The 107,787-nt window shown below is 41.5% G+C and overlaps 4 protein-coding genes across 32 annotated transcripts; 2 read left to right on the top strand and 2 right to left on the bottom strand.

Annotated features, from left to right (window-relative positions):
* Window positions 1–14,225: 14,225 nt before the first annotated feature.
* AK6 (adenylate kinase 6) lies at window positions 14,226–32,266 on the bottom strand. 3 transcript variants are annotated; one of them, XM_001159870.7, is made up of 5 exons: window positions 32,147–32,266; window positions 29,003–29,095; window positions 18,395–18,453; window positions 18,149–18,294; window positions 14,226–14,753 (listed from the first exon to the last, which is right to left on the bottom strand). In XM_001159870.7, exons 1-5 carry the CDS (start codon window positions 32,163–32,165, stop codon window positions 14,561–14,563), a joined length of 510 nt encoding a protein of 169 aa, XP_001159870.1. In that variant the 5' UTR covers window positions 32,166–32,266; the 3' UTR covers window positions 14,226–14,560. The 3 variants fall into 3 exon arrangements, with proteins under 3 accessions (XP_001159870.1, XP_517726.4, XP_016808688.1); XM_517726.8 differs by lacking the exon at window positions 32,147–32,266 and adding an exon at window positions 31,953–32,091; XM_016953199.3 differs by lacking the exon at window positions 32,147–32,266 and adding an exon at window positions 31,469–31,553.
* Window positions 27,245–29,095, bottom strand: TAF9 (TATA-box binding protein associated factor 9). Its single transcript, XM_009449058.3, has 2 exons — window positions 29,003–29,095; window positions 27,245–28,253 (listed from the first exon to the last, which is right to left on the bottom strand). Exon 2 carries the CDS (start codon window positions 28,234–28,236, stop codon window positions 27,445–27,447), a length of 792 nt encoding a protein of 263 aa, XP_009447333.1. The 5' UTR covers window positions 28,237–28,253; window positions 29,003–29,095; the 3' UTR covers window positions 27,245–27,444.
* On the top strand, window positions 31,774–77,117 carry RAD17 (RAD17 checkpoint clamp loader component). Of its 24 annotated transcripts, none has more exons than XM_063810392.1 (20): window positions 31,834–31,954; window positions 32,732–32,774; window positions 33,530–33,666; window positions 33,949–34,052; window positions 34,529–34,712; window positions 36,346–36,603; window positions 37,140–37,223; window positions 44,266–44,422; window positions 47,164–47,300; window positions 48,415–48,467; window positions 48,552–48,677; window positions 48,768–48,837; window positions 51,390–51,501; window positions 54,188–54,370; window positions 55,511–55,596; window positions 55,710–55,856; window positions 58,753–58,902; window positions 62,402–62,522; window positions 72,821–72,878; window positions 76,351–77,117. In XM_063810392.1, exons 5-20 carry the CDS (start codon window positions 34,704–34,706, stop codon window positions 76,610–76,612), a joined length of 2,013 nt encoding a protein of 670 aa, XP_063666462.1. In that variant the 5' UTR covers window positions 31,834–31,954; window positions 32,732–32,774; window positions 33,530–33,666; window positions 33,949–34,052; window positions 34,529–34,703; the 3' UTR covers window positions 76,613–77,117. The 24 variants fall into 24 exon arrangements, with proteins under 24 accessions (XP_063666459.1, XP_063666463.1, XP_063666462.1 ...); XM_063810391.1 differs by lacking the exon at window positions 31,834–31,954 and adding an exon at window positions 32,277–32,423; XM_063810398.1 differs by lacking the exons at window positions 31,834–31,954; window positions 32,732–32,774 and adding an exon at window positions 32,307–32,423 and having other exon boundaries at window positions 34,529–34,549; window positions 34,652–34,712.
* Window positions 77,118–77,412: 295 nt separating this feature from the next.
* MARVELD2 (MARVEL domain containing 2) lies at window positions 77,413–106,698 on the top strand. Of its 4 annotated transcripts, none has more exons than XM_517724.9 (7): window positions 77,413–77,488; window positions 82,109–83,272; window positions 87,346–87,381; window positions 94,908–95,056; window positions 95,303–95,474; window positions 102,875–102,925; window positions 103,959–106,698. In XM_517724.9, the coding sequence occupies exons 2-7, from the start codon at window positions 82,124–82,126 to the stop codon at window positions 104,079–104,081; spliced, it is 1,680 nt and encodes a 559-aa protein (XP_517724.3). In that variant the 5' UTR covers window positions 77,413–77,488; window positions 82,109–82,123; the 3' UTR covers window positions 104,082–106,698. The 4 variants fall into 4 exon arrangements, with proteins under 4 accessions (XP_517724.3, XP_063666473.1, XP_009447331.2 ...); XM_009449056.5 differs by lacking the exon at window positions 77,413–77,488 and adding an exon at window positions 77,550–78,041; XM_063810403.1 differs by lacking the exon at window positions 87,346–87,381.
* The last annotated feature ends 1,089 nt before the right edge of the window (window positions 106,699–107,787 follow it).

The following is a 107,787-nucleotide window of genomic DNA, read 5'->3' as shown; positions in this document are numbered from 1 at the left end:
TATTATTAAGTGCTTTGCACTTTGGTTTTCACAGAGCTAATGGTTTTCACAGAGCTAACAATTTTTACTGTCTAGCTTTGTGTCTTTGAAAGATTTTTGAGGTCTAAGAATGCCCTTTTAAAACCTCTCAACACTCCTAGAAGAGGTCACACTTTGAGCTTCAATAACTGCCTTTTTTTTTTTTTTGAGACGGAGTTTCGCTCTTTTGCCCAAGCTGGAGTGAAATGGCGCGATCTCGGCCCACTGAATCCTCAGCCCCCTGGGTTCAAGAAATTCTCCTGCCTCAGCCTCCCGAGTAGCTGGGATTACAAGTGCCCGCCACCACGCCCGGCTAATTTTTGTATTTTTAGTAGAAACAGGGTTTCGCCATGTTGGCCAGATTGGTCTCAAACTCCTGACCTTAGGTGACCTGCCCGCCTCAGCCTCCCAAATTGGTAGGATTACAGGCGTGAGCCACCGTACCCGGCCAATAGCTGGCATTTTTGTCAATTAGTTAACAGTGTGCTTAGAGCAAGTCCCTGTAGAGAGTGTCCACGGGCATGAGCCACAGGGAATACAGTGCGAGGCCTGTGGAGGTAGGAGCTGAGGATGTCAACAGGGAAAGCACAGAGTACCAAAGACAAAAGTCACCCAGGACATTTCTTTGTTAGCTACCCGGTGGCAGCCTGGACACCTGAAGATAGAGTTGAAGACACCTCTAATGCAAGAGGTGGATGCCCCGGAGATGTGGCTGATTCCTCCAGCCCCGCCATCGTGCAGCTTCGTGACTTCCTGGAGAGCCTTATATGCAAGCAGAAAAGTCCCAGAATAAAGCAATGTGGATATTGCACACATTTTTTTTTTTTTTTTTTTTTTGAGATGGAGTCTCTCTGTGTCACCCAGGCTGGAGTGCAGTGGCTCAATCTCGGCTCACTGCAAGCTCCGCCTCCCAGGTTCACACCATTCTCCTGCCTCAGCCTCCCTAGTAGCTGGGACTACAGGTGCCCGCCACCACACCCAGCTAATTTTTTGTATTTTTAGTAGAGATGGGGTTTCACCATGTTAGCCAGGATAGTCTTGATCTCCTGACCTTGTAATCCACCCGTCTTGGTCTCCCAAAGTACTGGGATTACAGGTGTGAGCCACCATGCCTGGCCAATTGCACACATTTTTAAAAGAACTAGAGGGGTGAAGAGGACCAGCTGTCCCTACTGGGCCAGGACTGCCCTGGTTTTAACACTAAATGTCCCACATCCTGATAACCCTCAATCCCAGGCAAATCAGGCCAGATGGTCATCTACTTGGAGGTTATCAAAGGAGGTGGGTTTTAGCATCCCTTCCCTTTCCTGTTACATTGAGACCATGGGGTGCTGTTAACTTGATTTAGTTTCTTCAAAAATGCCAGAAATTTACCTAATAGGTTTTCCTTATATTTGTTAATTGAATTAGACTATATAGAGTCTGCATGTTTACCTTATTTTCTATTATATAATGGCACCAAATATTGCAATAATTTTTTTAAATTAATGTCTTTAGTAGTGGATTGCTAGGTGTTGAAATGCTTTAATATATTTATGAAAACATTTGTACAAATAATTTTATCTTCCACATGACATTTAGAAAAGTTTAGTCTGGCTGGGCGTGGTGGCTCATTCATGTAATCCCAGCACCTTGGGAGGCCGAGGTGGGTTGATCACCTGAGGTTAGGAGTTTGAGACCAGCCTGGCCAACATGGTGAAATCCCGTCTCTACTAAAAATACAAAAATTAGCTGGGCATTGTGGTGCGGACCTGTAGTCCCAGCTACTTGGGAGGCTGAGGCAGGAGAATCACTTGAATCACTCCGGGAGGTGGAGGTTGCAGTGAACCAAGATTGCACCACTGCACTCCAGCCTGAGCGACAGAGTGAGACCCCGTTTCAAAAAAAAAAAGGAAAAGAGAAGAGAAGAGAAAATAAGAAAATAAAAGGAAAGGTTTAGTCTGAAATTCCATTACTGAAAGTTCTTGGGGTTGGGGGAGGTGGAAGGCAGTATCTTTTTGCTGTTATATTTCTTATACTGCAGTGTCAGTGAAACTACATCATCCTTTGTAAAATCAATAAAATCCCTGATAATTAAAAAAAAAAAAAAAGAACAAAAGAAAAGCAGGCTTTCATTACTGAGAAACCAAGCAGGCATTGTAGGCCAAAGGAATTCCTGGAGCAAAGTCATGGAAGTGGAAACCAACAGGAATGGCCCTGTGGGCTTAGAAAGCTACTACTGGGGACTGTTACCTATTCCTGGTGGTTTTCTGAGATGGGTGCTACCTACCTATAACCCCATGAAAACATGCTGCATCATAACTTCATAACCTTGGTGAAATAATTTTGGTTTTATTTCCTAATATCCTACAACCTTGGAATAACCGAAGGGACATGGTAGTGGTCAAAAAACTGCTGGGTCTAAATATCATTCTGCATTAACAACAAAGACAAGTAATAAACACTTTCCTCGCAGTGACAAACCTCTTTATTCTTTCTCTTCTCCAGATCCAGCTCACATTTGCCTTAACCACTTATACCCCAAAAGTAAACATATCTAGGTATACTGGGAAATATACGAGACTTAAAATTGAGGCTCTAAAATTTCTCCTGATTATAAATAAGGTCAATGCTATGTGCACATTAGATGCTCAAGGATTTAAGATTATTTTAAAAGATTAATACATAGTCTGGGTGAAGTGGCTCACGCTTGTAATCCCAGCACTTTAGGAGGCCGAGGCAGGCAGATCACAAAGTCAGGAGTTCAAGACCAGCCTAGCCAACACAGTGAAACGCCGTCTTTACTAAAAATACAAAAATTAGCCAGGCGTGGTGGCAGGTACCTGTAATCCCAGCTACTCAGGAGGCTGAGGCAAAAGAATCGCTTGAACCCAGGAGGTGGAGGTTGCAGTGAGCCGAGATCACACCACTGCACTCCAGCCTGGGTAACAGAGCTAGACTCCGTCTCAAAAAAAAAAAAAAAAGATTAATACATTTATAATTTTAAAGTCAGTTTGCCTATTATCTATTATGGTAGAGTAGGCACATCAAATAGCTTTTGCAAACCAAAAATAATTTTTCTTCACTTAAAACTCTAACATGTATTTAAAACAGCAGTCTTCACCCTAAAAATATTTCAAGGTTTACTCCCACCTGTCCTCTTTAAAAAACTTTAAGATAACCTTTAAGATAACCTTAATTTCTTTGTCAGAACTTTTCCAAAATTTAGAACTGTGGAGGCATGGATATAAAATTTATTTTTGGACCGGGCACGGTGGCTCACACATGTAATCCCAGCACTTTGGGAGGCTGAGACGGACAGATCACCTGAGGTCAGGAGTTCAAGGCCAGCCTGACCAACATGGGGAAACCCTGTCTCTACTAAAAATACAAAATTAGCCAGGCATGGTGGTAGGTGCCTGTAATCCCAGCTACTTGAGACGTACTCAAATTGTACATACAGCTTTTAAAGACTTTCGGCATATATTTGTTAAGCAATAGTTTAGCAGCATTGTACATGTATTTTTTGTCTTTTTTTGTTACCTGAGCACATGTTTTTTAAAAATAAGTTTTATTTTAATTTTTTTTGAGACGGATTTTCAGTCTTGTTGCCCAGGCTGGAGTGCAATGGCACAATCTCGGCTCACCGCAACCTCTGCCTCTTGGGTTCAAGCAATTCTCCTGCCTCAGCCTCCCGAGTAGCTGGGATTACAGGCATGCGCCACCACATCTGGCTAATTTTGTATTTTTAGTAGAGATGGGGTTTCTCCATGTTGGTCAGGCTGGTCTCGAACTCCCGACCTCAGGTGATCTGCCCACCCCGGCCTCCCAAAGTGCTGGGATTACAGGTGTGAGCCACCACGCCCAGCCAGTACTGCATTCTTTTTATGGCCAAATAATATTTAGTTTTATGGACATACCACAATTATCTTATACCATTCAGGCCGGGTGCAGTGGCTCATGCCTGTAATCCCAGCACTTTGGGAGGCTGAGGTGGGTGGCTCACCTGAGGTCGGGAGTTTGAGACCAGCCTGGCCAACATGGTGAAACCCCATCTCTACTAAAAATACAAAAATTAGCTGGGTGTGGACGAGTGCCTGTAATCCCAGCTACTCAGGAGACTGAGGTGGAAGAATCGCTTGAACCCGGGAGGTGAAGGTTGCAGTGAGACAAGACCGTGCCACTGCACTCCAGCCTGGGTGACAGAGTGAGTCTCCAACTCAAAAAAAAAAAATTATACCATTCATCAGTTGATGAACATTTGGATTATTTCCAATTCTGGGCAATTATGAATAATGCTATATACAGTCATGGACAAGTTTTTGTATGGGCGTATGTTTTCATTTCTCATGGGTATAGAACTAGGAGTGAAATTGCTGGGCCATATAGTACTCTATATTTAACATTCTGAGGAACTGCCAAGTGGTTTTTCAAAGTGGCTACACCATTTTATATTAACACTAGTTATGTGTAAGGGTTCCAATTTATCCACATCCTCACCAACACCTGTTATTGTTTGTCTTTTTGCTTTTAGTCATTCTAGTGGGTGTGAAACAATCTCTCATGATGGTTTTAATCTGCATTTTTCCTAATGACTAAAGATGTTGAGCATCTTTTATGTGCTTATTGGTAATTTGCATATCTTCTTTGAAGAAATGTCCATTAAATTTCATTGTCCATTTTTCAATAGGGTTATTTATCTTTTTATGATTAAGTTATAAGAGTTCTTACTACTACTAGACTCTAATCAGATATAATTTACAAATATTTTCTACCATTGTGTAGGTTGTCTTTTCACAGTCTGAAGGGTGTCTATTGAACCACAAAAGTTTTTAAATTTTGGTGAAGTCTGATTTATCTATTTTTTTCTTTAGTTGCTTATGCTTTTGGTGTCATACCTAAGAAGGCTTTGCCTCACAAAGGCTGATGAAGGTTTACTCCTATATGTTCTTCTAAGAATGTATTGTTTTAGCTGTTACATTTAGATCTGTGATCCTTTAGAGCTTTAGAGTTACTTTTTGTGTATGTGTGAGGAAAGGATTTATCTTCATTCTTTTTTTTTTTTTTTTTTTTTTGAGATGGAGTTTTGCTCTGGTTGCCCAGGCTGGAGTGCAGTGGCATACTCATGGCTCGCTGCAACCTCCACCTCCTGCGTTCAAGCCATTCTCCTGCCTCAGCCTCCTGAGTAGCTGGAATTACAGGCATGTGTCACCACGCTCAGCTAATTTTGTATTTTTAGTAGAAACGGGGTTTCTCCATGTTGGTCAGGTTGGTCTTGAACTCCCGACCTCAGGTGATCCGCCCGCCTCAGCCTCCCAAAGTCCTGGGATTACAGGCGTGAGCCACTGCGCCCGGCGTCATCTTTATTCTTTTGTGTGTAGTTATCCAGTTGTTTCAGCACTATTTGTTTAAAAGATTGTTCTTTCAGGCATTAGGAGAAATACCTAATGTAGGTGATGGGTTGATGGGTGCAGCAAACCACCATGGCACATGTATACCTATGTAACAAACCTGCACGTTTTGCACATGTATCCCAAAACTTAAAGTATAATTAAAAAAAGAAAAAGACAAACACACAAAAAAACAAAAAACAAAAACAAAACACAACAAACAAAAAAGATTGTTCTTTCTACATTCAGTTGTCTTGGCAAGCTTATGAAAATTAATCGGTCATAAATATAAGGGCTTATTTTTGGTCTCTCAATCCTATTCCATTAATCTATATGTCTATTCTTATGCCAGTACTACCCTGTCTTAATGTGGCATTAGTAGTAAGTTTGAAAATCAAGAAATGTGAGTCCTGCAACTTTGTTTTGGCAGTTCTGAGTCCCTTGAATTTCCGTATGTATTTTAGGATTAGCTTGTCAGTTTCTACAAGGAAGCCAGCTGGGACTTATGATATGGATTGTGCTAATACCGTACATCAATTGGCAAGTATTGCCATTTTAGCAATGTTAAGTTTTCTGATGCATGAAGATGGGATAGCTTTCTTTTTTGTGTGTGAGATGGAGTCTTGCTCTGTTGCCTATGCTGGAGTGCAGTGGTGCGATCTTGGCTCAATGCAATCTCTGCCTCCTGGGTTCAAGCAATTCTCCTGCTTCAGCCTCCTGAGTAGGTGGGATTACAGGCATGCACCACCATGCTCAGCTAATTTCTTTTCTTTTTCTTTTTTTCTTTTCTTTTGAGACGGAGTCTCACTGTATTGCCCAGGCTGGAGTGTAGTGGCGCAATCTCGGCTCACTGCAACCTCCACCTCTCAGGTTCAAGCAATACTCCTGCCTCAGCCTCCTGAGTAGCTGGGATTACAGGCATGCACCACCAGGCCCAGCTAATTTTTATATTTTTAGTAGAGACAGGGTTTCACCATGTTGGTCAGGCTGGTCTCGAACTCCTAACCTCGTGATCCACCCACCTCAGCCTCCCAAAGTGCTGGGATTAAAGTCATGAGCCACTGCACCCGGCCGGGTCTTTTTTTTTTGAGACACAGTCTCATTCTGTCACCCGGTTGGAGTGCAGTGGGGCAATCTCAGCTCACTGCAACCTCCACCTCGTGGATTCAAGCGATTCTCCTGGATCAGCCTCCCAAGTAGCTGGGATTACAGGCTCCCACCACCACACCCAGATAATTTTTGTATTTTTAGTAGAGATGGGATTTTGCCACGTTGGCCAGGCTGGTCTCGAACTCCTGACCTCAGGTGACCTGCCTGTCTCAGCCTCCCAAAGTGCTGGGATTACAGGCATGAGCCACCGTGCCCAGCCTTATTTGTTTGTTTATTTTTCAACTTAACAGAATTCATCCTTTTTTTTTTTTTTTTGAGATGGAGTCTTGCTCTGTTGCCCAGGCTAGAATGCAGTGGCACAATCTCAGTTTACTGCAACCTCCACCTCTCGGGTTCAAGCAATTCTCCTGCCTCAGCCTCCAGAGTAGCTGAGATTACAGGCGCCTGCCACCATCCCTGGCTGATTTTTGTATTTTTAGTAGAGATGGGGTTTCACCATGTTGGCCAGGCTGGTCTCGAACTCCTGACCTCAGGTGATCTGCCTGCCTTGGCCTCCCGAAGTGCTGGGATTACAGGCATGAGGCATTGTGCTGGGCCAACAGCAATTCATCCTGAATGTAAACTTTTTAATATATGTTGGGAATTATTCCCTTATCTTCTATTTGTTGGGAGAAATTTTAAAATAATTGGTATTGGCTCTTTTTTAAACATTTAATAAAATTCACCAGTGGCTCTCTCTTCTTCCTGCTCTAGCCATGTAAGACGTGCCTGCTTCTCCTTGGCCTTCTACCATGATTATAATTTCCCTCAGGCCTCCCCAGCCATGCTTCCTATATAGCCTGTGGAACCATGAGCCAATTAAACCTCTTTTCTTTATAAACAATAAAAAAAATCACCAGGTGTGGTGGCTCACACCTGTAATCCCAGCACTTTGGGAGGCCAAGGTGGGCGGATCACCTGAGGCTGGGAGTTCAAGATAAGTCCGGCCAATAAGGTAAAACCCCATCTCTACTAAAAATACAAAAAATTAGCTGTGTGTGGTGGTGGGCGCCTGTAATCCCAGCTACTCAGGAGGCTGAAGAAGGAGAATTGCTTGAATCCGGGACGTGGAGGTTGCACTGAGCCAAGATGTCACCATTGCACTCCAGCCTGGGCAACAAGAGTGAAGCTCCATCTAAAAAATAATAATAATAAATAAATTAATTAATTAATTTAAAAAAATCACCAGTGAAGCCATCTGTGCCTGGACCTTTCTGTGTAGGAAGTTTTAAAATTACTAATTTATTATATTTTCTTGTTATAGGCCTATTCATAATTTATATTTCTTCTTGAATCAGTTTCAGAAGTTTGTGAATTTCTAGGAATTTGTCCATTTAATATAAATTATCTAATTTGTTGGCATACAGTTGTTTATAGTTTTCCTTTATAATCCATTTGATTTCCGTAGTCAGTAGTGATATCCCCTCCCTTCTCTTTTTTGTTAATCTAGATTAAGGTTTGCCAATTTTGTTGATTTTTTTAAATCAAGTTGTTTTATTATTTTGATAATTCTGTACATATTCTAGATACACACCTGATATCAGATATTCATTTTGCATTTTCTCCAATCTGTGGTTTGTGCTTTCATCTTCTTTCTCTTTTTAAAAATTTGTAGAGATGGAGTCTTGCTATGTTGCCCAGGCTGGCATGCAGTAGCTATTTGCAGGCACAGTCATACCTCACTACAACCTTCAACTCCAGGGCTCAAGTGATCCTCCTACCTCAGCCTCCCTAGTAGCTGGGAGTAGTTTGGACTAGGGTGAGCACTGCTGCCCTGGCTCTTTGTGCTTTCATTTTCTTAACATTGTCTTTTGAAGAGAGAAAGAGTTATGAATTTTGCTGAAGTCCCATGTATCAGTCCCTTTATGGTTTGTGCTTTTTGTCTCTTATCAGAAAAATCTTTTTTCTAATCCAAGACACTAAATTTTTTCACTTGTTGAAAGATTATTCTTTCCCCCATTGACTTGCCTTTGGACTTCCATCAAAAATTGCCACAGAGCTCGGTGGCTGTCGCCAGTAACCCTAACACTTTGGGAGACTGAGGCAGGAGGATTGATTGAGCCCAGGAGTTCCCGACCAGGCTGGGCAACGTGGTGAAATCTTGTTTCTACACAAAGTTAAAAAATTAGCCAGGTGTACTGGCGAGCACCTGTAGTTCCAGCTACTTGGAGGCTGAGGTGGGAGGATCACCTGAGCCTGGGGAGATAGAGGCTGCAGTGAGCAAAGAGCATGCCATGGCATTCCAACATGGGTGACAGAGCAAGACCCTGTCTCAAAATAAAAAAATGGCCCATCAACTACTGTCAGCTTCAGGTGGGGGGCGCGGGGGAAAAACTTTAAAAAGAAAACATTTTTAAAAATGTGCCCATATGTGCAGATTTCTTTGCTTTTTTTTTTTTTTTTTTTAGACAGGGTCTGTCTGTGTTGCCCAGGCTGGAGTGCAGTTGTGCAATCTCAGCTCACTGCAACCTCCACTTCCTGGGTTAAAGCAATTCTCATGCCTCAGCCTCCGGAATAGCTGGGATTACAGATGTGTGCCACCATGCCCGGCTAATTTTTGTATTTTTAGTAGAGAGGAGGTTTCACCATTTTGGCCAGGCTTTTTTTTTTTTAGACGGAGTCTTGCTCCGTCGCTCAGGCTGGAGTGCAGTGGCGTGATCTTGGCTCACTGCAACCTCCGTCTCCCAGGTTCAAGCAATTTTCCTACCTCAGCCTCCTGAGTAGCTGGGATTATAGGCACCCACCACCACGCCCAGTTAATTTTTGCATTTTAAGTACAGACAGGGTTTCACCATGTTGGCCAGGCTGGTCTCAAACTCCTGACCTCAGGCACCAGCCTCAGCCTCCCAAAGTGCTGGGATTACAGGCGGGAGCCACCGTGCCTGGCCTTTTTGAAAATTTTAAGATGGTGTCTCATTCTGTCACCCAGGCTGGAGTGTAGTGGTGCGATCTCAGCTCACTGCAACCTCGAGTTCCTGGGTTTAAGCGCTTCTCCCGCTTCAGTCTCCTGAGTAGCTGGGATTACAGGCACATGCCACCACACTCAGCTAATTTTGTTGGTTTTTCTTTTTTCTTTTCTTTTTTTTGTGATGGAGCCTCACTCTGTTGCCCACGTTGTAGTGCAGTGGCATGAACCACTGGCCTAATTTTTGTATCTTTTGTACAGGCAAGGTTTCACTAGCTACTTGGGAGGCTGAAGTCAGAGGATCACTTGAGCCCAGGAGGTCGAGGCTGCAGCGAGCTATGATGGTGCCACAGCATTCCAGCCTGGGTGACACGGCAAGAGCCTGTCTCAAAAAAAAAAAAAGAAAAAAAATTAGTCTACTAAATGTTAAGCTTGCGTACAATTTGTCTTTGGGAATTTACTCAACAGATAAACTTGCTCATATGCATAACGCATATGCATTAGGGAACACAACTTAGTGAGTGAAAGCCTGCCTAAGATAGAACACTGAAGCTAATACTTTTTAGCTATTATCTTGGATAAGCCACTTAACTCTTCTGTTCCTTGGTTCCTGTAATGGAAATAATAATAACATCTACCTCAGAGAGTGGTCATGTGGATAAAGAATTCACTTTTGAAATGTGTTTAGAAGTTTATGTCATAGTAATATATTTACTCTTTATTATTCTTGCATCATTGTAATAGTAAAAAGCTGGAAACAGCCTCAATGTCCATTAGTGAAAGGACTGATTAAATCAAACTTGGCATGTCTTTTTTTTTGAGACAAGTTCTCACTCTGTCCGCCCAGGATGGAGTGCAGTGGCTCAATCACGGCTCACTGCAGCCTCGACCTCCTCAGGCTCAGGTGATCCTCCTGCGTCAGCCTCCTGAGTAGCTGGGACTATAGGTGCATGCCACCACTCTGGGCTATTATTTTATTTTTATTTATTTATTCATTTTTTTGGAGACAGTGTCTCACTCTGTTGCCCAGGCTGGAATGCAGTGGCACAATCTGAGCTCACTCCAACCTCCGCTGCCTGAGTTAAAGCAATTCTCCTGCCTCGGCCTCCTGAGTAGCTGGGATTACAGGCATGCACCACCATGCCTGGCTAGTTTTTGTATTTTTGGTAGAGACGAGATTTCACCATGTTGGCCAGGCTGGTCTCGAACTCCTAATCTCAAGTGATCCACCTGCCTTGGCCTCCTAAAGTGCTGGGATTACAGGCATAAGCCACTATGCCCAGCCTCTTTTTTCTTTTTTTTAAATAGAGACGAGGTCTCACTATGTTGCCCAGGCTGGTCTGGAACTTCTGAGCTCAAGTGATCCTCCCACCTAAGCCTCCCAAAGTGCTGAGATTACAGGAGTGAGCCACCATGCCTGACCTATTTTTTTTTTTTTTTTTGCGACGGAGTGTGGCCCAGCCTGGAGTGCAGAGGCACTATCTCAGCTCACTGCAAGCTCTGCCTCCCGGGTTCATGCCATTCTCCTGCCTCAGCCTCCCAAGTAGCTGGGACTACAGGTGCCTGCCATCACGCCTGGCTAATTTTTTGTATTTTTAGTAGAGACGGGGTTTCACCGTGTTAGCCAGGATGGTCTCAATCTCCTGACTTCATGATCTGCCTGCCTCGACCTCCCAAAGTGCTGGGATTACAGGCGTGAGCCTCCGCGCCCGGCCTGGCCTATTTACTTAATTAATTAATTAATTTATTTATTTTTAGGAACAGTGTTTCACCATGTTGGCCAGGTTGGTCTCAAACTCCTGGGCTTAAGTCATCCGCCCGCCTTGGCCTCCCAAAGTGCTAGGATTACAAGTGTGAGCCACAGTGCCTGGGTACTTGGCATATCATTAATGGCTTTTTTTTTTTTTTTTTTTTTTTTTTGAGATGGGAGTTTCACTCTTATTGCCCAGGATGGAGTGCAATGGTGCAATCTCGGCTCATTGCAACCTCCACCTCCTCGGTTCAAGCGATTCTCCTGCCTCAGCCTCTCAAGTAGCTGAGATTACAGGCACCCACCACCACGCCCGGCTAATTTTTGTATTTTAGTAGAAACAAGGATTCACCATGTTGGTTAGGCTGGTCTCAAACTCCTGACCTCAGGTGATCCACCCACCTCGGCCTCCCAAAGTGTTGGGATTACAGGCATGAGCCACCGGGCCTAGCCTCATTAATGCCATTTTATGTAAACATTAAAAAGATGAGGGATCCAAAGAAGATAAACCAATAGGCACATGAAAAGATGCTCATCATAAATCATTAGAGAAATGTAAATCAAAACCAAAATGTGATATACTACTCACCCACTAGTATGGTTATAATAAAAAAGATGGGAGTTGCCAGGCAAGGTGGCTCACGCCTGCAATCCCAGCACTTTGGGAGGCTGAGGCGGGCTGATTACCTGAGGTTGGGAGTTCGAGGCTAATCTGACCAACCCGGAGAAACTCTGTCTTTACTAAAAATACAAAATCAGCCGGGTATGGTGGCGCATGCCTGTAATCCCAGCTACTTGGGAGATTGAGGCAAGAGAATCGCTTGAACCTGGGAGGTGGAGGTTGAACCCTTGAACCTGCAGTGAGCTGAGATCACGCCATTGCACTCCAGCCTGGGCAACAAGAGTGAGACTGTCTCAAAAAAAAAAAAAAAAAAAAGGCCAGGCGCGGTGGCTCACGCCTCTAATCCCAGCACTCTGGGAGGCCAAGGTGGGCAGATCACGAGGTCAGGAGATCGAGACCATCCTGCCTGGCATGGTGAAACCCTGTCTCTACTAAAAATACAAAAATTAGCCAGGCGTGGTGGCAGGCGCCTGTAGTCCCAGCTACTTGGGAGACTGAGGCAGGAGAATGGCGTGAACTCGGGAGGTGGAGCTTGCAGTGAGCCGAGATTGCGCCACTGCACTCCAGCCTGGGCGACAGAGCAAGACTCCGTCTCAAAAAAAAAAAAAAAGATGGGATCAAGTAGTCATGGTGTTCTCGATGCTGGAGGGCCTACTTGACCCATCACCAGAAGGTGTTGCTGCTTTGTAAGCAGGCGCTGCACCACCTCAAGCCATGGTGCATCCAGAGATAAATAATGGTATATTTTGCCTGTTTGATGAGAGCCCAGTTTGAAGAGCATAGGAAAAAAAAAAAGGATATGATGGAGGCTACCCCACTGCTGAGGGAGGCAGAGGAATTCTGGTATCGTCAGCATTCACAGCCATTCTCTTCCCTGACTCTCTGGGGGTACTTCCTATGAGAGATACGAGTGATATGCTACAAGTCTCTGGAGTGGTGCTTAGATGACTGGAATCCTTCTGAGAAGGCAATGTACACTGATTACTTAGCCAAGAGAGAGCAGTGGAAGAAACTGCTGAGGCAAAGCCAGGAGTGAGAGGTTAAGCAGCTGCAGGAGGAAATCCCAACTGGTGGTCTAGGACTGAAGCTTTGCCCCCTGTGGTGGTATATTGTGACCAGACCCCGGGAGTGGCCCATGTAGAGAGACAGACCTCACCCTGTCATGCCTGCAAGTGAAGTAAGTTACAGAACATACACACACTTAGCCTAATAAAAATCGCTGAAATGGTAAAAATCAACAAAGATAGATCGTAACAAGTGTTAGCAAGAATGTGAAGAAACTGAGTCCCTAATACATTGATGGTGGGAACATAAAATGCTGCAACCACTTTGGAAACCAGTTTGGCATTTCCTCAAAAAGTTAAACATGGTTGCCCTATGACCCAGCAATTCCCCTCCCAGGTATATGCCTAAGAAAACTGAAAACATACATCCACACGGAATCTTGTACATGAATGCTCATAGTATGCTACTATTATGTATTCAACTTCACAATACCCAAAGTGGATACAACCCAATTGTGCAAGTGATGGAAACATAAGCAAAATGTGGTAAATCCATATAATGGAATATTATTCAACCATAAAAAGGAATGAGATATTGGTACATGCTATAACTTAGATGAACCTTGAAAACATTACGCTAAGTGAAAGAAACTGGACACAAAAGGCCACATACTGTATAATCCCATTTATATGAAATATCCAGAATTTGCAAATCCATAGAGACAGAAAGTAGACTAGTGACTGCAAGGGGATGAGGAGGAAAGAATAGAGAGTGACTGCTAAAGGGTATAGGATTTCCCTTTATCATCACTGCTTCCTCCACAGTGGTGACAGTTACATAACCTTGTTAATAAGCTAAAAACCAACGGATTATAAATTTTATTTATGTTTATTTTTAGAGTCTAAGGTCGCACTATGTTGCCCAGGCTGGTCTTGAACTCCTGCCTCAAGCGATTCTCCACCTCAGCCTCCCCATTTGCTGGGATTACAGGCATAAGCCACCATACCCGGTTCTGATTATACACTTCAAAATGGTAAATTTTATTGTATGATATGTATATCTCAACTAAAAAAAAGAACAGGGAGGTCTGTACTGAGATGATATAATCTTCAAATATAGTAAGTGAAAAAAGAAAGGTACAGAATAGTGTGCATAATATACTGTTATATTCTTTAAAAAATGTACACATGTACATATACACTGTGCAGGCATAAAACCTCTAAAAAGACATATAGGAAACCAGTAACATTATTTCCTAAAGGGAAGGAACCTGGGGTGCCTGGGGATAGGGTGGTCTGGAAGGGAGACCTAACTTTTCAACATGCTCTTTTGTACCTTTTGAACTTTGTATCGAGTACAACACTTAACTTTTTTTCTAATTTAAAGAAAGAAAAAAGGAATACTCTGTTGCTTTATCTTTAGTTTTATTTTAAGAGATCATCTGCATTTTTTTCTGTAATAAACTTAAAAGACATCCACCCATTTTGTCAGATTCATTTATTCTTTAGCAATTTAAGTATTAAAATCACAGTTTTTGTCTCAATCCTTAATAATACTATATTCATTATATTTCATGTTTAGCTTTCTCATGGAGAAAAAGAAACACAGGCATAAACCTATATACTATCCACCTGCTGGTTCTGCAACATGATTTTAATAAAGTGTTACTGACACTTGAACAATTTCTGTGATGTCGGCAGAGATATCAACAAGAGTGATTATTAAGTAGCTAGCCTTATAAGTCAAGAGTTATGATCTTTGATCCACTGCTCAATCCATTTCAAGATCTGATCTACATTATTTTCTAGCTCTTCTGGTTTATTACTGGGCAGCTGATGCACGATTTCTTCCTTGTAGGATGCTGTGGCTTCTTCATAAAGAACTTGAAAAATCTCACACTGAATATTGTCTGTTAGTTTCTTCTCATTATAACCCCTAGAAGGCAGGGAGGTTAAGCAAACAAAAAGCAAAATAAATGGCATTAACTGGAGTTTTAGAAACATACCAGAAACTGGACACTTTTCAATACGTGAAAAATTACAGAAATGGTCTCTTCACCTAGAGAGGAGTGACTGGTACCTGTTTATATGACAGAGTTTCTTGACACTAGGGTGAAACTAAAGATCACCAAACCAGCATTTAGGTTTGTTTGAATTTTTCCCCCCACAATTTGTCAGCTACTCAATAAATTCCCAATGAATTAGTAAATTAGCAAAACTCTCATAACTTAATAATAAAAAGATTTGTAACCCAATTAAAACTTAAGCAAAGAATCTGAGTAAATATTTCTCCAAGGAAGATAAACAACTGTCTAATAAGGACATGAAAAGATGTTCAGCATCTCTAGCTGTGTAGGAAATGCAAATCAAAATTACAATGAGATATTACTTCACATCCAGCAGGATGACTACAACCAAAATATGAACAATAACAGCTGTTGGTGAGGATGTGGACAAATTAGAACCCTCATACACAGAGAGTGTGAATATGAGATGATGCAGCCACTATGGAAAACAATCTGGCAGTTATTGGAAGGGTCAAATACAAAGTTTCCATATTACCCAGCAATTCAATTCCTAGATATATAAACAAGAGAAATAAACACATGATGTCCACACAAAAACATGTGCAAGAATGTTTATGGATACAATATTCATAACAGCCAAAAAGTGAAACAACCCAAATGTCCACAACCTGATAAATGTATTTTAAAAATGATACATCCATACAATGGAATATTATTTGGCAATAAAAATAAATGAAGTACTGGTATATGATACAATATGAATGAACCTTGAAAACAAACTAATTTGAGAGGAGACAGGCATAAAAGTCCACATCCTGTATGATTTCATTCATATGAAATATCTAGTATAGACAAATCCATAAAGATAGAAAGTAGATTATTGGTTGCCTAGGGCTGGGGAACTGAGGGTAAATGGGGAGTGACTACTACTGGGTATGGGGTTCCTTTCTGGGGTGACAAAAATTTTCTTTTTTTGAGACGGAGTCTTGCTCTGTCGCCCAGGCTGGAGTGCAGTGGTGTGATCTCGGCTCACTGCAACCTCCACCTTCCGGGTTCAAGCAATTCTCCTGCCTCAGCCTCCTGAGTAGCTGGGATTACAGGTGCAAGCCACCACGCCCAGCTAATCTTTGTATTCCTAGCAGAGACGGGGTTTCACCATGTTGGTCAGGCTGGTCTCGAACTCCTGACCTCATGATTCAGCCACCTCAGCCTCCCAAAGTGCTGGAATTATAGGCGTGAGCCACCGTGCCCACCCCCAAAATTTTCTAAAATTGGTTGTGGTAATGATTGTACAACTTTTTGATATACAAAAAAAAAATGAGCAACTGATATATACACCTACTATGTACCCATAAAACTAGAAAAAAATCTGAATTATGTACTTTAAATGGGTGAATGTAAACTAAATCTCAATAAAGTGGCTATTTTTGTTTTTTGGTTGCTTTTGAGACAGGGTCTTGCTTTGTCAACCAGGCTGGAGTGCAGTGGTGCAATCACAGCTCACTGCAGCCTCAACCTCCCAGGCTCAAGCATTCCTCCCACCTCAGCCTCCAAAGTAGCTGGGACCACAGGTGCATGCCACCACACTTGGCTAAATTTTTTATTTTTTTGTAGAGACCAAGGTCTTGCTATGTTGCCCAGGCTGGTCTCAAACTCCTAGGCTCAAGCAATCACCTTGCCTCAGCCTCCCAAATTTCTGGGATTACAGGTGTGAGGTGTGAGCCGTCCTGCCTCCCCCTCACCACCCAACCATGCCCAGCCTAAAACTGTTACTTTTTTACAACCTTTTCGATAGTTAAAAATACTAACTAGCTCTCTCATAGTTTTTTCATACCTTAGTCATACCCCTTGGCTATATATGTAAAACAGTAATTTTTTAATCAAAATTTTAAATTGTCTTGATTGAAAAAAAGCATATGTACCATATAGTCTCTATTACTTCTCTGCCCCAAAACTTTTAATGGCATTTCACTGCCTAAAAAAGATAAAAGTTTTAGGTTTAGCCCCAATTTAACTTTTTCTATATGTATATTTGCTGCCATACTATTCTGTGCAAGGATTTACAAGTATCGCAAATAATAGTGGTTAGTCAGAGTTGACTATAATCAGTGAAAACCACACATTCTGACCCCGACCTTAAGCAAAATTCTGGAGCTTTCCTTTCTGAGATTGCTCTCTAATTTCTCTAGAATCTCCATATTCCCACAGCTTTGATCAAAAGACAGTGGGGATAAAAGACTTCCCTAAAAGTTTCTCTTTACTGGTTCTTCCGCATTAAATCTGATGCTCTATTTGTGGGTTTAACTCTGTATCTATTGAAGACTGTGAAATGCTGGTTTATTTTGTTAGTTTTTCATAAGCTTTCCCATTCCTGATGCAGGGATAATTTGAGTGAGTAGTGTTCAGTCAATAAGCAAAGAATATGTTAGGGGCTTGGCTGTTTTCCTAGCAAGGGTTTACATCAAAGAAAAAGCATGGCTAAATAGGGTTTCTTTTTTTTGTTTGAGACGGAGTCTCACTCTGTTGCCCAGGCTGGAGTGCAGTGGTGTGATCTCAGCTCACTGCAAGCTCCACCTCCCAGGTTCACGTCGTTCTCCTGCCTCAGCCTCCAGAGTAGCTGGGACTGTACAGGTGCCTGCCACCATGCCCGGCTAATTTTTTTTTGCATTTTTAGTAGCGACAGGATTTCACCATGTTAGCCAGCATGGTCTCGATGTCCTGACCTTGTGATCCTCCCACTTTGGCCTCTCAAAGTGCTGGGATTACAGGCATGAGCCACTGTGCCCAGCTGACTAAATTGGGTTTCTATACAGTATATTTTACTCAGATTGTCAGTTGAGATATTAATTTACTCAAAAAGTACTGCCCATATTTTAAAGTAGTCATATTTTCAAATAAAACCCTTTATTAGCTGGGTGCTATGACTCACACCTGTAGCCCCAGCACTTTGGGAGGCCAAGGTGGGCAGATTGCTTCAGCCCAAGAGTTTGAGACCAGCCTGGGCAACATGGGAGACCCCCATCTCTACAAAAAATAAAAAAATTAGCCAGACAAGGTGGCATGTGCCTGTGGTCTCAGTTAGTCAGGAGGCTGAGGCACAAGAATTGCTTGAACCAGGGAGGTGGAGGTTGCAGTGGACCGAGATCACACCACTGCCCTCCAGCCTGGGTGACAGCGAGACTCTGTCTCAAAAAAACAAAACAAAACAAAACAAACAACAGCAATCTTTTATCATGGTCAATTTCAGGAACCTGAATAAAAGTTAACATTATGCTTTAAGAATCTAATGTTTTTCCTTTCTTACCTTGTTTCAAGTCTTTCGTACAATACATTGGTATCTGTTCTCAGCACAAAAACTATATGAAACCAGCGTTCAGGGAAGAAATCACAACCATGGTAATCAACAATAACTCCACCTTCTCTCATTTGGTTATCTAACTCATCAACTACCTGTAAGAAAAGTTTAAAAAAAAATGCTTCTTAAGAAAACTGAAGTCAACTTTCCTATGAAATTCAACAAATGCATACTTTATGAAAAAGTCATACTTACTCTGTCTTCATCTAAAATGGGACAGTCATACTCTTCATCATAGCCATCATACAATTGCTCTAAAAGAGATTTAGAATTGCTTGTTGAAATATTTTCTAAGTAACTTTAAGTAATTTTCAATTAACTCTAGACTTCAGGAAAGGAAATGTATCATCAATTATTCTTTTAGATACAAGGGTGGATACTAACAAAATAAATGTCACATAAACACCAAATATAAAGGAGCCATACTAACTGATAAATTGGAATTTTGTCTAGAGGGAAACTTGGATAGCAATATATCTGAAACTGCTTTAAATATCAAAACTGAAACCAACTAAAAAGAGTGAATAACCAACTTCAGAATTTGTGGGGCTACTAGAAGAGGACTACACTATTTTTGTTGAACTACAGATTGGCGGGAAGAGGAAACACCTGAACAGATACAAACACACTCACATACATTTAAAAGCAGATTAATTTATCAAAAGCAGTAACAGGCCAGGCATGGTGGCTTTGTGCTTGTAATCCCAGCCCAGTACGAGGTAGGAGGATCTCTTGAGCCCAGGAGTTCAAGACAGCCTGGGCAATATGTTGAGAACCTGTTTCTACAGAAAAAAAAAAAAAAAAATTAGGCAGGCATGGTGGTGCACACTTGTAGTCCCAGTTACTTGGGAGGCTGAGGCAGAAGGATTGCTTGAGCCTGGGAGGTGGAGGTTACAATAAGCTGAGATCACACCACCGTACTCCAGGCTGGGCGACAGAGCAGGACCCTGTCTCCAAAAAGAAAGAAAGAAAGAAAAAAGCAATAACAGATTTTTATTCCAGAAATGAACCCTCTGTCACTGAGCTCACATCCTCATGGGGATAGAGAAGGGTCAGGATCCAAATGCTCCTGAACAGTATCTTTACTCTAGATTTCCAGCATCCCAAACTGCCGTTCCTCATAAGAGTTAAATAGTCTCATTTCAGAAGGCAAAACAAAAATAATGTTCAAAGTTACAAAGGAGGCAAATTTAAATTTAACATAAGAACTTTCCAACAAATCACAGCTGGTTTTCAAAAGAAGTATTCTTTCAGGAGGTAAGACATACCATCTTACCCTTAGCCCCAGCCCTTAGGAGGTATTAATCTAAGGCAAGCTCAGATCATCCATTAACCATCTCTGAGAGCATGTTATATAGCAGTCTTCCCACCTCTTTCCCCTTAATATTTTGGTACGGGTTGAAATGAGGTTAAAATGAACATAAATTCTGAAGGGACACAGGAGTAGTCTGATGGTCACTGGGGGGGGGCAGTCTGATGGACACTGGAGGGCACAAAAGCAGTTGTAACTCCTTGTCTTGCCTGGAGGGTCTGTGGACTGATTCTAGGCACATAAACCACCTTTCTAGCACTCTAGTGTGGCCTCTGCCTCCTTGGGCTATTGCTCACCTACCAGGAACTCTACCAACCTAAAAAATTAAACTGTCTTGGTATGAAGAAAACTGGTTAACAATTTAGAAAACAATCTAAATCCTTACTTTATACCACAAACCCCAGATGGAGCTATAAAGGAATGATTCATTTGAGTTTGTTGAGTAGCAGAAGAAATAAAAAGACTGATCCAGTTATTTAAAATGTTGACTCTCTGTTCCTTGAGAAATAATCAAATTCTAAGAAAAGTAACAGAATGGGAGAAATAACAAAGGACTGAAATGTAGATAATATAAAGACCTTAAAACCAAAATAACAATTGCTCAATAAACAAGAAAAGAATTCACACAAGATGGAAGAGTGGAAAAAATCAGTAAACATACATGAAAAAATATTGAATTTTCCTAGCTATTAAAGAGATGCAAATTAAAATGAGTCTATATTTATGCCTGTTATATGTTCAATCCATTCAGATATTTACACTACCATTTAATTTCTAATTGGACAAAATTAGAAAATAAAAAATGTTGAACAATAAAAGTTAAATCTTGATTTACCAACTTTATAAAATATTATGTAATTAATTTTGTAAAAATTATGTAATTAAAATTAATAAGTATTAGAGTTATAGTATTATAGTTAACACAGTTTAAAAATACTATGTAGTATAGACTAGGCAGCAACATGATAAATGCTCACATATACAAGTGTAAAACACAAAAAGCAGAATTCAAAGCTGTCCTTACTAGGGACAAAGATTAGAAGAAAAACAAAAGCTTTGGAGTATTTTTCCATATACTATTTTTACAGTATTGCATTTTTTTTAACAGTACCACAAAATCTAAGAATACCTACAGCTGATTCTGTACTGTGTGGTAATCTTGAATAGATAAACACGGAGGTTCCTTCATACTTTAAATCTTTGACTTTTAAAAGATGACTCTGGCCGGTGCGGTGGCTCATGCCTGTAATTCCAGCACACTGGAAGGCCGAGGTGGTTGATCACCTGAGGTCAGGAGTTGAGACCAGCCTGGCCAACATGGTGAAACCCCATCTCTACCAAAAATACAAAAGTTAGCCAGGCGTGGTGGCGGGTGCCTGTAATCCCAGCTGCTTGGGAGGTTGAGGCAGGAGAATCGCTTGAACCCGGGAGGAGGAGGTTGCAGTGAGCCGAGATCGCGCCACTGCACTCCAGCCTGGGTGACAGAGCAAGACTCTGTCTCAAAAAAAAAAAAAAAAAAAAGAAAGATGACTTGAACCAATATATGCTGTCTAAAATAGATGTGTTAACTTTTAGGATTGAAGTCTTTATTTATTTTTTTTGAGACGGAGTCCCAGAGGCTATCAAGTCTACTGCAGATTTTTAGGTAAGTGATGATTGTAGCCTGTACCAGAAAAATGAACGGATCCCAAACTTCATTTCAAATTTCAAAAAAAGAATAAATTTTATGCTACTTTAGAAAGTTTCAATTGGAAGCCAAATTTATACTTGCCTATACATAGGATCTTAAGCAAAGATCAAAAAGGTTGATTTGTTTAAGGACTGAGAGATTAGAAAATTAAATCAACTTTCTAAACAAAGTTTTGCAGTTTATTTTTTTAAATTCCAAGTACAGATATATTGCTTGCAGAAAAAAAATCAATTGTGGGGCCAGAGTTAAAAGGGTGAGCATGGTGGTTCACGCTTATAATCCTAGCACTTTCAGAGGCCGAGGTGGGAGGATTGCTTGAGCCTAGGAGTTCGGGATCACCCTGGATAACATAGCAACACCCCAACTCTACCAAAAGAAAAAACAAAAAAATTAGCCCAGCATGGTGGTGCCAGCCTATAGTCCCAGCTACTCTGGAGGTTGAGGTGGGAGGACTGCTTGAGGCTGGAGTGAGCCAGGATTGCACCACTATATTCCAGTTAGGGTGACAGTGACACCCTGTCTCAAAAAAAAAAAAATTTTTTTTTTTTAAATTTTGAGACAGAGTTTCACTCTCGTCACCCACGCCGGAGTGCAATGGCATGATCCTGGCTCACTGCAACCTCCGTCTCCTGGGTTCAAGCAATTCTCCCGCCTCAGCCTCCCAAGTAGCTGGGATTACGGGTGCCCGCCACCACACCTGGCTAATTTTTGTATTTTTAGTAGAGATGGGGTTTCACCATGTTGGCCAGGCTGGTCTTGAACTTTTGACCTCAGGTGATCCACCCGCCCTGGCCTCCCAAAGTGCTGGGTTTACAGGTGTGAGCCACTGCGCCAGGCCCCACAAAATTTTTTAAAGCTCATTCTTACCTTAAAAAACCTTCCCAGCTGCTGCTGTTTGTCAAACTGTAAAATCATGACATTATGTTTAACTGCCATCCTAGAACTTATATACACTCAAGTGAAAGCTGTTCTTTAATCATATTGGGATGCTGGTTGTTTTGACACTGCTGCCAATACTTAAAATTTTTATTTTCATATTTCTTCTTTTGAAAACATATTCACCATATTTACCTCAACTCAACAAGAAGCTGATAACTCTAAAGCAATTAGAACAAGAAATTAACTGGTTTAGAGTGACTGGGTGCCTTTAAAATAGCTGGCTTTTTATGCGAAAAGAAAAGGGCAATTAATTCTGCATAGTGAAGTTAGACAGCCAAAGATATGACATTGGAGTTGGGCCTCCAAGGAGTTGTAAGGAAGATAAGGAAACCTATAAAGAGAACAGCATGCATAAATACTCGAGGTGGAAAATTCCTAGTGTGAGAACAGGGTATGATGGCTGCACTGAAGGGGACATAGGGGAGAAAACGGCTGCAGGTAAACTGTGGCCATTTTATAAAGAATCTCCTATATTTCCTGAAGGAGAATGGACTATGTGAGTAAAAAGTTCAAATCATGTCATTCTCCTTCCCCACTTTTAAGAAAATGATAGTGTAGAAGAGGGAAGAGATACTGAAGAAGTCAAACAGGAGATTCTAGGTAGGATTCTAGGCACAGCACCAGGGGTCTTGATGAAATAGGGGTACTGTAGGGATGTGTCGGAGAAACCGTCAAGATTTAAAGGCCAAGTGGATCTGTGTGGAGAGAGTGAATGTGTATTTATATGCTTGGGAGGCAGAAATCAGAGGAGTGGGCAAGTATAGTCAAGGATGCTTTCAGAGCACGTGCTTTAAACATACTAATTTAGAGCTGTAAACATCTGGGAACTATCCAGATGGTTGTCTAATAGGTGTCTAGAAATAGGGCTGTTTTAATTATAAATTTAAGTCATCAGCACAAGGGAGTGAATAGTCCTGAATGAGTGAGATTACTAGTGGGAGGGGCAGAATTACAATATGGCTGCAATGAAATCATGGGGCAAACAGGTGGAAGGCGAAAGACCAGAGGCAAAGATGGGGAGAGAGCAGTGTCAGAGAGGTCAATAGAGGAGTTAGTTTCCAAGGCTTCCAGTGGGAGTTGATAAGGGGAGAGAAAAATGGGATTCAGAAAAGGATAGAACAGGGATCAGCATTTTTTTTTTCTGTAAAGGGCCAGGTAATACCTTACGCTTTGCAAGCTAGTCTTTAGCTCAGAAGTCATACAAAAACAACAGTAGCTTGCCAACCCCTAGGTTAGAGATATATCAAGATTCTAAGTGTTCAAAGCCAAGCTATGCTTTACAATTTCTACTGGAAATGGATCCAATGTCAATATATTACTTCGTCTAGACCTATGGGCATCCTGCAGTTAGGAACAGAGGCCGAAGACTGAAAAACTGCTGCCAGGAAAATTAAGGATGCTAGTAAGAGTATAAGAATGATTGTATATAGGAAAGGGTATCAAGTGAGGAGGAGTCTTGAGACTGGAAGAATAGCAATAAGAGAAGCACTCTTATAGTCATACCACAGTAAGACTCTTTTTTTTTGAGATGGAGTCTCGCTCTGTCGCCCAGGCTAGAGTGCAGTGGCGCCATCTTGGCTCACTGCAAGCTCTGCCTCCCAAGTAGCTGGGACCACAGGCATCTGCCACCACGCCCAGCTAATATTTTTCTATTTTTAGTAGAGATGGAGTTTCACCGTGTTAGCCAGGATGGTCTCAATCTCCTGACCTCATGATCTGCCCACCTCGGCTCCCCACAGTGCTGGGATTACAGGCGTGAGCCACCGCACCCGGTACACAGTAAGACTCATAATAGTTTTTTTTTTTTGAGACGGAATCTCTCTCTGTCACCCAGGCTGGAGTACAGTGGCATGATCTCGGTTCACTGCAACCTACACCTCCCAGGTTCAAGTGATTCTCCTGCCTCAGCCTCCTGAGTAGCTGGGATTACAGGCACCCTCAGCAACGCCGGACTGATTTTTTTTTTTTTTTTTTGAGACTGAGTCTTGCTCTGTCTTGCCCAGGCTGGAGTGCAGTGGTGTGATCTCGGGTCACTGCAGCCTCCGCCTAACGGGTTCAAGTGATTCTCCTGTCTCAGCCTCCCGAGTAGCTGGGATTACCGGGGCCAACCACCATACCTGGCTACTTTTTTGCATTTTTAGTAGAGATGGGGTTTCACCATGTTGGACAGGCTGGTCTTGAACTCCTGACCTTAGGTGATCCACCCGCCTCGGCCTCCCAAAAGTGCTAGGATTACAGGCATGAGCCACCGTGCTGGGCCAAAGTGCTGGAATTTACAGGCATGAGCCACCACCCCCCGCCAGTTTTCTTAAACTTGATTCCCATCTATTTTTTTTTTTTTTTTTTTTTTTGCCTTGGTTTTGGGAGTGAAGATGACCTCTCTCAACTACTACTGCAATTCCACATGATCACCAGGATGATACTAAACTTTTAGAAATATGTTTAAAATAGGGTTTTCTTAAAAGCCTTGTTTCTTTTTTTCCGACTTTAGTGAGCATCAGAATAAGCCTTATTTCTTTACAGCAAGATTTCTCAACCTTATTACTAATGACATTTTGAGTCTGGTAATTGTTACTAAGGCAGACAGGGGACTGTCCTGTGAACTACAGGATCTTTAGTAGAATCCCTGGCCATCACCTCCCCCTCCATGTGACAACCCAAAACGTCTTCACACATTGCTATACCCCCAAAGGGCAAAAATCACCTAGTTGAGAATCACTTCATTATAGATGATTGCCTGGTTTCCCTTAAAAATATATCCCCACTTGAAATAAAAATGAGGTTGGTTGCCCCAGAATATTTCCAGATATATTCAAACAGGATCTGGGTTAAAAAATCTGGTATGTCAAACCTTACAAAGTACCTCATCAGGCTGGGCGCAATGGCTAACACCGGTAATCCCAGCACTTTTGGGAGGCCAAGGTGGGAGGATAACTTGAGCCTGGGGAATTGGAGACCACCCTGGGCAACACAGTGAGGCCTTGTGTCTGTAGTCCCAGCTACTGGGGAGGTTGAAGCAGGAGATCACTTGAGCCCAGGAGGCTGGGGTTGCAGTGAGGGGAAACTGTGCCACTGCACTCCAGCCTGGGGCACAGAGCAAGACCCTGTCTCAAACAAACAAAAAAAACCCACAAAGTACCTCCATCAAACTCCATGTCAAGTCAGACCAGAAATCTTTTATCTGGCATTACAGGAGGGGGAAAAAAATACTTTTCCTTTAAGACTTAGATCCCATTTCATGAAATAATCTCACTAATAACAAACAGGATGGTTGGGACTATACACAACTGACTAAAATGGTGTTGAGTACTTGAGGTACAGTGGCTCTCGTCTGCAATCCCAGCACTTTGGGAGGCTAAGGCAGAAGGATCATTTGAGCCCAGGAGTAAACCAGCCTGGGGAACAAAGCCAGACCCTGTCTCTGCAAAAATAATTTTAAGTTAGCCCGGCAGGATGGTGTGTGCCTGTAGTCCCAGCTACAAGGGAGGCTGAGGCAGGATGATCACTTTAGCCCAGGAGTTCAAGGATGCAATGAGCTATGATCAGGCCACCACACTCCAGCCTGGGCAACAGAGCAAGACTCTGTCTCAACCAAATGAAATGGTTTAAGTACTGGTAGGAGAGGACCCAAAGAAGAGGAAGACAAGTGCCTTATACTGGATTGTCCTTGGAGTGGTGTCACCATTGCTCTCAATGCTATTAATGCTCTAATTAGTTTAGAAATGTTAAATTGAGTGAAAGTAACATTGGAATGCATGAATGAAATTGACTATTATGTGACTCAGAAATCACTTGTCAAAAATGGTGGTGTTCAACAGTGAGGAACAAAACCACATTTCATATAGATATAAAACAGAAAGGCCGGGCTGGGTGCGGTGGCCCACGCCTGTAATCCCAGCACTCGGGGAGGCCAAGGCGGGTGGATCACGAGGTCAGGAGATCGAGACCAACCTGGCTAACACGGTGAAACCCCGTCTCTACTAAAAATACAGAAAATTAGCTGGGCGTGGTGGCAAGTGCCTGTAGTCCCAGCTACTTGGGAGGCTGAGGCAGGACAATGGCGTGAACCTGGGAGGCAGAGCTTGCAGTGAGCCGAGATTGCACCACTGCACTCCAGCCTGGGCGACAGAGGGAGACTCCGTCTCAAAAAAAAAAAAAAAGGAAAGGCCAGGTGCGGTAGCTCACACCTGTAATCCCAGCACTCTGGGAGGCCGAGGTGGGCAGATCACTTGAGGCCAGGAGTTCAAGACCAGCCTGGACAACATGGCAAAAGCCCATCTCTACTAAAAATATAAAAATTAGCCAGGTGTGGTGGTGCACACCTGTAATTCCAGCTACTTGGGAGGCTGAGGTGCAAAGATAGCTGGAACCTGGGACATGGAGGTTGCAGTGAGCTGAGATTGTGCCACTGCACTGCAGCCTGGGCAACAAAATGAAATTCTATCTCAGGAAATAAAATAAAATGAAATGGAAAATGAGTAGTTGTATGATAGCAAATAAAAATCTAGGTTTTAGAAACTATAACCTTGATAAATTGACGTTCTTTTGGACAAAAAAAATTTTAAATTAAAAAAAAAAATATATATATATATAAACACTATAACCTAATTATCAGCCCTGGATCAAAAATGAACATGATACTGGCTTATAGTATCAGGAATATGAAAAACAAAGATGCTCAAAATTAACCTGCAAAGAGAGACACTTATAAATTTTTTTTTAAAAAGTGGAGACATACTGGGAGACACGAAGGGTCCTTAATATAACCAAAAGGACAAAAAAATGGGACCTAGGAAGTTGGGCAATTGAGGAAGATAATCAAAGCAGGTTAAGAATTCACTATGAATAAAAATCCTGAGCAACTGGTCTCTCCAAAGGGGGGTCATGGTTATACTTCAGCAATCTGAGACAACAGATCACAAGAGTGACGTACACACCAGAGATCATACTATGATCTATGTATCTGAAGACGCTTAAGGTGACACCCTAGTGGTCAAAAATAGACTGCAGTACTGCAAATTGCTGCAACTGCCAACTGTTACTCCTCTTGGTGACAACAAGGAGAAAATTGCTTTTAAAAACATAACTGCCAAAGCACCAACAATCGAATGAATGACAACTTTATTTTTCTTACACTTTTAAGGCTGATGAAAAACCTTCATTTCAAATGAAAAGTATGGTAACTGTGTTTACTCATTATTATCAGTTTTCTAAAACACAACTTGAAAACATCCAGCATGCATGTTTAATATCAGTACAATGAATTCAAGACCAAGTATACATGTTACATTCAGCAAGGCTAGATTACAAATTATCATAGTCATCATCATCATCGTCATCATCATCATCTTCACGTTTTCTTTTCAGTGCATTTGATGATTCATTGGCAGTATTTTGTGATGACACCATATTAGTGGTAATAAGAATGTTTTTGGACCCGATTAATGATGGATTAATCAGAACATTCTGAACTGCTGAGGTTGCAGGAATTGAAGCTTTTACAGCTGGAGACTGAGAAGTAGGCATCTGTACTGTAAACCTTTGACCTGTGAGGGACATGGGAGTCCCTACTTTAGTTGAAACAGACATGGTCTGTGGGGTTGGTGTGCCTAGTGTGGGAGTACTTGGTCTGCTAGTAACTGAACCAACACTTAACCGCGGGACTGTTATTCTTCCCGCAGAAGTTGATGCCTTTTTCTGTAAAGATTTCAGCCTATAGTTTGGAGCTGTTAAGCAGTATCTATCAGGTGGCAACCTAGGACCTGAATATGGCTTGATCAATGGCAAAGGGGTTTGATTTCTTTGCCTTGCAATATCTAATAAAAAATCTCTTGGGGGAGGAGAGGTAAAAGACTGATCAGCGCGGCACTGGATTGCCAATCGCACATCATCTGCATCAACAGTAGCTTTCTTAGCATGGCTTGAATAAATTTTTGCATCATCTAGAATTGTGGTCACATATCGGAAGGCAAACTCCAACATCTGATTTATAACTCTTGGCTCATATTCTGTAATCCCCATATCCTTCAGGATTTGTGCCATCATCTGTGCATCTTTCGGCATGCTCTTGGGAGAAGCCATCTTGCCAGACTCCATGATATCCGATGATCAGACTTTAGATCATTTGAAAAAAATATGTACATTAGATCAATCTGAAATAGTTACTTTAGTAGCAACTGTCAGGAACTTAAAAAAATTTTAAATCTATGTTAAACTGTAAAAAAAATTTTAAAATTTAAACCATATGTTTTCTTAATTTTAATGAGGCATACTTAAGGTCGCTTTAATTTATTGAGTTCCTATCATGTACAAATCATTGTCGACTATAAAAAGATGAAGACACAAATAAGGGAGCGATAAAAGATTAGGGGAAAACAGGGTAAAATAAATAAAAACAATGATCATCTTAGAATATATGCAGTTGCATGCAAATCTCACACTAATCTAAGATACCACAGCATAGTCAGGTCCCACACCTGAGCTCAAAACAGTCTCTTTCCAGTGAGACCAATATACTCACTGTGCTCATATATATGTTTAGCAGTACCAAACCTTTGTTTGCTCAACTTAAAAACATTCTCCTTATTCACATTCTACCTATCCGAAAGCCAGTCTCTTTATAGGAGCCTTCCCAACTATTCACAAGAATTGCCAGCCATTTTGAAGGCGGAAGGGAAAATGGTCAAAATAACCAGGACATAGCATTAGACACTTAATATTTCTGTGGTTTCCCTAACAGAGTATATATCCTTTAATGGCAATCTCTGTTTTTTTGTACCCTATGACAATACCCAGCACTAACACTCCACTTACCAGACCTTAAAACAAAACAAAACAAATCTAACACCAAAGTGTCCCTTACCTTCTCGAGCTAAATCACCCACATTAATGTATTTCAGTCCTGATTTTGACGCAAGTTCTTTGCCTAGTGTGGTTTTTCCAACCCCTGGTGTACCTGTAAGACAAGCCACAGAAAAATACTGTTTGTGAAATACTACTTATCACACTCCAGTCCACCTTCTGTCCTTCCTTTTATTTTTGAGACAGAGTCTCACCTGGCCTCTGCCCTTAAAAGTTCTTGACGACTGAAATGAAAAATTTCCTAATTAGCAATCATATGTAAAATTTTTTTTTTTTGAGACAGTTTCACTCTTGTCGCCCAGGCTAGAGTGCAGTGGCACAATCTTGGCTCACTGCAACCTCCACCTCCCAGGTTCAAGCGATTCTCCTGCCTCAGTCTCCTCAGTAGCTGGAATTACAGGTGCCCACCACCATACCCAGCTAATTTTTGTATTTTTAGTAGAGACAGGGTTTCGCCATATTGGCCAGGCTGGTCTTAAACTCCTAACCTCAGGTGATCTGCCCGCCTCGGCCTCCTAAAGTGCTGGGATTACAGGCGTGAGCCACCATGCCTGGCCATATGTAAATTAGCATGTACTACGATCTAATAAAAATTTTCCAAAGCTAACTGAATGTCAGAATATTACCCAGTGTATTGATTCTCCAGGGGTGGGGCTCAGCAGATTCTGACGCCAATTCAAACTGCCTGCTGCTACCGGGGAACTGCTGAGAATAAAATTAGCCACCTCGTGCTGGGCGCAGTGGCTCATGCCTGTAATCACCGCACTTTGGGAGGCCGAGGAGGGCAGATCACAAGGTCAGGAGATCGAGACAATCCTGGCCAACATAGTGAAACTACATCTCTATTAAAATACAAAAATTAGCCGGGCGTGTTGGCGCGTGCCTGTAATCCCAGCTACTCAGGAGGCTGAGGAAGGAGAATCCCTTGAACCAGGTAGCTGGAGGATGCAGTGAGTCGAGATCGCGCCACAGCACTCCAGCCTGGCAACAGAGACTCCGTCTCAAAAAAAAAAAAAAAAAAAAAATTAGCCACCTCGAATCAATTACAATAATTTATTTACCTTTTTCTTTTTTTAAAGACAAGATATCTCTTTGTTACCTAGGCTGGAGTGCAGTGGAACTTGGCTCACTAGAGCCTCTACCTCCTGGGCTCAAGCAATCCTCCCATCTCAGCCTGTCCGGTAGCTAGGACCACAGGTATGCACCACCATGCCCTGGTTAATTTTTGTAGAGACGGGGTTTGGCTATGTTGCTTAGGCTAAGCTCAAACTCCTGAGCTCAAGCGATCTCCCCATCTCCACCTCCCAAAGTGCTGGGATTTACAGGCATGAGCCACCCACCTGGCCTATTTGCTTTAATTTATAAAGATTTTAAAACTGTTCATGGCCACGTGTGGTGGCTCACGCGTGTAATCCCAGCAATTTGGGAGGACAAGGCGGGAGGATAGCTTAAGCTCAGGAGTTCGAGACCAGCCTGGCCAACATAATGAGACTGTCTCAAACAAAAACAAAAACTGTTCATGTTAAAATTAAGCAGTCTGAAAGACACCGTATTACCTCTACTGACCCCTTGCGCCCTTCCCTAGAGATAACCACTGTAAACCAGTTTCCTTTCCCAAAGAAACCCTATTTATGTTTGCATATAAATGTACATATATGTACATACTCTTTGTTATATAAATACAACACATATTCCCTTTTACATAAATGACAATACTATATACATTGTTCTTTACCTTCCCCTTCTGATACCTATTAAAATTACATTTCAAGATCATCAAATTCATAATTTTCAGCTATTCAGATTTAACATCCCTGATATTAAACTTGAGCATAAAGATAACAGGGATAATCCAGTTCCCATACCCAGGAGAATAACGGTCACCTCAAGTCCACTATAATACACCAAGTCTGAACCCTGGACTCCACGTTTTCAATAAAATGTTCACTTTAAAGTTTTGACAATGACTTAATAACCAGGGCACTATGTTTCATCCATGCAAAAAGATGTAAAATCTTCCGCTTAAGGAATCTAAAATTCTAAACGTTATTTGTGGGGTGGCTAATCTGCACCTCTCAAAAACAGACATGTCTTGTGCGCTGCCAACAATTTTACGTTTGGGTGAATGCTGTAACTTTACTGTTCCCACAAAGAGTCTTAATTTTTCTGTACCTTGCAATAAAATCTACATGCATTAGATTTTTCCACGAATGGCCTACAATTTGATAAACACTTTCAGGACTAAACGGCTAGCAAAAATATTCGTTAAAGTCGTTATGCAGCATTTTAATACCCTTCACTGATAACACGCACCCTGAGTATGGCTTCAAAGACCCACTCCTACGCGAGAAACGACCCGAAATGCTCACTATATGCCTTCCTTTTAAGGGGCGGGGGGATCCTTTGATGTAACTCAACAAAAGCATACAGCAATTTCGTCACGTCACAAACATCTGAACTCGTTTACCGAAATCTAATCTGAGGCGTTTATCAGAAGCAAAGAAAAAATAAAATACGGCCCACGGAGGCCTAAGGAGTGAGGCATCCACCATTAATGACTCTACCGGGAAGCAGATATGGCCTTACGTTATTTCGCTAAAAATCCCAAGGCCAACCCTGCCAAAGAATCAACAACCCATTTTACAAACGAAATACCAGATTCAGAAAGACTAAGCAGGTTGCCAAGCTGGAGAGCTGGATCTGCCGACCTCTCTCCATTCCCCCCCGCCCCCCCGGAGCCTCAGGCCAACGGAATTAACGTTCCGCGTCCCCTCCCCCGCCTCCCGCAACGCCCGCGAGGGTCGGCTCCCGGGGCGCTGACAACCGCCTCGTGGCCCTCGGCCGGCCTCCGAAGAGGGCAGTGAGGGGCCCCCACCTGGGCGCCCGATGCCCAGAGCACTCTGCGCCCCCAGCCTGCCCCAGCCCAGTCCCTCCCGGCCGCGCGCCCTGACCGGTGAGCAGGATGTTCGGAAGCAACATGGTCCCCGCCGCGACGGCTTCGGGCGCCTCGCTCACGTGCCCTTTGCACTACTGGGAGGAGCCGGAAGGGGCGGGCGGCAGCAAAAGCCCACGGCCCCAAAGGCCCCGAGGCCCACCGCGGCGCCCCTAGCCTGCCCCGGCGGCCCAGCCGCGGCCCGCTGGTTACCTGGCTTTCGATGACACATTTCCGTCGCAAAGTTGGAGGGTGGGCGTAACTCGGGTCGGTACTTCGGGTCAGGCAGTGCGCTGGATGCCTAAGTCACACACTCCTTCGGCGGTCCCCGCCCTTCGCTTGCGCCGACCAGTCTGGAAGGTCCCAGGGAGGCCGTACCTCCGAGAGGCTCGGCGTTGAGCCCGGGTAGGGCCAGGTGGCTGCCCTTTCACCTAGGGTAGACCCTGGTCGCCTCCGCTCTTCGCCCAAAAGGGGATGCAGCTCCGGGAAAGTAAGGCCGCCGCGGTTGCGGCTATATTATGTATATGTCTTAGAGACGCGAGTCTATCTCTACCTTCAAGCTTTCCTGGGCTCTCGTCGCTCCTCCTCCCGACCCGCCCATCCCATCTGGGGATGAGAAGATTGAGGGTGCAGATCCCTGTCCTGCAGCGGGGATTTGCGAGCTCAACCCGGCACCCCACTGATTACAGGATTACGTTGGACGAATATTTGAGCTTAGTATTCCCTGTTCACTGTGTGGGGTGGTGGGGGGTCGGCTAGGAATAGTCTTGAAGGTCTACCTCTGACATCTCATTTCAGTAACCTGGCATCTTCAGGGACAGTTATCTGCTTTTCAAAGGAGGTAATTGTCAATCTTGTTTTCAAGAGTGAATACAGCCCTGACCGTGACAACAGTCTGCACCTTTTTTTTTGTTTGTTTGCTTTTGTTTTGTTTTGTTTTGAGACGGAGTCTCACTCTTGTCGCCCAGGCTGGAGTGCAACCTCCGCCTCCTGGGTTCAAGTGATTCTCCTGCCTTAGCCTCCAGAGTAGCTGGGATTACAGGCGCCCACCACCACGCCCGGCTAATTTTTGCATTTTTAATAGAGACGGGTTTTCACCATGTTTTGGCCAGGCTGGTCTCAAACTCCTGACCTCAGATGATCCGCCCGCCTCGTCCTCCCACGGTGCTGGGATTACAGGCATGAGCCACCGCGTCCAGCCCCTGGTCTGCATCTTTTATTTCGAGCTACAAACTATATTTACTGAAATAGGTGTTTTTTTTCCACCTGTATACCTTCTGAAACGTCACAGTCTCTAATCGTGAACGATTTGGGGCGGAGGGCTGAACAATGTGTTTTCTAGTGTGTCGGGGTGTTTATAGGCTATGTGTGCCTCCAAACTGTAAAGTAGTCCAGTATACTTTCCAGTGTATAAGTTTGTAGACCTTAAAATTTTCTTCTGGCTAACTTAAAATCGTTGAATTCACTAGTTTGCATAAACATTTAAGAATTTGAAAACACGGTTGAAAAACACAGTGTTACCAAGAAATTTTCTAATAACATGTTCAAATGAAAACAAAAATTTTACAGTTTAAGACTTAAATTCTTCGTCCACAGCAAGTGAATTCATGGTATTTTACTCTTTTGGGAAATATTGGAAATGAAGAACTGCAACTGTAATTTGAAATAAGGAAAACTTTAATTTTCAGTATAAAAATTGCTCAAATAGAATTGCCTAATTTTAATGACAAAAGGTAAGTACATAGTATGTGTGGGTTTTTTTGGGTTTTTTTTCCTAATACATCATTGAGTTCATGTGAAAAACTCTGTAACACCACAAGTAGATTATTTGATACAGTTATAGTCATTAAAATTATTTTAGAATTTTGATTTCTTGTATCACTTAAATTTACTGTTCTTTTTCACTAGTTCTTGAGCCTTTATTGTGTTGTTGATTATATCAGTATACATTTATTACTATAATTGGGCATTTACAGTTTTTCTTCATTTGAGGGCTTCTTTTTTTCCCCCCCCAGGTGAATTATAGTTTAATGTACTACAAGTCCTAAACTACGGATGGGAACTATTGCAGTTTATAATGTCAAAAACTTTTCTTAGACCAAAGGTATCTTCCACAAAGGTATGATACCCTAGAATGGCCATGTAATAATTGCCTTAAAATAATTAAAAATTTTTATATATATTCTTAATAACTTATTACTGCTATCAAAGTAATAGAGCCCAGTGTCTATTGTAATTAATGATTTAAGCAAGTCTGATATTAAGTTGTGAAACAAGTGTTCTCTAAAAGCACAACCTAAATTTTGAAAAAGTGTTTTACAGTCCCAGTCACAAAGGCTGAAAACATTTGAATGAAAGAACATAGAAGAGAGAAATATGAGTGGTAGTTGGTGTTATAGCTTAACCAAAAGCACTACTTCTTAGAAGTATTGTAATTCAGTGTGTGAGTTCTCAGCAAGATAGGGGTTAAGGTGGGATGGGGGTCAGACAGTTTCATGCATGCAAGGTAGCTATTTCCCTAAGTGGTAGCTCTAAATTTTCTTTGATGTTAAGTAAGTTACTTAACTTTGCTGTTTATCTTTCTCTTTTTTTCAGTATATGGGAGTCCACATTTATGTAAGAAATGAAACTATAAAATGTATAAATAATTTGCAAATCAGAATTGCTGTCGAAAGTTTTACTATAATGAAAGATATTTTCATACTCTCAAAAATATAGAGGAAAGGGGCCAAGATTATAGTACCAGTCACAATCTTTTGATGAGGACGAAATGAATCAGGTAGCTATGACTAAAATTTTTTCCAGTGGTCTTCCTTTTTTAATCCACTGCCGATAATATTCCTAACTCTCTGTCTTAAAAGAAGAGTGAAGTGTGACTTAGCATTCGTAAAGTATTTATAAGCCCCAAATTGTCTCCCCTAAGCCTACTTTCAGCTCCAACTTCTGGTTCATTTTCTTCAAGAGAGGAACATTGTCTAATAAATAGCTCACAACTGTGGCTGAGTATTCTTGAAGGAAATATATAACTTGGTTTCTTTTTGTTAGCCAGGCAGTAGATTCTACAACCAGATCTGAAGCTATATTTTTCTAGATTTATGCTATTAGAGTGTTAAAAAATCTAGTAAAAATTTCTAATTTCTAATTATTTGTAATTATTAGCTAATAATTTGTAATTATTAGCTAATAATTTCTAATTATTAGCAAAAAAATTTTTTTTTGAGACAGGGTCTCACTCTGTTGCCCGGGCTGGAGTGCAGTGGGGTGATCATGGTTCACTGCAACCTTGACCTCTCGCGCTCAAGTGATTCTCCCACCTTAGCCCCCCAAGTAGCTGGGAATACAGGCGTGTGCCACCATGCCTGGCTAATTTTTTATTTTTTGTAGAGTTGGGGTCTCCCTATGTTATGCTAGCTGTTCTCAAACTCCTGGGCTCAGCAATCCTACTGCCTCTGCCTCTGAATGTGCTGGAATTATAGGTGTGAGCCACCACACCCAACCATTCCTAGGCATTTCTGAGTGACAGTTCCCCCTCTGGAAAGCCTGCCTCAATTATAAAAATATTAGTTGCTTCATACACTGAAGAAAAATATAATCCAGTCATAATTACAGATTACAACGTTATGATCTTTGGCCTATATCTTCACTAAGTCTTCAAGCTGATACGGATTATTTGGATGTATGAAATGGTTCTTAGTTTGTGAATGTATTAACCTGGCCAAGGCAGATATGTTACTCTTATTGCTGTTTCTGTTAAAATATTATCATTTGTTTATTTTGTTTTGCTTTTTTTAATAGGTAATTTTAATATTTATGTTTCAATCCTACAGAGAGTTTAAAAAAATCATTCTAGTGTTTATGCTGGGAAGGTTACAATTAATAAAAATAAGTTTGTGTTCTTTACTCCTTTAAGGTCAAGTAGACAAGTATGCACTTGCACTTACTGTAAAGTAGAAAAACAACTATTACAGACAGAGTTTTATTTAAAAAGAGTTAATTTGTAAGATTTTTAGGCCGGGTATGGTGGCTCATACCTTTAATCCCAGCTCTTTGGGAGGCTGATGTGAGAGGATCACTTGAGCCCAAGAATTGTTTGAGACCAGCCTGGGCAACGTGGCAAAAACCCATCTCTACAAAAAATACAAAAAAATTAGTTGGGCATGGTGGTGCATGCCTATAGTCCCAGTTACTCAAGGGGCTGAGGCTGGAGGATTGCTTGAGCTGAGATTATACCACTGCACTCCAGCCTGGGTGACAAAGTGAGACCCGGTCTCAAAAAAATTTTTTTTTTTTTTTTTTTTTTTAGTTTTAAAGGTTATAAATTTATGAATATGTTGTTTCCAGAGTAGTTCAGTTATTTGGGGGAATAGATGGGAGAAAATGTGATTATATTTACATGATTTCTTTTTTTTCAGGTAACAGACTGGGTTGACCCATCATTTGATGATTTTCTAGAGTGTGGAGGCGTCTCTACTATTACTGCCACATCATTAGGTGTGAATAACTCAAGTCATAGAAGAAAAAATGGGCCTTCTACATTAGAAAGCAGCAGATTTCCAGCGAGAAAAAGAGGAAATCTATCTTCCTTAGAACAGATTTATGGTTTAGAAAATTCAAAAGAATATCTTTCTGAAAATGAACCATGGGTGGATAAATATAAACCAGAAACTCAGGTACTGAAAAGCATGCAGACATATCTACATAATTTAATTTCAGGGTGCATAAGGGTAGATGGGAGGCAGAGGGATGTACATTTTCAGATTTTTTACTCATAAGAATCTTTCTAAGTGTTAGAAAAAATTCTGGATTTTTTTATTTTCCAAGGCTTAGATTTTTCTCAATAGTTATTCTAAAGTTGTATGATTAGTTGTCTTAGATTTAATTTAATCCCAACATAGAATTGATCTTTTTAAAAATTTTTGTACTAAATGTAATACTCCTCTCTACTGTCTTCTCAAAGTGTATTTCTGAATTTTAAAAAATGTTATAACTGCAAACTTGCCAAAATTATCATACAGAGGTATCAACTTAAGAATATAATTTTTCCATAATAGTATAAAAATCAAGTATAATCAAAAGGATCATTTTATTATATAGATTGTTACTGATTTGCTACTTCTTTTCGTTAATAATGCTTAGGTTCATATGTGCTGATGTACCAAAAAATCTTCAGTTAAGTTTTGTTTTAAATTCGAAATTTTTGTTGTAGCATGAACTTGCTGTGCATAAAAAGAAAATTGAAGAAGTCGAAACCTGGTTAAAAGCTCAAGTTTTAGAAAGGCAACCAAAACAGGTAACTAAGAAATGTGTTTTTAAATATTTAACATCAAATATTTTTCTGACTTACAGTGTGTTGTTAGAAGTTAAAGTTTTATGATGATTTTGTTCAAAATAAGTCTAGATCTCCTGCAGTAGAAAGCTCCCTAGTGGGGCATGGTGACTCATGCCCGTAATCCCAGCACTTTGGGAGGCCAAGGCAGGAGGATCACTTGAGCCCAGGAGTTTGAGAGCAGCCTGGGCAACATAGGGAGACTGTCTCTACAGCTAATTAGCTGGGCATTGTGGTGCATGCCTCTGGTCTCAGCTACTTGGGAGGCTGAGGTGGGAGGATCGCCTGAGCCCAGGAGGTGGAAGCTGCAGTGAGCTGTGGTCACACTAGTACACTCTAGCCTGGGCAACAGAGCAATACCAAAAACCGTAAAAAGCAAAACAAAACAAAAAGCGAAAAAGAAAGCTTCCTGACTTTACTACTTCCAACTTGACTGAAAGACTCAGAGACTTTGAGTTTTCCCCTTTATTTGTAACTCTTTTTCTTTATGTCTTATTGTTAGCATAAAGAATAAGTAAACCAATTAGGGTGCTAGTGTATTTAGCACATCAGATTATCTCAGGCTGAGGAAAGCAGGCAAATTACATGTTAGTTTCTCTACTAAATATAGCCAAAAACAGTCATTATTTATTTTAGACTGATATTTTTTGTTTCACTTCCTTACTGCACAATTACCTTGAACCCCCAAGGTAGAATATTCTCTCCTTCCATCAGTCTCCCTTTTTAAATGTTTTTTATTTTGAGATTTTTTCAAGCATAAAAGAAAATAGAATAATAAAAAAATATATAGAATATGCTCATTGTTTCCCCCTTAAGTATTTTAAAGTAAATTATAAACATTGTGACATTTCAGTTAGACTTTTAGATACTTCAGTATGTCTCTGTGTTTTTTTAAAAAAATGATTTTCCTAATTAATTATGCATACCATTATTCTAACAAAGTTAACCAGGATGCCGTAATGCTGTCTAATGATCAATTCATATTCACGTTTCTGCATTTGTCCCCAAAATGTCTTTTGTAGCTGGTTTGTTTCAAACAGGATAGGATCACACGTTGCATTTGGCTGTTATATATCTTAGGCCTTTTTTTTTTTCCCTGAATCTAATAATAGTTTACTAACCCTTTCCTTTCTCCAAGGCACTGACTTATGAAGGAGACCAGGCCGGTTGACTTGTAGAAGTCTCACACTGGATTTGTTAGGTTGTTTCCTCCTAATGATGATTAACTTGTTCGTCTATCCTGCATTTCCTATAACCTGAAATTTTGAATCAAGGGCTTGATTAGACTCAAGCTGAACATTTTTGCAAGAATAAAGGTCATGTTGTATGTTGTATAGGGCGTCAAATTGGAAAGTATTTGTGGTTCTCCTACTGTCTTAAGTTTGGTCACTAGATCAAAGAGATGAAAGTCAAAAATCTTCATTGTAGAGTAACTTTCCCTCACAACTGACACATAATCCATGGGGAGATACCGTGGCAGCATGTGAGTGCCCAGTTCTCCATCAGTCGTCCACCTAAGTGCTGTAGCTTCAGTTTTTCAATCCTTGCCTGAATCACTTATTTTATTAGAGTTGTACAGTAGTGACTTTCTTATAGTTCTGTTATTTCTACAGTTATTACTGGCATTTTTCTACAAAGAAAAGTTTGCCATCACTAGCTAGGGTTGTTTAGTTACCTTGAAATCCATTTCCAACTAGAAAGGCAGGATAAGTTTTGTATCTTTTCCTTTTTTAAAAAATAGACTTATTTTTGGAGCAGTTTTAGGTTCACAGCCAAATTGGGTAGAAGGTACAGAGATGTACCTCATATGCCCTGCCCCCACACATGCATAGCCTTCTCCCGTTACTAACCTTCCCTCACCAGAGTAGTACATTTGTTAAAATTGATGAACCTACATTGACACATCACTAACACCCAGAGTCCATTGTTTACATTAGGTCTTTCCTTTAGTTTTCAACCTTGAGATGAAGGAGTTGGTGTTTTAGTTGCTTTGATGGTAACAGATCCTTCTCTCTTTTTTTTTTTCTCGAGAGAGTCTTGCTTTGTCACACAGGCTAGAGTGCAGTGGCATGATCTTGGCTCACTGCAACCTCTGCCTCCTGGGTTCAAGCGATTCTCCTACCGCAGCCTCCCGAGTAGCTGGAATTACAGGCATGTGCCACCACACCCAGCTAATTTTTGTATTTTTAATAGAGACAGCGTTTCACCATGTTGGCCAGGCTGGTCTTGAACTCCTGACCTCAGGTGATTTACCCGCCTCGGCTTCCCGAAGTGCTGGGATTGCAGCTGTGAGTCATAACACCCAGCCAATCCTTCTCTCTTGAACCAAGCTGCTTTCTCTCTGGCCTGTGGATCTAAACCTTTTGGTTTAGGGCTAAGATCATGAATTCAAGATGGATTTTCAGTGTCAGCATTGGTATTCCTCTGATGTTTCATAGAAATCTCATCTCTCATCTCCGAATACAGATTTTTGGGCAGTCTATCTGAGACACCTCTTACATCCAGGCTTTTTCTCATTGATTTGTTTTTGGTCAGCTTAGCTAATAGTTTTTATTTTTCAGTGTCCATTGTGTTTTCTCACTTAACAATACTCTGTCAGTATAAACATTGTCACATCATAAACCTACATTGGTGTTACTATTATTATTCTACCAGCTGGATAAACTTAGGTATATATGTACATATATATATATGTATTTATGTACATATATATGTATATATGTGTATATATATGTATATATGTGTATATATGTATATATATGTATATATGTGTGTGTGTGTATATATATATGTATGTATGTATGTATGTATTGGGAAAAGTATTTTCTTTATGGTTTCAAAAGTTTTCCCCCTAAGGAGTTGGACTTTAATCATATACTCTGTTTATTTGTTTATTAATTTTTTAGAGACAGGGTCTTGCTAGAGACGGTTGCCTACACTGGATTGCAGAGGTGCTGTCATAGCTCACTGCAGCCTTGAACTCCTGGGCTCAAGCAGTCCTCCCACCTTAGCTTCCTGAGTAGCTGGGGACTGCAAGCGTGTGCCACCGCATCTGGCTAATTAAAAAAAAATTTTTTTGTAGAGATGGGGTCTTATGGTGTTGCCCATGCTGGTCTTGAATTCCTGGCCTCAAGTAGACCTCCCACATTGGCATCCCACAGTGTCAGAATTAATAGGCATGAGCCACACCATGCCTGGCCCAAATCACTTACCATTTATTTTACAGAAGTTTCAGTGATGTCAGTAATTAGAAAATGTTTTTATTCAAAAAAATTGGTAAGATCTAGATTTATCAATGGGCAAATGAAATTTACTTTTCAAAATTTATTTTAAATACGATATACCAAATATTTGCAGAGTTTAATTTTTCAGGACAGCTTCTTTCCTTCAAAATTCAGTAAAATTCTGTTACAGTGTAGACAAATGGGATTAACAAGATTCTTCACATTATAATGTCCTGATAAGAAACTACCTCCTAGTTCTCTTACTGGAAGGGAAACTTGCTATGTGGCTCTACCCACTCTGTCAGAAAACAGTCACTTAAGTATATTATTACATGAGAAAAATGTATAATACCTGTGCATAGGCTTCTTTTTCTTTGTAAAGAAGTGATCTGTCTGGTATTGTAGTTCTCATTATTCAAGGTAGTTATGTTCTGTAAAGTTGCTGAATTAGCAAATACTGAACTATTATTTCTAAGAAAAACACTAAATTAGGTTTTTGCAAACCTCTGGTAATAACATTTTTGTCAACCCATCAATATATAGCCTTGTTTTATATGTGTTTTTATTTAAAGTTATTTAATGTTCAGTCATGCTTCAATTAATAATGGGGACACATTCTGGGAAATGTGTCATTAGGTGACTTCATTGTTGTGAGAATATCATAGAGTGTAGTTACACAAACCTCCACCTAGGCTATATGGTATGGCCTCTTGCTCCTATGCTACAAACTTGTATAGCTTGTTACTGTATTGAATACTGTAGGCAATTATAACACAGTGGGAACTATATGTGTAAATAAACATACCTAAAGCATACCATTAAAAAGTACAGTAAAAAGGCCGGGCTTGGTGGCTCAGGCCTATAATCCCAGCACTTTGGGAGGTCGAGGTGGGTGGATTACCTGACGTCAGGAATTCGAGACCAGCCTGGCCAACATGGTGAAACCCCATCTCTACTAAAAATGCAAAAATTAGCCAGGCATGGTGGTGTGTGCCTGTAGTCCCAGCTATATGGGAGGCACAAGAATCACTTGAAACCGGGTGGCGGAAGTTGCAGTGAGCTGAGATAGTGCCACTGCGCCCCAGCCTGGGCAACAGAACAGAGACTTTGTCTCAAAAAAAAAAAAATTTTTTTTGGTGAAAACATGGTTATAAAAGATAAAAAAAAATGCTATTATACATTTATATAGGGAACTTACCATGAATGGAGCTTGGACTGGAAAATGGTTAAGTCAGTGACTGTGAGTGGTTAGTGACAGTCCAAGGACATTACTGTGCACTATTGTAGACTTTTATAAACATTGTACACTTAGGCTACACTAAACTTAAACAGTTTTTTATTTAATAAATTAACCTTCACTTACTGGAACTTTTTGTAAAGGCCATGTGAAGGACTTTATGTAGCTTTTTTACTTTATAAACTTTTAGATTCTTTGATAATAACACTTAGCCTAAAACACAAATAAATGGTACGGCTGTACAAAAATATTTTGTCTTTATATCTTTATTCTATAAACTTTTTTTGTATTTAAAAAAATTTTGTTAAGCTTCTTTTAAAATTAGAAATGAAGACACAAACACACTTATTAGCCTAGGTCTACACAGGATTAGGATCATTAATAGCACTGTCTTCCACCTCTACATCTTGTCCACTGGAAGGTCTTCAGAGGCAACAACACGTAAGGAGCTGTCATCTCTTATGACAACAGTGCCTTCTTCTGCAGTACCTCCTGAAGGACTTGCCTGAGGCTGTTTTATAGTTAACTTCTTTTTTTTTTTTTTTGACAGAGTTTCACTCTTGTTGCCCAGGCTGGAGTGCAGTGGCGCAATTTTGGCTCACTGCAACTTCTGCCTCCCGGGTTCAAGCGATTTTCTTGCCTCAGCCTCCTGAGTAGCTGGGATTACAGGAGTTCACCACCACACCCGGGTAGTTCTTGTATTTTTAGTAGAGATGGGGTTTCTCCATGTTGGCCAGGCTGGTCTTGAACTCCTGACCTCAGATGATCCGCCTGCTTCGGCCTCCCAAAGTGATGGGATTATAGGCGTGAGCCACTGTGCCCGGCCAACTTTTTTTTTTAAAAACAAGTAGATTCTAATAATAAAGATGGGCACTGTAAATACATAAACCAGTAAGATAGTTGTTTATTATAATTATCAAGCATTATGTGTTACACATAATGAGATATACGTGTTACACTTTTATACAGCACAGTAGGTGTGTGTACACCAGCATTACCACAGACATGAGTGATGTTTTGCATTATTGTTACTGGGAATTTTTCAGCTCCATTATAATTTTATGAGACTACTGTTTATATGTGGTTCATCATTGACTGAAAGTTGATTATCTGGCACATGACTGTATATTGTTGATCCATATAGTTTGAACTCATGGTGAACAGCGCTATAACTCATGCACTGCCCCTTTCAAAAGTGGAGCAGGTTCTCTTTGTCCAAGTACATAGGTTCTTATTAAAGGAAAACAAACAAGAATTACAGCCTACCATTGTATGTAGGAAATCTTTTGATATTTCGGTAGCTTTAACTTTTTTTTTTTTATCAAATTTACGGTATGAGGGAATGTTACTGGGATCCACAACCTCTAGTCTCTCGTTAGAGTCCTATCTCTGGTAAATATGTTTCTTTTTTTTCCTTTTTTTTTTTTTGAGACAGGATCTTACTCTAATGTGCGGGATGGAGTGCAGCGGCACAGTCTTGGCTCATTGCAGCCTCCACCTCCCAGGCTCAAGTGATTCTTCCACCTCAGCCTCCTGACCAGCTGGGACTATAGGCGCACACCACCATGCCCAGCTAATTTTTTGTATTTTTTTTGTAGAGACAGGGTTTTGCCGTGTTGACCAGGCTGGTCTCAGACTCCTGGGCTCAAGGAATCCGTCTGCCTCAGCCTCCCAAAATGCTGGGATTACAGGTGTGAGCCGCCATGCTCTTCCCAAATATGTGTCTTAATATGCATTTCTTAAAGAATCTAATAACCAAACTGAGGTCTTTCCATAAGAATATTGTATTTGTATAACAGTAACTTATATCATCCAATGAGATGTCTATATTAAGAATAAATTTTGCTGGGAGTGGTGGCTCACATCTGTAATCCCAGCACTTTGGGAGGCCATGGCGGGCAAATCACGAGGTCAGGAGATCGAGACCATCCTGGCTAACACGGTGAAACCCTGTCTCTACTAAAAATACAAAAAAATTAGCCAGGCGTGGTGGCTGGCGCCTGTAGTCCTAGCTACTCGGGTGGCTGAGGCAGGAGAATGGCGTGAACCCGGGAGGCGGAGCTTGCAGTGAGCCGAGATTATGCCACTGCACTCCAGCCTGGGTGAAAGAGCAAGACTCGTCTCAAAAAAAAAAAAAGAATAAATTTTATGAGTTCAGGTAACCTCTAAAAATCTTTGTTTCAGACATCACCTCCCTAATTTAGCCAAAGTTTAGTGTTTGGCTACTAAATAGTCCTTGGGAGGGACATAATGCAAAAATTGAGAAATTATCAGAAGCGGAATTGAGAGTTGAAGAATTAAGATTCTCTTATTTCCATATTTGCAGATGTTTTTGTATGGAAAAGGGGGGAAAAGGGCAATTTTAAAAAAAGAAAAAAATAAAGCTGGTTTATTCCAGCAAGCATTATTATGAAATTTAATGTGCTTATATGAGACATTCAGCAAATATTTATAGAAGTAAATATGTTTAGAATGAAAAGTCAGAAATAATATTCTAGCATTCCAGTGATTTTGTTTTTTAATTAATATTTGTATTTGATTTTAGGGTGGATCTATTTTATTAATAACAGGTCCTCCTGGATGTGGAAAGACAACGACCTTAAAAATACTATCAAAGGAGCATGGTATTCAAGTACAAGAGTGGATTAATCCAGTTTTACCAGACTTCCAAAAAGATGATTTCAAGGGGATGTTTAATACTGGTAAGATTTGCTGTGAAGGTAGTGGGAGTAGTGGGGCAAACCTGTGCTTAAGGGAGCTTTCAGATAAAGTTCTATGAGTGCATTTTTTCCCATACTTCTCGCTTTCAGAGGGATGGAATTTCACAGGCCAGGTGCGATGGCTGTCACATGGGAGGCTGAGGCAGGAGGATTGCTTCAGGCCAGGAGTTAAAGACCAGGCTGGGCAACATACAAAGACCCTGTCTACAAAAATAAAAAAATTAGCTAGGTATAGTGTTGTGTACCTGTAGTTCTAACTACTCAAGGGCTGAGGTGTGAGGGTCACTTGAGCCCATGAGTTCAAGGTTGCAGTGAGCTATAGTGGTACCATCGTGCTCCAGCCTGGGCAACAGAATGAGACATTGTCTCAAAAAATAAATAAATAAAAGTTATTTCAGGAGAAGGAAAGAAAGCATGTCTCCAATGGAAGACAATGGAATTTTTTGAAGATTAAGTCTTAACTGTTTTGTTAACATATTCTTCTGTTTGCATTATTTATCTGCTTTTTTCTAAGATCTGGCTAGGAGGTTAGACAGTATTAACTAAGATATTTTATTTGTTAAATCAAGCCTTAAGATGTGTTAAAAAGAACTTGCCCCCCAACAAGATAGCTTAGATCAGTAAGTACCTGTTAGAACAATATCAAATGAAAGCAAAAGACAAAGATGTCTTTGGAATTTGGAAGGAGACCTTAAGATAACGATTTAAAAATTGATAATAGTAACAATTTTATTTATTTTTATTTTTTTTGAGACAGAGTCTCACTCTGTCGCCCAGGCTGGAGTACAACCTCTGCCTCCCAGACTCAAGCTATTCTCATGCCTCAGCCTCCTGAGTAGCTGGGATTAGAGGCATGTGCCACCACACCCAGCTAGTTTTTGTATTTTTAGTAGAGATGGGGTTTTGCCATGTTAGCCAGGCTGGTCTCGAACTCCTGGCCTCAAGTGATCCACCTGCCTCTGCCTCCCAAAGTGCTGGGATTATAGGCGTGAGCTACCATGCGTGGCAATAGTACCAATTTAAAGATGTAATACGTTATAAGTTCATGCATATGCTTATGTACCTTAGCACTATGATTTTTATCTTTCATAGTTTTTCATATTGCAACTCTAGGTGGTGAAACTAGGGATAGCCAAATCTCCTAGGCCATTTTGAAGGGAAAAGGGTTCTGTAGAAGGATAATTTTAATGTGGAGTGTTCCTCAAAATCCCTTCTCTGGACTCTTCTTTAATGTACTCCCTTGTGCTACTAGTATCCCAGCCTGCTGGGGCTTTTACTGTTTTCTTTTCTTTATTATTATTATTACTATTATTATTATTTTTGAGATGGAGTCTTGCTCTGTCACCCAGGCTGGAGTGCAGTGGTTTGTCTCACTGCAAGCTCCGCCTCCTGGGTTCAAGCAATTCTCCTGACTCAGCCTCCCAAGTAGCTGGGATTACAGGCGCCCACCACCATGCCCGGCTTATTTTTGTATTTTTTAGTAGAGATGGGGTTTCACCACGTTGGTCAGGTTGTTTTCGAACCCCTGACCTCAGGTAATCCAACCATCTCGGCCTCCAAAAGTGCTGGGATTACAGGCGTGAGCCACCACGCCCGGCCCATTATTATTATTATTTTTTTAAGAGACAAAGTCTCACTATATTGTCTAGAATGAACTTCTTAAGTGTTTAAGGGATTCTCATGACCCAACCTCTGGGGTAGCTGGGACTACAGACGTGTGTTCCTGCATCTGGCTTTTACTGCTTTCTAAATAGTAGCATTACTTTTGACAGTCTGATAAGCTTTAACTTAAACAGTCTTCAATATGAAACATGCCTTCAGAGAGCTTCCCTCATTCTCAAGTTCACTAATCAGTTATTCTGTTTTTGTTGTTAAACCTTTATCACTCCAGCCTGACCAACATGGAGAAACCCTGTCTCTACTAAAAATTCAATAATTAGCCAGGCGTGGTGGTGTGTTCCTGTAATCCCAGCTACTCAGGAGGCTGAGGCAGGAGAATCGCTTGAACCTGGGAGGTGGAGGTTGCAGCGAGCCAAGATTGCGCCACTGCACTCCAGCCTGGGCGACAGAGCGAGATTCCGTCTCAAAACAAACAAACCAAACCCTTATCACTGAAGGTAATTCATTTATAGGCTTGAACTCATTTAGAGATTCTTCATTGGGTAGGCCACAGTCATAAATATTTTTACCAATTATATGAATGTTATACCAACAGCTGTGTTCTTAGGTCAGTTAACTCCATATTACACAGGGTCTCACTCTGTCACCCAGGCTGGAGTGCAGTGACACAATCTTGGCTCACTGCAACCTCCACCTCCTGGGCTCAAGCTATTACCTCCACCCCCTGCCTCAGCCCTGCAAGTAGCCAGAACTACAGGCACAAGCCTCCACACCTGGCACCTGGCTAATTTTTGTATTTTTTTGTAGAGACCGGGTTTCACCATGTTGCCCAGGTTGCTCTTGAATTCCTGACGTCAAGCGATCCACCTGCCTTGGCCTCCCAAAGTGCTGGGATTACAGGCGTGAGCCACTGCACCTGGCTACATGTTGACTCTTGTCTTTTGAAAGGAATATCCTATTTTAAATTTAAATGATTTTTCCTAATTAGGAAACAGTCTACAGTATTGTGAGATGCATCAAGTATGTGTGTGTGTACATACAGATGTATAATATTAATGTATATCATTTGTTGAAAATAAAAGTGGTTATGTGTTTCCTTTCAGAATCAAGCTTCCATATGTTTCCCTATCAGTCTCAGATAGCAGTTTTCGAAGAGTTTCTACTAAGAGCGACAAAGTATAACAAGTTACAAATGCTTGGAGATGATCTGAGAACTGATAAGAAGATAATTCTGGTTGAAGTAAGGACAACTTTTAAAATCTTTTTTTTTTTTTTTTTTTTTTGAGATGGAGTCTTGCTGTGTCACTGTCACCCAGGCTGGAGTGCAGTGGCGCGATCTCAGCTCACTGCAAGCTCTGCCTCCCAGGTTCACGCCATTCTCCTGCCTCAGCCTCCCAAGTAGCTGGGACTACAGGCGCCCACCACCACGCCCGGCTAATTTTTTGTATTTTTTAGTAGAGACAGGGTTTCACTGTGTTAGCCAGGATGGTCTCGATCTCCTGACCTCATGATACGCCCACCGTGGCCTCCCAAAGTGCTGGGATTACAGGCGTGAGCCACCATGCCTGGCCTAAAATCTTTTTTTTTTTTTTTTTTTTGAGACAGAGTCTCGCTTTAACCCCTAGGCTGGAGTGCAGTGGTGCAGTCTTGGCTCACTGCCACCTCCGCCTCCTGGGTTGAAACAATTCTCATGCCTCAGCCTCCCCCGAGTAGTGGGGATTACAGGAACCTGCCACCATGCCGGCCTAATTTTTGTATATTTAGTAGAGATGGAGTTTTGCCACGTTGGCCAGGCTGGTCTCAAACTCCTGACCTCAAGGTAATCCTCCCGCCTTGGCCTCCCGAGTGCTGGGATTACACATGTGAGCCACCACACCCAGCCAACTTTTAAAATTTTGCTGTAGCTATTGACTAAGCAATTGTGAGATATATCTTACATGATAACGTTAACTTGTCTCTATAGTAGTGATATTGGTAAAATACAACACAAAGGCTTTGTAATAGTAGAAACCTAAAGTCTCTTCTAGTAAACTTGAATGGAATAGCTGTAGGATAAGGAATGTTATAAATTTTAATGGTTTAAGTATAGAAAAACAAAAGAAAAGTTTGGAAAATTACTTCCTAGTGAAAATACTATAACTGGAAAGCAACCCAAAGAAATTTGATCTAAAAATTGGGATCCCCATTGATGTATATTACTGTTTTGGATATCATCTATTTCATGTTTCCTATGAAAGTTCTGTTTAAAATACATTGAATAAATATATTTTTGCCTATCTCAATAAATATAAATTTGAAAAATAAATTTGCAATGGAATAAAACTATACTATTATTTATTTTTTATTTTCAATAGGATTTACCTAACCAGTTTTATCGGGATTCTCATACTTTACATGAAGTTCTAAGGTAGGTTTCAGTGAAGTATTCTAAAACTCCAAATTAAATGAGAAGTGGCTTAAATTTCAACATTGCTGTATTTTGTTATTTTAGGAAGTATGTGAGGATTGGTCGATGTCCTCTTATATTTATAATCTCGGACAGTCTCAGTGGAGATAATAATCAAAGGTTATTGTTTCCCAAAGAAATTCAGGAAGAGTGTTCTATCTCAAATATTAGGTAAGAAAGAAATTTCTGCTTATAAAGGTCACATACATATTATATTTTTAAATTAATCATTTAACTGCTATCTTTCTTTATAAAACTTAGTTTCAACCCTGTGGCACCAACAATTATGATGAAATTTCTTAATCGAATAGTGACTATAGAAGCTAACAAGGTAAGTCTCTGATTAATTAAACCTTACTTGATAACTATAGAAAGCCTAGCTTAAATAGTATTATGTAAACTGAAGGAGTGTTATTTTAATTTTTTAGAATTAAAACATTTTATTATACTCATAAGGCATGTCATTTTAGCAAATGTAGGAAATACTGATTTTAAAAATCTTTAACATTTTTCTACTATTAAACTTTCACTTTCACATTGAGGTAAATTTTTCCTTTGCTTGGTTTACTGTTTTAAATTGTGTCTGTCATCAAGAAAATGTTTTCTGGCATGTAGGTATGGTAGTTATCAACAATTCAACTCTTCCTATTGTCCTGTTGTCACTTTTTTATTTTCACATTTTTTTTAATTGTGGTGAAAAACATGTATCATAAAATTTATCATCTTAACCATTTTCAAAGATACACTTCAGTATTGTAAAGTCTATTTACATTCATATACAGCTGTTGTCACTTTTTTTTTTTTGGAGACAGGGTCTCACTCTGTTGCTCAGGCTGGACTGCAGTGGCATAATCATGGCTCACTGCAGCCTCGACCTCTTGGGCTCAAGTGTTCCTCCCACCTCAGCCTCCCAAGCAGCTGGGACTACAGGCTGGTACCACCATGCCTGGCTAATTTTTAAATTTTTTTTAGAGACAGGGTCTCTCTGTGTTGCCCAGGCTGGTCTCGAATTCCTGGCTCAAGTGATCCTCCCTCCTCAGCCTCTGAAAGTGCTGAGATTTCAGGCATGAGCCTCTGTGCCCGGCTTCTTTTCACTTTTAGTACGTCATTTTTTCTGTATTTCAAATCAAGATGATGTTTAAAAAAATTGATGGACCTTCTGCTCCCAGCGTCATGGTTTTAGGGAATCCTATTGGTATAAATCAACCAAATCTTGTATGAAACATAATTTTTGTTGCACTGCTAGGACCACAGGAACTGACGGAAATATCCAAGGGAGAGGTTGTTTTGAGGATTAAACACGTTAGTGTAGAGCACCTAACTGAATAAATACCAGATATTAATAGTGAAAAATGAGAAACAAACTGAGTCCAATAATACAGGTAGCAATTACTGTGATGAATTATTATGCCATTAGTGTTTTGAAAATATTTAATGGGTCAGGTGCGGTGGCTCACGCCTGTAATCTTAAGACTTTGGGAGGCCGAGGTGGGTGTATCACCTGAGGTCAGGAGTTCGTGACCAGCCTGGCCAACAGGCGAAACCCCATCTCTAATAAAAATACAAAAATCAGCCGGGTGTGGTGGCGGGTACGTATAATCCCAGCTACTCAGGAAGCTGAGGCAGGAGAATAGCTTGAACCCGGGGGGTGGAGGTTGCAGTGAGCCGAGATTGCGCTACTTCACTCCAGCCTGGGCAGCAAGAGCAAAACTCTGTATCCCAAAAAAAAAAAAAAAATTTACCTGGGCATGGTGGTGTGCTCCTGTAGTCCCAGTTACTCAGAAGCCTGAGACAGGATGATCGCTGGAGCCTAGGAGTTTGAGGCTGCAGTGATCTAGATGACATGACTGTAGTCTGTCATGGACAGAGCTAGACCCTGTCTCTAAAAAAACATCTACCTTCTCTACTATAAGCATGAGAACTGCAAATTGAGCCATGGTGCATGCCTGTAGTCCCAGCTACAAAGGCTGACAGCGGTGGGAGGATTTGTTGAGCCTGGGAGCTCAAGACCAGCCCAGGTGTGATATAGTAAGACCTTGTGTCAAAACAAAAATTTTTTTTTTTAGTGAATTGGTTAGTTCAAGTGGCTCTGGTTTAAAAAAGAAGAAGAAGAAATAATTGGTGTAATTATGGCTTTTTCATCCTCACCAGACTGTATAATGTATAACCCCAGTAAAGGAATTTTCATGTAAATTTCATAAATTAGTTAGATTATTTTGTGTATATTTAATTTTATCACAGTCTGTTGCATTTTGAGGGTTTTTTTGTGTGTACACGTATATGTTGTTATATATCTGTGTGTACGTAGTGAGAAAGAGTAAAAACTTCAAAATACAACCTGGTCAAAGAGAAAAAGTAAAATAATACAGTATTTAATATTTCCTGAAAGTATACCTTAAACTGTAATAAGTCATTGAAGCTTGTACCATTCATAGACCAGTGTTTAGCATGAAGGCTTTTTAGTTTTTTATTATTATTTTAAGATAATTTTTTTTTTCTGGCTCTATTGCCCAGGCTGGAGTGCAGTGGCAAGATCATAGCTCACTGCAGCCTTCATCTCCAGGTCTCAAGTGATCCTCCCATTTCAGCCTCCCAAGTAGCAGGGACTACAGGCGCATGCCACCATGCCCAGCTAATCGTTTTGATAAGGTCTTACTACCTTGCCTAGGCTGGTCTCAGACTCCTGAGCTCAAGTGATCCTCCTGCCTCAGTCTCCCAAATTGCTGTGATTATAGGAATGTGCCACCGTGCCCAGCCCTTTTTAGTATTTAAGTTTAAAAGAACCTAATTTACGTTAATTAAGTTTAGAAAATAGGTTGGGGTTTTTTGTTGTTGTTATTTTTAAGAAAATACTTTTTTTTAAATTTAATTTTCTTATTTTAGAATGGAGGAAAAATTACTGTCCCTGACAAAACTTCTCTAGAGTTGCTCTGTCAAGGATGTTCTGGTGATATCAGAAGTGCAATAAACAGCCTCCAGTTTTCTTCTTCAAAAGGTAACTATGGAAGATACAGTCATGTGGCATTATATAGGTGACTGACTTTCTCTTAATTCATTCAATGAAATCAAACATTTTAACTTACATTTGGTCTATACCTATTTATCCTTCTTTATTACTGAGACAGTGGCTTAAAATTAAATATATACACATGCATACATACCCTTCTATGAATATGTCATAGTATATATCCTTGTTTCTGTTTGAGATAGTTTACCTTTCAAAGTTAACTTAGAATCAGATTTCCTGGATAAAAATTCTGCCTCTGCCACTTACCAGTTATATAGGCCTATGCAGGTGACTCTTATCTTTCTGTGCCTCTGTTTTCTCACCTTTTATGTGAGCACTTACCTCTTAGGGTTCTATGAAGAATATGTGAGGTGACACTATTATAGAGTGCTTCTTACAGTACTTGATTCATATTAAGTGTTCAATAAATGGCCAGCCATTAATCAGTTTAATAATACTGTGCCGAGGTAGGTTTACTTTTGGAATTATTATTATTTATTTTGAGACGGAGTCTCGCTGTGCCGCCCAGGCTGGAGTGCAGTGGCATGATCTTTGCTCACTGCAAGCTCCGCCTCCCAGGTTCACACCATTCTCCTGCCTCAGCCTCCTGAGTAGCTGGGACTACAGGCAGCTGCCACCACGCCCAGCTAATTGTATTTTTAATAGAGACAGGGTTTCACCGTGTTAGCCAGGATGGTCTCGATCTCCTGACCTCGTGATCCGCCCGCCTCGGCCTCCCAAAGTGCTGGGATTACAGGCGTGAGCCACCGCATCTGGCCTGAAATTATTTTTATAATAATTTATGAGATATATTTAATAAATTTATTTCCTGTTAATGTTAAACATATAAATTTATGAGATATGTTTAATAAATTTCCTGTTAATATGTAGAAAGATGTAGTAAAAAGATAGTTTCACTAATGGCAGTGAGTTACAATTTTACTGTAATGGTCATCGTTTACTGCATAGTCTTCCTTCAGAAGGCATTTAGCAGACTACTTAATGCTTAACGTTGACAGTTGACATCAAAGAGTGGGCCAGGAACTATGTTAGCAATTATGTTTTTTTCATTTAATTCTCATATCAACCTGATGATATAGACAGTATTTTGATTCAAATCCAGATCTGTGCTCTTTCTGCTGTTCAAGGTAGCTTTTAAGCCATGCACTCTTGAGTTCTAAATATTAGACTTAAAAATGAAACTTGGGGCAGGCATGGTGACTCATGCCTGAAGCCAAGGTGGGTGGATCACTTGAGCCTAGGAGTTTGAAACCAGCCTGGGCAACATAGCAAGACCTTGTCTCTACAAAAAAATTAAGGAAAAAAAATAAAAACCCAAGAAATTTGATCACATGCATATTCATAAATTGGATACTCTCAACATCAGTAGAGAGGTTGTTAAACATAGGTTGCAGAACCAGGCTGCCTGGATTCCAGTCATTCACTCACTGATGACCTTGAGCCAATGACTTCACCTCTTTGTATCTCATTTCATTAACTGTCTAATAATAATTGGTCAGGTGCAGTGGCTCTCGCCTGTTATCCCAACACTATAGGAGACTGAGGTGGAAGAAAGCTTCAACCTCAAGAGTCTGATACCAGCCTGGGCAACATAGCGAGGCCTTGTCTCTAATTAAAAATATATATATATATAGCCAGCATGGTGGTGCATGTAGTCCCAGCTACTTGAGAGGCTGAGGTGGGAGGATTGCTTGAGCCTGGAGGTTGAGGCTTCAGTGAGCTATGATTGTGCCACTGTACTCCAGCCTGGGTGATAGAGCCAGACCCTGTGTCAAAAAAAAAAAAAAAAGGCCGGGCATGGTGGCTCATGCCTATAATCCCAGCACTTGGGGAGGCCAGTTTGTGTGGTTGGGAGGTTGTGACCAGCCTGGCCAACATGGTGAAACCCCATCTCTGCTAAAAATACAAAAATTTAGCCGGGCATACACCTGTAATTCTAGCTGCTCGGGAGGCTGAGACAGGAGAATCGCTTGAACCCAGGAGGCAGAGGTTGTGGTGAGCCGAGATCACACCACTGCACTCCAGCCTGGGCAACAGAGCGAGACTCCATCTCAAAAAAAAAAAAAAAAATTCTCCCTTCACAGGGTTGTTATGAAGATTAAATTCGTATGTATCACATGCCAAGAACAGTATCTTGCACATAACACAATGAGAAACCAAGGCGATGTGACTGTACAGGTTGAATATCCTTTATTTGCAATTTTTGGGAATAGAAGGATTGCAGATCTTTTTAAGATTTTGGAATATTTGCATTATACGAATTGAAAATCCCTTGTCTGAAAATCTGAAATACAGAGTGCTCCAATGAGCATTTCCTTTGAGCATCATGTTGGCACTGCAAGTTTCGTATTTTGGAGCATTTTGGAGTTTGAATTTTTTGGATCAGGAATGTCAGCCTATATTAGAGATTGTGCTATTGTGCATGTGAAAGTTTGAAATCTGCATTATGAAATAACTTTCAGATAATACTTTATTCCATTTTAATGTTAGTAACCCAAAGAGGATTCCAACTCAGTTAATGTCATTTATAATTTTTGTTTATTAGGAAAACATATTGTAATTAGAATATTTAGTGTAACTGTATCTGAAGTGTTCTTAGTTTTAATTTTCATATTTTAATTTAAATATTGTCACTTGGATGTATATTATTCAGGAGAAAACAACTTACGGCCAACGAAAAAAGGAATGTCTTTAAAATCAGATGCTGTGCTGTCAAAATCAAAACGAAGAAAAAAACCTGATAGGGTTTTTGAAAATCAAGAGGTCCAAGCTATTGGTGGCAAAGATGTTTCTCTGTTTCTCTTCAGAGCTTTGGGGAAAATTCTATATTGTAAAAGTAAGAAATTTTTACATTTTTAAAATCTGTTGGATATCACATAGTCTTAAAATGGAAATAAAATGTCACTTTTAAAAAAATGTCATGTATTTTGGTTCTGCTCTAAGAGTTAGAGCTAGGTCAGATACTGTTTGTCTAGGCCTAAGACATAGTAGGAAATCAGAATATTTTCTGACCGTAAGCAGGATTAAAAGTAAAAACATGCTATTGCAGGCCATATCCATGTGTGTAAATCTTTAAAATTATAGTTTGCTGAAGGTAAGAGAGCAGATCATCTAGACTTGTAGTGGCAAGTGTTGGTAGCCTAAAGCCCTCTTAACACTGGGCTCCAGCCAACAGAGCCTTAGACAAATTACCAGGTAGTTTAAGGTTTCTTTCAATCCTCTTGTATTTATCTAATTTACAAGCTTTCTGTCTCCCCAACCAGATGTTTATCGCCTTTTCTGTCTTTTTTGATGACTGCTCCCCCTCAGTTCTTTCACTCCCTATTGCCCATTTTAGTGTCCCAAATAATCCCTCCTTTTGATAGCAAATGCCTGTTTTCAGTCTGATGACCCTAAAGGAAAGAAATTGGGATTTCTAAATGGAAACCTTCATACCCTCTGAGGAAAATGGGCATCACTTAGGTGGCAGTGAGGACACTCCTCTGTCACTGGATCCTCTTACTTTGAACCTGAGTGACTATTCCCACCTGATTCTTTGCTTTCTCTCCTTTCTTTTCCTCCCCAACATACGTTTATCGTCTCTTGCATTAGTGAATGGAATTCGTATTCTTTCATGTAGAGAGCAACATCTTCCTACATAGTAAATAAAAGAGTAAAGACCACTGTACTGAGATGAGAAATCAAGGGAAGAAAGCAACCCAAAGCTGAAAAAGGTGAAATGGGAGTGCATTAGGAAATGGAATATTTTAAGTCTAGAGAAGCCATAATCTAAGCATCAGAATTGTTAATTTAGTTCTTGCTAATATGGAAAAAATAGGTGCTTGCTTCCAGTTGTTTTTTATTTATTTATTATTTTTTAACAGTTTGCTTACTATGTTGGTATTGTATGTCTAAAATTTTCAAACTCTTCAAATGAGAGGTGCTATATAATTATAAAGAAGGTATTATCTTTAATAATTCCAGAAATTTTTTATAGGAGCATCTTTAACAGAATTAGACTCACCTCAGTTGCCCTCTCATTTATCAGAATATGAACGGGATACGTTACTTGTTGAACCTGAGGTAAGTTCTTTGATGACACTTAGTATAGGTTACAAAGGATATATTATTCGTGTGCATATATATTTGACCATTGCATTTTTACCAAATTTATGTATATATGCTTCTTTTTATAGGAGGTAGTAGAAATGTCACACATGCCTGGAGACTTATTTAATTTGTATCTTCACCAAAACTACATAGATTTCTTCATGGAAATTGATGATATTGTGAGAGCCAGTGAATTTCTAAGTTTTGCAGATATCCTCAGTGGTGACTGGAATGTAAGACCATTTGACTTAAAATGTTTATGTTTATAGTATTTCCTTAGAATTAAGAAAAGAAAGTTTACTTTTATCCCTAATTGCCTGACATTATTTTATGTGACTCTTCTTCATAACTATGCTAAAGTTAATGTAACCAACTCAGTGTTTATAATGAAGCTTCAGTAGCAAATCTGATTTTTCTGCTGATAATATAGCACCAATTGTTTCTAAAGTTATTTTCTTTTTTTCTTTTTTTTCTGTGTGTGTGTAGAGACAGGGTCTTACTATGTTGCTCAGGCTGGTCTCAAACTCCTGGGCTCAGACAGTCCTCTCACCTGAGCCTCCGAAAGTGCTGGGATTACAAGCGTGAGCCACCACGCTCCTGTCTAAATTTTCTGATTTTGTGTTATGGTGGTGTTTTTTTGTTTTTTTTTTTTTTTTGAGAAGAAGCTCTATCTACAGCTATGTTACCCAGTCTGGTCTTGAACTACTGGGTTTAGGGAATCCTGTCCTCTCTGCCTTCCAAGTAGCTAGAAATACAGGCACACACCACCATGCCCAGTTTATTTTCTTTTTTTTTTTTTTTTGAGACAGTGTCTTACTTTTTTGCCCACGCTGGAGTCCAGTGGTACAAACACGGTTCACTGCAACCTTGACCTTCTGGGCTCAAGCGATCCTCCAACCTCAGGCACTCCCCATCGAGTAGCTGGGACTACAGGCAAGCACCACTATCCTTAGCTAATTTTTTTTCTTTGTTTTAGAGACAGGGTTTCACCATGTTACCCATGCTGGTCTCCAACTCCTGAGCTCAAGCGATCTGCCTGCCCTGGCCTCTCAAAGTGCTGGGATTACAGGAGTGAGCCACCATGCCCGGCCCCAGCTTATTTTCTGATTTTAAAATTAATACATACTCAAAATATGACAACCATTAAGAAGTAGATACAAGAGAAAGAACTGTACATGTTGCTACACTTTCTGCTAGTTTTTAAAATTTATTTCTTTTACATATTTGAAACTATTTACCATAAAATTTGTATTTTGTTCTTAACATCTTAACACTGCCCTTACCAGTACAACAGCCACCAACCACATGTAGCTATTTACATTTAAACTTAATTAAAAATTCAGTTCCTCAGTCATACTGGCCACATCTCCAGTACTTGATAACTGCATGTGGCTGATGGCTACTTTATTGAACAGCCCAGATACAAAACATTTCCATCATTGCAGGGCGTTCTGTTGGACGACACTGTTTTGATACGTTAATATTTCTGTGTATTATAAATATTAAAATAAGGCCGGGCTCAGTGGGTCACACCTGTAAACCCAGCACTTAAGGAGGCCGAGGCAGGTGGATCACTTGAGCTCATGAGTACGAGACCAGCTGGGGCAATGTGATGAAACCCCATCTCTACAAAAAATACCAAGAAAATTGCTTGGGTGTAGTGGTCCCAGCTACTCAGGAGGCTGAGGTGGGAGGATGGCTTGAGCCCGGGAGGCAGAGGTTGCAGTGAGCTGAGATCACACCACTGCACTCCAGCCTGGGCAATAGAGCTGGACCTTGTCTCAAAAAATTAAAAAATTGAAATAGCAGTAATAAGTAAAATTAGGAAAGACACAGAAAAACCATTTATGATATAGAGCTTCATTACTTAGCAGTTGAATTTGCTTAACTTTTAAAATAATTGTTTCTTTCTTATTTTGAAATTTTCCATCCTATAAATAAATTAAAAGGATAGTACAATGAGCCAGGAGTGGTGGTTCCTGCCAGTAATTCTGCACTTTGGGAGTCCAAGGCAGGAAGATCACTTGAGGCCAGAAGTTTGAGAACAGCCTGGGAAACACAGCAAGACCCCATCTCTAGAAGAGATTTTAAAAATTAGCTGGATATGGTGGCATGCACCTGTAGTCCTAACTACTTGGGAGGCTGCGGTGGGAGAATCACTTGAGCCCAGGAGTTTGAGGTGATAGTGAGCTGTGATCGTGCCACCACATTCCAGGCTGGGCAACAGACTGAGACCCTATTTTAAATAATAATACAAAATAACGAAAAGAGTATAATTGACTTGTTTGTGACACCAAGGATAAATGCTTGAGGTAATGGATACCCCATTTAACTTAAGGTAATTATTACACATTGTATGCTGGTATCAAAATGACCCCTGTACCTCATAAATATATACAGCTACTAGGTACCCACACAAATTAAAAATTTTTTAAAAAATGATAGTACAATGAATAGCTGCATATCCTTAACTTTTGTTTAGCAGTTTGCATATTTTGCCACTTTTTCTTAATCTCTCTATATATTTACGTATTTGTTTCTGGCTGAATAATTGGAAAGTATTAGTAATTGCGAACATTGTGACACTTAAGCAGCATAAGGACATTGTTCTATTACAACTACCATAGCATTATCATACCCCATTGAAACTAAAATATAACTAGTTGATATAACTGGCCTCTCAAAGTGCTGGGATTACAGGCGTGAGCCACTGCGCCCAGCTGCATAGTCATATTTTAGTTTCAATTATATTTTAGTTATATTAACTAATTAGTTACATTAACTAATTAGTTATATAATTAAGTTAACTTTCCAGAGAAACTTGACACTAATCTAGCAATATATTGTCCCTATTCAGATTTCCTCATTTGCCTCAAAAATTTATTCAAAGTTGTTTCCTCCACCCCTGTCCAAGATCCAGTCAGGGTTTACACATTTAATTTGATGGATATGTCCCAGTGGAATTTGCTTTAGATAAGTTTATAGTGCTGTTATTTATAGGGCTGTAGTGATGTTGAAGAAAGTGAACACATAGAAACTAAATACGGTTAGTATTTTTGTATATATCAGGAATACCAGTAATGCTCTTTTATAAATCTATTTTCTTTCACATCTTGTCTCATTTGTTAGACACGCTCTTTACTCAGGGAATATAGCACATCTATAGCTACGAGAGGTGTGATGCATTCCAACAAAGCCCGAGGATATGCTCATTGCCAAGGAGGAGGATCAAGTTTTCGACCCTTGCACAAACCTCAGTGGTTTCTAATAAATAAAAAGGTAAAAAAAAAAAAAAAGAATTCTGTACTTTCAATATGTGAACTTTATGGTACGTGAATTATAACTCAAAGCAGTTATTTTCTTTATAACAAAGGAAAAAATATTTCATTTTTAATAAAATAGTTGCTAAGGTCCACAATTAGAGTCTGAGTTTTTATAAAACATAAAAAGGTGACTCTTAAATGTTTGTACAATTTTTTAAGGGAAAAAAGACCATCAAAATTTGAAAACATTAGTTCAGTTTTATTGGAATCAAAGCGTAGTTACATTTTATTTTATTTTTTATTTTTTTATTTTTTGAGACGGAGTTTCACTCTTTTTGCCCAGGCTGGAATGCAATGGCGTGATCTCGGCTCACTGCAGCCTCCGCCTCCCGGGTTCAAGCAGTTCTCCTGCCTCAGCCTCCCAGGTAGCTGGGATTACAGGCGCCAGCCACCACGCCTGGCTAATTTTTTGTATTTTTAGTAGAGACAGGGTTTCACCATGTTGGCCAGGATGGTCTCGATCTCTTGACCTCATGATCCTCTTGCCTTGGCCTCTCAAAGTGCTGGGATTACAAATGTGAGACACCATGCTCGGCCATATTTTATTTTTTATTTTTTATTTTTATTCAGACAGAGTCGTTCTGTTGTCTAGGCTGGAGTGCAGTGGTGCCATCTCTGCTCACTGCAACCTCTACCTCCTAGGTTCAAGCAATTCTCCCACCTCAGCCTCCTGAGTAGCTGGGATTACAGGCATCTACCTCCATGCCCAGCTAATTTTTGTATTTTTAGTAGGGATGGGGTTTTGCCATGTTGGCCAGGCTGTTCTTGAACTCCTGACCTTAAGTGATCTGCCCGCCTTGGCCTCTCAAAGTGCTGGGATTACAGGCATGAGCCACTGTGCCCAGCTGCATAGTTATATTTCAGTTTCAATTAAAAACAAACTTTAGGGCCAGGCATGGTGGCTCACACCTGGAATCCTAGCACTGTGGAAGGCCAAAACAAGAGGATCACTTGAGCCCAGGAGTTTGAGACCAGCCTGGGCAACATAGTGAGATCCCATATCTACAAGAAAAAGAAAAAAATTGTAAATAAATAAACCCTAGTTCAACCTGAGAATACTGATTGGAAAATAGAAATCCCTAGTGTATAAAATTTCAGTTAGGCAGGAGGAATAAGTTTTTTTTGTTTTTTGTTTTTGAAACAGAGCCTTGCTGGCCAGGAGGAATAAGTTTTAAGTTCAAGAGATATGTTGTATAACATGGTGACTATTAAGAACAATGTGTCGTGTATTTGAAAATCATGGCCGGGCATGGTGGCTCACGCCTGTAATCCCAGCACTTTGGGAGGCTGAGGCGGGCAGTTCATGAGGTCAGGAGATGGAGACCATCCTGGCTAACACGATGCAACCCTGTCTCTACTAAAAATAAAAAAACTTAGCCAGGTGTGGCGGCGTGCGCCTGTAGTCCCAACTACTCTGGAGGCTGAGGCAGGAGAATGGCGTGAACCCAGGAGGCGGAGCTTGCAGTGAGCTGACATGGCGCCACTGCACTCCAGCCTGAGAGACAGAGCAAGACTCCATCTAAAAAAAAAAGAAAATCACTAAAGCGGTAGATTTTAAATGTTCTCACCACACACAAAAAATATATGTATGTAAGGTAATGCATATGTTAATTGGCTCAATTTAGCCATTCTACCATATATACATATTTCAGAACATCATGTTGTATACCTATAAATACATACAGAGCTTATTTGTCAATTTAAATTAATCAAAGAAAGGAGAAGAAATCTTGGCCTTGCCTCTATGTGGACAAGGTAATTCACCTAATGTGTTCTTACTCTCCACAGCTAAAAATGTAGATGATTGAATTATTTAGAGGTAAAAAATGGGAGGCACACAAGTTGAAAACAAAATACACAACAGTTTTCAAAATGAATTGCCAATCTTTAAAAATCAGACTAATGATTAAAAGTCAGATATGAATTTCGGCCCGGCCGGGCGCTGTGGCTCACACCTGTAATCCCAGCACTTTTGGGAGGCTGAGGCGGGCAGAACACAAGGTCAGGAGTTCGAGACCAGCCTGACTAACATGGTGAAACCCCATCGCTACTAAAAATACAAAAGTTTGCCGGGTGTGGTGGTGTGCTCCTGTAATCCCAGCTACTCAGGAGGCCGAAGCAGGAGACTCGCGTGAACCCGGGAGGCAGAAGTTGCAGTGAGCCGAGATCATGCCACTGCACTCTAGCCTAGGCGACAGAAAAAGACTCTGTCTCAGAAAAAAAAAAAAAAAGTTAGATATGAATTTCTAGCTTCAGAATTTCTGGAATCTCCTGGTTAAAAAAAAAAAAGAGGCCAGGTGCAGTGGCTCACACCTGTAATCCGAGCACTTTGGAAAGCTGAGGTGGAAGGATCACTAGAGCCCAGGAGTTTGAGACCTGCCTGGGCAATATGGTGAAACCCCATCTGTATAAAAAAATAAAAAATAAAAAAATTAGCTGGGAGTGGTGGCAAACACCAGGAATTTGAGACCAGCAATATAGTGAGATCCCATATCTACAGGAAAAAGAAAAAATTTTTTTTTGTTTATCCTACCTAGTCCCAGCTACTTGGGAGGCTGAATTGGGAGGATTGCTTAAGCCTGGGAGGCAGAGTTTGCAGTGAACAATGATTGTGCCACTGCACTCCAGCCTGGGCAACAGAGTGAGACCCCCATCTCTCAAAAAAATAAAAGGAAAGTGAAGTATAACACTGGCTCATATTTCTGCGTAGCAACAATCACCTCGCCATGTAGCATCTGCCCCTTTGAGATGAGAGTAGTAGGCACCACTGTCCCCAGCTGGTTCATTCACTTATATTGCCTGCTTGACTTCTGTAATATCTGAATTCATGACCCCTGGACTGGGTCATCTCTGAGATGTCTTCCAGTTCTAAAATCATACAGCTGAAAATTACCCTATAATTTATTACCTAGGACATTTTTTCCAACAGATTTCTTGGAGAATTTAATGACTTTTAAGCAATTTATATCTCATTGACTTGCTTTGTCTTTTATAGCATATATATTAATTTTGCATTGTAGCTGCATATAAATTATCTAAGACTGTTAGCTTCTTGAAGGCAGGGATTATGCTTTTCTCTTGCTCAGCATAACGTTGTGTTGACTAAAGAAAACAAATTATTTCATTGAAAACTGTTTTCGTGTAATTTGTGATGTGTGTGTGCTCATAAACAATTCCTTTGAGTTTTAAATTTGGTTTTCTTATATATTCAATGTCTTTTAAAAATTGTTTATCAAATGTGGAATAGTTGTGTAGGTAAAATACTTTATTAAACGATGCTAAAAAAACTATAAAGGACTACTTAAATAAGCTATTAAAAGTATATTTGTGGTATATAAACCCACAAGTTAATATAAACTTATCGTGTAAGTTTATATAATAAACTTAGTTTGTCTAGGAATACATATTTTTAATTTCATTTTTCCTTTCATCTTTTTTTTTTCTTTTCTATACAGTATCGGGAAAATTGCCTGGCAGCAAAAGCACTTTTTCCTGACTTCTGCCTACCAGCTTTATGCCTCCAAACTCAGCTATTGCCATACCTTGCTCTACTAACCATTCCAATGAGAAATCAAGGTAATAACATAGGTTTTTCTTTTCTTTTAAGAAGTAGGGTTTATTTATTTATTTATTTATTTATTTTATTTTTTTAGGTGGAGTCTCTACTGTCCAGGCTGGATTGCGGTGGCACGATCTCGGCTCACTGCAACCTCTGCCTCCTGGGTTCAAGCAATTCTGTTCCCTCAGCCTTCTGAGTAGCTGGGACCACAGGCACGCGCCCCCACACCTGGCTAATTTTTGTATTTTTAGTAGAGATGGGGTTTCACCATATTAGCCAGGATGGTCTCGATCTCCTGACCTTGTGATCTGCCTGCCTCGGCCCCCCAGAGTGCTGGAATTACAGGTGTGAGCCACCGCACGCGGCCAGAAGTAGGGTTTTATAGCAATATCTTTTTGTGGGCCAATTTATTGCTATATGCAGTGAGATACTTTTTTTCCTTTTATTTTTTGATCTGGATAATTCTGGATCCTTTATGTTTTTTTTTTTTAAAAAAGCATCAAACAGGCCAGGTGCAGTGGCTCATGCCTGTAATCTCAGCACTTTGGAAGGTCAAGACAGGGAGATCACTGGAGGTTAGGAGTTTGAGACCAGCCTGGCCAACATGGTGAAACCCTGTCTCTACTAAAAATACAAAAATTAGCCAGGCGTGGTGGCATGCGCTTGTAATCCCAGCTACTCGGGAGGCTGAGGCAGGAGAATCACTTGAACCCAGGAGGTGGAGGCTGCAGTGAGCCAAGATCGCACACCTGCACTCCAGGCTGGGTGACAAAGTGAGGTCTGTCTCAAAAAAACAATAAGCATCAGATGATATAGAAATATATAAAGAGCCGAACGTGGTGGCTTATGCCTGTAATCCCAGCACTTTGGGATGCCAAGGCTGGGAAACCCCATTTCTACTAAAAATACAAAAAATTAGCCAGGCGTGGTGGCACGCGTCTGTAATCCCAGCCACTCGGGAGGCTGAGGCAGGAGAACCTTCAACCCGGGAGGCGGAGGTTGCAGTGAGCCAAGATCAGGCCATTGCACTCCAGCCTGGGCGACAGAGCGAGACTGTCTCAGGAAAAAAAAAAAGTTTCTAAAGTAAAAATTGAAAGTACTTCCCCTACAACCACAGGTTGCTTTGACAGATTAATGTAAATTCTTCCAGATACTCTTCTGTGGATGTAGAAACATGCAGAATGAGGCAAGCTTTAATTTGCTTATGTCACTTACTGTGGATAGCCTTTCATATCTTATAAGTTAATGTCAGAGCAGCAATCTAATTCATTTTTTTCCAATTTATAAACATTTTATTTAACCTTATGATGGATATTTTGGTGGATTTCAGTATCACAAAAATGCCTATTAATAGTATATTTTCATTATATTTCTGTTACGAAATTATAATGCTACAAACATTACTATGCCTGTGGCAGTATACATCTGCACAAGTTTTGAAAATGTTATGCATTCATAGGCAAAAATGGGATAACTTTTGGGCAGTGGTCATGATTAATCTGTTGATCAGAATCCAGAGATTGCCCTTCTCCTTGCCAATTGCTTTAAGAGTACACTAGTTTTTGGCCGGGTGCAGTGGCTCATGCCTGTAATCCCAGCACTATGGGAGGCCAAGACGGGCGGATCACAAGGTCAGGAGATCGAGACCATCCTGGCTAACATGGTGAAACCCCATCTCTACTAAAAATACCAAAAAAACAAAAAAAACCAGGCCTGGTGGCGGGTGCCTGTAGTCCCAGCTACTCGGGAGGCTGAGGCGGGAGAATGGCATGAACCTGGGAGGCGGAGCTTGCAGTGAGCCGAGATTGCGCCACTGCCCTCCAGCCTGGGCGACAGAGCAAGACTCTGTCTCAAAAAAAAAAAAAAAAAAAATTACACTAGTTTTTAAACTTTTTGTTTTTTTTTTTTTGAGATGGAGTTTCACTCTTGTTGCTGAGGCTGGAGTGCAATGGCATGATCTCGACTTACTGCAACCTCTGCCTCCCAGGTTCAAGCAATTCTCCTGCCTCAGCCTCCAAAGTAGCTGGGATTACAGGCATGTGCCACAACACCCGGCTAATTTTTTTTGTATTTTTAGTAGAGGTGGGGTGTCACCATGTTGGCCAGGCTGGTCTCGAACTCCTGGCCTTAAGTGATCTGCCCACCTCGGACTCCGAAAGTGCAGAATTACAGGCGTGAGCCACCGCGCCCGGCCACTAGTTTTTAAACTTTATTTTGAAATTATTTCAGGCTGGGCGCAGTGGCTCACGCCTGTAATCCCAACACTTTGGGAGGCCGAGGCGGGCGGATCACGAGGTCAGGAGATCAAGACCATCCTGGCTAACCCCGTCTCTACTAAAAATATAAAAAATCAGCCGGGCATGGTGACAGGTGCCTGTAGTCCCAGCTACTCAGTAGGCTGAGGCAGGAGAATGGTATGAACCCGGGAGGTGGAGCTCGCAGTGAGCCGAGATCACGCCACTGCACTCCAGCCTGGGAGACAGAGTGAGACTCCGTCTCAAAAAAAAAAAAAATTATTTTAAATGTAAGGATGCAAGAATAGTACAAAAAAATTCTTGTATATCCTTCACTGTTTCCTCATTATCACATTTTTTACCATATTTGCCTGATTATATTCTCTCTCTTTATAAGCATGCACATATATGTATTATTTTGCTAAACTAGTCTTGAGTAAATTTGCAGGCATGATATCCCATTATTCTTAAAAACTTAAGTCTGCACTTGCCAAAAACAAGGACATTTTCCTGCATAACCACAGTGTGCAATCAAATCAGGAAATTAATATTAATACCGTTTATTTTATAGTCCCCATTCAAATTTTTCCAATTGTCCTAATAATATCCTTTTTTTATTATTTTTAATTAATAGAGACAGGATCTCGCTTTGTTGGCCGGCTTGGTCTTGAACTACTGGCCTCAAGCAATCCTCTTGCCTCAGCCTCCCAAAGTGCTAGGATTATAGGCACAGGCCACCGCACCCAGCCCTAATAATCTCCTTTGTAAAATGATAACTCCCCATTTCTTGTCCAGAATCCAGTGAAAGATAACCTGATGCAGTTAGTGATTTAGTTTCCGTGTGTTTTTAGTCTCCCTTGATCTGGAACAGTTTTGTAGTCTTTCTTTGTCCATGACATTTTAGAGGGATATAGGACAGTTACTGTATATACGATCCCTCAATTTGGGTTTGTCTGGTGATTCCTCATTATTGGATTCAGGATATGTATTTTTTTGGCAGAAATACCACAGAAGTGATCTTAAAAAAAATTGGCAAGGAGAGGAAAGATATCTGGATTCTGACCAACAGATTCATCATGTCCACTGCATAAACGTTATTTTTGCCTATGAATACACAACATTTTAAACACTTTTAAGTATCAGTACTTACAAAAGCTGTAAGATAAAACACTTCATTGTATCAAAGTAGATATTTAGTCTTTAATCCTTTCTTCTGATCACTGATAAGGTCAACTCTATCTTTAAAATTTCTGGGCCAGGCATGGCGGCTCATGCCTATAATCCCAGAACTTTGGGCGGCCAAGGTGGGAAGATCGCTTGAGCCCAGGAGTTTGAGACCAGCCTAGGCAACACGGTGATACCTTGTCTCTACAAAAAAATTTAAAAATTAGCTGGGTGTCATGGCTTGCACCTGAAGTCCCAGCTACTCGGGAGGCTGCAGTAAGGGGATCACTTGAGCCCGGGAAGTGAAGGGTGTAGTGAGCTGTGATCACCCCACTGCACTCTAGCCTGTCTAGCTTGGGTGACAGGGCGAGACCCTCTCCAAAAAAATAAAATAAAATTTCTGAGATGTTTTGATAAGTTATATGGTAGATTACTAACATTTTTAATATGACACAAATTCTGTTTTCTGTTTTGAAGATTAGCACCACAGACAGGTGATCATTAATGAAATATGGCCCTTAAAATACACATTACAAAAGAGAAACTGATGGTAAAATTGCTGGTGAAGTTAACTTTTATCATTTCTCCACTAATTAAAACTTCAGATTCTGGGATCACATCTCTAAGCTGTTCATATCAAAGAGCTATTTTTTAAAGATCCTGATTATAGGCAACAAAAGCAAAAATAAACAAATAGGATTACATCAAAACTGAAAAGCCTCTGCACAGCGAAGGAAACAACAGAATGAAGAGCCAACCTACATAATGGGAGAAAATATTTGTAAATTATACATCTGATAAGGGGTTAATAATCAAAATATATAAGGAACTCAAAGAATGCAATAGTAAGAAAACAACCCAATTAAAAAACAGGCAATTCCAGCCTGGGCAACATGGTGAAACCCTGTCTCTACAAAAAATAGATTAAATTGGCCGGGCACGGTGGCTCACGCCTGTAACCCCAGCACTTTGGTTGGCCGAGGTGGGTGGATCGCCTGAGGTCAGGAGATCGAGACCAGCCTGGCCAACATGGCAAAACCCCACCTGTACTGAAAATACAAAAAATTAGCTGGGTGCAGTGGCGGGCGCCTGTAATCCCAGCTACTCGGGAGGCTAAGGCAGGAGAATTGCTTGAACCCGGGAGGCGGAGGTTGCCATGAGCCGAGTTTGCACCATTGCACTCCAGCCTGGGCAACAAGAGCAAAATTCTGTTTCAAAAAAAAAAAAAATAGATAAAATTAGCCGGGTGTAGTGGCACACACCTGCAGTCCCAGCTACTTGGAGGCTGAGTGAGAGGATGGTTTGAGCCTGGGAAGGGAAGGTTGCAGTGAGCCGAGATCACGCTGCTACATTCTAGCCTGGGGGACAGAGTGAGATGCTGTCTCAAAAGGCAAAGGACCAGATAGACATTTCTTAAAAGAAGACTGGCCAAAAGGTATATGAAAAACTGCTTAACATTAAGGCTTAACACTAATGATCAGGGAAACACACTTAAAACCACAATGAGATATCATATTACACCAGTTAGAATGGCGTTACCAAAAGATAAATGATAACAAATGTTGGCTAGGGTGTGGAGAAAAGGGAATCACAGAGTTAGTAAGAATGTAAATTAGTACAGCTGTTTTGAGGAACAGTATGGAGGTTCCTTAAAAAACTGAAAATAGGCCGAGCGCAGTGGCTCACGCCTGTAATCCCAGCACTCTGGGAGGCTGAGGCGGGCGGATCACGAGGTCACGAGTTTGAGAGCAGCCTGGCAACATAGTGAAACCCCATCTCTACTAAAAACACACACACACAAAAAAAACACACCAAAAAAACTAAAAATAGGCCAGGCGTGGTGGCTCACGCTTGTAATCCCAGCACTTTGGGAGGCCGAGGTGGGTGGATCACCTGAGGTCGGGAGTTCGAGACTAGTCTGACCAACATGGTGAAACTCTGCCCCTACTAAAAATACAAAAATTAGCTGGGCGTGGTGGCACATGCCTGTAATCCCAGCTACTTGGGAGGCCGAGGCAGGAGAATTGCTTGAACTTGGGAGGCAGAGGTTGCAGTGAGCCACGATCACGCCATTGCACCCCAGCCTGACAACAAGAGCAAAACTCTGTCTCAAAAAACAAACAAAAAATCTCTAAAAATAGAACTACCATATGATCCAGCAGTCCCACTACTGGACATATATCCAAAGAATATGAAGTCAAGGCCAGGCGCGGTGGCTCATGCCTGTAATCCCAGCACTTTGGGAGGCAAGGCAGGCGGATCACTTGAGGCCAGGAGTTTGAGACCAGCCTGGCAAACATGGTGAAACCCCGTCTCTACCAAAAATATAAAAAATTAGCCAGATGTGGTGGTGTACTCCTGTAATCTCAGCTATCCTGGAGTCTGAGGCAGGAGAATTGCTTGAATCCAGGAGGTGGAGGTTACTGTGAGCTGAGATTGTGTTGCTGCACTCCAGCCTAGGTGACAGAGCCAGACTCCATCTCAAAAAAAAAAAGAGAATATGAAGTCAGTATGTTGAAGAGAGATCTGCCCTCCCTCCCAATTTTATTGCAGCATTATTCACAATAACCAAGATATAGCGTCAGTCTAATTGTCCATTGGATGAGGAAAACATGGTATATATACACAGTGGAATACTATTCAGCCATAAAAAAGAACAAAATCTTGTCATTTGCAGTAACATGGATGAACCTGGAAGACCTTATCTGAAATGAAATAAGCCAGGCACAGAAAGACAAATATTGCATATTCTCACTTATATAGGAGCTAAAAAAGTTGATCTCATAATAGTAGAGCACAGAATGGGATTACCATGGGCTTGGATGATAGGGGAGTTATTGATCAAAGAATACAAAATTTTGTTATGTAGGAGGAATAAATTCAAGAATTCTATTTTACAACATGGTGACTATAATTAATAGTATTCTGTGTGTGTGTGTGTGTGTGTGTGTGGTTTTGTTTCTTTTTTTTGAGTCAGAGTATCACTCTTATCACCCAAGCTGGATTGTGGTGGTATGATCACGGCTCACTGCAGCCTAAACCTCCTTGGCCCAAGTGATCCTCCCACCTCAGCCTACTGAGTAGCTGGTAACCACAGGTGCGCACCACCACACTTGGCTAATTTTTGTATTTTTTTTTTGTAAGGACAGGGTTTTGCCATGTTGCATAGGCTGGTCTTGAACTCCTGGGTTCAAGCAATCCTCCCACCTCAGCCTCCCAAAGTGCTGGGACTACAGGTGTGAGCTACCACACCCAACCAATATATTGTATTCTTGAAAAATGCTGAGAGTGAATGTAAAGTGTCTTTGCCACAAAAATAATAACTCTGTGAGGTAATATATATGTTAATTAGCTATAGTCATTCTACAATATATATATTAAAACAATATGTTGCCCACAGTAAATATATACAATTTTGTTTGTTAATTAAAATAACTCTGTTTGTAGTAGATTTTTTTTTTTTTTTTGAGATGGAGTCTTGCTGTATCTCCCAGGCTGCAGTGCAGTGGCACCATCTTGGCTCACTGCAACCTCCACTTCCCAGGTTCAAGCAATTCTCCTACCTCAGCCTCCTGAGTAGCTTGAATTACAGGCGCATACCACCACACCCAGCTAATTTTTGTATTTTTAGTGAAGATGGGGTTTTACTATGTTGGCCAGTCTGGTCTCAAACTCCTAACCTCAGGTCATCCACCTGCTTCGGCCTGTGTAGTAGAATTTTTAACAGGTAAGTATCCAAAGGTCCTCATAGTGTTAGATGTGCAAACTTTAAAAGGTTTATAAAAATTAGTAAAAGTAAGATGTTTTGGTTTTTCTTGTCTATTTTTATACTGTTTCTTCTGCTTTTATTTACTATGTCATTTTCAGCCATTATTTCTTTAAATATTTTTCTGCTTCTTTCTGTCCTTCTAGTCTTTCATTAGGGTATGTTCACTTGAAAGTGTTCCACATTTTTCTGAGATTTTGTTCATATTTCTTCTGTCTTCTATATGTCAATCTATGTCCAAGTTTTTTTTTTTTTTTTTTTTGAGACAGAGTCTCCCTCTGTTGTCCAGGCTGGAGTGCGGTAGCACCATCTCAGCTCACTGCAATCTCCACCTCCCGAGTTCAAGCAATTCTCCTGCCTCAACCCCCTGAGTAGCTGGGAATACAGGCATGTGCCGCTATGCCCGGCGGGGTTTCGCCATGTTGGCCAGGCTGGCCTTGAACTCCTGACCTCAGGTGATCTGCCTGCCTCGGCCTCCCAGAGGGCTGGGATTACAAGCATGAGCTACCACGCCTGGCCTATGTCCAAGTTTGATGATACTTCTGGTTCAAATCTACTGTTGAGCCCCTTCAGTGAATTTTTCATTTTAGTTATTGTACCTTTTGACTCCAGAATTTTCATTTGGTTCTTTTTATAATTTTTGCCTTTTTGTTGATACTCTTTTTCATGAGACATTGTCATTACAGCTTTGTTTACTACTTTGAGCATGATTTCCTTTTCTACTTTGAAAATATTTATAATGGTTTATCTGAAGTCTTTTACTGTTAAATTTAATGTCTGAGCCCTCGCAAAGGCAGTTTGTTTTACCCACCTTTTTCTTGTGTGTAGGTCACACTTTCCTGTTTCTTTACATGTCATAATTTTTTGTTGAAAACTAGATGTTTTAGGGAATATATTGTAGCAATTTTGGAGAATATTGAATCTCCTCCTCTGGGGCTTGTTTTTATTGTTGTGTGCTTGTTTATTTGTTTAGTGACTTGGCTAAACTCATGTAATGAAGTCTGTCTTTTGCAATATGAAGCCTTTCTCCCTCTTCAGAGAGCTCATCCTTGGCTGTGCCCACAGTTTACTTGGGATGATGGTGGTTTTAGCAGAGCTCACTTTGTCTCTTTCCCTGATATGTCTGTATAGCTCTTTGCTTCCTTTGTTATCACACTGTTGGCTACCCTAATTACTTTTTTTTTTTTTTTTTTGAGGAAAGAGTCTCGCTCTGTCACCCAGACTGGAGTGCAGTGGTACGATGACTGACTGCAACCTCCACCTCCTGGGCTCAAGCAATTCTTATGCTTCAGCCTCCTGAGTAGCTGGGACTACAGGCGTGTGCCACCATCCCCAGCTAATTTTTCTATTTTTAGTAGAGATGGCGTTTCACCATGTTAGCCAGGCTGGTCTTGAACTCCTGACCTCAAGTGATCCACCCACCTTGGCCTCCCAAAGTGCTGGGATTACAGACGTGAGCCACTGTGCCTGACTACTCCCTAATTACTATCTAATTGCTCTGTTTTCAGCAGTGCTCTAGGACAAAAATTTCTCCACAAGCTGATCCAATTTAATTTGGGCAGGTGTAGGCTTTCAAGCCAGTTTCTGAGGGTTGTTCTGAAACCAGGAGGGCCCTTCTTAGTTGTCTCTTTCCCTGGTTTCTTATGAACTAGTTGGCTTATGTTTAGCTTGTTCTTATTTAAGAGGAGCTGGTTTCTGGGGTGCCCTTTAGGCTTGAACTTCCCCACACTATGTTTCAAATAAAGTGAGTTCCTTTGGGGAAGGCTTCGGAGCTTTTTCCTATGGACTGCCTCTCTGGGCAAAATCTCTAAGCCACTTAGTCTGGGTGGGTGCCCAGCTGCAGAGGTAGCCTCTGATTATTTTGGCTTGCCTCTCCCAGTGTGGACCCTCTGCTATGTAACAAGCTGGGGTAAGGGAGACTGCAGTTGGGACAGGGGACAGTGCCTTTGGGTTAGAACCTCTTATCCTATGAGTAGGGCCGGGTGGAGAAAGGAAGCCCCAAACACCCTGCTGCACTCCAGTAGGAAGGAGTCCTTAGTTCTTGGCTGTACCCACCTGGAATGAAATGTTCATCAAGCTGAGCCCTCTCAGCTCAGGGTTGGGAATGGGAGGGAGGAGATAGTGGCTCAGATGCCTCAGATTCTTCCTGTTTGATTTTCTTGAATAGATCTTTTCTCATTTGCTGTATGCTATTAGGACAATTTCCAGAGACTTCAAATGATTGATTTTTAAAAGTTTTCACCGATTTTGATTATCTTTGGGAGTGGGTACACAAGAGCTTATGCTGTCATCCTGAAAGTTTACTATGTCATTCTTTTTCTTTTTGCATTTTTAATTGTGATAAAGTATACAAAGCATAAAGTTTATCATCTTAACCATTTTGAATTCTACAGTGCAGTAGTGTTAAGTATATCCACCTTGTTCTGCAACCAGTTTCCAAAACTTTTGCTTCTTGCAAAACTGAAATTCTATAACTATTAGCATTAATTCCCCATTTTCCCTTCCCCCGGCAGCCACCATTCTGCTTTCTGTCTCTATGAATTTATGACTCTAAATACTTCATATAAGTGGAATCATACAATATTTGTTCTTTTGTGACTGGTTTCACTTAGAATGATGTCATCGCAGTTCATTTGTGTTAGAGCATGTGTCCTTTTTAAAGCTGAGTAATATTCCATTAGATGTATATACCATATTTGGTTATCCATTCATCTGTTGATGGACACTTGGGTTGCTTCCACCCATTGATTATTGTTAATGCTGATATGAACATGGGCATACAAATATCTTTTTGAGACTCTGTTTTTAATTATTTTGGGTATATACCCAGAAGTGGAATTGTTAGATCATACAATAATTCCATTTTTAATTTTTTGAGGATGCACTATACTGTTTTCCACAGCAGCTACACCATTTTACATTCCCATGAGCAATGCACAAGGGTTCCAGTTTCTCTACATCCTTACCCACACTTCTTGTTTTCTGGTTTTTTATAACAGTCATCCTAATAGATGTGAATTGGTATCTCACTATGGCTTGGATTTGCATTTCTCTAAAGATGAGTGATGTTCAGCATCTTTTCATGTGCTTATTGGCCATTTGTGTATTTTCTTTGGAAAATTGTTTACAACTTTTAAAAAATCTGTTTCAGCTCAGATTTCTTTTATCCAAGATATTGGAAGGCTCCCTCTGAAGCGACACTTTGGAAGGTAAGCTGATCATCTCAATTTCCAAAAAGCTGATAATGAAATGTCTACTGAATATGTTCAATATGAATCAATAACTGTTACCTGTAACATCCAAGAAAGACATACTGTACCTAGTAATTTATAAACATAATTGTATTGTAGACCCTTCCTTTTCTTAAATATAACAGCATATCTTCACCCACTCCCAATGGACTATACCAGATTAAATGGAAGCATGGAATCACAAAGGCAGAGGAATCTTTAAAATCCTCCAACTCAACAAATCTAGAAACCCCTTGCCAGCTTTCCTGTTGAGAGATGTTCTTAGCCTATGCTTGAAGACCTGCAGTGACTAGGAACTGCCTCAGAAAGTAGAAGAGTCCTTCATATTTTCTTATTTTAGAAAATTTAAACAAGCAAAAAATAGATGTCTGTCTGTCTATATATATATATATATATATATATATATATATACATATATACTGTTCATTTTATTGGAAAGTAGCTTCTGTGCCATTATCAGTGATTAACACAAAACTTATATTTCACTTTGACTTAGCTTATTTGTAAGATCAAATTAAGCACTCAGGAATTGTTTAAAGATTTTAAAAATGGCCGGGCGTGGTGGCTCATGCTTGTAATCCCAGCACTTTGGGAGCCCGAGGCAGGTGGATCACCTGAGATCAGGAGTTCAAGACCAGCCTGGACAACATGGTGAAACCCCATCTCTACTAAAAATACAAAATTTAGCCGGGTGTGGTGGCACATGCCTGTAATCCCAGCTACTCAGGAGGCTGAGGCAGGAGAATCACTTCAACCCAGGAGGTGGAGGTTGCACTGAGCCAAGATCACACCATTGCACCCCAGCCTGGGCAACAAAAGCAAAACTCTATCTAAAAAAAAGGATTTAAAAAAATCTTGCTTACTGAATGCATGGACAAAAGTAAGTGATAGAAATGGCACCTCTGACTCCTCCTACCTTTTCTCCTATTTCTGGTCCCAAATGGAAAACTCCTGTGATGTGAGCTTTTTTCCCCCTCTTTACCTCCAAGATTCATTAAGGCCTTTGTAGTGTTAATGTTTTTTTCTGTATACTGGCTTAGCTATGTGGGGCCCATCTTTCCTATCGCAGAAAGACCATGATGGATGGATCTTGAAGCATCGTCCCACTGGGATGTGATCAGGGCTTACACATTTCATAAACACTGCTTTTCTTCTCACATCCCTCTGAATGAAAGCAGGACCAAGTCTCTTTGATGGCTTCTCTCCCCAACCCCCTAAGATTATGGCATCAAAATAAAGACAAGTATGTTCTATTGTATTGCTCCTGAGATGTATTGAGTTGCTGCAATTTACACAAGCCTAAATTGAATGAGAATCTTCACTATTTTATTATTGGTTCAACTACCTACTTGATGTGACTTGAGAGGCAGTATTTTCTTTTTTTTTTTTAGACGGAGTCTAGCTTTATCGCCCAGGCTGGAGTGCAGTAGCACGATCTCGGCTCACTGCAAGCTCCGCCTCCCAGGCTCACACCATTCTCCTGCCTCAGCCTCCCAAGTAGATGGGACTACAGGCATCTGCCACCACGCCCAGCTAATTTTTTGTATTTTTAGTAGAGACAGGGTTTCACTGTGTTAGCCAGGATGGTCTTGATCTCCTGACCTCGTGATCCGCCCACTTCGGCCTCCCAAAGTGCTGGGATTACAGGCGTGAGAGGCAGTATTTTCAGTGCTATATATTACAATGACTGGTACTATCTTTTATTTATGTTGACCATATTTAAAACCATCGTTCATATGTTTAGTATTCAGTATTAAATATTAATACTTAATATTTAATAGATGTTTAATTTCCTGTAATTCAACCTACACGTTATTTTTGCCCATTTAGCTTTTTTTCAGCTTTTACTATCCCAGCCTTATAGATAAGTCATCATGCACTTCAAATACTATTTACTTAGGGTGAATTCCTACAAATGAAATTGCTGGATCAATAGGTATATACCTTTTGGGGCTTTTCCTCTTTATTGCCAAATTGTTGGCAAGAATATTTTGCCAGTTTTATATCCACTTACAGTGTATCAGTATGTTCTTTTCTCCTAACCCTTCCCACCACTGGATTTTAAAAGAATCTTTGCCAGTTTAGAAGATGACAGTAATAGGCCAGGCGCAGTGGCTCATGCCTGTAATCCCAGCACTTTGGGAGGCTGAGGTGGGTGGATCATCTAAGGTCAGGAGTTCGAGACCAGCCTGGCCAACATGGTGAAACCCTATCTCTGCTAAAAATACAAAAACTAGCTGGGTGTGATGGTGCCTGCGTGTAATCCCCGCTACTCCAGAGGCTGAGACAGGAGAATCGCTTGAACCTGAAGCGGAGGTTGCAGTGAGCCAAGATCGTGCTACTGCCCTGTAGCCTGGGCGACAGAGCAAGACTGTCTCAAAAAAAAAAAAAGATGACAGTAATAGCTCATTATGTTAATTTTCATTTTTAAAATTTCAAATTAGATTTAACAATTTAGGAACCATTTGTATTTGTTTTATAAGTTGTCCATGTTTGTGCCCATTTTTCTATTATATTTCATTTTTTCCTTTTTAATTTGTAAAAATTCTTTACTGAAGGCTGGGTGTGGTGGCTCATACTTGTAATCCCCGCACTTTGGGAGGCGGAGGCAGGTGGATCACCTGAGTTCGGGAGTTCAAGATTACCCTGGCCAACATGGTGAAACCCCATCTCTACTAAAAATACAAATTAGTTGGGCATGGTGGCATGTGCCTGTAATCCCAGCTACTTGGGAGGCTGAGGCAGGAGAATCGCTTGAACCTGGGAGGCAGAGGTTGCAGTAAACTGAGATTGCACCACTGCACTCCAGCCTGGGCGATAGAGAAAGACAGTCTCAATAAAAAAAAAAAAAGAAAAATTCTTTACTGAAGACATTCTTTCTTTTTATTTTTAGGTGTTTTTGTTGTTGTGGTTTGGTTTGGTTTTTTTGTTTGTTTGTTTGTTTTTTGTTTGGAGACAGAGTCTTGCTCTGTCGTCCAGGCTGGAGTTCAGTGGCACGAGCTTGGCTCACTGCAACTTCTGCCTCCTGGGTTCAAACAATTCTCCTGCCTCAGCCTCCTGAGTAGCTGGGATTACAGACGCGTGCCACCACGCCTGGCTAATTTTTCTATTTTCAATAGAGATGGGTTTTCGCCATGTTGGCCAGGCTGGTCTTGAACCCCTGGCCTCAAGCGATCTGCCTGCCTTGGCCTCCCACAGTGCTGATAGTACAGGCATGAGCCACCGTGTTCAGCTCCTTTTTGTATTTTAAGTTGTAGGAACTTATTCAGTTTGTCATTTACCTTGTAGTTTTGTTTTTATAGTTAAAGGGACTAGCTAAACAGCACAATGTAGGTAAATGAAAGATGGCTTCATAATCATCACACTCATGGTGTAATTTAAAAATCTTCTCCTTTGGTTCTTATTAATGCCTGCACTGTGAATCTGACAGATTGAAAATGGAAGCCCTGACTGACAGGGAACATGGAATGATAGACCCTGGCAGCGGAGATGAAGCCCAGCTTAATGGAGGACATTCTGCAGAGGAATCTCTGGGTGAACCCACTCAAGCCACTGCGCCGGAAACCTGGTCTCTTCCTTTGAGTCAGAATAGTGCCAGTGAACTGCCTGCTAGCCAGCCCCAGCCCTTTTCAGCCCAAGGAGACATGGAAGAAAACATAATAATAGAAGACTACGAGAGTGATGGGACATAGAAGCCAGCCTGCTAATCAGATTGCTACTTCACAGCTTCATTTTTGTTTCATTCAGTGGTACTTCAGCAGAGTTAATATGCTTTTCTGATGAATTACACAACAGTTTGTTAATTCTTCATTCTTGTAGTATTTCATCACAAGAAACCTACTCTTCTGTCATCTTGAAGTAAATAGAAGATCAAGCCTTCAAATCTCTTAATTTTTTCGGTATTAAAGCTGTGAGTGGTTTAAGGAGCGGTCAGTGTGTATAAAGTGTGTTTGAACATTATGCCAAATATCAAAATGTGAAGGACTAATTCAGGATGCAAAAACGTTATTGGGGGGTTGTAAATATCAACTATTCAACAGTTTAGGATGCAATTACGAGTGTAAACTGTGTGCCTTATTTACACTTTATTGTCTCCCACTTCTCAGATAGTTTTGATGTGTTGTACAGTGGAATATCTTAGATACTTTTTGGAAAGTATTTACATAAGTTATATCACAATTAAAATGTTGAATTTAATTTTGTTTTTCCTGTCTTTTAACATTATCTAGCACGCACTGTCTGCCATGGGTCCTTAGGCACAGTGCACCAATCTCCCTCCCCCATTGTCAAACTTTTCAAAAGATAGGGAAGAGGATGACAGCTTTGCGATGAGAACTGTAAACTGTCTTTCCAAAAGAGCCCAGTGTGTAGTCATTGCCGCGAGGTGCCGGCTGGTGGCACCGAGCAGCCTGGGCCCAGAGCGGTTGTCGGGCCGACAGATCCGGGCGGGGCAAAGCCGGGCGGGGAAAGCTGGGCTCGTCCCGTCCCGGCCCCGCCCCCACCCCGGGAGCCCGATACCGGTTTCAGAGTCCTGGGCGGCGTGCGCGCTCTTCCTGGCGGCTGCGCAGGTAAGTGGGACCGGGGTGGGGCCACGTGACCGGGAGAGGAGGGCCCGGCGGCCCCCGGCCCAGGTGTGCGGGGACGGAGGGGTGCCCGCGCTCGGCGCTCAGCCTGCCATAGCCCGCGGGGGAGGCCGGAGCCAGGGATCCGGGGAGGCCCGCGTCCCGCCAGGTTTCGCTCTGCGGACGCAGGTGCGGCCGAGCCGCCGTCCTTCCGGGCGCGGGGCGGGGCGCGCACCTCGGGGCGATCCCGGTGCTCCTTACCTGGAAGGTCTCCCGGCTTAGTTTCGGCCTCGTTGGGGCGGAATCTCCAAAGACAGTGGGTTTCAGCCAGAAACGCGAAGACGAACGCCTTGCCGGCGCGGGCAGAACCGAGGACACAATGAGATTTGTGGGACCGGGCGCACAGAGGCTGGCGCGGGGGAGACCCCACAGCGAAAATGCTCGGTACCCCCGGGCAGTCGTGGGTTAGTTAGAACCGCGAGCCTTTCCCGACCCCTCGGAAGCGCAGAAGTGTCCGAAATCTACCCGTTTCTTGGGTCCAGCAAAACTTTTAAGCCAGGTAAACCGGTGGTTCTGTTTGTGTAAAGGTGACCAGGCATGATTCCTGTGACATTTTGCTGGGGGAGCCATTTCTCCTGCCATTGCCGCGGCTTTCCAAGATGAGTGTCCAAGAGTGGAGTAAGGGTCCGGGGCCTGAGCAGGACAAAGACACGCTGCCGCGACCTGCGGGACCAGAACGAACTCTCAGTGACATCCTGAAAGACTTAGGGGTATCCAGATATTTAAGATGTAATGAAATACAGCTAACCATTCCCTTCTAAAAATCACATTATCTTGCTTTTCCACAACTCTTTAATAATTGCTTGTTTTTTCTTTAAAAATGGATAGGGTGGTTTGATTCAAATAAGCCACTTCACAGGTGAAGAGTTAAATCCATTACAGTGAATCGTATTTTTACCAGTGAGTTGAATTAAGCATAGCGTATCCTGTAAATGCTGTGTAAAACTTGCTAAAATCATTTGTTGTGCTTTTGCTTCTACATTTCTTAGGAATGTGTTTCAAAAACTAGAGTCGTAATAGCATTTCTAGAACTTACACTTTTTTAGAGAAAGAAAGAGAAAGGTACAAAAATAACTGATTGTTATAATATACAGAGCGGCTTTGCATTGGGCACCCTGCTGGGGCCATCACAGTTAATCCTCTAAGGTCGGAGTGCCCTATTAGAAGACCCTGGGTTTCCACCCCATTCCCTTGTCTCCAGTCTGTACATACCCTGTGTGCCTTGCTTGCCCTCTTAACGTCTCTACCTGGATTTTTAACGCATCTGAAACACTCTTCAGTCTGCTGCTCCCCAAGGCTAAGCTGGAGGGGTGGAGAATGAGGTACAGATAGATAAAATGATCAGATGTCTGGGGTTTACTTCAGAGGACTCTATTGGCAGAGGAAATAGTATGGGGAGTATAAATGAAACAAGTTTGGCCGTAAATCGATAAGTGTAGAAGCTGGATGTGGGTACACAAGGGTTCATAATGCTATTCTTTCTACTTTTTATTATGTTTGAAAAATTCTATAATAAAAATTTTAAATACCTGTCTAGCATTTGACCTCTTCTCAAGATCTCAGTGATCCATTGGATTATTTCAATGGCCTAGCCAGTCTTCCTGTTTTACCTCTTGCCTTCTGGAGTGTACTCTCAACACAGCATCCATAGTGATACTGTTAAAACAAGTCAAATCATGTCACTCCTTTATTCAGAATCCTCCAGTGGCTTCTCATCTCACTCCTAGCAAAAGACAAAGTCCTTTCTTTCCAGTGGTTTTCAAGGCCCTACATGATTCAGATGGCCTCAGTTCTACTATTCACCTTCTTACCCACTTTGCTGCTGCCACAGTAGCTTCCATGCCTAAATATTTCTTGAACATACCAGGCACTCCTGCTTCAGGGCATTTGCGCTAGCTATTCCATCTGCCTGAACACTTGTCCCTGATAATGGCCTGGCTTCCTCCTTCACCTTCAGTTCTATACTCAGATATCCCTTTCTCTATGAAGATTTCCCTGCCCGCTCGGTTTAAGATGGTAACATCCTGTCCCCATTGCAGTCTTTACCCCCTTTCTCAACTTTGTTCTTTAGCATACTGTATATTTCATTTATCTATCATCTGTCAATCTGCCCGGCACTCCCCCGGTTAAAGCATCATGAAGGCAAGGATTTCAGTGTGGTTTGTCCACCAGTATACTTTCAGCATGCCTGGTGCAAGGCAGGTTAAATGAAGGGTCTTCGTTTTCCAAAGTAAAATAAAATAAAGCCTTAGGAATTTCCAAATTGTTCAACAGTATAAAGATGGGGTTATCAGACCAGGTGCAGTGGCTAACGCTTGTAATCCCAGCACTTTGGGTGGCCAAGGCAGGAGGATCGCTTGAGCCCAGGAGTTCAAGACCAGCCTAGGCAACATAGTGATACTTAATGTCTACTAAAAATTTTAAAGAATTAGCGGCCGAGCGTGGTGGCTCACACCTGTAATCCCAGCACTTTGGGAGGCCGAGGCGGGTGGAGTATGAGGTCAGGAGATCAAGACCATCCTGGCTAACATGGTCCCCATCTCTACTAAAAATACAAAAAATTAGCCGGGCGTGGTGGCGAGCACCTGTAGTCCCAGCTACTTGGGAGGCTGAGGCAGGAGAATGGCGTGAACCTGGGAGGCGGAGCTTGCAGTGAGCCGAGATGGCACCACTGCACTACAGCCTGGGCGACAGAGTGAGACTCTGTCTCAAAAAAAAAAAAGAATTAGCTGGGTATGGTGGCATGCACCTGTAGTCCCAGCTACTCAGGAGGCTGAGGCAGCTGGAGTGCTTGAGCCAGGGAGATTGAGGCTGCGGTGAGCTATGATTGTGCTCCTATGCTCTGGCCTGGGAAACAGAGTGAGACCCTGTCTTAAAAATATTAAATAAATAAACAAAACAATAACAAAAAAGATGGGGTTATCCATTTTAATTTTGAGACCTTCATAGTATCAAGTACAATACCATGTGCCCAGTTTAAGTCTTCAATAATGAGACTTGGCAGGGTGTGAATGAAAAAAATTTTTTAAGTCTTCAAACAAAATACTTATAAACAATTCGAGAGAGAAATTCAGCATACCTTAAAACTAGTAGTTAATTCACAAATGGTTTCCTTCTTTCTGTATATGGGTGCAGAGCATTGATTTCATGAATCAACAGGCTTAGTAAAAGTGCATTTTCTATGCTTTATTTTTGAGGTGGATTGAATACCTTCTGAGATACTTGAGTCTCTCCTTGGGAACAGTAAATCACCTGAATTGCTCTCGAAAGAGTAATAGTAATGGTCATTGCTGCCATTCTCTATTGTGCCTTGGGGGAGCCTTAGCCTTTGGTGATGTTGTCTCTGAGATTCAATTTTTTTACATCTAGTTTCAATTGTTAATATTTTAGACTGGAAGAAGCAAGTCCTCTAAAATGACTTTGTTGATTTAGGAAGGGGAAGGGCTGTGCACACCCTGTATTTTAACAGACTGCCTCTCCTAGGCTATTCCAAGTGAAAATGAAGAATATTTGCTGACCCATCAAATTTCGCTACACTCAAACTCTTAGTATTTTGATTGAGATGTTTGAGGAAATGACTCTACTTGGGAGTGTGTTCGCGTTCTGTTTTGTTAAAGTTTTGTCACTTTTGTTTTTTATTGTATTGTTTAATAGGGCTCACAGATAAATTAGATTTATAAATCATTTCTCATTTCTTTTTTTTTTTCTTTTTTTAGAGACAGAGACTCACTGTGTCACCCAGGCTAGAGTGCAGTGGTGTAATCATAGCCCACTGTAACCTCAAACTCCTGGGGTCAGGTGATTCTTTCCACCACCTCAGCCTCCCAAGTAGCTGAGACTGTGGGCACAGCACCACACACGGCTAATTTTAAAAAAATTTTTGTAGATACAGGGTCTCACTATGTTGCCAGGCTGGTCTTCAACTCCTGGCCTTAAGTGATCCTCCTGCCCTGGCCTCTCAAAAGTGCTAGGATTACAGGCATGAGCCATCATGCTCAGCCTAAGATTTTAAATCTTGATTGCACTTAAAATGGCATAGAGTGATGACTGTATCCCTGGGTAATATAATTGTTTAAAATACACAAAATCTATAGTTTTAAAATATACATATTTATCTTTTTTTTTTTTTTTTTTTTTTTTTGAGACAGGGTCTAGCCCTGTCAGCCAGGCTGGAGTGCAGTGGTGCAATCTCGACTCACTGCAACCTCTGCCTGCTGGGTTCAAGCGGTCTATACCTCAGCCACCTGAGTAGCTGGGATCACAGGCGCATGCCATCACGCCTGGCTAGTTTTTGTATTTTTAGTAGAGATAGTGTTTCACCATGTTGGTCAGGCTGGTCTCAAACTCCTGACCTGAAATGATCCGTCTGTCTTGGCCTCCCAAAGTGCTGGGATTACAGGCATGAGCCACTGTGCCCGGTATCATATTTATCATTTTTGTATATCATAATAATTAGACATGGTCCTGTTGGTCTCCTAAATACTTTTTGCTACTACATGAATAAAATCAGCATCATTGAGAGGATAAGTAACTAATCATAAGTGATAACTTTAAATTTGGCCACAGGTGTGAAAATCACAAATGTCGTCAAATGATGGAAGATCCAGGAATCGGGACAGGCGCTACGATGAGGTCCCAAGCGACCTGCCCTATCAAGATAGCACCATAAGAACCCACCCAACTCTTCATGACAGTGAGCGGGCAGTGAGCGCTGATCCCTTGCCACCACCCCCTCTCCCATTACAGCCACCATTCGGCCCAGACTTCTACTCAAGTGACACAGAAGAACCAGCTATAGCGCCAGATCTCAAACCAGTAAGGCGCTTTGTCCCTGACTCCTGGAAGAACTTTTTCAGAGGGAAGAAAAAGGACCCCGAATGGGATAAGCCGGTGTCTGATATCAGGTACATCTCCGATGGAGTGGAGTGTTCACCACCAGCCTCTCCAGCAAGACCGAACCACCGTTCGCCCCCCAACTCCTGCAAAGATCCCTACGGAGGGTCAGAAGGAACCTTTAGTTCCCGGAAAGAGGCTGACGCAGTGTTTCCCCGGGATCCCTATGGATCTCTAGACCGACACACACAAACAGTTCGAACATACAGTGAGAAGGTGGAGGAGTATAACCTGAGATACTCCTACATGAAGTCGTGGGCAGGCCTGCTGAGAATACTGGGTGTGGTGGAGCTGCTTTTGGGGGCCGGTGTCTTTGCTTGTGTCACAGCTTACATTCACAAGGACAGTGAGTGGTACAACTTGTTTGGATATTCACAACCGTATGGCATGGGAGGCGTTGGTGGACTGGGCAGTATGTATGGGGGCTATTACTACACTGGCCCTAAGACCCCTTTTGTACTCGTGGTTGCTGGATTAGCTTGGATCACCACCATTATTATTCTGGTTCTTGGCATGTCCATGTATTACCGGACCATTCTTCTGGACTCTAATTGGTGGCCCCTAACTGAATTTGGAATTAACGTTGCCTTGTTTATTTTGTATATGGCCGCAGCCATAGTCTATGTGAATGATACCAACAGAGGTGGCCTCTGCTACTATCCGTTATTTAATACACCAGTGAATGCAGTGTTCTGCCGGGTAGAAGGAGGACAGATAGCTGCAATGATCTTCCTGTTTGTCACCATGATAGTGTATCTCATTAGTGCTTTGGTTTGCCTAAAGTTATGGAGGCATGAGGCAGCTCGGAGACATAGAGAATATATGGAACAACAGGAGGTAAGTGATTTCATAATCCCTCATTTGTGTGTGTATGTTTGTTTTTTCTGTTGTTTGCTCCCTTGTTAAAAAATGTATAGTGCTCAAAACAGAAAGCTTTCATAGAAATCTTTTCTTTCTTCCTTTTTTTTTTTTCAATGGTCTGAGATTCAAAAGTCCTAGTGCAATATCTGACATGCTTTGACTGGGATAACCCACTCTGGTGTTTGGCTGTTATATAACATTGCAAGTAGACACCAGATGTGTAATATATAGTTTGTTGGCTGCATTATTATGTCTGTCTGAAGCTTAAGGGAAAGATACAGCTACCGAATTTTTGCGAAGAAGAGGAATATACTCAGTAAAATAAGTGTCTCATCATTAAAGTAAGTTTGAGAACAATCTTAATTCTTTAATAAAAGCTCCTAATTTTTCATTTAAACGTTACAATTTACTTTCTCCCAGTGAGTTGAATAAAGCCAAATAAGAATGTGGTAAACCATGTTTGATTTTTTTTAAGTATTGAGGGATTGAATTGTAATGAACATACTCTGAAAACTTGCCCAGTGGTTTTGATAATTTGTCTTTATTTGAGGAAGATGTATAGTCCAAAATGAGAATGGAAGTCCTACATTGTTTTTATATTTCTAGAACTTAATAGGATAATAATGAGAATAAATAATAATGAGAACAATAAGAAGAATAAAATAATAATAACTGAAGGATGAGATAAAAGCCCTACCTAAAATTATTTTGGTTGAACAGTAGCAAATGTTAGAGTATGTTCCACTGGCTACATTATTCTCTGAAGTAAGTTGATATTTTGCCTTCTTCCAAGGATATGTGTGTAGTAGACTCTCCTATGCCACTGAAATTTTCAGTATTTACCTTAAAATTTTTTGTAATTTTAAGTTAACTATATTATGAATTTTTGCTTTTCCACTTTTCCTAAGACTTCTTAGATGCTATACAATTGCACATGGTATATATTGGGCAAAACTATAAATAAAAATTAAATCCTGTCCTTATAAAAGCACACACTGACATATGTATTTTGTTTTTAATCTTTTGCTTGAATCTGATGCATAGCAACAAATAGCGCTTTGGTTTTAAAATTTTTTTAATTTTTTTTTTCTTTAGAGATGAGTATTTGCCATGTTGTCCGGGCTGGTCTCAAACTCCTGGACTCAAGCAATCCACCGGCCTTGGCATCCCAAAGTGCTGGGATTACAGGTGTGAGCCACCATGCCTGGCCCGTTTTTTGGTTTTTTTAATTTTTTTTTTTTTTTTTTTTTTTTTTTTTGAGACGGAGTCTCACTCTGTTGCCAGAGTGCAGTGGCACTGTTGCGGGAAGTCAGGGACCCCGAACAGAGGGACCGGCTGAAGCCATGGCAGAAGAACATAAATTGTGAAGATTTCATGGACATTTATTAGTTCCCCAAATTAATACTTTTATAATTTCTTATGCCTGTCTTTACTGCAATCTCTGAACATAAATTGTGAAGATTTCATGGACACTTATCACTTCCCCAATCAATACCCTTGTGATTTCCTATGCCTGTCTTTACTTTAATCTCTTAATCCCGTCATCTTCATAAACTGAGGAGTATGTATGTCGCCTCAGGACCGTGTGATGATTGAGTTAACTGCACAAATTGTTTGTAGAGCATGTGTGTTTGAACAGTATGAAATCTGGGCACCTTGAAAAAAGAACAGGATAACAGCAATGTTCAGGGAACAAGGGAGATAACCTTAAACTCTGGCTGCCTGTGAGCTGGGCGGAACAGAGCCATATTTCTCTTCTTTCAAAAGCAAATAGGAGAAATATCGCTGAATTCTTTTTCTCAGCAAGGAACATCCCTGGGAAAGAGAATGCATCCCTGAGGGTAGGCCTCTGAAATGGCCGCTTTGGGGATGGCTGTCTTTTACAATCATAGATAAGGGATGAAATAAGCCCTGGTCTCCTGTAGTGCTCCCAGGCTTATTAGGACAAGGAAATTCCCGCCTAATAAATTTTGGTCAGACCAGTTGTCTGCTCTCAAACCCTGTCTCCTGATAAGATGTTATCAGTGACAATGCATGCCTGAAACTTCATTAGCAATTTTAATTTTGCCCCGTCCTGTGGTCCTGTGATCTCGCCCTGCCTCCATTTGCCTTGTGATATTTTATTACCTTGTAAAGCATGTGATCTCTGTGACCCACACCCTATTCATACACTCCCTCCCCTTTTGAAAATCACTAATAAAAACTTGCTGGTTTTACGGCTCAGGGGCATCACGGAACCTGCTGACATGTGATGTCTCCCCTGCACACCCAGCTTTAAAATTTCTCTCTTTTGTACTCTTTCCCTTTATTTCTCAGACTGGCCGACACTTAGGGAATATAGAAAAGAACCTACGTGAAATATCGGGGATGAATTTCCCCCAATATCTGGCACCAGGCTGGAGTGCAGTGGCACAATCTCTGCTCACTGTAACCTCCACTTCCCAGGTTCAAGCGATCCTTCTGCCTCAGCCCCCCTAGTAGCTGGGATTACAGGCACATGCCACCATGCCCAGCTAATTTTTGTATTTAGTAGAGACAGGGTTTCGCCATGTTGGCCAGGCTGGTCTTGAGCTCCTGACCTCTGGTGATCCATCTGCCTTGGCCTCCCAGAGTCATAGGATTACAGGTGTGAGCCACCACGCCCAGCCTTAGATTTTCTTTTTACACCTAGTGGAATGGGAAACAAATCATTTTGTTGTCGTTGTTGTTGTTGATGGTTTGTTTTGAGGAAGGGTCTCACTCTGTCACCCAGCCTGCAATACGGTGGCACAATCATGGCTCACTCCAGCTTTGACCTCCCAGGCTCAAGCAATCTTCCCGCCTCAGCCTCCCAGGTAGCTGGGACTACAGGTATACACCACCACACCTGGCTATTTTTTAATATTTTTTGTAGAGACAGGGTATCACTATGTTACCCAGGCAGGTCTTGAACTTCTGGGCTCAAGCAATCCTCCTGCCTCAGCCTCCCAAAGTGTTGGGATTATAAGTATAAGCCACTGTGCTTGATGGAAAAAAATAGTTTTATAACAAGTACCTACATGTTATACAAAGGACTTTGACATGTGTCCATGTGATCTCTCTCTATATATATTTTAAATTTTTTGTAGAGACGGGGTCTTGCTATGTTGCTCAGGCTGGTCTCAAACTCCTGGCCTCAAGCGATCCTCTCCCCTCAGCCTCCCAAAGTGCTGGGATTACAGGCATAAGCCACCGTGCCTAGCTTGATTGTCACAAAATAATTTATCTTGCTAGAACTCTACATAGATTCAAGTTATTTCTAAAAATGTGTCTTAGCATTTTAAGCATATTTCTTACTTTTTTTTAATGTAACAAACCTTCACGTGTATTAAATTTTTGTTTCTTAAAGTTACAATTTATTTCTTAAATGTACATCTCTGTGTACAAAGTAAAAAATGTTAATTCTAATCAGTATGAAATCCAGATAGTGAAACACATACTTCCTCATAAATTTATGCTAGTTGCATAAGTTATTAAATGTTAATATTTAAAAATTCTATATGAATAGAATGATCAACATAATACTTTTATTTCTTTTTCCTTTCTCAACAAAAACTTATGTCTATGAGACTTTTCATAATGCCTAATTAGACTTCAGTCACCTGATGTTGAAGGTTGTGCCTGTCTGTACGTTGCTATAACTTCCTAAAGGTTAGAAGATGTAATGGCCTAGGGCTTTTTTCTATTAATTTTGTAGAGTAATTGTCCTAACTCTTTAATCATGCAAAGTAATGGGAGGCAAGAATAAATAAAATTTGAGGGTAATTCAGAGTGGTTTATCTAACAGTTTCCACCATCCCTGTATTCCCTACTCCTCTCTATGCCCTGATTGACAGGCAATTACAGTTATCCCTCTTCTTAGTTCTCCGCTGGCCCTTCAAAACCTAGGCAAAAAGAGGATGAGAAACACCCATCAAGTAGAGGATCAACCTCTTAAAATTGAGGTTGGGCTATAAATGCAAATGGATGAAAATATTTGCAAAGTAGCTTCACATGCCTTTGAAAAACTATTTGAACTCTTTTTGTTCCAGATAAATGAGCCATCATTGTCATCGAAAAGGAAAATGGTAAGAATAAAGTTTACTTCATATTATACTTTAGATTTGTTAATACTTTTCTCTTAGGTCTATTTATCTACATAGTAGTATCGTACATCTGTGAAATGTAGCTATTGGCCAGGTGCGGTGGCTTACACCTGTAATCCCAGCACTTTGGGAGGCTGAGGAGGGCGGAGCACTTGAGACGAGGATTTCAAGACCAGCCTGGCCAAAATGGTGAAACCCCGTCTCTACCAAAAATACAAAAATTACCTGCACGTGGTGGCACACGCCTGTAATCCCAGCTACTCTGGAGGCTGAGGCACGAGAACCACTTGAATCTGGGAGGTGAAGGTTTCAGTGAGCCGAGACCATGTCACTGCACTCCAGCCTGGGTGACAGAGTGAGACTGTTTAAAAAAAAAAAAAGAAAAGAAAGTGTAGCTATTACATCGAGTTCATATTAGGACTTTGAGCTTTTTTCCAGATACTAAAAGGACCAAATTAAACAATCATATCTATAGCTTCTTTTAATTTTGTTAGATGAAAATTTATGCAAGTAAACAAACCAACATATGTTTGAAATTTAATTATTTTTTAAATGAAAGTGATTCTCTGAAACTTTCTTCACTTGTATTTAAAGTTCTGTGCTGTTCTTTGTATCCTTCTCACCTTGCTTTCAGATGCCAAATTTTTTACTACACAGGACAGTTAAAAAAGAAATTAATAATAATAATACTTTTTTTTTTCTTTGAGATGGAGTCTCTGTCACCCAGGCTGGAGTGCAGTGGCGCTATCTCGGCTCACTGCAAGCTCCGCCTCCCAGGTTCACACCATTCTCCTGCCTCAGCCTCCTGAGTAGCTGGGACTACAGGTGCCCGCCACCGCGCCCGGCTAATTTTTTGTATTTTTAGTAGAGATGGGGTTTCACCATGTTAGCTAGTTTCACGAGGTCAGGATGTTCTCGATCTCCTGACCTCGTGATCTGCCCGCCTCGGCCTCCCAAAGTGCTGGGATTATGGGTGTGAGCCAGCATGCCCGGCCAATAATACTTTTTTTTAAAGATGCCAAATTTTGTAGTGTCAGGGAATTTCTATTCCACAATTTACCAACTGTGTGGCAGTAGACAAATTATTTAACCTTTCTATGCCTGCATTTCTTCATCTGTGAGATTGCAATAGTAATAATTCATACCTCTCAAGTTTGCTGAGAGGACTCAGTGAGATGCTGTTATCATTATTTACATATATGTAATAATTTATTTTAATAATCATAATTTTACCCTCATTGAAAATTTTACCCTCATTTTTTGAGATACTGGACATTATTATTATTATTATTATTATTATTTTTAGACAGAGTCTTGCTCTGTCACCCAGGCTGGAGTGCAGTGGTGTGATCTCGGCTCACTGCAACCTTTGCCTCCCAGGTCCAAGCAATTCTCCTGCCTCAGCCTCCTGAATAGCTGGGATTACAGGCGCCCGCCACCACACCCAGCCAATTTTTGTATTTTTAGTAGAGACAGGGTTTCACCATGTTGGTCAGGCTGGTCTCGAACCCCTGACCTCGTGATCCACCCGCCTTAGCCTCCCAAAGTGCTGGGATTACAGGCGTGAGTCACCGCGCCCGGCCTGCACATTATTTCTTAGCAAGGAGTTGAGAATTCAGTCTTTGGATTTGTTTCTCTGAAAAGAGAGCATATTTACTTGGTTGAAAATTCAAAAGGGTCTGTCACCCAGGCTGAGGGCAGCCGCAAACTCCTGGGCTCAAACAATCCTCCCACCTTAACCTCCCAAGTAGCTGGGACTACAGGCATGCACCACCATGCCAGTTAATTTTTAAATAATTTTTAGTAGAGAAGAGGTCTCACTATGTTGCCTGGGCTGGTCTTAAGTGATCCTCCTGCCTCAGCCTCCCAAAGCACTGGGATTACAGGTGTGAGCCACCTCACCCAGCCAGCAAGTGAACTTTAGAATCAGGCAATCTAAATTTGAGTACTAGGTCAGCTACTTACTAGTTCTGCGATCCTGGGGAAATTGCTTACTTTCTCTGAACTTCAGTTTCCTGTCTGTTGTTTGGTTTAATACTAGGGGGTGCCTTCTTATTTTGTGTTTTAATTAATATAATTTTTAAAAGCAAATAAGACCACTTTTAAAAGAAATAATAGATATAAGATAAGATCCCATAGAGACAGCAACAAATTCTGAAGGCTGTGCTTTAAGTGCTGTGCAGGTTTATATTATAAGCTAGAAAAGCCGGAATCTAATGTGGGCATGGAACGTGATGGTATGGGTTTGAGGTCAGGGGCCTGTGCATTATTATATTATACACTCAAAGGGAGAGAGAATCAAGAATTGGAGAAATAAATGCATACTGAAACACATAGCTAGTTCTCTCTATATCTTTTCCTTTTTTTTTTTTTTTTTTTTTGGTTTGTTTTTTTGAGACAGAGTCTCACTCTGTCACCAGGCTGGAGTGCTGTGGCACGATCTCGGCTCACCGCAACCTCCGACTTCCTGGTTCAAGCAATTGTCCTGCCTCAGCCTCCCTTAGTTCTCTCTATTTCTAACCTGACAGATATTCATTCAGCCCATTTTTAAGTTGAAAAGTTTAATAATTATATTCATAACATTACTTAGACTAGTTTTTGCTGGAAGCAAAGAACGGTGATGTTACTCTGGGGCACTGGGCCATTTTCCCCTTTCCTTTGACATGTCTGTCATCAAGAGTACTGTCTAAGAGTGGCCTTTCCCATGCTGGAGCTTAATGCAGTCTTCCCACAAAAGCCTGACAAGGATTTAATTCTTTGTCTCATATGTGGTTTTAGATTTCTTCCCAATAGAGAACAGGTGCAGTGGCTCACGCCTGTAATCCGAGCACTTTGGGAAGCCAAAGCAGGTGGATCTCTTGAGGCCAGGAGTTTGGGACCAGCCTCGCCAACATGGTGAAACCCCATTTCTACTTAAAATACAAAAATTAGCCAGGCATGGTGGTGCATGCCTGTAATCCCAGCTACTCGGGAGGCTGAGGCAGGAGAGTGGCTTGAACTGGGAGGCAGAGGTGGCAGTGAGCAAAGATCATGCCACTGCACTCCAGCCTGGGTGACAGAGCGAGACTGTGTCTCAAAAAAAAAGTTTTTTCCCAATAGAGTTTTCCAAACTGATGATCGGGAAGGTTCATCCAAAAAGAGCAGAAAAAAAGTTAAGACCATAAAAATAAAAAAAAATTTAGGCCGGGCATGGTGGCTCACACCTGTAATCCCAGCATTTTTGGAAGCCAAGGTGGGTGGATCACCAGAGGTCAGGAGTTTGAGACCAGCCTGGGCAACATGGCAAAATCCCATCTCTACTAAAAATACAAAAAATTAGCCGGGTGTGGTGGCGCAAGCCTGTAATCCCAGCTACTTGGGAGACTGAGGCAGGAGAATGACTTGAACCTGGAAGGTGGAGGTTGCAGTGAGCTGAGATCCAGATTGTTACCACTGCACTCCAGCCTGGGCAATAGTGCGAGACTGTCTCAAAAATAAATTAAGTAATTAAAATAAATTTAAAGCAGATGAAATGTCTACATGGAAATATTCTGATTTCTTCAGGCTCCCTTTCTATATTAAAAGGTAAGTCTTACAATTAGGGATGGGCAAGTAAGAAAAATGATTAGTTCTTCCTTAAAAAAATTTTATGTAGAAAACAAATTAATGATGGACCTTCTGCCCAAAGCAGCTTTGACCAGGAGATCTGAGATTGATGCTGGGACTGCTGCTGAGATCCAGAGGATCAACAAGCTCATAGCAGCTTCCTCAGCACCACGAGATCTGGATTGTTAAACATTTAGGAGTTAAACCATGAGTCCATATGGGGGTCAAAAAAAATAAAACAGAAGTTAAAGAGAAATAGAAATTCATTTATTAAAGCCAAAAAAGCTCCCCCTAATGTTTAATACCATTATTCGTTTTCAAGACTAAGTATATAGGAATTCATTAGGATGAAGAAATGGCATCCTAATCAGCAAGAAGTACAGCAGAATAAATACTAACTTCAAAATGTGTTGCCTAAAAATATCCTGGCTTAATTTCATTTCCTCGGGGTACTCTGCTCGCCACTCATGTTTTTGCAGATTTGGAGACCAAGTGGCGAGGCATGCTTTCTACATCTAGGTGATCTGGCTTCTGTCCCACCTAGAGCCATGGTTGGAGAGCTTTTCCTTTTCATAACCTTCCCCTAGGGCTGGTTAGCAGCCTCCACACCTAATCCAATCTAAAGGGTGTGCTATTTGGTGAGTTAAAGTGCTAGTGGTTTTTAGATTGAGCTAATATTAAACCAAAGCCAGTTTCAGGGTAAGGAAATCAGGAAACAAAGGATTTTTAAAGCTTCCTGGCAAGATGAAGATTAAGGTTTTAAAATCCTGTTTGGTTTTTTATTTGCGGTGAAGTAGGGGCCCTCCCAAGCCACTCTCAGTTTAGTTCAGCAAGCATTTCTTGAAGGCTTAAGGGGTCAGTAGAGGGGAGGGAGGTTACTGCTCCAAAGAGGAATCATGTTCCCAAGCACCATCTTACTTTCCAGTAGCAGTATGGCATTGCTTGCCCCGTCCATCACAAGCTCACTTCTAGTGTGCTACTAGAACTCCATGCAACTTTAGGATATGAACAATATACATTTAAGCTAACAGGTTTCTTTATGTTATTCATTTAAAGTATCAATGAACCAGGTCAGGCACCGTGGCTCACACCCGTAGCCCTAGCACTTTGGGAGGCCAAGGAGGGAGGATAGGTTGAGCCCAGGAGTTCGAGGCTGCAGTGAGCTATATGATCTCGCCACTGCACTCCAGCCTGGGTGGCACAGTGAGACTGTATCAAAAAAAAAAAAGTATCAATAAACCAAATAGTTCTGGGTTATTTATTTATTTGTTTGTTTGTTTGTTTTTTGAGACAGGGTTTCACTCTGTCACCCAGGCTGAGTGGAGTGGCATGATCACGATTCACTGCAGCCTTGACCTCCTGGGTTTAAGTAATCCTCCCACCTCAGACTCCCAAGTAGCCTGGACCACAGGTGCATGCCACCACACCCAGTTAATTTTTTATTTTTTGGCCAGGCACTGTGGCTCATGCCTGTAATCCCAGCACTTTGGGAGGCTGAGGTGGGTGGATTGCCTGAGCTCAGAAGTTTGAGACCAGACTGGGAAATATGGTGAAACCCCATCTCTACTAAAATACAAAAAATTAGCCAGTCATGGTGGTGTGCACCTGTAGTCCCAGCTATTCAGGAGGCTGAGGCAGGAGAATTGCTTAAACCTGGAGGCAGAGGTTGCAGTGAGTCGAGATCATGCCACTGCACTCCAGCCTGGGCAACAGAACGAGACTCTGTCTCAAGAAAAAATATATTTTTTTATTTTTTTTTGTAGAGACAGCATCTCCCTATGTTGCCCAGGCTGGTCTCAAACATCTGGGCTCAAGCAATCCTCCTGCCTTGGCCTCCCAAAGTGCTAGGATTACAGGAATGAGCTACTGCACATGGCCTAGTTCTGGGTTTTATTTATTTATTTATTTTTGAGACAGAGTCTCGCTCTGTCACCCAGGCTAGACTGCAGTGGCACAATCTCAGCTCCTTGCCACCTCCGCCTCCCGGGCTCAAGCCATTCTCCTGCCTCAGCCTCCTGAGTAGCTGGGATTACAGGTGCACACCACCACGCCCGGCTAATTTTTGTATTTTTAGTAGAGACAGGGTTTCACCATGTTGGCCAGGCTGGTCTTGAACGCCTGACATTAAATGATCCACCCCCTTTGGCCTCCCAAAGTGCTGAGATTACAGGCGTGAGCCATCTCGCCTGGCCCAGTTCTGGGTTTTAATTGTGGCTTTTCTACTTAATAGTTATGTGACCTTGGAGAATTGACTTGACCTCTCTGAACCTCACTTCTGTTTTTAATTTTTTTTTTTAAGAGACAGGGTCTTGCTCTGATGCCCAGGCTGGAGTGCAGTGGACCATTCACAGCTCCCTGCAGCCTCGAACTCCTGGCCTCAAGTGATCCTCCCACCTCCCACCTCAGCCTCCCAAAATGTTAGGCTTACACGTGTAAGCCCCTGCACCTGGCCTCAACCTCATTTCTTTTCTTTTCTTTTCTTTTTTTTTTTTTTTTTTTTTTTTTTTTTTTTTTTTTTTTTTTTTTTTGAGACAGAGTCTCACTCTGTTGCCCAGGCTGGAGTGCAGTGGCGTGATCTTGGCTCACTGCAAGCTCCGCCTCCTGGGTTCACGCCATTGTCCTGCCTCAGCCTCCCAAGTAGCTGGGACTACAGGCGCCCGCCACCATGCCCGGCTAATTTTTATATTTTTAGTAGAGACAGGGTTTCACCATGCTGGCCAGGCTGGTCTTGAACACCTGACCTCGTGATCCACCAACCTCGGCCTCCCAAAGTGCTGAGATTACAGGCATGAGTCACCACGCCCGGCCAACTCATTTCCTTTTCTAATCCACTCAGTGGTTACTTACAATTAAATCATCCCAAATTGCCATTATCATTACTTTCTCTTTGCATTTAAGTAGCCTTGTTCCATTTTTATCCTTGAATTTATTTTGAATTACATTTTTTATTCCTTTACGGTTAGTTGGGGTGTAAATTCTAAATAGGTAAGTTCTTAAGACTGCGTGTTTGGCATTGCATCATCCACCTTTGACATGTACACGATTGGGGCTGGAGTGTGTTTTACCTACTGTGTATTACCATATCCCAAATGTGATTCCCTTAGCTATTACAGAAACGTTCAGAACAACTTTGTGACTATAAAACATATAATTGTGATGTGAAATGTTAACTCTTATTTCCACTTTTCTTCCTCCTGTCTTCCTCCCCATTTTCTTCTTCTTTTTTTTTTTTTTTTTTTTTTTTTTTTTGAGCCAGAGTCTCACTCTATCACCCAGGCTGGAGTGCAGTAATGCAATCACAGCTCACTGTAACCTCTACCTCCCGGACTCAAGCAATCCTCCCACCTCAGCCTCCAAGCCTCCCAAGTAGCTACTAGCGGACTACAGACACACACCGCTGCATCTGCCAGATTTTTTTTTTTTTTTAAACAGAGTCTCAGTCTGTCTCCCAAGCTGGAGTGCAGTGGTACAATCTTGGTTCACTGCAACCTCCACCTCCTGGGCCCAAACGATTCTCCTGCCTCAGCCTCCCGAGGAGCTGGGATTATAGGCACCCGCCACCACTCCCAGCTAATTTTTGTATTTTTAATAGAGATGGGGTTTCACCACGTTGGCCAGGCTGGTTTCAAACTCCTGATCTCAAGTGGTCAGCCCACCTCGGTTTCCCAAAGTGCTGGGATTACAGGCGTGAGCCACTGTGCCTGGCCTTAAACTTTTTATAGAGACAGGGTCTTGCCATGTTGGCCAGGCTGGTCTTGAACTCCTGGCCTCATGTGATCCTCTGGCTTTGTCCTCCCAAAGTGCTAGGATCACAGGTTTGAGCCACCCCACCTGATCTTCTTCCTCATTTTCTAAGAATGAATTCAGAGGGTTTTTTTCTGCCTATGTTTATTTAAAAATCCTCTTTTTCTCCCTAACTGCAGTGTGAAATGGCCACCAGTGGTGACAGACAAAGAGACTCAGAAGTTAATTTCAAGGAACTGAGAACAGCAAAAATGAAACCTGAACTACTGAGTGGACACATCCCCCCAGGCCACATTCCTAAACCTATCGTGATGCCCGACTATGTGGCGTGAGTGTCAGTCTGAATTCTTCCTCAAGGTAGAAGTTGAGGGGCCCCATTTGGTCCTTTCATTTTCCAGTTTGTCTCCAAGTTAATACTCTGTGCTTAAAATCATGTATGTAAATAGTTGTTATCTGAGAGGTAATGTATTGAATTGAAGGTACAATATGATCAGTAAGGAATAAGATAAGCTGATTTCCCATTCAGCTTCTTTTAGTGAAACAGTTATATCTTTGGCTTATGTTTTTCCCCTAGAAAATACCCTGTGATTCAGACAGATGATGAGCGAGAACGCTTTAAAGCTGTGTTCCAAGACCAGTTTTCAGAGTACAAAGAGCTGTCTGCAGAAGTTCAGGCTGTCCTGAGGAAGTTTGATGAGCTGGATGCAGTGATGAGCAGATTGCCACATCATTCGGAAAGCCGACAGGTTAGTATGTGCAGCTGCCTAGGAGGAGCACTGAAATCTAGAGGATGAATAAAATCTGGCATTTTTTTTTTTTCTGTGAGACAGAGTCTTGTTCTGTTGCCAGGCTGGAGTGCAGTGGCACAATCTTGGCTTGCTGCAATCTCCACCTCCTGGGTTCAAGCAATTCTCCTGCCTCAGCCTCCCGAGTAGCTGGGATTACAGGCACATGCCACCACACGTAGCTAATTTTTTTCTATTTTTAGTGGAGATGCAGTTTTGCCATGTTGGCCAAGAGTGGCCTCAAGTGATCCACCTGCCTTGGCCTCCCAGAGTGCTGGGATTACAGTCATGAGCCACCGCATTTGGCATAAAATCTGGCTTTTTTTTTTTTTTTTTTTTTTGAGGCTAGAATCTCACTCTGTCACCCAGGCTGGAGTGCAGTGGCGTGATCTTGGCTCACTGCAAGCTCCACCTCCCGAGTTCATGCCATTCTCCTGCCTCAGCCTCCCGAGTAGCTGGGACTAAGGCACCTGCCACCACGCCCAGCTAATTTTTTTGTATTTTTAGTAGAGATGGGGTTTCACCATGTTAGCCAGGATGATCTCGATCTCCTGACCTCGGGATCCACCCGCCTCGGCCTCCCAAAGTGCTGGGATTCAGGCGGGAGCCACCACGCCTGGCCCCCAAAATCTGGCTTTTAAAAAAATTTATAACCATTTACATCTGCTTTCTGTGTCTAGGAAAGCATTTGAGATCCTCAAGGTGTCTAGTCAAGATGACAATTCAAATTAGGTAACTTAATATCTTTTGTCTTCAATTATTAAACAGTATTTCTTTTTTTTTTTTTTTCACTCTGTGCTTACCCATATTTTATTTTCTTACTTAAGTAAAATACAAATTTGCCTAAGATAGATACTGAGTCAGTCAGGGTCCCAAAGTAGACAGATAGCACATTCAAATTAGGATAATTCACAAAGGTTTATTCAGAAAGGGAATGTAGGGAAGCCACCAGGGGCATTGCATTCCCCTGCTAAGCCAGAGCCCAGCAGTTAGCACCCCAGGCCCAAAGGCAGAGCGCCCACTGAGTAAGAGTAGAGAGCAGAAATGGCCAGGCGCAGTGGCTTATGCCTGTAATCCCAACACTTTAAGAGGCCAAGGTGGGCAGATCGCTTGAGCCCACGCATGCAAGACCAGCCTGGACAACATGGTGAAACCCCGTCTCTACAAAAAATATAAAAATTAGCCGGGCATGGTGGCATGCACCTGTAGACCCAGCAGGAGGCTGAGGTGCGAGGATTGCCTGAACCCAGGAGGTGGAGGTTGCAGTGAGCTGTGATTTTGTCACTACACTCCATCCTGAAGGACAGAGTGAGACCATGTCTCCAAAAAAAAAAAGCAGATATGAGATATGCTACAAATGTGAGCTGCTGGACACACACATCAGACAGGTAGCTGTGATTATGACAAAGAGGAAAACCAGGAGTAGATATGGTAGTTACAGAGGCTTAAGCTTTTTCGTAGTGCTCTTCCCCACCCCCCACATTTTTCACATTTTGAAATAGGAATGCCTTATAACCTGTGCCATTTTTTAATTTTTATTTTATTTTATTTTTTTGAGATGGAGTTTTGCTCTTGTTGCCCAGGCTGGAGTGCCATGGCGCGATCCCGGCTCACTGCACCCTCTGCCTCCCGGGTTGAAGCGATTCTCCCACCTCAGCCTCCCAAGCAGCTGGGATTATAGGCATGCGCCACCATGCCCAGCTAATTTTGTATTTTTAGTAGAGACAGGGTTTCACCATGGTGGTTAGGCTGGTCTCAAACTCCTGACCTTATGATCCACCCGCCTTAGCCTCCCAAAGTGCTGGGATTACAGGCGTGAGCCACCGTGCCTGGCCACCTGTGCCATTTTTTAATCAGATGTACTCTTTTTTTTTTTTTTTTTTTTTGAGATGAAGTCTTGCTCTGTCACCCAGACTGGAGTGCAGTGGTGCAATCTCGGCTCACTGCAACCTTTGCCTCCCAGGTTATGCAATTCTCCTGCCTCAGCTTCCTGAGTAGATGGGACTATAGGTGCACACCCGGCTAATTTTTGTATTTTTAGTAGAGGCAGGGTTTCCCCATTTAGGCCAGGCTGGTCTCGAACTCCTGACCTCAGGTGATCCACCTACCTCAGCCTCCCAAAGTGCTGGTATTACAGGCAAGAGCCACTGCATCCGGCCCAGATGTACTCTTTTTAATTGAGATCTCATTCACATATAATAAACCCACCCTTTTAAAGTGTACAATTCAGTGAATTTTAGTATAGTTACAGAGTTTTGCAATCAGCACCACTCAAATTCCACAACAGTTTTATCACCCCAAAAAGAAACCCTATATTGGCTGGGGGTGGTGGCTCATGCCTGTAATCTCAGCAGTTTGGGATGCTGAGGCAGGCAGATCACTTGAGGTCAGGAATTCGAGACCAGCCTGGCCAACATGGTGAAATGCTGTCTCTACTAAAAGTACAAAAATTAGTTGGGCACGTTGGCAGGCTGAGTAATCTCAGCTACTTGGGAGGCTGAGGCAGGAGAATCACTTGAACCCAGGAGGTGGAGGTTGCAGTGGGCCGAGATTGCGCCACTGCACTCCAGCCTGGGCAACAGAGCGAGACCCTGTCTCAAAAAAAAAATATATATATATATATATATGAAACCCTTTACGAATTAGCAGTTATTTCCCATTCTCAGCTCTGTCCAACCATTGACAACCACTAATCTACTTTCTGTCCGAATGGATTTGCCTAGTTTGAACATTTCATGTCAATCTTTTGTGTCTGGCTTCTTCATTTTCCATAATCTTTTCAAGGTTCATCCATATTTTAGCATAAGTCAATACATATTCCTTTTTGTGGTGGAATAATATTCTGCTATATGGATATACCACATTTTGTTTATCCATTTATCAAGAGATAGACATTTGGTCATTTCCAAATGTCTATATAGTCATTTCCACTCATTGGCTGTTACGAATAATGCTGGTATAAATATTTGTGTAATATTCTGTCTTTTTAAAAGAGGCTGTATTAATCTATTACATGTATGATTAAATTTTAAAAACACAGCTTTGTAAAAACTAAATGTCGGTCTGGCTGTGGTGGCACATGCCTGCAGTCCCAGCTACTTGGGAGGCTGAGGCAGGCAAGTCGTGTGAACCCGGGAGGCGGAGGTTGCAGTGAGCCAAGATCATGCCACTGCACTCCAGCCTGGGCGACAGAGCCAAAAAAAACCAAAAAACAAAAAAAAAACCTAAATGTCAAATTTATGTATGGGAACACACACACACACACACATATATATATATATAAATTTTTTACCTGAGAAGTTAGGTGTCTTTGTTTCAATCACAGACTCTTTGCTAAGTGTGCATTTAAATCACTTATCATTATGAGTTAACTAAGCCAAATGTGTATTACAGTAACATTTTCCTAATCCTGGAGCAATGGAATGGTGTTGGCTAAGAGACGCCAGTACCAGGAAGCAAGAGAAATTCAGCAAATATTGAGGTTGAATGTCAGTACCATTTGGAAAATAAGCAAGGCCCACAGGTCTAAGAAGGGTGACCTAGTCTCTCAGAGGCCGTCAAAGGAGTGCAGGAAGGCATGAGGCCCCAGGAATCTGGATCAGCACAGGTTGGGAAATGCAGGCTTGTTGGGAGAAATAATGAAGAAAATCCTGACCTGTAAGGCCGGGCGTGGTGGCTCACACCTGTAATCCTAGCAGTTTGGGAGGCTGAGGTGGGCAGATCAACTGAGGTTGGGAGTAATAATGAAGAAAATCCTGACCTGTAAGGCCGGGCGTGGTGGCTCACACCTGTAATCCTAGCAGTTTGGGAGGCTGAGGTGGGCAGATCACCTGAGGTTGGGAGTTCCAGACCAGCCTGACCAACATGGAGAAACCCCATCTCGGCCAGGCACGGTGGCTCATGCCTGTAATGCCAGCACTTTGGGAGGCCAAGGTGAAACCGCGTCTCTACTAAAAATACAAAAATTAGCCAGGCATGGTGGTGTGTGCCTGTAATTCCAGCTACTCAGAAGGCAGAGACAAGAGAATTGCTTGAACCCGGGAGTCGGAGGTTGCAGTGAGCTGAGGTCGTGCCACTGCACTCCAGCCTGGGCGACAGAGCGAGACTTCATCTCAAAAAAAAAAAAACAAAAAAAGAAACCATCCCAACTAAAAATACAAAATTAGCCGCGCGTGGTGGTGCATGTGTGTAATCCCAGCTACTCGGGAAGGCTGAGGCAGGAGAATCGCTTGACCCAGGAGGCAGAGGCTCTGGTGTGCCAAGATCGCGCCATTGCACTCCAGCCTGGGCAACAAGAGCGAAACTCTGTCTTAAAAAAAAAAAAAAAGCTGGGCGCGGTGGCTCACACCTGGAATCCCAGCACTTTGGGAGGCCGAGGCAGGCGGATCATGAGGTCAGGAGATCGAGACCAGCCTGGCCAGCATAGTGAAACCCCGTCCCTACTAAAAATACAAAAAATTAGCCGGGCATGGTGGTGGGCGCCTGTAATCCTTGCTACTCGGGAGGCTGAGGCAGGAGAATGGCTTGAACCTGGGAGGCGGAGGTTGCAGTGAGACGAGATTGTGCCATTGCACTCCAGCCTGGGCGACAGAGTGAGACTCTGTCTCAAAAAAAAAAACAAAGAAAATCTTGACCTTGACCTGTAATCTTTGAGCCAACACCCAGTGGTATCTGGTTTGTGTGCTTTGTATGAATGGACAAGGGCTGCAGCACATGGTCTGCAGTTGGGAAATCAAGAGGGTCCTGATGACAGTACAGGTTGAGAGACTAAGTCTTCCCATGATGTTTCCACACAATATCAACAACAGCCATTACCTGTGATTTTTAACAAGACAGGGCTTGTAAGTAACCCAATGGCAGGCCCACGGTTATTATTATCAGTGTATCCTCCAGTCCTTATCTAAAGTAGAAATACTAACCATATTACAAAAGTTAGCTTCTCCTTGGCCACAGGCCGAGCTTTGTCCTGGGCAGGAGTCCACAGGCTCATTCGTTTTCCCACCATGTCCCCATGGAAGCATGTGAGGCATTTCAAAGCCCAGTGGGCCTGTTTGGAGGCAGGTTCTCCCACAGACATGGTTGTGCACCACTGAAAAATAGTCACATGACTTTTCTGAGCCCATAAAGTAGAAATATTGCCCCAAACAATCCCTCTGGTCCTCACCACTCCTTAAATTCAGTGACAGACTCTAGATGGATGTTACAGCTCATCTCTGACTGCATCTCCAGCACAGCAGTGCTAACCCCAACAGCAAGTTTATTCCTTGTCCAGGATCTGTTATTACAGATTACAATTAAATCACCAGGTTTATCTTCACTGCTGGCAAGCATTCAAAACACAAACATACTCATGATCTCAGTATGTAAAAGAGATTGAAGAATTAAAATAGTTCAGGCAAGGGGGCTCATGGCTGTAATCCCCACACTTTGAGAGACAAGGCAGGAAGAGTGCTCGAAGCCAGGAGTTCAAGATGAGCTTGGGCAACATAGCAAGACCACATCTACACACAAAAAAGTAAAAGTTAGCGGCCGGGCATGGTGGCTCACACCTGTAATCCCAGCACTTTGGGAGGCCGAGGTGGGTGAATCACAAGGTCAGGAGTTCGAGACCAGCCAGGCCAACATGGTGAAACCCCATCTCTACTGAAAATACAAAAAATTAGCTGGGCGTAGTGGCAGGTGCCTGTAATCCCAGCTACTCGGGAGGCTGAGGCAGGAGAATCACTTGAACCTAGGAGGCGAAGGTTGCAGTGAGCCAAGATCGCACCACTGCACTCCAGCCTGGGTGACAGAATTGAGACTCCATCTCAAAAATAAAAAATATATAAATATAAATAAAAATTAGCCAGGCCTGGTGATGTGCCGTATAATCCCAGCTACTTGGGAGGCTGAGACAGGAGGATCGCTTGAGCCCAAGAAGTTTTGGTTACAGTGAGCTATTACACCACTGCCTTCCAGCTTGGGCAACAGAGCAAGACCCTGTCTCAAAAAAAAAAAAAAAGAAGAAAATATACTGGGAAAAGGATATGGATCAGTGATAGAAAAAGTTCTCAGGCCAAGCTTTTATTTTATTAGTTTTTTATTTATTTATTTATTTTTGAGACAGAGTCTCTGTTGCCCAGGCTGGAGTGCAGTGGCGTGATCTTGGCTCACTGCAACCTCCGCCTCCTGGGTTCAAGTGATTCTACTGTCTCAAACTCCTAAGTAGCTGAGATTACAGGTGCCCGCCACCATGCCTGGCTAATTTTTGTATTTTTAGTAGAGATGGGGTTTCGCCATGTTGGCCAGGCTGGTCTTGAACTCCTGATCTCAGGTGATCCACCCACCTCAGCCTCCCAAAGTGCTGGGATTACAGGTGTAGGGCAAGCTTTTAGAACTATAAATTACTGGCTGGGCACAGTGACTCATGCGTGTAATCCCAGTACTTTGGGAGGCCAAGGTGGGCAGATCACTTGAGGCCAGGAGTTCAAGACCAGCCTGGGAAACATGGCAAAACTCCATCTCTACTAAAAATACAAAAATTAGCTGGGCATGGTGATGCACACCTGTAATTCCAGCTACTTGGGAGGCTGAGGCTCAATAACAGCTTGAGCCAGAGAGGTGGGAGTTGCAGTGAGCTGAGATCACACCACTGTACTCCAGCCTGGGCGACAGAGGGAGACTGTCTTAAAAAGAAAAAAAAAATGCTGTAAATTATTATATTTATTTATTTATTAGGTTTGCATTGTCTGACAATCTCTATGCATAGGTTTGCATGGATGAACGAGGGCATTGCTATAGTAATGTGTTCCCTTTGGATAGGCCGTTCAACTCCTTAACAAAGTTCGTATTTATTATAAAACTTAGAAAAAAGTTACAAGGAGCCTTATATTAGCTATTTTCAAAAGTTGCATACTCTCAAACTTCTTAATCCCAACACCTAATAACTCAAAAAAGAACTTTCCAAAAAGGATGAACATAATCATAGCTAATGTGGTTATTATGTGGCAAGCACTTTATAAGGATCATTTCAAATAAGTGAACCTTCTTACAACCCTTTGAGATCATTATGGTTTTATTTCCATTTTACCAATAAGGAAACTGAACTTGCCAGCTGTATGACCCTGGGCAAGCTATGTATCCTCCCTAAGGGCCTGGGGCTTGGGTCTGGTTGCATGTGGTCAGGGCCCTTTCTCTCTTTTATCGCCTGGGCCTAGCAGATAGTAAGCCTTCAAATATTTGCCTGTGAATTGAATTTTTGTGTGTGAATGTTTTCATTATTTTCTTAGGTAAAAATTGTTTTTTGTTCTAATTCTCAGTGTGCTTTGAGATATGATTTGAGTAAATGCAAATGTTTTAAGTATACAATGTATTATTTTTAGGAACATGAGAGAATTTCAAGAATCCATGAAGAGTTTAAGAAAAAAAAGAATGTGAGTAAAACAGTTTTCTTCAAACTGTATTCTTATCCAAGTACATATGTGATAATTTACAGACTCTAGATTCTGTTAGCTAAACTAGTTCCTTTTTGTATTTCATGAGATGCTCCTTTTAAGAGAAAATGGCTGCTGGATGCCATTTCTTCTCATGTCTGCTCTGAATACATTTTGCTGTGTCCTGATTTAGCAACCTAGAGAAATGAGCATTGATCAGGAATTCTCCACCTGTTCCTTCAAAAAGATGAACTGATTTTACATCTTTCCAACTCTAACTTAATCTCAAAATCAGTAGAGGTGGCTGGACACTGGCTCAGGCCTGTAATCCCAGCACTTTGGCAAGCCAAGGCGAGTGGAATGCTTGAGCCCAGGAGTTTGAGACCAGCCTGGGCAACATGGCGAAACCTTGTCTCTACAAAAAAATACAAGCATTAGCCGGTAGTGGTGGCACACGCCTGTAGCCCCAGCTACTTGGGAGGCTGAAGTGGGAGGATCACTTGTGCCTGGGAGGCAGAGGTTGCACTGGGAGACAGTACGCCACTGCACTCTAGCCTGGGCAACAAAGTGAAACCCTGTCTCAAAAAGAAAAAAAAAATCAGTAAAGGCTGGAGAGACCATTTATTAATATTTTCTATACTTACTACTTTTTTTTTTTTTTTAAAGAGATGGGGTCTTGGCATGTTGCCTAAGCTGGCCTCAAATACCTGGGCTCAAGCAATCCTTCCACCTCAGCCTCCTGAGTTGCTGGGACTACAGGCACATGCCACTGTACCTAGCTTTATCAGATATTAAAATGAAAGGTGTCTCAGCACTTTGTACTTCTGCTTGATTTTGCTGTGAACCTAAAACTGCTCTAAAAAAAAAAAAGTACATTTAAAAAATATGTAGAGAGCTTAACTGTTACCCTGAGTTCAGAATCTGCTGTAGAGACTTTTGCTATGTATGATCATTTCCTGGGTGACAATGTATGTTTCTGTGTTTTTCACTGAGGAAGCCAGGAGCCAAAATAATACTTATATTTCTTTTACAGGATCCTACATTTCTGGAAAAAAAAGAACGCTGTGATTACCTAAAGAATAAACTTTCTCACATAAAGCAAAGAATTCAAGAATATGATAAAGTAATGAATTGGGATGTACAAGGTTATTCTTAACCCTTATTTGAAACCACTTTATTTTTTTATTTTATTTTATTTTTTTGAGATGAAGTCTCACTCTGTTACCCAGGCTGGAATGCAGTGGCACAATCTCGGCTCACTGCAACCTCCACCTCCCGGGTTCAAGCAATTCTCCTGTTCAAGCAATTAGCCTCCCCAGTAGCTGGGATTACAGGCATGCGCTGCCACACCCCGCTAATTTTTGTATTTTTAGTAGAGACGAGGTTTCACCATGTTGGTCAGGCTGGGAAACTACTTTTTAAAAAAAATAGCAAGTTTACTATTTATTTACTGCCTTTTTAATGCTAGCCTCTGTGGTAGAGAAGCAAGCGCTTCCCAAATCAGCTTCCAATTGGTTTAACCAGTGTGCAACATTAAAGATTTTACTCAGACATTTTTAAACGAATTCAAATGTTCTAAGGGCCTTTACTAAGAATGGAAAAAATCCTGTGTTCATCTTTCATCTGTGACCAATTTCAAATTCATCTATCTCATTTAAATGTGTCATCATTTTAGAGATCGTATCCTGGCAGTGTGATGGGCAAGTGGACCATCAATTCTGGTGCTACTTTTTCCTTTTTTACTCAGGCAGGTTCCTAGGATTTTTCTGGGACAAATTTCTCTTCCTAGAGAAATTCCTAGGGGATTTCTAAAGGATTTTTCTAAGAGAAAAAGGGTGACATCTTTCAAAGGTGTCATTTATTCCCTTGAAAGGTGTTTGAATCCCAGATCAACATTTTCAGACATCCTGATCTTGGGCAAATTGCTTAATCTCTCTGTGCCTGTTTCCTCTTCTGTAAAATGGGGCTAATAATAGTCCCTTCCTCATAGAGTTGTTAGGATTAAAGGAGTTACTAATATGGTAGGAACTATATTAGTGTTTGTGAAGTCTACTGAAGTGTTTGTGAAATGAATAAATTATAAAGAATGAGTCTCAAGAAAAGGTCCTTAATGAGCAAGCCCAACCTACTTAACCAAAAGCTCAAGTGTCTGGTGCCTTTCTGGTTTGTGGTGTTAACTCATGGCCTTAGCCTGGTGCTTCACTGTGGCTCTGTGGCCCCTGGGGTTCCACATGGCCTCCCTGTCTTTCATCAGTGTGACTGTACATCTCTCCATCTCCCCATAGTCCAGCCTGCCCTGGACACATTGAATTGTATGAATGGTATTGCTTTTTTTTTTTTTTTTTTTGAGACAGAGTCTTACTCTGTTGCCCAGACTGTAGTGCAGTGGCACGATCTCGGCTCACTGCAAGCTCCGCCTCCCAGGTTCACGTCATTTTCCTGCCTCAGCCTCCCGAGTAGCTGGGACTACAGGTGCCTGCCACCACGCCCAGCTAATTTTTTTGTATTTTTAGTAGAGATGGGGTTTCAACATGTTAGCCAGGATGGTCTCAATCTCCTGACCTCATGATCCACCCGCCTCAGCCTCCCAAAGTGTTGGGATTACAGGCATGAGCCACCATGCCCAGCTGGTATTGCTTTTCTATCCCCTTTGGACATACATGCTACAGTCCCACAATGTAGCATTTCCTTGGAAACTCCCTTTGAATTTTTGGATTTTGGGGATGCTTCATCTTTCTTTTTTTTTTTTTTTTTTTTTTTTTTGAGATGGAGTTTCGCTCTTGTTGCCCAGGCTGGAGTACAGTGGTATGATCTTGGCTCACTGCAGCCTCTGCCTCCTGGGTTCAAGCGATTCTCCTGCCTCTGCCTCCCAAGTAGCTGGGATTACAGGCACCCACCACCATGCCCAGCTAATTTTTTGTATTTTTAGTAGAGACAGGATTTCACTATGTTGGCCAGGTTGGTCTTGAGCTCCTGACCTCAGATGATCCACCAGCCTCGGCCTTCTGAAGTGCTGGGATTCAGGTGTGAGCCACCGTGCCCAGCAGGGATGCTTCATCTTTCTAAGAATTATCTTGGCTTTGGACTTTATTCATAAATGTTTTATTTCTGTTAGTATGAACAATAGACTGCCTTAACAAAGTTTTTTTTTTAAACAAAATCGTTCTTGTTGGATTTTATTCAGCAGCATCTATCATGTAGATAAATTCCCAGGTGTAGCATTACAGCTTCTGACTAATATAGCTGCCATTCAGACAATTAATGTTCAAAGAGTTTTCTAAAGTGATAAAACCAAAGAAAAGCATGTGGAAAAGCAGAAGCTTAGAAAGTTGTGGTCACTGAATGCACTCCCTGGTTTTTATTTGTCAGTGAAATCTTTATGCATTCATTGTTAATATTTTAATTCCATGGCTTTGTAGGCTGTGCTGTGTCTGAAGGGGTAACACCTTAGGGAAACATGAGGCCCCTTATGGGACCCCCCAAATGGAACAACTTCACTTTCTCTTTTATGTATTGAGCCCTGTGTTAACATTTCACTTAAGAAGAGCACCAGTGCTTTAAAAAAAAAAAAAAAAAAAAAAAAGGTAAAATATTACCATTTTAATAGACTGTAAAGAGTTAGATTCCTGTTGAAGTGTTAAGGAAATTTAACTTTGTGAAACTTTTAAAATAAAGTTTATAAATGTAGCTAATCTTTGAAAAACCAATGCAGTAACACTGATTTGTAAATGTTGTGGTCAATCCCTAGGTGCATTAAAGTTTCAGTCACCTGCCGTGTGTGTGTGTGCCCTTTTATGTTTGCCTTCCTAGCATTCCTGTGTTCACTGTGCATGTTCTTGAAAATATTTTCACCTGTCAGAAAATAAACTGGAAAGTCATTGAAAACCCGTAGGTCACGATGCTCAGGTGACTCACTGTTTCTCCTTCCCCCATTATTTGCAATAATTCAAAGTCCAGGCCACTGTATTAGTTTCCTAGGACTGCCATGACAATGTACTACAAACTGAGTGGCTCAAAACAACTGAAATGTGTTGTCTCACAGACCTGCAGCCTAGAAGTCTGGAAGCAAGGTGTCAGCTGGGACATGCTCCCTCAAAAACCTGTAGGGGAGTCCTCTTCTAGTTTCTGGTGGTTTGCTGGCCATGTTTGACGTTCCTTGGCTTGTAGATGCATCTCTCCAATCCTCCATTCTCGCATGGCCTTCTCCCTGTCTGGCCATACCAGTCATATTGAATGAGAGGCCCACCTTCTCCAGCACGATCTCCTGTGAACTCATTACATTTGCTAGGACGCTATTTCCAAGTAAAGTCACGTTCTGAGGTACTGGAGGTTAGGAACTTCAACGTTATCTTTTTGAGAGGCCACAGTTTAGCCTGTAATAGCTACCTTTGGCAAGTTACAAGATTCAGAAGGAAAAGTACTTCCCTGTACATTTTCTTTCTTCCATATTATTTTTTCTTTTATTTTTTGTGATGGAGACTCACTCTGTCGCCCAGGCTGGAGTGCAGTAGTGTGATTGGCTCACTGCAACCTCTGCCTCCTGGGTTCAAGCTAGTCTCCTGCCTCAGCCTCCCAAGTAGCTGGGATTACAGGCACTCACCACCACACCCAGCTAAATTCTATATTTTTAGTAGAGACGGGGTTTCATCTTATGTTGGCCAGGCTGTTCTCGAACTCCTGACCTCAAGTGATCTGCCCGCCTCGTCCTCCCAAAGCAATCCCCCTGCCTCAGCCTTCCAAAGTGCTGGGATTACAGGTGTGAACCACTGCACCCAGCCCTTCCATATTATTTTAACATGTATTCTAATTTGAAAATTAGTATGAGGATATGTCAGTATATCTAAAACTTGAAAAAAGCATAT

This window comes from Pan troglodytes, chromosome 4 (genome assembly GCF_028858775.2).
Source record: "Pan troglodytes isolate AG18354 chromosome 4, NHGRI_mPanTro3-v2.0_pri, whole genome shotgun sequence".
Taxonomy (NCBI): Eukaryota; Metazoa; Chordata; class Mammalia; order Primates; family Hominidae; genus Pan; species Pan troglodytes.
This window is presented reverse-complemented; position numbering and strand designations above follow the sequence as displayed.

Excerpts from the sequence above, each read along its gene's own strand:
- TAF9 (XM_009449058.3), bottom strand. The coding sequence starts at position 28,236 with ATGGAGTCTGGCAAGATGGCTTCTCCCAAGAGCATGCCGAAAGATGCA.
- AK6 (XM_016953199.3), bottom strand. The coding sequence starts at position 31,553 with ATGGTGGATGCCTCACTCCTTAGGCCTCCGTGGGCCGTATTTTATTTT. Across the intron at positions 29,096-31,468 it reads ACGCCTCAGATTAGATTTCG|GTACACCAGGGGTTGGAAAA; the intron begins GTAAACGAGTTC and ends CTTGTCTTACAG. Across the intron at positions 14,754-18,148 it reads TACGAAAGACTTGAAACAAG|GGGTTATAATGAGAAGAAAC; the intron begins GTAAGAAAGGAA and ends CCTGCCTTCTAG.
- RAD17 (XM_016953192.3), top strand. The coding sequence starts at position 34,011 with ATGTCAAAAACTTTTCTTAGACCAAAGGTATCTTCCACAAAG. Across the intron at positions 37,224-44,265 it reads TAGAAAGGCAACCAAAACAG|GGTGGATCTATTTTATTAAT; the intron begins GTAACTAAGAAA and ends ATTTGATTTTAG. Across the intron at positions 48,838-51,389 it reads TGACTATAGAAGCTAACAAG|AATGGAGGAAAAATTACTGT; the intron begins GTAAGTCTCTGA and ends TTCTTATTTTAG.
- MARVELD2 (XM_517724.9), top strand. The coding sequence starts at position 82,124 with ATGTCGTCAAATGATGGAAGATCCAGGAATCGGGACAGGCGCTACGAT. Across the intron at positions 83,273-87,345 it reads AATATATGGAACAACAGGAG|ATAAATGAGCCATCATTGTC; the intron begins GTAAGTGATTTC and ends TTTTTGTTCCAG. Across the intron at positions 95,057-95,302 it reads GTGATGCCCGACTATGTGGC|AAAATACCCTGTGATTCAGA; the intron begins GTGAGTGTCAGT and ends TTTTTCCCCTAG.